This window comes from Xyrauchen texanus, chromosome 35, assembly GCF_025860055.1.
Source record: "Xyrauchen texanus isolate HMW12.3.18 chromosome 35, RBS_HiC_50CHRs, whole genome shotgun sequence".
Lineage (NCBI taxonomy): Eukaryota > Metazoa > Chordata > Actinopteri > Cypriniformes > Catostomidae > Xyrauchen > Xyrauchen texanus.
Window position 1 is genome coordinate 17,369,201 of NC_068310.1, and position 136,020 is coordinate 17,505,220.

The following is a 136,020-nucleotide window of genomic DNA, read 5'->3' on the forward strand; positions in this document are numbered from 1 at the left end:
CACAAGGAGTGGACTGAGGCTGGAGTTACTGCATCAAGAGCCACCACACACAGGCGGGTCCTGGACATGGGCTTCAAATGTCAAACGTCTTACCTGGGCTAAAGAAAAAAAGAACTGGTCTGTTGCTCAGTGTTCCAAAGTCCTCTTTTCTGATGAGAGCAAATTTTGCATCTCATTTGGAAACCAAGGTCCCAGAGTCTGGAGGAAGAATGGAGAGGCACACAATCCAAGATGCTTGAAGTCCAGTGTGAAGTTTCCACAGTCTGTGTTGGTTTGGGGAGCTATGTCATCGGCTGGTGTTGGTCCACTGTGCTTTATTAAGTCCAGAGTCAACGCAGCCGTCTACCGGGACATTTTAGAGCACTTCATGCTTCCTTCAGCAGACAAGCTTTATGGAGATGCTGACTTCATTTTCCAGCAGGACTTGGCACCTGCCCACACTGCCAAAAGTACCAAAACCTGGTTCAATGACCATGGTGTTACTGTGCTTGATTGGCCAGCAAACTCGCCTGACCTGAACCCCATAGAGAATCTATGGGGCATTGCCAAGAGAAAGATGAGACATGAGACCAAACAATGCAGAAGAGCTGAAGGCCGCTATTGAAGCATCTTGGTCTTCCATAACACCTCAGCAGTGCCACAGGCTGGATAGCATCCATGCCACGCCGCATTGAGGCAGTAATTAATGCAAAAGGGGCCCAAACCAAGTACTGAGTACATATGCATGATTATACTTTTCAGAGGGCCGACATTTCTGTATTTAAAATCCTTTTTTTTATTGATTTCATGTAATATTCTAATTTTCTGAGATTCTGAATTTGGGGTTTTCATAAGCTGTAAACCATAATCATCAAAATTATATCAAATAAAGGCTTGAAATATCTTACTTTGCTTGTAATGAGTCTATATAATATATTAGTTTCACCTTTTAAGTTGAATTACTGAAATTAATGAACTTTTGCACTGATATTCTAATTTTTCGAGTTTCACCTGTATGAGCGCGCTGAAAATGTTTACTGCCTTGGTTGAATCCAGAATCAGACTGGAACATAAATTATATCAAATCACAAAAAACGTATTTGAATTTGAGTCTAAATGGTGTGTGAATGGTGCTTTATTGTCAGTATGTGAAGATGAAAATATAGTGTTTAATTGGTGATGTTTAATGGTTATTTTAAATTCTATTTTCTTATTTTCTATATTTTTATTTTAATTATTTTTTTTTCTTTTTTGTATGTGCAGATTGTAGCAGTACGTCTACAGGGGTGAAATACATTGTATTTTAGTGTTTTAGTACATGTTTTAATAAAGAGTTGTAAAGTCAAAGTCTCTCTCTCTCTCTCTCTCTCTCTCTCTCTCTCTCTCTCTCTCTCTCTCTCTCTCTCATATGTTTAGAGTTCATAGAGACATAATAAGTATAACTTTAGAAAGGTGAAACTTTCTTTTTCACCCTCATTCACATCCCTATCGGCAGGCCCGGACTGGCCATCGGGACAATTCCCGTTGGCCTGGCGACTAAGTTGTCCTGCTTTTTATTATTAATATTTTATATTACTACCTTTACCAGTGATCATTTTTGAATTCGTCATTCAATAAAATTATTATTAATATTAATAACAATAAAAATAAATCATGAATCTGTTAGTCTTGACTGGCAAAGCTACGATTCGACTTTACGCCTCAGACAAACGGTTAAACAGAAAATGCGAGCAGCACCCGATGATGGAGAGAAAATGGCCAGGTGGAGCAGAGAGGGAAAGGACAAAAAAAAGAGCACTCCAGGAATAAGCAGCAAAATGTTGCAAAATTACTGACCTGTTCAGGGCTTCAAGTGCTGGTCAGTTTCATCTGTAAATACTGTAGGCCTACTTAGTATTGAACAGCTAGCAAATGTAAGCGGTAGTGCCCGTCTAATTTCGTGGAGAAAACAAAACAAATGAGTGCACACAGAAAACTCACAGAAGAAATGTACTGAAATAAAATTTGAATTGTTGGTTTTTTTTATTTATAACATATGATTTAGTTTAACATAACACAACTAAGGGAGCTGTTTTGCAGAATATTATCACGATTGAAAATGTTACATTGAATTTATTGTTCAATAAACAAGTAGCATAGTTAATATTTATTATTAAGTTACTTATATTTTAGACACAAACCATATTAACTGTTTTTGTTCTATTTCACCAACTAAAATAGTTCCAAAAGGAAAGCTACAGCAGCGCGGCGTTTTGTTACTGAATGATTCAGCGTTTTGAACGAATCTTTTGTATGAATGACTCACTAATTAAAGACGGTCACTTGCCGCCACCTATTGGCGGTTTAGTTTAATGTTTAAGTATTGCATTTTTTTTATATTCAAACATTTATTTAAAACATCAATCTCATAACATTATTTATTGCAGTTGTAATTGCAGTGCACATTTTTTAATTTGATGGGTAATAGCCCTATAGTGTCTTATTATTATAACTGAATTTATTGATCAAATGTAAGAATTTGACATGAAAGATGATGCATACATTTAATGAGTGAGAAGTAGAGAGGTAGAAACAGCTTTGGACTTCTAGAGTAAATGCTTGTATGTACGATATGTGCAGACCCATTTGATATTAGGACTGCTTTACTTCTAGGTTGGTTGTTTATGTTTTTATGTTATGGTCATACTGTGAAATAAATGTAATTTAGGGGAAAAAACAAGGTTGTCCGTGTTTCTAAATTTTATTTGGGTGCATAGGATGGCCTGGATGGGTGTAGGATTTCCCGGCCTGAAATTGTGTCCCAGTCCGGCCCTGCCTATCGGAGTTGAGCACAGCGGAGACAGCCTTAGTCACCCTGTCCCATTCACCCGCCTCGTACTTTCCGACGTGATATAGGCTAATTATCGAGCTTCCCACAGAGAACTTATTCCTTGCTTTAATTTCCTCAACAAGAACATATTGTCTATTAAAGTAATTTTTTTTCCTCCTTGTCAAATTAAAAGTTATCAAATTGTTACCAGCAAGTACATTCTTTAATAGATTAATAAAAGGTTAATAAATTGTTGTAGGTTATTAGACAAGTCATCTCCATGAGTTGACTGATCAGACAATGTAAAAGTCTTTTTATTTGTAAGAAAATAATTCCAAGTTTTTGAAGTTTTACCAAAACTTCAGAGGAAAAAACTAGGGACATCTGGGAGGCGAATTAGCGATAAACACACATTCTGAACGGAAAGGGCTTCAGGGCAGATTTCTTTTGCACTATACCAAAACCTATGTGTCAACGTGTTTTTTTAGGCATGACGTCATCACGCACACCATTTTTATCAATAAAGGGCCATTTGAATGGAAACGGGCAGAAGGCGGCAAATTTCGCATTTTCACTTTGTCGATAACAAAATAGCGTGAATGGTGGATGGAAACTAGGCTACAGGTAGGTTTTGTCTCAATATTATCTGTGGAGGGTGGGGTTTTTGAACAAAGTGCATTGCTTATTCAACAGCTCAGTCAGGTGAAATATTCAGAAGATAAAATCACTTATGCTGGTTTCACACATCCTCCGAGAGCGAGGTGTGAGTGGCGCTGGCCCATATTACCAGATGACACCGTTTACACTGCAAGCGTGAGTCGCAGGTGAAGCGTACCAGACACGGCAGTGATGGGATAGTTTTGCCGTTGAGCCTATTTTTGCCATGCGGCTCATGCTGAGCTCAGCGGCTCTGGGCGCAGTACAACACTAAAATAATCAGGAGATTATAGAAAAGACACAAAAGCAAAATTATTCTAACCGAACAGTTGCGCCAAAATGGCCCAACCAGCCATGGTTTCCAGAAATGATGGAGATGCTGTATAGCTCACCATCCAAAATACCGTTAAGGAGGAATTTCCTCTCTCAGGCACAAGGCTCAATCTGGCATCCCCAGCCCCAGCTGTGGAACCTGCATGTGTGGCCTCTGAATGGGTGCACGACAGAACTGACATGTTTTGTCACAACCCCATTTTACAGGCCAGAGCACCGGCCACTAGACGCCTCTATGTGCTAAAATCTCTTACATTGCATAGACCTAGTAAACTGCCCCATAAATGAAATTTTAATATTTCTTCAAGAGCGATTAGACGCAGGACTCACCACGTTAGTGCTTAAAGTGTATGTGGCAACTATATCTAAATGCCATGCACATGAAGCCGGCACTCTATATGCAAGCATGATTGTATTATAAAGTTCCTTAAGGGAGAAAGATGATTAATCAGCCAGCTAGAGTCCAGACTTGGGACTTAACTTTAGTTCTAAATGCCCTCGCAGGGCCCCGCTTCCAGCTTTTGATCTCTTTTGATTTGTCTATGCTCTCTGTTAAGACCACCCTACTGCTGGCTCTGGCCTCAATAAATGGGTAGGTGACCTGCATGCACTATCATTCAACAATTTATGTCTTGGCCCCGGTCTTTCAATATCCGCTGTCAAACCCAGGAAAGGCTATACTAACCATGCCCTTCAAAGCACAGGTGTTTCACCTTTAGGCCTTCTTCCATCCTCCATTTAATTCGGATGAGGAACAATCATTGCATTTGTTATGCCCTGTGCGGGCACTCCATGCATACGTTGAGCATACTTGCCAGTTCAGACTGTCTGATCAGCTCTTTATATGCTATGGAGGATGCATAAAAGGACTGTCCATCTCCAAGCAAAGTCTCTTACTGGATTGTCGATGCAATTGCCCTGGCTTATGAGTCGCAGGGTAAGACTTGCCCAATTGGTGTTTAAGCTCACTCAACTAGATGCATGGTCTTCTCATGGGCATGAACGAATGGTGTGTTCTTACAAGACTTGTGTTTTGCATCAGGATGGTCCTATCAAAACACATTTGCAAGGTTTTACAACCTAGATGTAACGTCTCTTTCTTCACAAGTCTTCTCTGTTTTACAGCACATGCTATGCATTGGCCAAATATATAGTTATGCCCCTCCCTTTAAGTATGGGCTCCCTATAATTTACACAACCGCCTACATTCAGGCTGTTATAATTTACCATAAAGTCACAAGCACTTTCATTATAAATAATCTTCCTTTCCAACTGGGAAAGTTAATTCATAATATATGACTATAGTTCATATATTCTTTATGAGTGCTCCCTTCTTGGCCAGCCTTCATGACCGTAGGTGAGGGTAGGAACAAAAATTGACCGGTAGATCGAGAGTTTTGCCTTCCGGCTCAGCTCTCTTTTCATGACAACGGTGTGATAGAGCGAGTGCAATAACGCCCCCGCTGCCCCAATTCTGCGGCCAACCTCCCTCTCTTTTGTCCCCTCATTCGTGAACAAGACCCTAAGGTAGTTGAACTCCTTCACTTGGGGCAATACCTCCTTCCCTACCCGGAGTACGCACTCACTCGTTTTCCTACTGAGAACCATGGACTCAGATTTAGAGGTGCTAATCCTCATCCCAGCCGCTTCACACATGACTGCCAAGCGATCCAGTGAGAGCTGAAGGTCACGGACAGATGATGACATGAAGACTACATCATCTGCAAAAAGCAGCGATGAGATCCCCAGCCCACCGAACCGCACACCATCCCCACCCCGACTACGCCTCGATATCCTGTCCATGAATATCACAAACAGGATTGGTGACAAAGTGCAGCCCTGGCGGGGACCAACCCCCACATGGAATGAACTCGACTTCGTGCCGAGGGCCTGAACACTGCTCTATCTTTGGACGTACAGGGATTGGATCGCCCTAAGAAATGACCCTCTCACCCCGTACTCCAGCAGCACCTCCCACAGTCTCTCCCGGGGGACCCGGTCAAACGCCTTCTCCAGATCCACAAAACACATGTAGACCATATGGGCATACTCCGAGGCCCCTTCTAGGATCCTTGCGAGAGTAAAGATCTGGTCCGTCATTCCACAGCCAGGATGGAACCCGCATTGTTCCTCTTCAATCCGAGGTTCGACAGTCGGCCGAACCCTCTTCTCCAGCACCTTGGAGTAAACTTTACCAGGGAGGCTGAGAAGTGTGTTACCCCTGTAGTTGGCACACACTCTCTGATCCCCCTTTTTGAAGAGGGGAACCACCACCCCGTTCTGCCACTCCTTAGGCACTGTCCCAGTCCATCCATGACACCCCCTCCACATCCAAAGCTTTCAGCATTTCTGGTTGGATTGCATCAATCCCCAGGGCTTTGCCACTGTGGAGTTGTTTGACTACCTCAGTGACCTCCCCCAGGGAAATTGAATCTGATCCCCCATCAGCCTCTGGCTCTGCCTCTAGCATAGAGGGCGTGTTGGTATTTAGGAGTTCTTCAAAGTGTTCCTTCCACCACCCAATAACCTCCTCGGTTGAGGTCAACAGCATCCCATCTGTGCTGTATACAGCTTGGATGGTTCCCCGTTTCCCCCTCCTAAGGTGACGGACGGTTTTCCAGAAGCACTTTGGTGCGGACCGAAAGTCCTTCTCCATGGTTTCTCCGAACTTTTCCCACACCCACTGCTTTGCCTCCCTCACGGCAGAGGCCGCAGCCCTTCAGGCCTGTTGGTACCTTGCAACTGCCTCCGGAATTTGAGGGTTACCGCCCCTTGCGGCACCTAAAACCTAGAGGCCGCAGCACTCCACCGCGGCTTCGGCAATGGAAGCTTTGAACATTGCCCACTCCGGTTCAATGTCCCCAACCTCTGAAAAGCTCTGCCGGAGGTGTGAGTTGAAGATCTCATGGACAGGGGCCTCCTCCAAAAGTTCCCAGTTCACCTGCACTACTTGTTTGGGCTTCCCAGGTCTGTCCAGAGTCTTTCCCCACCCCCTGACCCAACTCACCACAAGATGGTGATCAGTTGACAGCTCCGCCCCTCTATTCACCCGAGTGTCCAAAACATATGGCCTCAGATCCGATGACACGATAACAAAATCGATCATCGAGCTTCGGCCTAGGGTACTCTGGTACCACGTACACTTATGAGCATCCTTATGTTCGAACATGGTGTTTGTTATATATAATCCATGACTAGCACAGAAGTCTAATAACAAACATCAAATCGGGTTCAAATCGAGGAGGCCGTTCCTCCCAATCACACCTTTCCAGGTGTCCCTGTCCTTTCCCACATGCACATTGAAGTCACCCAGCATCACTATGGAGTCCCCTACTGGGGCCCTATTCATGAGACCCTGAATGGAGAAGCAAGATCGTTTTATCAAAATCATATACAGTATCAATCAAGTGCATGTTAATTGTTTCCCACCATTGGGAGTTTAAAACACCAGTAAATGCACCTATTCATGACATGCTATTGCATTTTATTGCATATGTTCTGGAAGAGAGAGAGGTAAAAAAATGCATTACTGCATTAATTCAAAATAAAAGTACAGTAGTACAGATGTAGTTAAAACACTTTCATTTTCTTACATTTCCCTTATGATAAACAATATTTACTGCCAAAACAATGACACTAATCCAATGAGAAATAGGCTACACAATTTTCATGTTAAGCCTTTTCTCTCCCTTTCTCTCTTCTTCCTCTTAGTTGTATTAAATGGCGAACAAAAGCCTTCATCAGCTAACTAACAAAGGACAATGCATCTACAGTATATGAACTTCTGTAGTTAATCCAGGATGGACTTCAAAGACTTTAGTCATTAATATTACAGTTCGTACACAATATTTGTTTAAAGACTGGCCCTTAGCACTTATTTTACTAATTTTAAACCAAGACTTGCACTGCACACAAATAAGTAATATTGGCATTATATTCATGCTGTTTAGCGAGAGAGGAACTGACCCCCACAGTGAGCCTGGTTTCTCCCAAGGTTATTTTTCTCTATTAACCAACATCTTATAGAGTTTTGTGTTCCTTGACACAGTCACCTTCAGCTTGCTCACTGGGTTTCTAAATACAATTATTATTTAATTACTTATTTTTGTACACATTTCATAATCTTATTTAATCACTATGATGACTCGAAGACTTTATAGATATTACGATTCCTTTTCTGTTAATGCATAATTTTCTGTAAAGCTGTTTTGAAACGATGTGTGTTGTGAAAGGCTCTAAACAAATAAAAATGTCTTGACTTCAAGAGTTTTTCATTTGAAGTTTAGTAGGGGACATTTACTCTGAATGCGTTTTTGCGTCCGTCCATGCTGTTTTTTTTTTTATGTTAAGCAGCATCTTGTGCAGGAACACCTGTAAATATGGATCATTTCTACAAAAAGGAAATTCATACAGGGAAATCACTCAAAGTCTGACTGAACTAGTTACTTGTGACAAGCAGCAACACTTGTTTTGACATGCCAGAGTGTAATCAGTTGTAAAGAGGGGAAACAAAAAGTAGGATAAGACGAGAGATCCATTAAAAATGAAAAAGGCTCAAAGGAACTAATGTCACCCTGTGGTTATTAAATTAATGTAAAAGTGCTTTCCTAATGAGGGAGCAATTGACTGGAAAAATACATTTTGCCATTGCCAGGGAGATGCCAGTGAAACAGAGAGTGATGTGATGTCAGAAAGGGAGTGAAAAGGAAGAATAATGCAGATATGAAGAACAAAGAACAGAGAACACATTCTTCTGTTGATCTCGCACATATAGTGGTGTTCAAATAGTGGTGCACTAAAATTGTTATACAAAGATTATAATTTGCACTGGGACAACACTGATTTAAAAAAAAAAAGCCAAACAGATGCATTTTACAAGTCTGACTCTAACTTTACTATACATTCATTCATGTGATTTGAGTTATGGACAAAATATTTGGCCCTCCTAGATCTAGCCACAGTGAATTTGCTCTGAGAGGGAAAGGGGGTTACGAATGGATGGTAACAACTGCTTTGCCAGTAGTAATCATCATCATACTGAAGTGCTGCTGAACCATCAGAGAACAGAGAAACGAGAATGACAAAAACATCTGTCTCAGCTTCAGAATAGCAGAGAAAAAGCTTGAGGGCAAGGCATTCCTTTATTAGATATCGAAGTACCAAAAGTAATTTTGCTGTCTGTAATAGTTCTTTCAAAGACTACATATTCCAAGGGAAAAAGGCTCTCACCGGGTCTCAAAAGTTTTAGCCAGTACAGGCTTTGCATAATGTGTAGTATTCAGAGAACTGGTAATGAGTGAACATGACATTTCCTTGAGGAGACCTTTTAGATTGCTCTGTTTCCCTCCTTTTGTCTATCTGTGCCCTGGACATAAACAGCTTAACCGTTCTCCTTTGCAGGGCCCTGTAATGAGGGTTGTCCACTAATGCCCTATGGTCAGGAGAAATGTTAATTTTATGCAAATAAACATTTTGTGAAGATTAGACATGCAGTCTCTTCAATAGTTTGCTCTATAGTTTGCCTTGGTGTTGATTGATCAGCTGATAAATCAGAAAATAACAACATAGTCTCATGACAACTCGTAATAATTTTTAAGAGATTGCGAAATCATAACATTTGACTTGGCTCATATTAAACGGTGCGACTTTTGTTCCCATAGAGGCCAACCAATCAATAAACAGAATTTTAAATAGATAAAATGCAGGCATACAATTTTAACTAGCCTCCTGTCCATCACTTCTTTGAAGAAAGGAAATGCCAGTGAACAAACCGTGTCATTCCTTCCATATTTATGCAATACAAATAAGTTCTTCTTACAAACCCAGATGGCCACTTTCTTCCATGGTACACAAAAGTTGGCAACTTGGTCTCATAGTGAAAACGTGACTCTATATACATATTTGCAAAACTTGTTATACGTTTCTCCAGATACAATTCCCTGCAGTTTCCAGGTGAAATGAACACTAGATGTGCTACAAAAACGGTGTTTTATTCACTTTCACTTTAATTGTGGACTATAAATACTTATTTTTCTCTCTATTACTCAGACCCTGCTATTTATGATGTCAACATACTTTTACTTTAAAGAATCTTTTGAAAAACAACACATTTTAATGCTTGTATTACAGATGCACCTACATATATACACTCATTCCAATATGATAAGCTTGTGGTAGCTCACCTGATAGAGCATTCAACTCCTGTGTTGGAGGAAGCAGTTCAAGTCCACCCTTGAACTCAAGCTCACATGTGACATGCCAGAGTCATAGAAGCAGCATGAAAGGATGTGGATGGTTCTGAAAATTTTATTTTTCATTTTGCTTCTGCATTTTAAAATACTAATTGTTGGATTTAGGCATTGATAAGATAAGGATGTCTTTTTTTAAATGTCTCATTTACATTTTAAAACACAATTTTTTAGGTTCAGGCAAAAGTTTTATGTTAGAGAGGTATGTTTTAAAAACATCCATCCAAATACACTTAAAACCGCATCTGAATACGACACAATAGATAAATAGCCCCCAGCTGGATAATTCACTGGAAACCTGCAGCCAAACGTGTTATACAGCACGTACATTTTGAATTGCAAAAATGTTGTCATGTTCACAAATTTCATGAGATCAGGTTAAAAGTTGTTTCCCATATAAATCGTGGTTAGAATTAGGGTTTGGGTAAGGGTAAGGCTTTTTGGTTAGGTTAAGGATTGGGTAAAGGGTTACACTTAGGAAAAATCATTAAAACATAATTGTTTGTTTCATTTTTCACTATGGCAGTAAAAGTACTATTTCCTATGATCTCATACTATTTCTTATGATTTCACTATTATTAGAATTTTGTTTACAATATTTCCAGTGGACAAAAAACTTGGGTTGTGTTAATTAGATGTGAAATAGGACTTAAAGACATTACAACCCGTTAAACAGATTTACTTTGATCCCTCAAAGCCTTTTATTGAGTGATATTAGTGATAGAGTGATATATTTCCCCTTATTAAAGGGAAAGTTCACACAAAAAGTTCTCCCATCCTAAATGTGTATGAATTTCTTTCTTCAGCAGAACACAAACGAAGATTTGTAGAAAAAAATGTCAGCTCTGTTGGTCCATAAAATGCAAGTGAATGGTGATCAGACCATTATAGCTCCAAAAATCACATTAAAAGGAAACATAAAATAATCCATATGACTCCAGTGTTTAAATTCATATCTTCAGTAGTGATATAATATAATCTTAGTAGATGAGAAACAGAACACTATGTTGTACTTTTTACTCTAAATCTCCATTATAACTTTCACTTTCATATGTGAAAGTGAAACTTAAAAGGCACCAAATGTGACTTTCAGATGTGAAAGTGGAGATTTAGAGTAAAATACTGATCTATTTCTCACCCACACCTATTATATCGCTTCTGAATATATAGATTATGTGATTTTAGTAGCTGCAAAAGTCTGATCACCCTTCACTTGCATTGTATGGACCTACAGAGCTGAGATATTCTTCTAAAAATATTAATTTGTGTTCATCTGAGGAAAGAAAGTGATTCACATCTGGGATGGCATCAGTCATTTTGGGCTGAACTATCCCTTTAAAGTCTGTAGTATTGCCTACTCATTTTGGGACTTCAGGACCAAGCCATAACATTTTATCCTGGGCACTGCTTTAGTGACGGCCCAGCTCCTCTGAGCCCCACTATGAACTAAAGAGTTTTTTAAACATTGGCATCATCTATTCTGTATTGAATAGATTTTGAAATTCTGTTTTAATGTTAAGTCTCCTTAGAAATTTGACCTGTAAACTCTTTTTCTTGTCTTTCAACACAACTCTTTGTTTCTCACCTGTCTCTTTAACTAATGCTCTCTCTCTCTCTCTCCCATACATGGTAGTGGACACACAGGTATTTGATGACTAAAGTTGAAGATATCTTGGCCTAAATGATGTCAAAATGCAGGGCAGTTCAAATCACAGTGAAGCCAGTGAGCACAGTGGGGATACTCTCTAAAGCTGCTCACGTAACCACTTCCAAATATGTAGTAATTTCATCACTCCTTCTTTCCTTCCTCCCACCCTATATCCATTTTTCTCTAACCTCTGGTTCTCCTTTCCCCTTTACCACTCCATTCACACCTCCTCTATTCCTCTCAGTCTCTCTGTCATGCTGCTCGGCGCAGGTTCTCCTGGGCCATAGTTATTAGTGTAGACACAAGCTGCCCTCCTCAAGACCTGCAGTCACCCCAGATTATCATCAGCAGTCGTGCTCAACAGACCCAGCCATGATGGAATTAGCACCAGGAGGTGCCCAGTACCCCAGCAGGAATTTACAAGGGCCACTGCATATTTCCATAGCAACATTAGGGGGCGAGTGCAAGAGTCTCACTGTAAGGGGGGATATCAGCCAGAAAGAAAATGGCTAAGGCTGCAATATAATTTTAGCATCTCATGTTGTCCTTTTTATTCATCCCCAAGCAGCTGCTGTTTTTCCAACGCCCCCTCCAAGGCTTCCTGTCGTTCCCACTCTCTCTAAGAATTTCTGCCACCATCTGTCAGTTTTTCCACACTGTTCTTCTGTCCACCTCATCAGCCTCACCAGGTGCACAGCTCTCATAATCCTATAGCTGGAGACAGGTCTGGACCAGGGTTATTATAGTTTTGGCTGTTTAATTTAGTTTTTATCCCAAACACAAATCTGATATATGACCATAAATGCAAAAGACATGTATCAATTATATGTTTATATATGGTTTTCACCAATATAAAGAAGTCACATACATACAGTATACACAACATCTACTTCAAAATACTACATGAGCATATAATCATATAAGCATATAAGCATTAATTTACACATTCAAATTCCACTGTATTTAGTGGAATTTGTTAGTTATTCATTTTGCATTAGTTAGGTCTGCCGAAACCAGAAACACTCATAATTTATAACTCTGCTATAAGGTGATTTGCATCTATGCTAATGTGCTTCCCTTTCTCAACCTCCTGCCAGATCCAGCTTCGGTCCTGCCCGATGTCCAGCTCCCACCCCTATGTTTTGCTTAGTGATGAATACTAACTGCAAGCTAATATTAACATGTCCCCAGCAAGCGATGTCCTTCATAAAGTCAATGGAGTAAGTTATTTTGTGGTACTCATGTTTAAGCCGGGTGGACCAACTCACTGAACATTCAATTGACTGTTCGAGGAAACTGAGCACCTGTTTCATTTCTTTTTGTGCTGGTTCAGCCTAGCAGCTGGAGTTTGTTTTGTGAAGTAACACTCCTTCGGGACAACTGTGTGGATGAATCTGCACATTCTTTATGCTTATGCCTCCTATTGGCTGAAGTTTGTTTTATGGAGTATTTCTTACAAGTCATTGGAGTTATTAGGTCATTTGTTGCACTCATGCAGCTGCCAAATGGTCCGGCTCATTGAACATTCGTTTCACTGTGCGAGGAAACTTAACTGCTTTTCGGGACAGTTATGTGGATGAATCTACACATTCTTTGTGTTTATTCTGCCTATTGGCTGGAGATTATCTTTTGTTGTGTAATTCATTTTCACTCGGTATGGACAAAAGTGTCCAGAGTGTTTAATTCGGACACTTATTTAAATTTTGCCCCGATTATATGGCTGAACCAGAAATTATGTATTAATAAGTCTTCTTTCTGCTGGTCAGAGGGGATTGTGAGGGAGGTTAATACACTTATATGCGAGTGGCGTTGAGATCCTTTGAAAATTTTGTTCAACATTTTGGGATTCCCAAATCTCAGTTCTTTAAGTACTTACAGCTGTGCTACCTGCTCTGTACTATTTTTGGGAGTAGCATACACTCCCCTAAAGGGGCAGATCATCTGGAAGTGGTGATTGCTGCTTTTGGAAAAGGTCATGAGGCATCATATATTACTCCCTGCTAATTCAGAGTCTGGGGGACAGAGCTTTAACTTCTGTCAAGAGATTATGAGAGAAAGATTTAAACTTGGGATTGGAGGAGGGAGTATGGTCTAGGATTCTAAAAAACGTCAAGTCTGCATTTTGTGTTGTGAAAAGCAGTGTACAAATAATAATGACTTGACCTGACTAGTTACTAAAATAATCTTACATATATGAAAACAGCCATTTGTATTGTGAATGCACATATATCAGATTTCAGTGAATTTTCAATTTGTCCTTTCAATCTATTTCAGTTTTGATTTTGTCTTAGTTTTTTTTTTTAGTTTTAGTTGTTTAGTGTTTTCCAGTTTTTATATTAGTTTTAGTATTTTAAGGCTGCCAAAGTTAATGTGTTAACTGATATTCATAACTTTTCATGGTCATTGTAATTTTATTTTAGTTGTTTTGTAGTTATTTCCAGTTATCTTTTATTTTACTTAATTTTTTTTCAATTATGTTACTGATTTTTAACAAATTTTCATAGTTGAAGGGATAATTCACCCTAAAATGAATATTCTGTCATTATTTACTCACCAGCACACCGTTCCAAACCATATGACTGCATAACACAACAGGAAATTTTGTAATGAAAATCCCAGTCCATCTTTTTAATATGATGGAAGTTGAAAGTGGCCCACTTCAAAGCTTAAAAATCACCCTAAAGTATTTTAAAAGTAGTCCATGAATGCAAAAAAAAACATTCACTTCAACAAAATGTTTCACTGCAAAAAGAGTTTCTTTCCACATCAGAATCATCAATGGTAAGACATGCTTGTATAACACTGTTTTAGAGGGGCGTGGTCAAGCGCCCGTCCGGGAGAGGAAAGCGGTAAGGGCGCTTACACCTGAGCTAAATTATGCCTAACACCTGTCTCTAATTCCAGTGAGCACGAGGAGAGCGGCATAAAAGCAGACACAGAGCCTCCAGTCGAGAGAACCCGACAAGCCAACCCAGTGTGCTTGTGTAGTGTAGTGTAGTGTAGTGTAGTGTAGTGTAGTGTAGTGTAGTGTAGTGTAGTGTAGTGTAGTGTAGTGTAGTGTAGTGTAGTGTAGCGTATCTTTGTGAAGTATTGGGAGAAAGATGGCAATTAAAGCCTTACCTTTTAATTGGAGCCTCGTTTTCTGTCATCCTTCCCGTGAGGGTTGTTACAAACACCTTACCTTTACCTTACCTTTTCTACATTAGAAAACAATTCATATGGATTTGGAACGATACATGAGAGTGAGTAGATTATGACATAATTTTCATTTTTGGGTGAACTATTCCATTAACAGTTTTCCAAAACAAAAATAAAACTGGCTTTTACCTCACTGAACAAGCAGTGTGCTCTCATCTATGACTCAATCACTCTCATTCACTGATGACTGCATCCTCCTGACAAGGCTTCTGTTTAGCATTTTTTAATTAAAACAGCTCATGTTTTTATGCAAAGTGCAGACTTTAATTGTTATTCAAGATCCTGCCAATTACAAAAATTTGCATTACTGTTTTTTATCAAAGGAGAAAGCAGAAAATATGTGCGTGAGTGTTTAGTGTGCTGAAAGGTGTTTTGGATCAGTGTGCCTCATTAGTCAGGTCAGATAGCCGGGGCTGTAGTGTCATGCAGGCAGCTGTGTGCTGACACCTGTCGAAGATCATCTCTGCAAGGCAGTGCAACAGAGTGAGCGAGAGACAAAGAGAGACCGACAGAATCTGTGATCATCTCTAAACTTCTCTGTTTGGCAGACACCCATGTCACTGTTATGCCATTATGAATACAGCACTGACTGTGCACGTATAGTATGTGGGCTATGCATGTGTAAGGGGTTAGTGGAGTGTTTTAGGGTGCATTGCCCTGATGGCAGTGTCCCTGATCCCAACAGAGTTTCACAGTAGAAGGGAAGGAGAACACAGGGAAGTGGGTTTTCCAGGCTCAGGTAAGACTTTTAATCGGCCACTTCGATGCTTTACAACTTCACAAACTTATCAGCTTCACAGGCACGTAGTCACTTAAACACATTAGCTTCACAAACACAACAGATTACACACAACAGCTTCAGGAGCACCGCTGCCTTCCTTGTGCCAGACCCTCTCTACCCTCTGTTGGTGGCGTGGTTGCTGATATTCCGCTCTACCTATGCTCACTGAAATTAGAATCAGGTGTTAAACATAATCTAGCTCAGGTGCAATCGCCCTTACCACTTTTTCTCTCTCTGGACGGATGCTTGACCACACCCCAGCTGCCACAAGGTCATATCATGAGGAATCAAATTTCCATTGATCTTTTGAGACAATAGAGCTTGCTGTAGCATGAAAACATCTCAGAATTTACAAAACGTTTCAGAATTTAAAACTTTCTCCACAGCCCATAGATGAAATCAAGCTGCAAAAATGACTTAATTTAAAGTTACATTACTATGAATAAAAGCATCTACAAAATGACAGCTTGCCATCTACTATCTTACTAAATCTAAACATGAATATGACATGTACGATCACATACATAGTGCTGCACGGTTAATTGAAATAAAATCATAATGGTGATATGAACCCAAAAGGCTGCAATTTAATTAAATAAATAATGTTATCGCACTGCCCTTTTCAAAGTTTTTGTGCACTGTTCTGTCCTGTCTGTATTATGTTACATTATGTATTATTATTACAGTGTTTTTAGAGCAGTTCGGTGCTTCCCAAATCCATCTTGTGCTCAGAGTAACAGATGTGCTCAGAGTTTGGTTTTGTTTGAATTGCATATGTGCATTGATTTTGTGGATTGCAAGACTACAGTTCCCCGCCATCGCGCACCCGGCTGCTCCATACCTCCCATACCTGCGCCAGCCGGATGTGACGAGTCTCAAGGACGACTCAAGAGGTCCTCCTCCTCAGTCACTAACCCGCACTATGCCGGGTATGCAGAGCAAGGTAAGTGCTTCAAGGTTTCCCTCAGTTCAGTCACCTCGGGACAGGCAACGCCCCCCCGACGTGGCATCGCCTACTCCCCCCTGCCTCAAGGCCCCACCTACAGGTACGTCTGACACGATCGTCCCCTTAGTGCCCCTCGATAGAGACTGTCCCTCTAGCCGAGATGGGAAAAGGGTTCTACAGCCCTCACTTCATTGTGCCAAAGGAAGGTGGTGGGTTGCAGCCAATCTTGGACCTGCAAGTTCTGAACTGGACTTTACATAGACTCCCATTCAAGATGCTGATGCAGAAACAATTTTGACGTGCATACGGCATCAAGATTGGTTCGTGGCGGTAGACCTGAAGGACACATACTTTTATGTCTCGGTTCTACCACAGACCCTTCCTTAAGTTTTCTTTTGGCAGCCAGGCGTATTAGTACAAGGTCCTCCCCTTTGGCCTGTCCCTGTCCCCTCGCATCTTTGCAAAAGTCACAGGGGAAGCTCTTGCCCCGTTAAGGGAAGTGGGCATCCGTATACTCAACTACCTCGATGACTGGCTGATTCTAGCATACTCTCGAGAGTTGCTGAGCACGCACAGGAATTTTGTGCTCTGGCACCACAACCGTCTAGGGCTAATGGTCAACTGGGAAAAGAGCAAGCTCTCCCCAGTTCAGAGCATCTCTTTTCTCTGCATGGAGTTAGACTCGGTCTCAATGATAGCGTGCCTCGCAAATGAGTGAAGTCATTCAGGTGGATGACAGAGGTTCCACTGAAACATTATAAGAGGCTCCTGGGGCATATGGCTTCCTCAGCAGCAGTCATGCCACTCAGGTTGAAACGAGACCGCTTCTGCACTGCTTCAGTGTCAAGTCCCAAGAGCTACCCCGTCACACCGCTCTGCCGCCACTTATTCAGCCCTTTGACAGACCTTGCATTTCTACAGGCAGGAGTTCCCCTACAGCAAGTGTCCAGATGTGTCGTAGTCACCACAAATGCCTTCGAACTGGGCTGGGGCACCCTGTGCAATGGGCACACAGCCGCTGGTTCCTGGTCAGGACCATGACTGGGTTGGCACATCAATTGCCTAGAGTTGCTGGCTGTACTACTCGCCCTGCGGAGGCTATTGCCAATGATCCAGGGCATGCATGTATTGGTCCGGTCCGACAACACAGCGACAGTAGCATATATAAATCGCCTGTCCTTTTTGTGTCTGGTGCGTGCTTTTCGCACCTATTTGGATCGCAGGCAGAGCTTTAAACGCTCTGAGCAGCTTTTTGTCTGCTTTGGCGGACAGCGGAAAGGCAACACTGTCTCCAAACAGAGGCTTGCCCACTGGATTGTGGATGCCATTGCTCTGGCATAACAGGCTCAGGCCATGCCCGCCCCTTTGGGAATACGAGCACACTCTACTAGGAGTGTGGCATCCTTGTGGGCACTGGCCAATGGCACCTCTCTAGCAGACATCTTCAGACATCTCTTCCATGTGCGACTCTTGAGCCCACATGACGTATCGCCACATGTTAACCATCCATCTGGGCAGGTTATGGCCTCCGTGGTGTCTTTTACCCCCTGAAAGAATAGGAAAGGAAAAGAACACCTTCCCCGGCACGTACAATAGTGTTAACTGGCCCCAGTCGAATCTAATACACTCTGGAGAGAAAAACATAGAGATAAAAGGCTGCAGCTGGTGCAGCCTGCTCCCATACTAGTTATGTCACTTCCCCTCTCAGAGATGTGTGGAACTACATGACGTCTTTTGGGGTGTTGGGGCAAGTTACGTGCAGACTGATGCTGCTGTTACACATGCAGCAGCTTGCTTGCACCTGCATCAGCAGTTCACGTAACACGGTTCAGCTGTTGTGACGTTTTTCTATAGCGCCTCCCCTGGGGAGCCCCAGGGGAGGCGCAGCGTGGGGAAAAAAACCCATAAAGGTTCACATCTGTCCTGCTAGCTTGCATGTTATGCATATGCATGTTGCAAAATGGATCACTTTGTAGTGTCTACAATACACTTTTACAATTACAGAAAGCTGAAAGAATTGCAAACACAAAAGAGTAATCCAGACTTTTAGCTCTGTTAATACTAAGGCGACCGAAGCATCATATCACATTGCTTTACGTATAGGACTAAGTTTCCCCACCTTTTTCGAAGGCTATGAAAGTCCTCACCCCCTTCACATCCACTTACTTATGTGAGTGCGGTTTTTCCGCTTTGACCCTGCTTAAAAGCAAATTTTCCCACTGATGTAAAGGTGATGAAAATGATGAGGCAAAATCAGCAATCAGATTTTGTTTTTTTGCTTAACGTAGGCCTATATGGAAGTGATTTTTACGCATTTGGTAATAGCTGTTGACATAGCAATTGCCATAGCTGATGTTATTTGATGTCTGATGCTGATGTTTTCAAAGTTGAATTGGCTTAAGTAGCCTAAAATCTCCAAAATAGCTCTTATTCAATTGAGATAATGTTAGTAGCCTGTGACTGTTAATGAACATGTTTCCAGTTTAGTTATTATTTGACCGTCGATGGTTATCTGTTCATTGATCAGAAACTAGAGCTGTCCATCATGCTGATTTCAATCTATGTCTGATTTCTTTGGCTGTTTTGTTATAGGGCTGTTGGGAATACTTTTTTGACTGTGGAGGATTCTGTTCAGAAGACTAATTTTAACAGTTTCCCAATTGCTTGAATGTAGTAAAAATGTGTTGCAAAGTATGTGTTCACAATATGTTTTAAAAAGAAAGACAAACACGTTTGAAACGTCTTTAAAAAATATAACCTATTTCAAAATTAAACTGAATTTAAAATGTTTATCTTAATTAAAAAATAATGTATATTGATGAAACTCATTTTGAGTGGAACATAGCCTAAAGATATCGGTAAGAACATCTGCCAGCTGGTCTGCACATCCTCTGAGCACTCTGCTAGGAATGTTGTCTGGTCCAGCAGCCTTCGACATAGAGTTTTCCTCACATCAGCCGTGGTAAGACAGAGCACCTGGTCATTGAGAGGAGGGGTGGTCTTCCACTTCCTGTGTATTCTTCCAAGTTGGTAGAGTCACCATATGTTGCAGCCTCCCTGAACATGTGCCAGTCAGTACACTCAAAACAGTCCTGAAGAGCAGAGATGGCTCCAGCTGGCCAGGTTTTCACCTGCTTCTGGAGTGGTTTTGTGCGTCTGACGAACGGTCTGTATGCTGGAATTAGCATAACAGAGATGTGGTCTGAGTAGCCGAGGTGGGGGCGGGGCTGCGCCCGGTACACGCCTGGGATGTTTGTGTAAACAAGATCGAGCGTGTTCGCCCCTCTCGTTGCAAAGTCCACATACTGATGGAATTTAGGGAGCACTGTCTTGAGATTCGCATGGTTGAAATCTCCGGCGACAATAAACAGTCCGTCAGGGTGAGCTGTTCTGCAGTTTGCTCATAGCCCCATACAGTTCACAGAGCGCTTCCTTAGCATTAGCGCTGGGGGAATGTAAACTCCGGTTACAAAAACAGTGGTGAATTCTCGTGGTAAATAAAAAGGTCTGCATCTAACAGTCACAAGCTCTTTTTATTGCACCATTCCGTGTTGTTGTAAACACACAAGCCACCACCGCGAGTCTTACCACATAGAGCTGCATTTCTAAGATCAGGAGAAACAAACTGCTTGAGCATCTTTCAAGTTCCACAAAATCAGACAAACAGAGTAATAAGCAAGTAATTTGTTAATTGCTAATCTAATCACTCCAAGGTAAAAATAAAAAATACAAATCTATTTAGTTCATTCTTTTCTTGAATCCTCAGGGAATGGTTTGTCTAAAAGGAATGGAATGTTATTGATTAACACATGGAACAGAAGAAATCTATCCACAACTCTCCTCTCTGTCCCCTATTCTTTACCAAAACATTCTTTGTGGTTTTGACTTCCTAGTAGAAAACCTTATATAAAATAAAAAATAAAAGTAATCCTAAGAGATTGCATTTTATATCACATTTGGAATTGCAATCAGACTTTCCTACATGCTTGTCTTGTGCTTATATTTGTTGGGAAATATTGAAAAGTTTGCAAGGCCTTAAGGTAGATCTTATCATCATCTGCTTTAGTGTCTTCATTAATTAAACAGGCATAGTAAAGCAACCCACATTACTGGGCTTTTTGGATACCTCACTTACAGTACTGTGCAAAGTTTTAGGCACTTGGGAAAATGTTGCATAGTGAGGATGTCTTCAAAAACAATGGCATAAATAGTTTTCATTTATCAGTTAATATCATACAAATTCCAATAAACATAAAAAAAGCTACATCTACATCAATATTTGGTGAGATCACCTTTGCCTTCAAAACAGCACCATTTCCCTATAGGTACACCTGGATACAGTTTTTCTTGGTTGTTGGCTGATAGGATGTCCCAAGCTTCTTGGAGAATTCACTACAGTTCTTCTACCTTTTTCGGCTGTCTTAATTGCTTCTGTCTCTTCTTGTAATCCCAGACTGACATGATATTCAGTGGGGGGCTTTGTAGGGACCATGACATCTGTTGCAAGGCTCCCTGTTCTTCTATTCTATTTGAAAAATAAATGCTTGGGATTATAAAAGGTATATTTCCTATTAACACACTAAAGCTGGAAATATAAATAACCTTAAGACACATTTTTTGTGTGAAGCATCTTATTTGCCTAAGACTTTTGCACAGTGCTGAATGTGCACGAAGAATGATGTTTTTTTAATTGTGAGCACAAGGTTTTTAAAGATAATGGGAAAGCAATTTATAGAATTATTTTTGGGGGCTCAGCTAAGACCTGTAAAGTTTTGCTCAAGAATCTTATTTGCCTACTGTATGTTTTGTATTTTGTATTTTACATTGTGTCATTGTACAGTAATGTGCATGAGTATAAAAATTAAGACAAACAATTTAGCCCAATAAAACAAAGACATTTTCATCCATCTAGAATGTATTTTTTCTTTACTTTGTGTGGTAACTGTCACTATTGAACTCGTGGTGAGCAACTATTTTCTACATAAAGATCATACGATTCAACAAGCATCTATAGAAGTAGGACTGAGTGTCGGATGATATTGCTCCATGTTACTTCAGATCAAATTCTTCTCAGACAATCTTCATGTGGTAACATCTAAATTAACAGGTTTTAGTCAAGTCAAAAATATTATCTATCTTTATCAATCAATCAGTCTGTTCATCTTTTTGTCTGTCTGTTGGTCTATTTATTCATCCATATTCATGAATGCATCAATTCATTTCCATCATCGCCAAGATACTTTTTTGCTATCAACATGTGATCAATAAGTCTGTCTGTCTTGCATCCATTAGCTTCACCCCAGGTGCACTCTAATGACCTCTCTTATGACAGACCATGACAGGACCGCTCTGCATGTTCCCTCCTACTTGCCACTTTCAAACAGCAGTTGCCTTGACAACATGATTGAAGATTATTAGGATAAATGTAGAGCAAAGTCCTTCATAAAGCTTTTACTATCTGCTTGAGAAATACATCATGGCCTTGCTCACCGCATACACACTCCCTGATGACAGCCTTGGCTGTCAAGTGCAAACAGAAAGATTTTAGGTTCAAACTGGCAGTAAATAGGACTCAACAGATGGAGACAAGGAAAAGGAAATTGGAGACAGTACAAAAGACCGCCTTAATGAGGCACTTTTAATGCTTGTGATGACCAATTCGCAAATAAATGAATGAAAGCAAAGCTCCTCATGGAGAGAGTCATTTGATTAAGTCCACTGAGATATGCAGGGAACTGTATGATTAGTGTGGGCTCTCACCCACACACATGCTAATTATGCTAACTGAATGCCAATTAATTAGCCCTATCAGCTGGTATTAGCTTCACTCTGCCCAGCCAGAAAGCTAAAGGAGAAACTGTCTTTATCAAACCCTCTCCAAAAATGTCTTATCTAAAGCCTAAGGCTGTGTGCTGTGCTTGTAAATGTTGTTTTCCCTCCTCCTCAGCATTTTCTAATTCACCTGTGTTTCTGACTAAAGTGTTCTGGAGACCAGAGATGCATTTGAATGGATTCTCCTTTACTGTCTCACTCCATTCATCATGATTATCTTTCCCTCTCCTCTCCCTATTTCTCTGCCACACTACACTTCATGTTTTCCATGGTTCACGCACCTGCAGCGTGAGCCATCTGCTTATTTTACCTTTCGGTTCATTTCCACTATGTCCTTGAGGACAAGCACATTCCATCCACCATTACTCCTTCCCTATGTGAGATTGCACTGAATAACTAACCAATTCCGCATTTTATTCTGGGACTAAATTCTTCTCATTTACAGCACAAGTGTCTGCACTTTCAGTAGCCATAGATGTCTTGCTTATGTAACATGACATATAACATCTCCCAGAATCCATCCATACTTTCAACGTTAATGAAAAGATGTTGAATGCCCTGCTGTTGAATGCCCTGCTTCACAATCTGTTGAATGACCTGCTGATAAGACCAGTTTAGACCACTATTAATTTCCATGCTGGTTCAGATTGGTTTGTGCTGGTTTAGCTGGTGGACCAGCACTGCCATGTTGTTCATCAGCAAAACATAACTGGCGAAGATCAGTATGGTTGTCCTGGTGATGCTAGTTGATTAGCTAGTTAAGCTATTTAAAGAAGCTGTAAGCAATTTTAGCTGTTCTGGAACCTCAACAAGACTGAGCCGTTAAATCAGACACAACCCCTCTTTCCAAAATGCCGCCCTCTAAAGATCTTAGCTCTGTCCCAAATGACACATTTTACCCTATACACTCAGCCATGTAGTGTATGAATTATAAATCTGTAGTATTGTCCCAAATGGAACACTTATCGCTTTTTTCTCAACTGAAGAATTTGTCGTTTAACGGCTGATGGAAGTGATGTTTCAAACCCATGCAATGAGTTGCCGCTAGCTTTAGCGCATTAGCCAACCTCAGTTCAACACTTGTATCTCAAAAATGTGCATATTCACACAGCGTGGGTGATTGGTAAATTATTAAACACACAGTTGCTACATTCTCCATAGTTACACTTGTTTTGTCTGATCAACAATGCAGCCTGGTAACTACCTCCTGCTACATTCGGCAAGCCTTGAGCGCTAAGTGCATGAAGTGTCCAACAGTTTTGATGTTTGAGGAAATGCATCATCCAGGTACTAATAGCATACTTCTTTTTGTTGCATTTCAGTGTTAACGTACTACTTGCATTACTTACAAAATGATGCAGAACAGTGCAGAAGTGTGTGGTTTGGGACATACCTAGTGTTGAGACCATCTCTGAACAGAAGAGCAGTGCATCTTCTCACTGTTGTTAAACACAACAATGACAAAATAGCACCCTCAGCTGACAACTGTTCTGAATCTGAATGTGACATTAAACTTGAATGTTTGAACTTTTAGAACTATTAGAATGTGCAAAATGATTGACAAGCAGAAAGCATGTGAAAGTCTTTTGATCAAAGAATGTATCGGTGCCCACAGTCACATTTTTGTTTGCTGTTTACACAGTCTAGTGCTGTCAAAGAAACTTGTGAGATATCTCAGGACAATTATTTCAGTGACATCTTTCAGGGAGAAGACACATTTACTGCATACCTTCCCATAAAAATGCACCTTTAAAGTTGTAGTTCACTAAAAATGTTTTAATTCTCTCATCATTTACTCACCCTTATACCATCCCAGATGTGTATGACTTTCTTTCTTCTGCAGAACACAAAGATTTTAAGAAGAACATCTCAGCTCAGTAGGTCATACAATGCAACTGGATGGTGATCAGCACTTTAAAGCTCCAAAAAGGACAGACAGTCATATTAAAATTAATTCATACGACTCCAGTGATTAGATGAATGTCTTCCAGAAACAAATAAATATTTAAGACCTTTTCACTATAATTGTTTACTTCCAGTTGCCATTCATTTATGTCAAGACATTTTTATTTGTATAACGCTTTTCACAGCAAACATAATTTCAAAGCAGCTTTACAGAAAATCATGCATTAACAGAAAATTAAACTGTAATATCTATAAATTCTTAGAGTCATCATTGTGTAGTTTCATTAAATATGATTGTAAATTGTGTATAAATATAAACAATTAAATAATAATGTTTTTAGAACCCCAGTGAGCAAGCCAAAGGTGACTGTGGCAAGGAACACCTTAAGATGTTGGTTAATGGAGAAAAATAACATAGTGTTTAAACAAAGATTTGTATGAACTGTAAGTTTAATGACTAATGTCTTTGAAGTTCAACCTGGATTAACTGCAGAAGTTCACATTGGCTTTTGTTGGCAATTATTTGATAGTCTATGTATTCCATTGAAGTGATGTCTGGCTGGCACTTGCTGCCTTTAGTCGCTATCACTTAGTGACGCTTAGCAGTGGATTCCGACACCAAGCAGGAACGGAGCTGGATCTGGCCCGCTCTGGTAACCTCGGGATATGAATCCCGAGGTTGAGACAAGGAAGCAAATAGAATAATATTAGCTTAGATGCCATTACATTTTTTGCAGAGTTATAGATCATGATAAATGTTACTGGTTCCATCAGACCTAATTAAAGCAGCGTAATTGTGAGTTGATGGATAAATTAGGTGAATGCCTGGCTAAATAGATGAAATAGAGGAAAAGGATCTACCTACTTTTGTGGACTTTGATATTCTAAGAACAGGCCAGAATTTTGCGATCGTAATGAATGTGCTGGATTATAGCATGGAAGAAGGTCACTTAAGTACTGTGGAGACCATTCAAAGCTTTGTACGTAGTTAAAATAATTTTAAAACGAATATGAATTTTAACACGTAGCCAATGTAACAAAGATAAAATGGGGCAAAAATTATAATATTTCTTGGTTCTAGTCAGCTCTCTGGCTGATGAATTTTGAACCAATTGAAGTAAATCAATTGAACTTGCAGGACATCCTGCCAGTATTGTATTACAATAATATAGTCTTGAGGTCATGAAGGCATGAATTCGTTTTTCGGCATTAGCAACAGAGAGCATGTGTTGTAACTTAACAATATTTCTGAGGTGGAAGAATTCTGTTCGACAAACACTGGAAATTAGATTTTCAAAGGACATATTGGTATCAAATATAACACCTAAGTGCTTTGCTGTAAAAGACAATGTAACAGTTACGGCATAACAGTGGAAACTTATTCCACGAATACTGATAATATCTCTGAGGGGAAGCATATATAAGGAGAAAAGCAGAGTCCCTAAAACTGATCCCTGTGGCACTCAATACTTTGTTTGATTTGACAATTCCTCATTTACACAGACAAAGTGGTAGCTGTCTGTTAAACTAGGACCCAAACAATGCTAATGCAGGTCCATAAATTCCAAAATAATTCTCAAGACTATTCAAGAGAATGTTTTGATCTATGGTGTCGAAATTGTTCATATATACTATTTTTCTGTAGAAATTAACATAGCTGGGAGGACACTACCTTTTCCAGTATTAAATACATAAATTTAAATCTGAAATTGGTCTATAATTAGCCAATTCATCAGGATCAAGCTGTGGCTTCTTAATAAGGGGTTTGATAACTGCTATTTTAAAGTCTCTTGGGACATTTCTTAAGGATAGCGAGGAGTTAATAGTATTAAGAAGAGGTTCTGAGATTACAGGGAATACCTCTTTGAAGAGCTTAGTTGGTATTGGATCTAACATACATGTTGTGGCTTTTGATGTTTCAACAAGTTTTGTTAGCTCTTCATGTACTATGATAGTGAAGGATTTAAGTTGCTCATGAGGAAAATTATGAGACACTGTTTTCTGAGGTGCTGTGACTGTTGATTGCATAGTTCCAATTTAATTATTTTAATTTTATCAGTAAAGAAATTCTTCCTTACTGATTACTATTCAATTCAAGTCATTACTATTGTGCTGCAATGGAATATCTGGTTCGGTCGGGCCTTTATTCCTAACCAAATTAGCCACTGTACTGAATAAACACCTAGGACTGTTGTGGTTATTTTCTATGAGTTTACTAAACTATGCTGACCTACCAGCTTTAAGTGCCTGTCTCTAGCTACAGACATTATCCTTCCATGCACTGCAAAAAACCTATAATTTTTTTATTTTGTAAATTTTCTGAGCTGCTCTCTTGAGAGCATGAGTGTGATCATTGTACCATGGTGCAGGGCTTTTTTTCTTTAATTTTCTTTAATAGAAGGGGGTGACACTATCAAGAGTGCTAGAGAAGACTGTCTTTATATTTTCTGTTATTACATCAACTTCTTCTAGACATTTTGTCTTACTGAGTATATGAGATAAATCTGGAAGATTATTAGTGAAGATATCTTTAGCTGTAGAAAGAAAAGTTCTACCTGAATGATAGCGTGGTGTAGATTGAGGGACATTAGCTGATTGCAGCATACAAGAGACGAGGTAATGATCTGAGATGTCATTGCTTTGTGGCAGGATTTCTATAGTATCAACTCCATATGACAGCATAAAATCTATCTTATGATTATGGAGATGAGCTGGTCCATTCACATTTTGTCTGACTCCAAGAGAGTTGAGAATATCGATAAATGCTAATCCCAATGTGTCATTTTCATTATCTAAGCGCCATCCACAGTAACTACATTTTCAAATTCCCCAGGAAATCAGAATACTGCAACACAATTTTCGGATTAGCCAGTTTGTCTGCTTCCTGGCCTGGACTGCAGTTAGTCATATACTATCACTATTAAGACTATGAGCCAAATTACTAGAGAGGAGAGCAGCACCTTCCCTGGAGGGATGGAGTCCATCTCTGTTTAGCAGGTCAGGTCTACCCCTAAAACTCTTCCAATTATCTATAAATCCTATGCTATTTTCCGGACACCACTCAGATCTCTAGCCATTCAGTGACACTAATCTACTATAACCCTCATCACCATGATGAGCAGGGAGGGGGAGGAGGCATATTACAGTGTCTGACATCATTTTTTCAAGTTCATGCACCTCTTTTATAGTGGATTTTCTCCCCTTTTCTCCCCAATTTGGCATGCCCAATTCCCAATGTGCTCCAAGTCCTGTGGTGGCGTAATATTTTTGTCTCAATCTGGGTGGTGGAGGATGAATCTCAGTTGCCTCTGCATCTGAGACCGTCAATCCACGCATCTAAACACATTGCTTGTTGAGCGCGATACTGCGGAGACCTAGCGCATGTGGAGGCTCACGCTATTCTCTGCGGCATCCATGCACAACACACCACGCACCCCAACGAGATTGAGAACCACATTATGCCGACCACGAGGAGGTTAACCCAATGTGACTCTACCCACCCAAGCAACTGGGCCAATTGGTTGTCACTCAGCACGCACACACCTCTTTAACATTATCTCTAGTGATCTCTGATGGCAAAGCCAGACATCGTTAGTGCTGACATGAATAACAAATCTATGTTTAGCTTTAGCCAGCACTTGTAAATTTGGTCAGATGCCCGTGCCCCATGCATTTAACAATAGTGTCTGGAGTCTCTATTTCCACGTTCCTTAAAATATAATCTCCTACAACAAGGGCGCTTTCAATATAATTCTCAGTTAGTGCATCACTAAGTGGGGAGAATCAATTGGAAACCCAAACAGGAGAGTGTTGTCACTTTGTTGAGTGAGTATGCTGCAGGGATGTCACCCAAACGCCCTACTGCAGGGGCTCTACAGCCAAAACCAAAGTGTCTGTTGCACGTTGTTCTACCCACATCCAAAACAGTATCTACCAGCTTCTCTTTCTCACTGACCTCCACTAGCATTTGTATGCGTGCCTCTAACTCATTAACATTCTCTGTCAGCCTGACTAATTCCTTATATTTATCACATGTGAATCCCTCACTGCTGACAGAAGAAGCTATAATAATCCTGTGGCATGCAATGCAGGAATCAATAACAAGAGCGGATGCCATGACGTACCGCAATCGTTTGTTGTTGTTGTTACAGCTGTTCTTGAGCGGCGAGGGTTTGAGATCAATGTGAATCCCTCACACAATTGTTTGCTGTTGTTGTGGTGGATCCTGATCAGCGGAGGTTTGAGATTGATGCAATAATCCAGGTAAAACACAGAGGAGAAAACGAATACATGCAGTTGAACTGTGAGATGTAGACAAGTGGAAAAAAAGAAAAGAAAAGAACAGGTGCGTGTGGTAATATACACGAAGTTGAAACATTAGAAAAGCTGAAAAAACAAAGCATGCTCTAAAATGGCAAATGATACCACTGTAGTCATATGGATTACTTTTACCACATCTGTCTTTGCTTTTTCGGAGCTTTAAAGTGCTGCTCACCATCCAATTGCATTGTATGGACATACAGAGCAAAGAAAGTAGCTATCCAAGAAAGCACTAGTGCTTATGCTTCACCTATCATTATGAAAACTAATGGAAGTCTCAGGCTTTTTGTAGATTATAGACAGCTGAACTCCAATACCAAGCGAGATGCATTTCCTCTGCCTTGGAAAGATGAAAGCTTTGATGCAGTTCTTGAAGTTATTTTCTTCCATTGATTTAGCTAGTGGATATCATCAAGTTGCTGTCCAGCAAGCGAGACTGCATTTACAACTCCATTTGGGATCTTTGAGTATTCTCTGATGCCTTTGGGGTTTGTTATGGACCTTCAACATTTCAACATTTTATGCAGACTTCCATGGGTGATCTAATTATTCAGATCATGCTAGTATACCTTGATGACATACTAGTGTACTTACCCACTTTCCCTGAGTACTTGCAGAGACTAGAAGTAGTCCTAACAGACTAAAAGAAACAGGTCTCAAAGTTAAGCCTGAAAAGTGTAATTTCTTGCAGAAAGAAGTAACGTTCTTAGGTTATCAGAACTCAGGTCAAGGTATTGGTACTGGTACTGATCCAGCGAAAGTTGAAGCAGTCAAGCAATGGAAAATTCCCAGTACAGTTAAGGAATTACTCTTGTTCTTAGGGTTCTGTATTTACTACAGAAAGTTAATTGAGGGTTTTTCTAGAATTGCCGGCTACTGTACCTCCATGATTTAGTGAACCTGTGTATCAAGCAATTTGGTACCACAAAGAGAGAGTTTAGTGTTTTGTGGTCATCAGAGTGCCAATCACCATTTGAGCTGCTGAAGGAGAAGCTTACTTTTGCACCTGTTAGGGAATGCAGATTTCAAACTTCTTTTCACATTGGGCCTAGGTGCTCTTATACTAGCAGCAGGGTGAGTTTAGGAGAGTCATAGCTTATGCCAGTAGGAGACTTTGTAAAGCAGAAAGGAATGACAGAAATTAAGCTTGAAATACTGGCCCTCAAGTTGGCTATCTCTGAAACATTCTGTTGTTATCTATTGGGTTCCAAGTTTGTGGTCATCAAAAATAACAACCCTTTGTGCCGTCTTTGATTTTGAGGTGAAATACCACCCAGGATGGCATAATTCAGCTGCTGATGCCCTCTCTAGGCAGCCATCAGCAGGGGAGCCTGCCACCCCTTAGGATGCAGAATATGATGACTGTATTGCCATGTGTAATATAATAAACAAAGGAACAGCCTGAGGCTTACTTAGTGATGGCTGGTGAAATGTGCTGTAGGGTTAGACAGATTTATACTTTAGAGTGTGGAGTAGAGGAAGGCAGTAACTCTCACGAAAGTATGCCTACTCTGCCGGGTTATACATCTGAATGAAGGATTTTCAAATGAAATATCCCACTCTCAGTTCTTTCAGAACCTTTAGGGAACATAAACAAATGCCCACCACTCATGAGAGATCTGGTCTATCAAAGTCTGTTCTGTCACTGATAAAGCAGTGGAAGGGTTTTAGAGAGCTGGATGGCTTGTTTGATCGCATTTTGAATGACAAACACCATGGTGAATGTCAACAGCTGCTCTTACCCTCATGTCTAAAAGAACAGGTCCTTGAAAGTGTCCATGACAGTATGGGACATGAGGGCATTGAGCACACACTAAACCTGTTGAGGCAACGATGCTTCTGGGATTGGCATGTATAATTATGTGGAGCAGTGGATCAAAAAGTGTAAAAGGTGCATCTTAACCAAGATGCCACAGCCAAGAATACGTCCTTCTATGAAGCCATTTCTGGCTTTAAGGCCCCTTGAAGTAGTGGCAGTAGATGTTACTGTGCTTGAACCTGCCTCTGATGGCCGTGAGAACATGTTAATTGTGACTGATGTTTTCACAAAGTTCACACAGGTGTTTCCAATCAAGGATCAGAGGGCTGATACCACTGCCAAGATCCTTCTGAAAGACTGGTTCATGAAATATGGTGTTCCTGAACGATTGCATTCTGATCAGGGTAGGAATTGTGAAAATTGTGAAAAAAACAGGGAAAGCGATGTGATTGCGTAAAATGTATGGTGTAATGAAAACTCACTCGAAACACTATCGCCCTCAGGGTAACACTCAGTACGAGAGTATTAATAGACGGTTCCATGATATATTACGTCCCCCTGAAAAGAAAATGCTTTGGCCAGAAACCCTTCCTGAGTTGGTTTATGCTTGTAATGTAACACCACATGCAACCACAGGATACTCACCACATTACATGCTGATTGGTGTCAACCCGCATTGTCCAGTAGCTGTACTGTTAGGTCAAGAGCAAACTGTGGACAGAAAACATGATTGGTTAGTGATTCACCAAAACAGATTGAGAGAAGCTCATAAAAAATCCAGGGAATATGCAGAACACAAGGCTGCTGAGAGACTTGCCCCTTTTAATGACAAGGTCTATTGCCCTGTGATTGATGTGGGTCAGCAGGTATACTTGTGTCACAGACCTTTGGGTAGGAACAAAATACAGGATTCATGGGGTCCTACTGTATAAAGTCATAGATGTGTAGGGTTCCACGCACATAACTGAGCCCCTTAAAGGTGGTCCAGTAAAGAGAGTACATAGAGTTGACTTGCGCCATTGTGTTCTCTCTGTTCCAGAGCCAGAGGTGACTGAAACCTGTTCTCCCACAATACCACAATTGAGTGGAGAATCTGTTTCAAAACAGGTTGAGGTTGTACATTCTGATCCTGTTTTTGTTGTGCTAGAAGAGTTCACATATCCTAGTCTGCAAGAGACCGAGAATGTGAACCCTGAAAACCCTGTTTCAGTCGCTGAAAGGCTTATAACTGAATGAAACTATACTGATTTCAGAGAACATTGAACAACAAGGTATGGTACTAGAGAGAGTTAAGTCTAGCAATGACACAGCTCCTAGGGTGTCTGTTCCAGAGAGGGTTGAGTCTGACAATGGCATGTCTCCTAGGGTGTCTTTGAAAAAGATGACCAGAGATGAAAAAGTCTGTATCGGCACCAAGAAGAACTAAAAGGGCCAATTGCTGGCATACACTCAAACCCATTTCATGAGCCAAAATCAGCATGCAATGCTGTTTCACTTAGTCCTGAAGTCTTCTCTCAGGTGATAACAAGCCTTGGTAGTGTGTTCTTTAGAGAAGTGAAAAATATGTATTAAGTCATCGGGGACGCTGACTTTTAGCAGGGGAGAATGTAGCCAAGTGGAGAAATATCATGTAATTTAACGCGAGTGATAAATTGGACGTTGCCCCTTTAAGAACTCCTCATGTTACCCATATGTGCTGATTAGAGATGTGATAACAGATGTTGTGCAATAGAGCTCCTGGTTTTGTTCATCATTTCAGTATTCTTTGGGGTACATATGGACTGCATGTGTGAAGTTTGACCATGTTCTTAACACATGCAAGAACTGTACTGTATTTCAGCTCCGTATTTCATTTGTTGTGTTTTGTTGAAATATAATACATTTTTTACATTTCATTTGCGGATTTCAGCTTCTGTATTTACTTTATTTTTATTTTTTAAATACAATATGGCCCAATCGAGTGCTGTTTTTTCCTTATTTTTTTATTAAACAGCCAAAGGATAAACACCCCAAAAATATTTTTAAATCCAGTGTGGTTATTTGCAGCCCACAGGCTACATCATTATTACCTTGATGATTGCTTATTTTTTATAATTAACCATTTTTATTTATTCACATATATGTACCACATACCAAACATATAAATACAAAGACTCAAACTTAACCCCAACTATTACCCCTCCCCCTCCCAATCCCACCCTAACCCCAACAACATAACGGTGGTCCCAAATGACATAGACACACAACAACAATGAAAATCACAACAACAATAATCACAAATCTATACATTTTAAATACCTGCCCCATTTCTCCACAAACACTTTATACCTCCCCGTTCCTCTAAATGCTACTTCCTCAAATGCCGCCACTCTTCCCATCTCTGAGCACCACTTCTGAAAAGAGGGTGCTCCAGCCAAACTCCAGCCCCTCTGGATGATCTGGCGATTATGACACTGGTTAAGACCTAAGTCTTTATGTGGCTACTTTCAATGTCAATGACTGCCCCATCACCCAAGATACAGAGTCAGGGGAAAAATGATACCTGAATGAAACACATCGCACACCAGACTCTGCACCTTTAACCAAAATTGTTGTGTTCAACACTCCCCCAAAAGACTTGGGCTATATCTCCATCCAATGTTTGGCATCATCAACAGGTGGGTGTGTTTTTAAGACCAAGTCTATACAATTTAAAATGTTGAATTGTATAAGGTGCACCCTTGCATCTCTAGATGCAGTTTTTATATTTTTTTTAAATCCTAGACCATTCTCCCTCCCACATTCCAAGTTTAAATCTTTCTACCATAATCTCTTTAGAGTGGTCGAAACACCGTCCCCCAGACTCTGAATAAATAAGGAGTAATACACTGATGCCTCATGGCTTTTTCCAAAAGCAGAAATCACCTCTCCTAGAGTATCTGCTGCTTTAGGGGGGTGTTTGCTATTTCCAAAAATAGTACAGAGCAAGTGGCGTAGCTGAAGATTCCTAATAAACTGAGATCTGAGGATCCCAAAATATTAAACCAAATTCAAGGATCTCGACACACCACTCTCATAAAGATCACAGAGTGTATTAACCCCCTCGCAATCCACTCTGACCAACAAAAAGGTGACTTATGAATGCCTATCCTGGGGTTTAACCATAGGTATGAGGCAACATTTAGATAAATATCTGAATTAAGCACTCTAGACACTATTGTCATACTGAGTGCAAATGTGAAATAACAGGGTGTGATTTAACTTCTCTGGTTAGATTAATGGAAAGGCTTTGCAATGGCAAAATAGGGGCAAGAATTTTTTGTTCAACGCAGAACCAGGGAGGGGCTCTCTCTCAGGTGGAAGTGACCAATGAGCCAAGTGTCTGAGGCTGAACGCATAATAATAAAACAAAATCTTGGTTAGGCCTAGCCCACCTTTGTCAATCGGCCTATGCAGTTTATTAAAATGTAATCTGAGGCGCTTACCATTCCAAATAAAACACTTCGCTATACTCTCAAATTGCTTGAAATAAGCATCTACCGCGAGAGACTGTAGCAGGTAGTTACATTTTGGAATACAGTTCATTTTAATTACATTAACCTTCCCAATCATCGATAAATACAGTTAAGCCCACCTGTCTACATCACTCGAAAAACTTTTTTATTAAAGAGTAAAAATTAACTCTAACTAAATCAGACAAACTTGTTGGGAATAAAATACCCAAATACTTAGTGCCCTGTTTGGGCCACTGGAAGGCACCTGGCTGAAAGGCCGTTACTGTACGTTACGCTGTCAGAGCCAAAGCTTCGGATTTAGACCAGTTGACTTTGTATCCTGAGAATTTGGAAAATAAATTAATAAGTCTGTGGAGTCAAGGCATAGATTTAGTAGGGTCAGAGACTAATAATAAAATATAATCTGCATAAAGCAGAAGCCTAAGTGCCACGCCTCCCACCACCCCTTGAAAATGATCCTCCTTTCTTATCGTGGCTGCTAATGGTTCCAGGGCAAGACAGAACAATAATGGGATAAGAGGGCAACCCTGACAGCTGCCCCTATCCAAAGTGAAATAATCTGAAATTAATCCATTTGTTTGTACATTTGCTTTAGGGTGTCTATAAAGTAACTTGATCCAACCAATAAACATACTCCCGAACCCTTACATTTCCAAAATTGTATCCCATTCTACCATATCAAATGCCTTTTCTGCATCAAGTGAGATGGAAGCGACAGGAGACTAATCATTTGCCACCGACCACATGATACTGATTAAACGCCTAATGTTATCAGAAGAGCTGTGGCCCAAAATAAACCCCACCTGATCTATATGTATAAGAGATGTCATAACTTTACTTAATCGGTTAGCCCAAAAGTTAGCCAAAATATTTACATCTAGCTGGATCAGGGAAATTGGATGGTAACTTTTACACTCGCTTGGATCTTTGTCTTTTTTAAGAATTAGACTGATCCGAGCTTGCGTCATGGTTGGCGGAAGTGTCCCATTCTTTAATGATTCCTAATACATTTCTAACAAAAGTGGAGCCAGTTCTGTAGCATAAGATCTCAAAAAAATCTGCGGCAAAACCATCTGGCCCCAGAGCCTTCCTAGTAGGTAAGCCCTTAAATACCATGTCAATTTCCTCCAATGTTGTCCCATAATCAAGAGTGTTTTTTTTGCTCAGTCGTCAATTTAAGGAGTTCTAATGGTTCCACAAAATTTAGAATATCTTCATCAGTAGACAAAGATGTGGAACTATAAAGATCAAGATAGAATTCTTTAAAGGCATATATCAATGGCCGAGGTAAAACATTTCATCGCCAGCAGATTTCACTGAAGAAATGGTAGACAAAGAGTCTCCCTGGTTTATATATCTAGCCAAAAGCTTCCCTGCTTTGTCCCCTGACTCGAAGTATGACTGCCTTGCCCTGAATAACCTAAACTCCAGTTTCCGCAACAAAATAGTATTAAATCTGTATTTCAAACGAGTCAATTCTCTGAGGCCATTAGACGGCATTCGGCGCTTCAGCTCTGTCTCTGCACTTTTAATATTCCCTTCCAACTCCACGAGTTCTTGTGCATTGGATTTTTTGGTAAATGAGGCATACTGTATGATCCGACCTCTAATAAATGGCTTAAGTGCCTCCCAAGCCAACCCACAAGTCATTAATTTCATTAAAAAGTCATTAATTTCAGTATTAACCATTTGTTGTAAATCAAGATTTTGCAAAAGGGACACATTAAAGCACCAGCTATATGATTTATTTTTCTCCATATGTGGCAACACCTCCAAGGTCACCAGGGCATGATCTGAGACCAAAATGTTTACAATTGAGCAATCCACAACAGAAGAAATGCAGCACCAGTCTGCCAAATCCAAACTTACCAACTTGTCGTATCTGTAAATACATCTTTTATTTATTCAGATTTGGGGTTTTTTTCAGCAGAAAGAATTTGACTGTGCTTTGCTGAATATTGGAAAATGTATATGGGTTATTTTATCACTATTTTATCATCTATTTTATTAATTATTTTTGCCTGTATGTCAAGCACAGCAAAACATAACTAATAGAGATACAACGGTAAAACAACAAGTTTTTTACCGTCTCCCATGCTGAGGGGTCTGGACAAATGACCCTACCCTTCTTCATCTTCAAATGTACAGTGTGCTGTGATATACTCTCAGATAAGCCTAGGTAAAAGATACCTCTGCAATTCCCACAGCACTGACCGAGGAAAACAACAAAGGCAAACATGTTATCAGCGTAATGAGCCTATTGTGAGGTGGTGAGAGAATGGTGCATATGACAGTTTGAGAAGGAATAGTCTGATGTAATTGCTCACTTACACTCTGCTCCTTTTAATTAAGCCATATTATAACGATTAATCAAAGCATGAATAATGCACCTCACCGATAACTGTTCTGGGATACCTACATCTGTGTTTCATTAAAGTAAAAGGAACATGTATGAGTAGTGGGTTTGTATATGTGTGTAAAGTGGGCAAGCAGGTTTACGAGAAAGGGAGGTAAGCTAGAGGACAGAGAGGACATCAGTCCATGTGCTGAAGACTGGAATATTTCCTGTGGATTTTGTCACCACAGGAAATATGATTGAGTGAGCTTGCAATGTATGCCTTCTATGGTGATACCTGTGATAGTATGTGTTGTCATAAATGCATATACAGTATAATGTCCGCATATAGTTGAGGCATAAAATTATATAACATAGATTAGAAAGAATTTAGGTTTAAATTCACATGAATGTATGGGGAAGTGTATATTTTTGGTCTTTGTTTTTCAAAATATGTCATCACCTTTTTTGCTTTCAGTAGTTCATTTTAAATGGTTCTAAGGTCTTACAATGAAATATTGTGTAAACATTGCAAATATTATATGTAATCCCTCAAGTAAAATGAGGTCATAAAAGCTGTGTGTGTATATGTCAATTTACTGAAGGATTTCATGTCAACTACACCTATGATTTTCTCTACACAGGACAGAATTAATAGAATGTACAGCATTTTCTTCCCAGATCACAATAAACGTGTCATGAATTTGTATCTTAGAATGTGTTGGATCTGTTAACCTGGCCTTTGAAGTCCATCTTAGAGCAGCAGTTATAAGCGTTTGATGATAAATGAGATCCTGCATAAATGTGTGCAATATGAATAAATATTTTTACATGAGATACGTGCAATAACATTTGGAATCGCTGTACCCTGCAGTTGGATCTTGGCACCCAACTATAGGATACCTTTACAAATCTTTTTCTCTGCCTCGCTCATACCTTCCTCAAAGGATTCAGAACTTAACCAGATGTGCTTGTTCCAGTCCAGATCCAGATTTAGTCATCTCTTCCCTGTCAAGTGTGACCTCAACTTGTCTAATAACCTCAATGCCCTGAATTCATTTACAAGAAGCAATGTAAGCAGCCTCTGTGAGGGAAAATCTTTAATGTTCCAACATAACTGAACCTTTCACCATAACCTATACTCTGTATATAATAGAGGGCCATTGCTCATAACCAACATTATTAGATAGCTGTTTAAGTCTGTTTGAGGGCCCTGTATGGAGGTCAATCACTGGCCCTAACGATATTAAATTGAGGACGAGGATTCCTTTGGTCAATTTCAGTAATTGATGATTTTAAAATGGCCCTCTGTCATATGGAGCATTTTATGATCAAAAGTACACAAACCTAAACACACACTTGTATACACAATATCTATACAGCTAAATCATGGGTGGCTTAAATTAATTTTCGGCTTCGGGATCTGCATTGACTGCAGAGGAGTATTTCATTGCTAAGAGGTTTCTCTTTTATTGCTAGGAAACTTCATGGAGTTCAGTTAAGTATCAACTTCACTGAACTCAGATGTTTCTAATAAAATTTCTAAGGAGAAAACAAAACGAAGATACAAATGTGACATGTGTAGTCATTTAGTAAAATTACAGAGCTATAAAACTGTTATGAATAGCATAGCTTAGATAATTAGGTCTTTGAAGAATTTGATGAGAGATGTTTGAGTTCTTGCTAAAATCTTTAACTGACATCAAGGCAAATCTGAGCACAGTTTGAGATATTGTTTTAATCTCTTGTTAAGAAAAATCTGAGAAACTTCTCCATTTACTCTTCATTTAATCTCATTGCTGTCTTGGAGAAACAATTGAGATATTAAAGTGGTCTCTAATGTTATTTTTCTTCTCCATGTGACAGCTTTCAATTAGTAAAAAAAAGCCTATATAAATTGTTAATGCTGCATCCTCTGGCCATTTTAATAGTCATATGGCTTGTTATTTCTTTAAAAAAAATGTTGCTCAGTGGTGAAAAATGTGACACTGGAGTGATAAAAAATGGATGTCAAAATATAACTGCTGAAAGGCATTGTTATATGGAAAACACTGAGGGACAAAGAGAGCGAGGGAGAGAAAGAGACAGGTAAGGAAAACAAGATATTTTCTAGTGTTCCACACTTTTCTTTCACCTCAGCTCATCTTGTTTTGTCTGGCCGCCTGAGCTCTGCAGGTTCTCCTATTTAGACCCTGAAGATCTGGAACACATCAGGCTCCTTTGACCACCTTGGGTCCTTGATGAACCTCTGGGCTTCCATACAAACAGTCCCTAAACCACGACCCACAAAAGAATACTTTATCTCGCAACTTATTTTTACTGCAGTCCCCTTTGTAAAATTCATCTTGTATATTAATAGCACAACGTTGTTCAACAGGATGGGAATGTGAAACTTCTGGGCAGAGCCAAAGGCTGTCTCCTGCAAAGTGTCTACATGGACAAAAGGGAGTTTGGGATAAATTCTACAACAAAAATAGTTTTTGATGTTTGTTCCCAGACCATTCCCAGTACATACAAGGCCCCCTCTTGATGGAGTTTTAAAACTGCCAGCACAATATTTCTCTTTGGAGCATCAACTAATTCGTTCATACACTCACTCCATGTGTGCACCAAATAGTAATAATAGTGAAAACCCCATGCACTCAAAGTGTCAAAATATGTCTTATTCTTTGCAGAGAGCAACAGTCTGTGAGCCAAGTCATCAAGAGGATCTGTTATACATCAGTCTAACCTCTGACCATACTCTCTTGTAATTATGATCACATGGTGAAACTGCAGAGAGAAGGTGGATGGGATACCGGTTCACAAGCCAATATGAAACAAAAATGGAAAATATCTCTTAAGAAAATCTGCAAAAAAGGGTATAATTAGTATAATAAGACCATCCATTTTTTTACTTCTGAATAATCTGTAAAACACCATACACTAACAAGGCGCTTGTCCTAACCAGCTGCTACCACAACAACCAAGGAGCGACAGCCATTTTGTTTGTCACTATTTCTAATGTGTCTAGTCTTCTATCTCCATCCACAATGAAATCTCACTGGTCCAAAATCCCACTCCACTAAGCTGCATCCACAAACTCCACAATGGGGTTGCATTCCATTCCAAGTCCGGATATTCCAAATGGATATCTCCAATCACAAATCTACATTTCCAGAGGCTTGGAAGATGACGTTTAAAGAAACAAATCTTCAACGTTCGTGTTAGCTTACCAAGTGATTAATTGTTAAAAGGAAACATGTCATAATACAAAATTGCAGAGGATAAACGAAGCTATGCTATGCTGGCATTTGTTCTAGAGGTGTTTGATAATTAAAAGACAGCATGATTTACCAACAAGTTCATTATCATGTAATATAGGAACTTTGACTCATTGATGAATATTATTTAGGGCTGCCAGTTTATTAAAATTTGTACTGTTACAGTAAACAAATATTAATACAGATAATTAAATGTAAAAAATACAAAATTATATATATATATATATATATATATATATATATATATATATATATATATATATATATATATATATATATATATTATACAAATAAATTTAAATATAATTTACAATAATAAACAATTATTTAATTATCTATGTATTGCATATGCATCAGACAGATGCTTTTGGGGCATCTTACTTGTTTTCAGCATCATAAATGCACTTTTTAAGGATGTTGTGTCAAGTTAAAAGAAATTTGAAAAGCTCTAGATTTCTGCATCCTGTTTTTCTTTTTTAGCTGTGAAGAATGCATTCTGGCTCTCATTCTGCAGCTTCGCTGCTTGTGAGGTTTGTTGAGGCACACTGACTGCCCCCTGCTGACACAGCTCATAAAAACACAAAGTTTTATGTACTTGAAGCTTGAATTGCTTTGATGGAACAAAAATATATATTTTTTTAATCAAATTGACATACAGGTCAAGAGGCATAATTAATTGCATACATTTTTTCAAAATGTTATTTTTTATATATTAATTGCACTATATTAACATGTTAAATCAACAGCCCTAAAATTATTTAATAAAAGTGAATGTTTATTTTTAACTATGTCAATCCATGTGTGCCGAATCATTTGCGTGACATCATGCCATTGCATCTCTGCCAAATTGGAGTTGTAGATTTCCAATTTGTAAGTCTGACTTTAAGTGCAATTCTATTGCACTTTTTCTTGTTGGAAGTTTCTTGTTGGATTTAAACTGTTCCAAGAATAATGCTGTCTTCACATATATCAGAATTAACCTACTTCCCACCTCTTAACTTGTTATCACAAGTGTGTCACGTTCATGTGCTTAATTATCAGAAACACGGACGACACCAAGTTCATTCTGGCATGTTTCTTGGGAACTCTTAATTTGACACCGTAATATATGTTAGTCAACTCGCTGAAGATAATGGAATTTTGGTCAAATACATGCTATTTTCTCTGTGTAAAAATGTACAATATGCCTCAAATGGTTACTGATATACGTAAATGTATATGACCGAAATGGGAATTGATAACAAGGTAGGTTTTTAGAAAAATTTATAAAACGTATCATTCACTACGTAAACCGTACTCTCCTCCACCATCTCCTCCCAACTCGGGTATTAATATTATCTCTTAGTTATCCAGTCATAATTATGACTTGAGGGAGCATTAATGTGCAACTTCCAAGTAGGAAACTTGTATTTACAAAAATTCCAATAGTACTTGAGGGTAGCATAATTTCAAATATGTTCTAATTTGCTGTGAAATCTTGCATCGTACAGCATTTTCGCTTTCAGCGAGGACAAAAATATCCCTTGTCGAAGTAAACGTCACATAGTTTCAGGTTGAGACATGAAGAAATAATAGAAGTCTTAGGAATAGAAGTTTAATTAAACTCTCTCTTGCTCTCTCAATATGCAATCAGCATGGACCTCTTTTTTCTCTTTCTTGAACAGTCAGGTGAGTCAGTGGAACAGGCTTTGCAGCTGTGAAGAGTTTAGCTGCTACAGTATGCACAGACACTCATGTTGTATCTACTGTGTGAATAGAAAGAATCTTTCGCATTCACAAAAGAAAAAAGGCTGTGTGCATGGGGTCAGTATCATGTTTATCTGTGGCAGCAAAATAATTGCACAGAGGATCACCTAAAAACCTTGAATCAGCTGAGCTTTTCCATTAATTAATTTTAAACACTCTTACTCCTTCCCTATCACTTTTTGTCCATCTATAAAATCTCTCTATCCTTTGTTTTATCATAAGTGGAAAACATTATTAGGCAGAACTGAAGGAGAGCATGAAATGTGTGTTGGGGGTGGGGTGTGTGTGTGTGCGGGGGAGGGGGGAGGGGGGAGGTTATTTATCAAATCTTTATACATTTTTGGCTGACACAAGCACAAAGACTGCTGAGGATGGAGTTCCAAGCTTGTTTAAATTACAGAGAAAATAGACATGGTCATTTGCTTAAACTTACATTTAATTCCTTTCAGGGGAGCAGGTGTTTCAAACATGTTCGCCGGCTGAACATTGTCATGTTTATGTATTCAGTGTAAGTGTGTAATCTCATTCATGTTTTAATCATTCCCTTAATGTGATTAATTCCTTGTATAATGAGTCTGTCTGGTCTAATTTCATCCTCCTTCAGTGAAAATACAAACATGGGATTTCTGGTTCTGTGCTGTTTGCACACACATAATGTATATTATGAAGATGCAGAGTGTTGTGTTTCATAGACATATTTTACTTCTGCGATGCTGCAATTGAGTTTACCCCCATCCCATCCCCTGTTTGTACAATTCAGACAGTGTGCACCAAAGATTTGGGATTACAATGAGATTAATGTCTTTAAGACATCTTGAGTGTTTTGCATGTGATTACTTCAGAAACAGATCAAAAGGTCCAAACTGGTCATAGACAGGGTCTGACAGCACTTATCTACTTGAGCAAGCCCTCAAGTTATGTGTTACAAATGGAAATGGAATGCTTCTTGAATTTTGAAGCCAGTCACAAATGCAAAATTACCAGATTTACATTTTATTTTTATCTAAAATGCTGAGGACAAGGTATCTATTTCAAGATAAATTAATTTCTATAAGACTGACTAGGGCACTTATTGGTAAGAAATACCTACTTGCATAATTATATATTATCTTTTAATGGCTGAATTCATAAAAGTGTACAGAAAGGTATTTCTCACACTAATCGATACAGGAATGTTATCTGAAGCTTGACTACATTAAGAAGCTGAAATGTTCTGCATGTTGGTGTAGCCTAATGTACAGGGACGGATTACCAGGGGGCCCTTGACTGCCCGGGGGGCGCTGGGCTTTAAGGTTGAACAATCTAGTTTGGTTACCCCCCCGCTTGAAAACCCTTTTAGGCATGAACAGCGAACACCACAGACAACTTTTGGGTGGAGGGGGGCCCTTGGAGATAATTGGCCCCAGGGCCTTTGCAAGTCATAATCCATCCCAGCTAATGCACTCAGGTTGATTAAGTGATGTTAAATAATATTTCTCATTTAAAAAATTATGGCTAATTTAGATGTTACCACATTAAGTACTTCTATGTTTAGGTTAACATTTATTTTTGTGTATATGACTATTAGATCTTTACATTGGTTACAACATCTGGATCAAGGTTTTGTAGCTGGGATGAAGTCTGATGAAGACTACAGGGGAGGAGTTTCTGGGGAAGGAGGGGGATAGTAGGAGGAACACAAGAAGCCAAGTAAATAATGTTTAGTGAGCTAGCCAGAGTATACTGAGAAAAAACAGACAGAGAGGATGAGACTGGCATGTGAACGTTTTTTGGCAGTTCTTCTTGTCTCTAAGCTGAATGGAAAATTAACTTTATAGGTAAAAAGAGATCAAATATAACTGGCACTTCAATTCAGTTATTAGAATGGTTTGGACACACTCCAATATATTTGACATAATTCTGAAACAAAGTTACAGTGATGGACTAAAAAAACAGATTCAGTGTCAAGATAGAAGACGTGGCCATACAGTAGCATGGACAGAGCAATATTTGTGTTAGTTCTCGAAGAAAACCGTGGATTATATCGCAAAACAAAATACTGCAGGTGAAAATACGGACGACACTGACGGTAAGTGCTTCTTATCGTCGATCAAATACGCACTGCTTCTATTTTGTTTCTATTCTGGTACGCAACATAAATGTCACGCAAATCACCTGCGCCCTTCGGGTATTATTACGATACGAAACATTTACTGTCCAATAAATACAAATATTGTAGGCTAAGTCTTATGCAATATAAAGTTTAACAAACATTGTTTAGTTATAATAGAATACAGTTGTTTTCTGCGATTAGATTTTGAATGTATTATTAGGCTACTACTTTTAAATAATAAACGCTTAGGCTACATTTGTTGGGGGTTGTCAGTGAGCTACCAAGTTTTACCTGAATATTTTAAAAATTGTATTAAAATTATTAACAGGAAATCACACATATAGCATATACTAAACTGATCGAGATGAGCCCTAAAACTTTATCTAATTCAGAAAATTTACAAAAATAACGATACAGTCACTGTAAACCATTGAAATACGTTTTAAATGAGGTTTTCTCACAGTTCTGCACAATATTTAACTTGTTGAAAACAAAGCGATCTATAGAGTGTTTATAAAATGACTCCGCTTCATCGCATTTTGATGTATACACACATGCACATAGATGAGTTTAATGACTAGGGTCAGCTGAAAAGTCGCTGAACATCCACGTATGTGTCAGAGCGACGCTAATTGCGATTTACTTTTTCTCTTATTTAGGTCACTAAACCGCTTCATAATCCTTCAATGAAAGCTTTACCCATCAACAGAGTAAACATTTTGTCATTGTGATTACCCTTGGCAACCACATTCATGAATCATGATCGACTGGCTTCTGATTGGATTGCATGTCTTTCAACTTAGGCTGGGTTATGTGATGGTATGTCATTAAAGAGACAGTTCTCCCAAAAATGAATATGCTCTTATGATTTACTCACTCTCATGTCATCCCAGATGTGTATGACAATCTTTCTTATGAAGACCACAAATTAAGATTTTAGTAGAATATGTCTGCTCTGTAGGTCCACAAGTGAATTGGTGGTGCCAACACTTTGATGCTCCTAAAAGCACATAAAGGCATCATACAAGTAAGACTCCAGTGTTTTAATCCATGTCTTCAGAAGTGATATTATAGGTGTGAGTGAGAAACAGATCAAAATTACAATTATTATTATTATTATTATTATTTTGCTAGAAATTCATCTCCCTGCCCAGTAGGGGGATTTATGCATAAAAACATCAATCACCAAAAACACAAGAAGAAGAATGTGATAGTGATCTGTTTCTCACCCCCACCTATCATATCACTTCTAGCCATTGATTTAACCACTGGAGTCTTATGGTGTCTACATTACTTGTATGCTGATTTATGTGATTTTTGCAGCTTCAACATTTTGGCACCAATTCACTTGCATTATATGGAACAAAAGAACTGAGAAATTCTTAAAAAAAAAAAACTTTACTTGAGTTTAGCACAAGAAGGGGATGGCATGAGGGTGAGTGACTGGTGAGAGAATTTACATTTTTGGGTGAACTATTCCTTTAACTTTCAATCAATAATAAAAAAGATTTCATTGCGTTCATTCAAATCTCCTGTAGAGCAATGAATGCAATTATTTGTTTATAAAATATTTGAAAAAAAGCTAGCTTGGCTATATGCAAAAGGACATTTTAATCCTGCAAAACTGGAATCTCCTGCATCTTAAATCAACATGGGTGACCTGCTTTTGTTGAACCCTTACAAAGCATTATGGATCTGTTTACTGAGAAGAAAAAAAAAATCAGAAAGGACATGCATGTACTGCCATCCCAGTAGATTGTTTATCCTCTAAATTTAAGTTTAAACAAAATTACACAAAAATTACTTTGTTCACTTTTAAAGGTATATATATATATATATATATATATATATATATATATATATATATATATATATATATATAAAGTTTAAAGTGTCATACTGTGTCTGTTTAAATTGGGATATGTGTGCCGATTTAATGAGTAAGCTATACTATATGTGAAGCATTCAGAAGCACCAAGAACCGTCCTCACTCAGTCACACACACATTTGTACATCATATATACATTTATACTTGAAAACCAATAACATTAAATGTCTGCTAACAGCAAGAAGCATCTGTCACTACTATACTACTTTACTATTCCATTTGTCTCTGAGTTCATGAGAAATGTGGGTGTGTACTTGGGGAGCAGCATCGGGGACTCTGGAGTTACTAACCTGAGCACAGAGCAAACGTTGAACATTAAAGGACAAAAAGAGTATGGAAGTGGGCTTGATAAACAAAAGAGCTAACAAATGAAAATAGGTGGATCACTCAGTCAGCCTTCCCATGGTGTGGCTGTTTTCCTTTGACTGACAAAGACACAGACACATAATAAGGAAGGAGTGGGATTGAATGCTTGGCTATAGCCGATTCATGCAAGTGTTATTTTTTTATCGTATAAACAGTCAGGATATCTTAAATTGTTTTTTAGCTACAGTGGAGTCCAAGTCCGAGAAAAATTTTAATATAATGTTAATTTTTCAATAAAAATTATATAATCAACAAAACAAGTTGAGAGAGTAATATGTACATGAAATTCAACATGCACTGAAGTTGGCATAAATGCAAAAGCAAATCATTTGTTATCCTAGCATGATTTGAGGATGTTCCAAAGAGCATCTTGTATACCGATATATAGTGGAATTAACTTATGGAGTGCAAATATTATACCGTATCTTTAAATACTGTAAGAAAGGAAATCTGACCTTTGGTTCAATGGACTGGAAGGATGTTTAGTAACTAAATATAATGCAGAATTTTAAATATTTCTTCTTTATTCTACACTATGAAAACTCTTAAAACTTTGATTATTTCCAATAGACCCCACTCTATGACTAGCAGACAGTTACTTTTGTTATGAGAAACACAAGTGAGCCACTATTGTTAATTGCTGCTTTTCCTCCACGTAAAATTCCAGATAAGGTTGGAACACTATACACTGTAAAAAAAAAATGGCTGCTGTGGTTGCCAGAAAAATGTTGTAAAAAATACAGTAAAAATGTAAACAACTTTACAGAACGACCTGACAAATTTACAGTTTAAAAATGGTTGTAATTTACATGAAAAAAAAAAATTCTGTTAAATGTACAATAAAAAAAAATCATAAATAAATATTGATGTTAGCCTTCTGAAACTGCTTTTAACTTTATAATGTATTTGTTAATCACTGTAGTTACTACAGAAGATTACATGATGACATAAAGTTCACCAACAGTGGCTCTTCCAGGAGCAAAGACCTATGAATATGGAGAGACAGTGCTAAGTGTCACTCACACAAACCCTAAACACCATCATGGTAACACATGTGAGATTTAAATAATGCAGTAAACATTAACTAAATTACATCAAATATAACGCAAAACACCCCAGTGTACGTAACTGATATTAAAAATAAGATGAAACATAACGATTCCCATAAAATATAATGAAATGTAATGGGTCACACAGGGAATTCTGGGAACGCCCGATTACTGCTTTCTACTGTAATTTTAACAATCGTTTACTGTAACTCTTGTTAAACATATTGTGCATTTTTACCATTAATTATACAGGAAAATCTTACTTTTTACATCTAAAAATGTAATTTTTACAACTGTATTGTCTTTTAAAATATCTATAAAAAAAAATTACTATATATTTTACAGCTAATATTCGTTAATCAATTAACATTTTATTTCTGTAGCATTTTTACAGTCTTTTACTGTGACATTTTTTACAGTGTACAGTTGCTCCTTCTGCTGTGCATTCCTGGGAAGTGTTTTTAAGTTAGGGATTACTTTCACTTAGCTCACCAGATACACGCACGCACACACACACACACTGATTCCACTATAGACGAGTACACATAATGCTCAGTTGTATGCTTTTTGCTCATCTGATGTACTGACGTACATAGATAAATTCCATAGCACTTCATCACATTCACATCCACATCGGCAAATACTCTGTGCCTGGTGGAGGAATAATAATAGAGGGCACTGAAAAAAGTAGTACTGTATATTACTAGTACTTACAGACATATTCATTTTGTATACTATGTTGCTTTACAGTATTTAAGCCTTCATTCATATCCATTGTGTAAATATAAATATACACCCAGCATAACTGGTCACCAGCATTAGTTGTGTTTGGTGGTGTCCCCACTAGCATTTCCAACCAGAAAGACTTCATTTCATGAATATGCTGGTCCACCAGATAGACCAATTCAAAGTACATTCTGACTAACATAAACCAGCCTGGATGAGCATGGGCATTCTGGCTGGTGTTAGCTAGTCTTTTCAGCAGGGTGCACTGATGTATACAACTGACAGTCTGATCTGATGAAAGGATGAGGTTTAGCTGAAAGTCAGCAGAGAGAGAGAGAGAAAGAGAGAGAGATGAGGACACTGCTGCTCTCCACAGAAGATTGTTACATTCTCCACTCTACTCTCCTACGTTTTCTATCTGCCCCCTTTACCTCTAAGCAGAGCACAACCATTTTGTGGTAGGGTCTCAGCCTCGTCATTATTTTTTGGAACCCAATAATAAGTTATTATGTTAAGAAATTATTTTGGAAATATATTTTTTGAAAAATATCACAACAACTATTATTATCATAAAACAGTACCATATTTATGCCATGTTTTCTTACCCTGCATGTGGCATTGCTATACAGGCCTTTTTTTTTTGATGGAAGCTTTTATTTTGGTGGTACATTGAAGGAAGAGTTCACAGTGGCCTTTCAATGTAATGAGCGATATTGAGTACAAACCAAGAGCTGAGGAAATGTTTAAAGGAATTATTAGCCAATAAGAGCAGTCACTAGGCTGTAAAATGTTGAAGATCCCGGTGCTGTATCGAATTGTGTTCCCCGTTGGAACCTGTTTCCCCCTAGCCTCGATAGGGTATGAGGTTATGGTTATGGAAAGGTTAGGTAGGGTAGTGTAGTATAGGTAAGGGATCGGGTAGGTATGGTATGGTAGGGTATGGCAGGGTGGGGAGGGTTAGGCTTAGGTTTGTGCAACGGGAAGTCAAACACACATCCAACGCATGGGCAACCAACAGATACATGAGACAGGACCATCTAAGCAGAGAAAGTGAGGTTAGTTACTCAACATCAAACAACGATCTAGCAAAGATACAGAGAACACAACAGGCTTAAGAAGGGAGTGAATTAGAGGAGGACAGGTGTTGCTCAGCACGCTAATCAGTGGTATGGCACTTTATATATATATAGTGTCTGTATGTATATATATATATATATATATATATATATGTGTGTGTGTGTGTGTGTGTGTGTGTGCGTGTGTGTGTCACCTACAGTTGAAAAGAGCTGCTGACTCACAGTTCACCTCTGTTCTTTTATATCCAGCGTTTTTAACCAAGGATTATGGAATAGTGAAGTATACTGTGGATTCAGACATAGGCATACTACTCCATTTGTATACTCTTTTTGGCACACTATATAGTAGGGAAGTATGGATCTTTGGACGCAGCACCTGTATAATGAGGTTACTTTAGATTTAAATAGTAACTTATTACAAGCATATTTTTAATACACAAATGTCTAATTAGTGAATATAAAGCACTGTAAATTTAATTTACTCAGCTTATTATCCTAGCTCTTGCTTTGAGTATGTGTAACACCACAGAGAAAAGAGCTGCACACATACAGGATAAGCGCAGCAAGCAGTGCGTGCAGACTATCTATTTAATTAAATCACAGCCTTTGTGATTTGATAATCATTCTAAGTCATTCAGCGTTCAGCCTTAACATTGTAGCTCAGTGGCACTAAAAGATCTTTGTTCTGTTTGTCAGAGTGGTCTGGCTCAAATAATATTTTGAGTTTGTCCAAACAATGAAAGACACAGGTAACAACAGAGAAACCTGTTTGAAAACAGTCATTATTTTTGCATTTCCACTTCGTACAGCGAATGGTGCAGAAAATATTATCTTCACCTTTAATTATGAAATTTGTCTCCCATGTTTCTCCAAAAATTCCTTAGTAGAATGAAACTAGAAACAAATGAGACAATTTTTGACAACAATAATATGGTTATAATATTCATATGGATAGCATTGCTAAGACACTTTCAAAATGTTATGTTTATATTGAAATTGAAGTGGACTTTTGATTGCAGATTTCGGTATCCTAGCAAATTTGAGCACAGCGTGAGACACAGAGATATTTTCCGAAGATCCAAAATAGACACATGTTAGATTACTCTGGGTGAAAAATCTAAGAAGCATAAGATTTAAGCAAAAGTCCCCATTTGCTTTCAATTTAAACTCATTGTTGACTTGCTAAAACAGTTGACATATTAAAGAGATCTCAGTTGTGTCTTTTCTTTCCTACAGGCAGATGTGTCATAAATGTATCACTCCCTGTCACACAAAAAAATATTAAAAATGCACATATGCCCAGCATCACAGACCTACTTTCAGCTTCCTGATGAATTGCCAGCAATATTCATGTTTGAATCTTTCTGTAATTTCCCAGGATGTATTAAAGTAGGTAATGGAAAGCAGAGGAACATATGACAAGTTGGACAGTAAGAGTGCTTGACATGAATGAAAGTGAATTAAATACAACAGGTTTCTGGTTTGAACTTGCATCAAGAGATTATTTAAATACAGGTTTCCCGAGGTCCATGGAAAAACTGAAAATATTTATTGATTTTTCTGTCTGAGTGCAATTTAAAAAAATCTTATTTAATGACCCCTGTAATCACAAATGACTGGAAAAGTCACGGAAATTCATTTGTCAAAGTAAAAAAAAAAGATTGTTTTCTAACAGGTTTCCTTAACACTCCCCCTTTTGCTATTGGTCTGACAAACAGATAGCCTTACCCCAAACTCATCCCATTGGTTAAGCCAATGTTGTTGGGCCAGGCTGGTCAGGATGCCCAAACAATTAGAGCAATGTTCTGATAACGCCACAGTGTTTACACTTGCAGGGAAATCAACCTACAAATGGCTTGACTGCATATTTGTGGCAGGTGAAAGTACTTAAATATAAAACATATAAATGTAAAATAGACTAAACATTCCTAGAATTTAACAATGTCTAGACATTTCATACATCTTTGTAAGATGAAATGGGTTACAGACACTCTCAATACATTTCCACCATATTTAGAGTGGTGGAGTGTTTTGTAAAAACCAACAGTGTTGTAATAATCCTATATTCTGTGTTAAATGCTTTTGCACTCTTACTCTTTTAGTGACATTTGATTTTACAATTCTTAAAACCAGTAGGCATGGATGATGGAAGGTAAATTCCAAGTCCAAAATGAAACATTACATTGAAAGTACAAAGTTTGTAAGTATTAGATAAAATAGGCAGAAAAAATATGAATAATGTAAGACAAGTGATAAAAGCATGCAATGTGTTTGTGCCTGTACCATTTGAGTTAGTGCATAAACTTCTTCTCCATTTAGCCTTTCAAAGCCAATTTGTCTGCCCACTGTTACCTCTTCTCCATCCATGCCTAATAATATGTAGTATACCAAATGGAGGGATTTAAAAAAAATTGTTCCCATATCTCACAACTCTCAAGATACTGCAAATCTTCTTGTTTCTGGGGACACATGAGGACTCAATCTCAAGAGATTGCATCTCAAATTTGCCCATCAGATATTTATTGAATAAATTTGCTTTCATAACACTTAAATCTGTTGTAGCAGATGGAGATAATAATCCATGTGCTATCTTTATGGGAAGGATGGCTGCCGATACAAAGGGATTGGAAAGTTATGAGTGATTTCTGAACGTTTTACTGGTAGAAAGTGATATCTTAGAGGGGCAACAGATGTTTGGGATGTTGGGAATACAAAGATGATTGGAAAGATTAGAGGAAGGATACATTGTGAAGTGAATGAGAGAGAGCTATAGAGAAAATTAGGATAGAGTTGTCTTTTATGTAAATACATAAAGTCACAAAATGATAGACATACAAAGAACCAAAGGCACTTTTCAAAGCAGTCTTCAAATCAAGTCAATATATTTGGGCTCTCTCTTTCTACTATTTTGCTCTGCTCTTTCTCACAAACATCAAAGCTACCCTACAACAGTCTACTGAGTACATTTGTTGTTGATTGCTTTATGTTTTGGCTGAAAACACAAGGATTAAATCAGCTGGTTTAAGAGCCTTTTTGCATAATGTCTCCAAAAAGAGAAGCTGAGACTGCAATTTAATTTGTGATGATATTGTAGACATTAATTCATTTACTGAGGCACTTTTGAGAGTTACAAAAACTACCAACAAATTTCAATTAATTTATTGACATTTAAAATGATTTATGACTTTCTTATACCAATTTATATATCAAAGTCAGTGAGTGATCAGTGTTGCTTACTGCCTCTCTGTCTATCCTTCTCTTTGTAGGTCATTGGCAAGAAGATGGCCTCTTGGGAAGAAAATTTGGGTCAGCCCAATCGTTCTGTTCTGGGAATGGAAGGGGCATCACACTTGTCCAGTTCCCTCTTCAATCTCAGCAGCAGTTATGGGGGTCCAGGGGCTTTTCTCTGGCTGGTTCCATCAGAGAATATAACATTCTCCACCACAATGTCCACAATGCAGCCCGTAGTCCCTCCGCGAGTGCGGGACCAGGCCTTGGCCCAGGCAGAGATCGGGGTGCTAGGGCTGGTATTTGCCCTCACAACTCTGGGTAACATCTTCGTGCTGTGGGTACTGCTGCATAGGAAGAAACATCACGCACCTATGCACCTCTTCATGGTCAATCTGTGTGTGGCTGACCTAGTAGTGGCCTTCTTTCAGGTAACTGCCTCTTTAGGAAATTACAAAAATAAGTGTGGCAAAATGAATGGGCCGGTTAAGAGATTTCTGACCTGCATAGAAACATAAAGTGTGACTATAGTTGAAATATACATGTAGGAGTCACAGTATTGGTGTGTCAAAAGGGTGTGCAGATCTCATCTTTTGCTTACGCTCAAAATCTACAATCAACTCTTGGTTAATTTTGTCACCAAAGCACTACAAAGGACCCAAGATGTGGAGGAACAGTTACAAAACTTTATTAACTATAGCGGAAGCACAGAATAAATGACAGAGGAGAATAATTCTAAGAGACTGCAGTGAATGTGGTGGAAGAGGAAATGGGTGAAGAGTACTATGGGTAAGAGAGAGAAACGATGGAATACCCCTGGCAATAGGAACTGGCAGGGAGAGAGACTGATGAAGGCACAGGCAGAAAGGATTCCGATGTCGGGGAGACAATCAACCAACTAACACACAAAAAGAAGAAAAACAATAAACAGAACACAGACAGAGGCTAGAGAATGAGGTGAGCAAGCCAACACTCAACCACAAACTACAATCAATCAAAGGACCATGACACACTAGGAGGTATAAATAAACAGCTGCCACTAATCAACAAACGAGCGGCATGACCAGCATTGCCATGGCAACACTAATCATGGCAGATAGGCGGCAGCTGGGAAACATGAGGGAAAGAAAACACAGACACACAGAGCAAACCAGAATATGCTGGTATCATGACAGTGCCCCCTCTCCCCCTCAAGGGTGCCTCCTGGTGCCCCCAGTCGATGGAACTCATCTATTAGGGTGGCGTCCAGAACGTCCCACGCCGGGATCCAGCATCTCTCCTCAGGTCCATAGCTCTCCCAGCCTACTAAATTTTGATAGCCTCTGTCCCTCCAACGGAGCCCCATCGATGAGGCAGGGAGGAGGTGGGTCGGGAGCAGTGGGATGTAAGTCTGTGTGAAAATCAGACTTAATCTTGGAGTGAACATGTTTTAAGTAAGTGGGAATCTTGAGGTGGACCATCACCAGACTAAGGACCTAAGTGATGGGGAAGTGACCAATGAACTTAGGCCCCAGTTTATGAGAGAAGAGTTGGAGTAGAATGTCTTTTGTGGACAACCATGCCCTCTGCCCACAAACGTAAACTGGGGGTTTAGACCGGTGTTGATCCACAAGGTGTTTGTGTTAGTGATAAGTCCGAGAGAGACTGCAGTGAGGGCAGTGGAAGAGGAGATGGCTGAAGAGCAGTCTGGGCGAGAGAGAGAAGCGATGGAACACCCCCAGACTGACGAAGGCAGTGAGTGGGTTCCGATGTCAGGGAGACAACCAACCAAGCCATACTAACACAGAGAGAGAAGAAAAACAATAAACAGAACACAGGTCGAGGTTAGAGAGTGAGGTGAGTGAGCCGGCACTCAAACACGAACTACAATCAAGCTAAAAACATGACACACTAGGAAGTTTATATAGGCAGGAGGGGAATGAAACATAGCTACTGCTAATCAACAAATGAGCAGAATGAGCAGCATCACCAGCGTTGCTGTGGCATCACTAAACATGGCGGATAGGTGGCAGCTGGGAAACACGAGGCACACAGAACAAACCAGATGAATACGTCGGTATTGTGACAAATTTGCTAATCACAGGTGACACCATGTCCTAAACAGGGTTGGGGAGTAACAGAATACATGTAATGGGATTACATATTTAAAATATCGAATTTTAGTAACTGTATTCCACTAAATCGTTGGCAATCACAATACAGTTATATTCTAAATGTATTTTGATTTCTGAAGAGATTACTTCTCATTTTATTGTCATTTGTTTCATTGAATATTTGGTCTATTCAATTTGAAAACATTTATACTTATAAATGATGCAATCCAAGGAGCATTTGAACAGTTGTCAGATCATGAAAAGGTGGGCAACCTTAGCGAAAAGCATCATTTGACATTATTTTTCAAGATTGCATATAATATATTGTATGTTCTGCCTCATTCCCTGAACAGAACCCACATACGATTTGAAAAAGAAGTAGTATAAACTATATTGGGTTTTGAAGTGAGTTTGGAGCAGAAGAAATAGTTTATTTTGCGTAAACTGTCACATAAACATATAGCATTATATTATTTAACCAGATTACATTATAACCAGGTGCAATTATATTTTATTATATATTCTATCAATATATATCCATGTTAGATTCTCTCTAGTATGACCTTTGATATCAGGGCAATGATGCAGGGCAAAAATCATATACACTTTTTTTATAATTAAACAAGTGAAAAAATCTGACATTGATAAAAAAAAACTATTTACATGATGTTACTGACCTTTAGTAATCTAATGGAAGGTGTGAGTGGGGGGAGGGGGGGGGGGAGTAATAGGGTTCAAAACAGTATTACTATGAATGCAAACTGTAATACTGTGAAAGACACTCTATTAGCATAAATATATATAAATAAATAACAACTTTTGAATGTGTGTACCTTCATTTACTATTACAATTTTTTTGAATGAATTTACCTGATGAACTTTCACCTCTTGCTGACCCTTTACGCTTCGCAGAGCTAATGTGTGCTTCTAAATCACTTGCACATTTATTAGCAACTGACACACAAGTGCAGCTTTACATGTCATAATTCTGCTTCCCACGGATCTCGATCTGCACGAAATCATGGGAATTTTTGTGCAAATCTTCTGTAAAGTTGCACTTTCGTTTGGGCATTTTTTCCACTCAGCTGTCATTTGCTGATACTGTCAAGCATTGGTTTGATGCCGAACACAACAGCGCTTCAGGCGCTCATGGAGAGATTGACAGGCAGGATTTTGGCCAATAGTTGCTGAAAGCCTCTTTTAATCGACCAAATGGTGTGCGAGAAAGCGGGACTTACAAAAAGGGGTTAAAGCAATGCAAATATGTGCGCACGCAATGTAGTATTAGACTAGATGCACATCATAATGCAACTAAAGCCGAATCCCGGACATTTTCGTAAATTTAGAAATCCTGGCCGGATGCTTTTTTAAGGTCCGACAAAGAGGACATGTCTGGGAAAAAGAGGACGTATGGTCATCCTAAATTTTATGTTACAAATTGTATTTTGCAGCATAGCCTATATTCTGTAAATTGTAGTGGAATAGGCTACATTTTAAAAGTAACCCTCCCAACCATGGTCCTCAATAGACGTGACATGATAAAGCAACAAGAAATAAAATACATTCCATGTTAATCAGTTGTTGTCCTTACTAACCACAAAAAGCAACGATCGACATACATGTTATCATTGCTTGGTTTCTAATTCTGCTGCTTTATGCCAGGTGAAATCTCAAAGTTCCTAAATTCTGATCATCATAACTGTATTTTAAACATTAAACATGTTCTGATTTTCTGTGTCTGATTGTGTCATGATGCGCCTCAGTTTTGCTCTGAGTGTGGACAGAGAAATTGCTAAGAGTCTTATTGCATCTCGTCTGGTTAGGACATAGTGCAAAACTAGCAAGAAAAATGCATTGTGAGGGTGAAATATAATCAGATCTCTTTATGTTGCCCCCAGGTGCTGCCACAGTTGGTCTGGGACATTACCGAGCGGTTTCAGGGCCCTGATGCTCTTTGTCGCTCAGTCAAGTATTTGCAAATTGTCGGAATGTTTGCGTCCTCCTACATGATTGTTGCCATGACTGTGGATCGCCATTATGCCATCTGCTGCCCCTTGCAGGCATATCGAGGGACCACGCCCTCTCATTGGAACACCCCTATCATGGTTGCATGGGGCCTGGCCTTGGTGCTCAGTTTACCACAGGTGAGGAACAAATGGCCATAGACCTGCCCTGACAGACAGACAAACCGAGAGACAGATAGACTGATCAGACTTTATGGTCTTGGGTTTATGATTTATGTAAACAGTTAACCAGTCTTTCTTGTCTTTTCTGTCTTTTTAAAGCAATTTTAATGTCTTGAATTTCTCCTTTCTCCATCTGCACACTTTTCTCCACCTGCAGGTTTTTATCTTTTCACGATCAGAGGTGGCCCCTGGGGAGTTTGAATGCTGGGGACACTTTGCTGAGCCATGGGGCCTTAAAGCATATGTCACCTGGATGACTGTGGCTGTGTTAATATTGCCAGCCTTAATCATCACTGTCTGTCAGGTATCTCCACCCCATTCTTTCTCCTTCTCTCACCCTACACATTTATTTATTTATTGTTTTACATCAAATACATGGCTTTGACATCTATTCTCTAACAATGCTTCTCTAAAGAATAACTTTTTCTGTTTTGGCAATTGTTAAACCAAGACATTTCTGTCTAACGTTCTAGCACAGGGATCGACAATCGTTTTCACATGGAGTGACATATTTTATTTTCCTGGTCAATGGCTGTGCCGACATTTTCCGAAGTATGAGTCCACATGTGAAAATGTTTCAATTTAGCATTTTTCTAATTTAATTGTTTATTTTTCATTGCAAATGATATTATCAGCATAACAGTTTGAGTGAAAAAACCCAATGATCATGATCCTGCATGTGAATTTTCACAGAGTACCTTAAGTGCTTTAATAAAAGAAAACCTGTCCTTTTGTACAAAATGAGTTAAAAGTTAATGTCACGAATTTGCTTATTTGATTACTGATCACGAAATTGTGTGGAATCTTAAATATTTCTTATTTTATGTAATTGTAATCATGTAATCACAAGCAACAGCGAGAGAGGAGCAGGCTATTTTATTTAAATGATGTTTTCCACACCTGCATTCCAATCTATATCTTGATGTAATCCTTCCTCATGATCATGCAGCATGTTTTCATCAGCTGAATGGGAGATTAAACACTACTAAAGTGCAAGCCATTTGTGCATCACAAGCCGATCAACTATTTAGCTCTTTTCTGTGATTCACACCTGCAAAATCCTAAAACAATATTTCCAGGTTTAATTTATATTTTGAATAGGCTTGAAAAGATTTTTGAATCCCACTATGTGGGTTTATGTTGTCTCTTTTAATTTTTTAATGTTATTTTGAGTGTGAATATGGTTTAAGGAGGGTGTACCTGTATGCTGTGTTGGAAATCTCAAGGATTAATAGTGGTGTTGTCTTTATTACATCACGTGTTGTTCTGAAAACAAAAATAAACAAAAGAAACATGAAATGTAGGCTGACAGGTGCACAGACGGATCGTGGCAAAGCGGGCATGTTTACTTCGAAAGTGATGCACTGCCGGCTCATGATGCGCGAAAGTCTTGCAAGCGCTGCACGAGTCTGTTGGGTGTACTGCAGTCTTGTTACATTTTAACTTTTTGTTTAGCCTCCCATTCAGCTCATGAAAACATGCTGCATAATCATGAGGAAGGATTACATCAAGATGTAGATTTGAATGCAGGTGCAGAATTTATATAAATAAAATGGTCTACTCCTCTCTCGCCGTTGCTGACTTGCCAGTGATTACCCCTCTGGTGCCAATGCTGGCATGCGTGCCATAGATTGCTGACCCCTGCTCTAGCAACTGCCAGAGTACTATTTTAATGACAGGACTTTCTTTTAAATTCCTGTGACTCAGCATCAGCCTTTGTGTATTTGAACATGCCTTTATGACAGCATGTTGTCAAAAATAGCATGGACAAACCCAGAATAATCTAGCCAGATGAATAGATTGTTGTCTACAGTGCAAGAGTCAGCGATTTTGCATGTTTTATGAGAATTAAATTGACCACAATTAGATCTACCACATGGTACAACCATAGGCGGAAATCGCGGGGGGGGGTCCTAAATTGTCCCCACCTAAAATATCATTAAAATATGTGTACTGTAAATAATATAATGATATATTCTTAAAATAATTGTTTAAGAAATAAAATAATACAAATGCAAATGGGGCAACAACAAAAAAACCCTTGTTGTCCCCTTTAAAAAATGTTTATTGTCCCCCCCAACATTTTGATGAAATTTTCGCCCCTGGGTACAACACGATGACAATGCTGGAAGCATTATTTGAAAATTTCTCTATGTATATCCTTTTCTTCTCAGGTTCGCATCTTCAGAGAGATCCATGACAATATCTACCTGAAGTCAGAGCGGGTGGTGATGGCAGAATTCAAGCGGAACTCTGTCTTCTTCCACTTTCCTCAACGGGACGGATGCAGCAGGGGAAGGGACAGAGAGAGAGACAGACAGTGCGGACACAACCACCATGGTGACAACATTCTCAGCCAAGCTCTCTGCAGCCCTTCTCATCCCTCTTCCTCTCCTGCAGACCTTCAAATCTTAAATGATGACTATTCTAAGACTTTGCCTTGTAGGAACTCTATCTGCAAGCCTAGCTTTAGACCCCTCCCATCTTCAGACTGCTCCTCCCCCTCCATCACACCTCACCTGCAAAACACCACTCCTGTCAACACCCCCAGCTATCTCTCTGACTCCTCCCATTCTCAATTACTGACAACCAGTAGCATGTGTGAAAGATCTTGTGCCACCTTTTCATTGGCTGGACAATCAAACACCTCTGGAGCTTCTGAGCTATGGCCAGATGTGCTTCCGGATACTGCAGACTTTCCCCTCCCCATTGAGTACTCACACCCACTTCCTCTCCCAGGTGTGACCAAGGCCATGTCTAAGACGGTGAGGATGACTCTTGTCATTGTGCTGGTCTACACCATCTGCTGGTCTCCTTTCTTTATTGTTCAGTTATGGGCAGCCTGGGACCCCAACCCACCAGACCAAGGTCAGATTTTAATCAAACAGATATTTTTCATATACTACACAAATTAGGGCTTCTTGGGTGCTAAAAAAAATAGACTGTGTTTGTAAACAGGTTCATATAAAGCACAACAGCTTAATCCCATTTATTTTCTCTACACAGAAATTCTTGAAACCGATAACGTATAAACTTTTCAAGGCTGACCTAGCATGAGCTTCGAAATTGTTAAGCAACAGTTTGCTTAACAATGTAAGTCAATGTGATTTCAATGTAATTTTTAAAGAATCATGTTTAATAGCCAAATAGCCAGTGAAGAATTACGCAACCCATAATTCTGAAGAGAGATATAAGAGAGTGAATTAACTAGTTCACTCATCAAAACTCTCAGAAAGATTTAGCATGTTAATATGGGCATGACGTATTGATAGGATATTGGTCTTGGCGGACTTGCCAGGAAAGCCCAGAGATTATTTAAATAGTGACTTAGACTAGCTATGTGTGGATTTATTTAATCAAATGACCTAAGATAGCAATGTGTCCCAGCCTTATTAGGTGTCTGTGCGGTGAGACAGCAGGTGCATCGATCCGCTCTTTACAGGAGATAGAGTGCCACTTGCCATAGGGAAGCGGTTGAGCATAGTGTGCGGGGTGTGAGAAACATAAAGAGAAATTGAGTCTCTTTGAAAGTGTAGTCCTGCAGTCACAACAAGTGCTTTTCACATTCTTTATTGTAAACAACACACAGTAACAACATTTTACATTTGGTGCAGGGTTCGCGCTGAGGCGGGCGAGGCTTCCGTTTGTGACATGGTTTACATGGTCTCACTGATGGCTCACTGGCAGCTCTTGGCAGCGCTGGGGTTGTGGGAGTGGGGTTTTTCACCAGGCGCTGGCTCGAAGCAGAGTGTGAGTGTGGTGGATGAGAGAAAACACTTCTCAAAAAGTGCTTCATCACTTGTGGCTTCTTTTGTGCTGCAATGAAAGCCTTCCATGGCATTTTCAACTAGGCTGTCAGGCGAGACAGAGGTATTGAGCATGGTGTCTTTTTCTGCATCAATCATCTCTGTGAGTGTTAACCAGATATGCTGGTCCAAAACCACCAGATTACTCATCGATTCTCCGATGGCCTGCACTGTAATCTTTGTAGCCCGCAGCGCCAAATCTGTGGCAGTGCGGAGCTCTTTGAACCTGTCAGGATTCGGGCCTTGCTCATCTATATCTTTGAGAAGCTTGGTCTGGAAGACTTGAAGCACCGCCATGTTATGGAGCACCAAGCCAGCCTCGCCCGCTGCCATAAAAGCTCTTCCAGCCAGTGCTGACACCAGTCGGCACGGCTTGGAAAGGTGGGCTGGGTTTCCATCCCATAGCGGTAGACAGACAGAGAAGAGCTTCAAATGCCTCTTCAATAGGGGGAAGCTTAGCATATCCCTTTTCCTCCTCGTGATCCACTTTTGTGAGGACCGCAGCTCCTACCTGGACGCAAGACGAATAGGGAATGCACCAGGTCTTCGTGAGCTCTTCATGGTTTTATTGGAGCTCTCATGGAAGAATGGTGCAGTTTTCCGTGCCACAGCCTGCTGGTGGCGGCCGGCCTGCTGGAATCAATCGTCTAGGTGAGATTTTACCAGCTCCTGTGGAGGGTACCATTCGAGAACTAGCTCCTCAACCGCCTGTGCGCGGATGCGAAGAAGCACTCTGTCATTGGCCTGTGTACTTTCCTCACCCTCACTGGGGGGATGGGCTGCAACATCCTCCATGGACCATTCTCCCATGTCCGAAGCTGCAAGGGTCACTGCATCTTTACCACCATCAGACCCACTTAATACGACAACATAGATGGCCGGAGGTCATCGTGTGCATACTGCACTGGTGAGGACGCTGCGTGGGAAGATCAAGAGACTAGTGGGCCTTGCACCAGTGCAAGATCCTACTCGGATACTTCCATCTCTACCTCACTGTGCTTCCTCATGTGGTCCTTTGAGACTTAACACAGAGGAAGCTGTTGGGAGGACGTGGGAGGTGGAATCATCCCTCAGAATGAGGGTGACCCTACAGCAAAGCATCCGGAGACTCATGTCCTCACAGTGAGGGAAATCTGTCCCCACGAGAGCTGCTTCGGTGTGGGTGCGGCCCAGGCAGCGAACGCAGCTGTCATGTTGATCTGATGGAGCAATGTGTTGCTCGCATGAACACTTAACAACATCTTTAAAAAGACACGTACATACAATCAGCTATTTATCAGGTGTTTTACGTCACGTGGACAGAATATTATATAGAGTATATATATTTCAAAGGCCGGAATGCTGCGGGAATCGGGTAGGTATCTTCCAGAGCTGAAGAACCCGATGCCGGTGGCGAAGTGGAGAGACTCTTCGTTTGAACACTAGAGGGGGCAGGTGAATCTTTTGCTAGAGGCGCTGAGAGTCAGGCAAAGAATGTCCTGATTCGTCTGCAGGGAAGTCCCGTCCATTGGAGGGTGTCCATCGACGGCAAAGAGTGGGCTGTTCAAGATGAGATGATTGTCATAGTCAAGACGAGACAATGTTGGTCTTGAAGGAATACACTTCTGAGGAAATGGTGTTCGCACACCCGCTTATAGGCCAACTGCATGCCTAAAGGGGCAGGGCTCAAACACCATTGCCAATAAGAAGATTGGCATTATTATACAAGGGCTTCAACTAGGTCATCAGAGAAGGATTTCCCCAAAAGAGCTTATTGCAGTGTCGAGTGAACTGAATCGATAAGAAACGATTATTATACAAATGATGTGATGTAAATTACCAAACATAACAACAAATGTGCACAATTCTATTCATTATAAATAACTAGACTTCCATTAGTGAGTTAATAGCTAACTGGTTAATGCTGTTTTTAAACTTTCTACACTCTGCTCACTGAAAAAACAGCTGTAATTTATAAAACATGTGCATTAGGCGGAGAAGGACAGACATGATCAGTAGGGGGCAGGCATGTTTCATTCTTTGAACACTGATTCCTATTGGTTATTGAGTCCATCCATATACCCTCAAATAGGGTCTGTCTAAAATGTCATCAGCTGGAAAATGAAGAACAAAAATCACAAAATCTATAGCACCGGTATTAGGCCAAAGTCAGCAATGGCAGTACACTACACAATTGTTAGCTTTACGTATACTTTCTCAGAACTGCAATGCAGCGGCAGACAAGCGGTTAAACATGGGCAAGCTAAATTCAAGTTTATTGTGTGTGTGTGTGTGTGTGTGTTGCATTTTAAATAACTACAGATCTCCAGAACACTATAGAGAGGAAAATGAAGAAAGGTTTAGACAAATGTTTCATTATTTGCAGCACAACATTGTTTTCTTTTATTCAAACTACATCATTATAAATGTTGCTGTGTTCACTTGGTGGGCTGTAGGATAAATCCATTGTTTGGCTGCACATGAGCAGAGTTAAATATGCAACTGTCCAACGTTTGGAAGAATGTTAATGTTCTGAATTAAAAATTAGATTAATTCATCTGTAGAGCTGTATTGTGTTGAACTCTTATTCTGATGGGTTTGATTGAGGCAGGACAGATGACAGTGCAGGTTGACCAATCGCATTTCAGACCCACCCACATGTGCAAATCAAATATTCAAACTGTACATTCATTTTAAATCCTTGAGCATTAAACATGAGAAATTAGCTAATTTCTTTCTTCTTTTTTCTTTTAAAACAAAACAAATAATACAAAAATAAGCCTTTTTTTTCCATGTTTAAAAATGCATTACATTTTAGAAAAATTACCTTAATACTGATTTTGTAAATATGATTTTCCCAATTATCTGTAATTCATCTGTAGGCTGTTATTTTCTGAAATGTCTGAACCTGTGTACCGTTTAACATTTGTTGTTTCTCAAGTTCTTCAAGTGCCTGAAGTGGATGTTGGAGAGAAGAAACCAGAAATTGTAAAACGTGCATAACTTCAGATAAACTGCAGATAAATCTGGCTGTTGCGTTTGGACTCATGCATGTTTTACTCAAGCATTTTATGCTGTTGAGTGTTTATTTAGCCATGAAAGAGTGACAAATATAATGTGAACCAATTGTCCATAATTTGTATTCAAGAGTGTAATATAGGATTTCAGGCTCACAAATATCACCAGTTCTGTTCAATCTTGCCAGTTATTCCAATCAATTTCTTCTAATAATCCTAGATACAGTATATGATTATGTTTAATATTTCCTGAATAATTATTCAGAACTGTCATACATTTTCTGATAGGTCAGTGATTACGTGGCAACAGTGTGTAAATGCAGAATATTAGACAGAGGGCGTAGCAGGGACAAAAATCACCTTTTTAAATAGTGTGGGGGAGGAGTCCCCCATGTCCCCTGCACTACAGGATTTAAAAAGTTGATTTTTCCAAGCTAAACCCATACCAGGCACGTGCAGAGGGTGGGGCTCTGGGGTCTTGAGATTAATTAATTAAAAGTCCCCCCCTTGCAATACTTTGATCAACAATATTGTGGTCAATAAAATGCATTTGAATTATAATTAATATGACAACATGTACAAAACAGTAACGAATATTAATAACTCAAAACGAAAGTCGGAAAATCCCCATTTATATATGCCATTAGACAGTCTGGGATGTCGTTGCCATAATGATGTCTCACATTGCCATAATCATTAGCAATGACATTGAGATTCACATAGAATGTCTGATGGCAAATACCAGTGTGGTGTCACGTGTGATTGTTTAGTTACTGTGTTTTTTCTTTTGTACACGTTTTTATCGTGCCATTGCTTCTTGTTATAAAGGGAGTAAAGCCAAGATGCCAAACAAAGAGAGACGGCAGAAAAATCAAGAAAATTTGAAGATGAAGGCAGCGAAAGGGACAGTTTCTCTATCAACGGATAAAAAAGGTGAGCTAATCTGAGACTGATAGGTTGCAAAAAGGCATTCATCATATGTAGGCAACCTTCAATTCTGCTTTAATCTTTATTTCGTTAAAAAAAATTATAAATATGGTAACAAATAATATAGTAAATTGAGTTCTGTGGCCAAATATAGCCATAACAGAATAGGCCAATAATTAATAATAGAAAGTAAATGTGATGTATTAGTTCGAATATCAATTTATCTATTTAAAACTTCTCGGTTACTGTCGTAACCTCCATTCCTTGATGGAGGGAACGAGACATTGTGTCGATGTAGTGATACTAGGGGTCGCTCTTGAGAACCCCAAAACATACGGGTGTAAAAGGAGCTGGAATACCCACTCTCATTCATGTTTTGTGCTGAGGAGCCGAGACATGGTCCCGGCCAATTCAGCGGCTAGTACAGTGTTGTGGTAAGAGGGACACAACGTCTCGTTTCCTCCATCAGGGAACGGAGGTTAATACAGTAACCAAGAAGTTCCCCTTCTGTCATTCACTCAATGTTGTGTCAATGAGGTCCCTATAGAAAAACAGCACAACAGCTGAACAGTGTTACGTGAACTGCTGATGCAGGTGCAAGCAAGCTGCTGCATGCGTAATAGCAGGTGCATCAGTCTGCCCGGAACCTCCCCCAATTACCCACAAGACATCATGTAGTTCCCCACACCCCTGAGGGGGGGAAGTGACGTAACTAGATGAGGAGCAGGCATGAGAGCTGCCTCAGCCTTTTCTCTATATATTTTCTCTCTACAGAGTGTTAGATTCGGCTGGGACCATCTAACACTATTATACACATCGGGGGAGGTGTTCTTTTCCTTTCCTATTCTTTCGGGGGGAAAGAGCCCATGTAGACCACATCCCGCTTGAAGGGGAGGTAACATGTGGCAACACGACATGTGGGCTTATCCGCCGCACATGGAAGAGGTGCGGTTGTAGGTCCTGCCTCGAAGGGGAGAAACCTCTGCCCAAAGGAGACGTGGATCTGCTGATAGGGAGACCGTCCCATGGAAAATAGATCACAAGGGTCACCGGAGTAGTCGGCACCTGTGGAGCAACTATTCCACCTATAAGGGCATATTAGTACCCGTAGTGGGTCTTGATGCAAACTCCTCCATCAAATTCGCGAGACACAGGGCTAGGGAGGAAGGTATCCAGGTTTGGGAACTCACATGGGAAAAAGTGCACGTCTTTGCCTCATGGAGGGGTAAGGCGCTGTACACAAGTGGTATACCCAAGTGGTAAAATGCACGGGACAAAACCGGCTCAACCCAGAGACCAAAAATCTCAAAGGAATTGGGTGTTGCACAGCCTGCTGCCCTGCAGATGTCTGCTAGAGAGGTGCCAGTAGCCAGTGCTCGTATTCCCAAAGTGGCAGGCCTGGCCTGGTATGCCAGCTCAATGGCATTCATGATCCAGTGGGCAATCCTCTGTTTGGAGACAACGTTCCCTTTCCGCTGTCCGCCAAAGTAGACGAAGAGCTGCACAGAGCATCTAGAGCTCTGCGTGCGATCCAAATAGGTGAGCAAAGCATGCATTGGACACAGCAACGATAAGACTGGGTCTGCCTCCTCTGGGGCTGCTTCGCTTGCATGCTCACCACCTGACTCCTAAAGGGGTCATGGTAACCATGGGCACATAGCCCGGTGGGGGTCTCAGGATCACGTGAGAGTATATCGGACCGAACTCCAGCCAAGTGTCGCTGAGAGAAAATGCTTGCAGGTCCCCAACCCTCTTGATGGAGGTTAGCGCAATCAGGAGGGCCATGTTCAAGGAGAAGGCTTTCAGCTCGACTGACTCTAGCGGCTCAAACGGGGCTGCTCTCCGAAGGCCCAGGAGGACCACAGAGAGATGCCATGAGGGGAAGAGGTGTGGCCTAGGAGGATTCAGCCTCCGGGCACCTCTGAGGAACCTGATGATCAGGTTGTGCTTCCTTAGGGACTTAGCGTCCACCTTCTTCCACCGAAGAAGGAAAGCCATGACCGCAACATTGCAATGGTCATGTCCTCGCAATGAGAACACGAACCATCCACGAATGCTGCCTCAGTGTGATCATGGCCCAGACATGCGAGGCAGCATCCATGGCCATCGGAGTTAGCTTTCGGAGAGTCGGAGAGATAACGACCTCATCCAGGAATAAAAAGACGTTCACGTCAATATGTTGCTCTAATAGAGGAGAATATAATATTTTCAGAAATATATACTCTTTTAGTAGTGCTGTTGAAGCGCACAGGGGTGTAATCTGCACTAATCATGCAGAAGGAGAGAAAGCCGCAGGAATGCGCTGTATATCCAACAGCATATGCTTCTTTCAGAGGTGAATGGAACAGCAGTGGGATTCAGCTCGATGATACACAGCTGCTCGGCTACGAAGAAAAAATCTGAATGATAGTGGGCGTTCAAGCTCCTTTTATTCCAATTGCCAATTCTCATTGGCCTTTTCTCAAAGATTAAAGTGTTTTGGGCTCTCAAGAGCGACCCCTATGTCACTACATTGACACAAATTCGAGTGAGTGACAGAAGGTGTATGAAATTTAGCAGGCAGAAATGACCAGCCAGAGATGCAAGTTGAGGAGGGAGAGAGAGAAGAGGCTGAAGTAAGAGAACAGTCAGAGATGCATGTTGAGGAGGGAGAGAAAGAATAGGCTGAAGTAAGAGAACAGTTAGAGATGCATGTTGAGGAGGGAGAGAGAGAAGAAGCTGAATGTGATCTGGGACAAGAAGTTGAAAAGAAAGCACCAGATACAGACTTTGATGAAGAAAATGACACAGAGTATGTTTGTTTTTTACAACATAAACATCCAACAGATCCAGGTTTAGTACAGAAATATGGCATCAAGTCCAGTCAAGGGTATATCAAGTTTGCCATCAAAAAAGGACCATGCTGGTCCACCTGATATGAAATTCCCTAAACATGAAAGGGGGCACTCTTTCCAAAAGCAGTGGTACAGTGACAGTACCTGGCTTGAATATTTACCTGAAAATGACAGAATGCACTGTTTTAGATGTTGATTATTTATGAGCCATGAAGACAGGTTCAAAAACCACATTGGATGGATGACAGCTGGTGTTAAAAACTGGAAGAATTCAAAAAAATATATCAAAGACCAAAGTAGTAGTGAGTCTCATATGCTGAGTATGATAAAATGGCATGCTCTCAAGATAAATGCTTTATTCGTGGCATTTGAAAGAGCAGACCAAGAATTACTTGCTGCCAGAGAACAGGATAGACAGAGGAACAGGTCACTGTTGTGTCATTTATGTAACACAATGTAAATTTATGTAATCGATATAACACTGTTCCTGGCAAGACAAGGAAATGCCTTCCGTGTTGACGATGAAACCTCTAGTTGTTTAAGTAAGGGACATTTTCTGGAGATAGTTCAACTCCTAGGGAAGTGTGACAACATATTACTCGATCTTGAGTCAGTCAAAGAACAAAAGAGATCAAAGATAAGACCACAGGTGTCTCTTCATTCAAACCACTCATATCTCCCATACAGAGCAAGCATCATTTGCAATAAGAATTGTGCATCAGATGGAAATAAAAGAGTGCTTCATTGGCTTGTGCCATGTAGATTCCACAACAGGAGAAGAGCTTGAGAAAATGGTCATGAGAGTTATCAGTGAGAATGATCTCAAAGTGGAAAACATATATGGCCAAGGATATGACGGGGCTGCTAATATGAGTGGTCACTACAAAGGACTTCAGTTGCAAATCCAACAACAAAATGAAAAAGCACTGTATGTTCACTGCCAGGCACACTGCTTAAATTTAGTGCTTGTGGAATCAGCAAAGTCAAGCATTCTTTTGGCAACCTTTTTTTCTTTGGTGGAAAAGCTTTAAGCTTTCATTGCAAACTCCTTAAAGCGACATGCTTCTTTTGTGAAGACCCAGAAAGAAATGGATCCAGATCAGTGTCCAATGGAACTAAAAGTCTCTGACATTAAGTGGGCATGTAGGGAGCAAGCCATGAAGACTTTAAAGAAAAGCCTGCCAGCGGTTGTGAAATTCCTGACCACACTAATAAAACAAGATCCACCTGATGCAGCCATTGGAGAAGCAAAGATACTGCTGCATTCAATAAACGTTGAATTCCTGCTTTGCTTGGAAATAACAACTTCTTCCTTGAAACTGCATGTGCCTCCAGTGCCCTTCAAAAGGAAGACTTGGATTCGTGAGCTGCATACGACATAGTGAGTGGCATTGTCTATCGAATAACAGACCTAAGGACTGAGGAGTTTGAGAGCATCTACGAAAGAGCCACTAGCCACACTGAGGCAGCAGTTATTGATGTTCCTGATGTCATTCCTGGTCATGGACAACAAAGAAAAATACCTGCAAAGTTGATGCACTGCTCAACATCAGTAACTGAAGATCATGAGCCACACACACTTGAAGAATTTTACAGGGTTAGACTCTTCTACACATTTCTGAATGTCTGTTTGCAAGAGCTCCAGAAGTGGTTTGAAGGGAAAGAGAACCCATAAATGCAGATAAAACTAACAAGATCATAAAGTCACTCCATACACTGACAGATGCATCTAAATGGATGGGTGTGTTGGATGATGAGGCCAAGGAAGCTGCTCATATCCTCTGCAGGTTTTATGGAATTGAGGAAGAAGAGCAGCTGCTGAGGGAAGTGAGAGTGTTTCACTCTGCCTACAAACGCCCAGTGAAAAGTGCCAAGGTAATGTTGGAGATTTTCAAAGAGAATGGTGATCACCTTATGTTCCCAGCTTTTTATCTGCTGGTGAAAATATATGCTACATTACCAGTTTCCATAGCCACAGTGGAGCGTTCATTCTCAAAGCTTAAACTGGTCAAGTCCAGATTGAGGAGTCTCTGTGGACAGGAAAGGCTGTCTGATTTACTGCTACTTGGCATAGAGAGGAACATCTCTGTTGACAAAGAGGAAGTGTAACCCTGACTTAATTTCAGGATTCATAAAAATAATTGTATATAGTTTAAATCAATTATAACTTATATATGATGGTTAAACTGAAATATAATGTAGGAGGAATAAATAAAATGTGGAAAAGGAATAATTTGAATAAGATGTACATTAGAATTGACCAATGAGAGAAGACTGAGAAACTCCGCCCTGCTGAGTCATTAGGAAGCAGCGGGATCTAACAAAGCTACCGACAGGAGAGCAATAAGCTAGAGCAAGTATTTTCTAAAGGGAGGAAATATAAGTGTAAATTGTTGATTTTGTTTAAAATGTTTTGGATTTCATGAAGAGACAGTTAGGTTGAAAGAATCCAGTTAATTTTATGTTCGTGTGGATGTTAATCTTGAGGTATTACCGTGTGGAAATACTGGATGTGGTCAGGTTTTTTGAATTCATCGGAAAGTTCCGTTGATGGCGAGCTACCCAATCGAACGCTAGAAGAAGAGGAGAAGGAAGTTATCAAGAGGACAGCAGAGACTGAAATCGGGTTGTTTACATTCATTTCTTCGGGAAGGATGTTTTTTTCCCCTTTTTGAATGGAACTGTGAATTGAAAGATGCATCGTTGGATTTGAGATAAGTGACTGAACGAAATCTGATATCAGTGATTGATTGAACTGAACTGTGATTAGCTTTCAAAGTGTCTTCTTTGAGAGAAGAGGGTTATCTTTTAAACAGTGAATCTGGTGTTACTAGGGTTAATACACTGTGACGGTAACAGGTGACTGTAAATTTATTTTACATTGGATAAATGTGATTTGTTTGTTTTTTTATTTTCCTATTGTTGATTTAATTGTTTTTTTCTTTCAAGAAGGCCTACTTTTCATTGGGGATTATTATTCAAAGTAAAGTACTTACTCTATTATTGGCTCCTGTGTTCTTCAGTGAATATACACTACCTCCAGTAGCCGTTCCTGTGATTTTCTGATGTGCAATTGGTCCGTATAATTTATGTCAGCCGCTACATAAACTTTGGCGAGCCAGCCAGGAGTTGGTGTTCTATTACTGAAGAGACACAGTGTGAGTCATTCAAAAAGGCCGTTGACAAAATGGAAGTAATTGTAACTGAAGGTATCAAGGTCCCTAATGCAGTGATAGTTAGTGGAGTATCTGGAACTGAAGATGATGAGGAGTTACTTGAAGTCTTGCAGAAATATGGGTCTATAGCTAAAATGATTCAGGTTGAAGATCCTGAATCTGAATTTCACCAAAATTTGATTGTTGAGTTTAGCAGTGGGAATGCTATGCAAACTTTAGAGCCTGTATTACCTTTCACCCACAAGTTGATTGATAAGCCCGAAATCAGCTAAGTAGTGAGGTCTCTATCCAGTGTGTATACCAAACAGTTTGGGGGGGATGCCACCAGGTCTTATCTAAAAGGGTTGAGAGAAATAGCAACGCTTAGCGGAGTTAACTTTGAGACCATGCTAAGTGAAATGCTAACTGAGATCAGCTCTGAAGTTTTTCCCTTGTGTGCTGAGACAGGCACTGCTGACAAACATCCTGAAACTAATGTTAATCAGGACCAACAGGAGAAAACCATGTCAGCATTGGGTGACCCACTTTCAGCTGGAGGCCAGCAAGCAACATCTGCTGCTGCTTGTGTGAGTAACTCAATTCTTACTTCACCTACTGTACTGAACCCACCTGATGTACAAAGATTAGTTGTTGAGCATGTGGTGTGGACTGAGGAAGCAAATTCTCAAGCGCTCACAACCACAAGGCTCAGAGCTTTCTCTGGGAGGATTTCCAGGCCTGAGAATGAGGTAGAATATGACACGTGGCGCACAAGTGTTGATTTCATCCTGCAAGACCCTGCCATATCTAACCTTCATGGGTCACGGAAGATTTTAGACAGCCTTCTACCCCCGGCTGATGACATCGTGAAGCATTTGGGCCCTGAAGCCTCTCCATCTGATTATCTGCAATTACTTGATTCAGCTTTTGGCACTGTAGAGGACGGTGACGAGCTTTTGGCTAAGTTCATGAATACTTTACAGAATGCAGGTGAAAAACCTTCAGCTTATTTGTCTAGACTTCAAGCTGTGTTGAATATAGCTGTTAAGAGGGGTGGTGTCTTGCCCAGTGAAGCAGACCGGCATCTGTTGAAACAGTTCTGTCGGGGCTGCTGGGATAACAACCTAATAGCAGACCTGGGTCTGGAACAAAAACGTGAGAATCCTCCTTCTTTTGCACAGTTGTCATTGATGCTGCAAATTGAAGAAGACAAATATGCGACCAAAGCAAAGCGCATGAGACAACATTTGGCTGGAGCGAAGCAGCGTGTTCAAGTTCACACTCAAAGAACATGGGTGGTTGATGAGACCGATCAATCAGGAAATCCTGATGTGCTGTCAGTCGCATCTGAGACTAAAGAGCTAAGGAGGCAAATAGCCAGTCTTCAAAGTCAGCTGGCAAGACTGACTACTAATGCTGGAGCTGTCAAGAAAAATACTCTGCCAGTCAAAGCTCGGAAAACCCCTGTAGTGGCAAAGAAACCCCAGAAATCAAATTTTGAAGCTACCCCGATTGAAATGAGGAATCAAGTTGAAAAGCCCAGGCCATAGTATTGCTTCAAGTGTGGAGAAGACGGCCACATAGCAATCTCTTGCAACTCGAACCAAATCCAAAACTTGTGGCAGAGAAACGCAAGTTGCTGAAAGAAAGACAGTCCAAATGGGAGTCCCACAATGCTGTCCTGGAAGAAGCTTTAAACTAGAACCGGTTCCTATTGAGGGGTGAATCGGAACTGGAATACTTACTAGTCCCACCAAGATTAAAGCTTCTACTTGCAGCCAATGCCCTAAGAATCCAAACTTGAAAGCTAAACTCCCCAAAGGTTTAGTTGGTGCTAAGTGCATTGCGCTAGTTGATATTTCAGGGCAAGAATGTCGCTGCTTGATTGATACTGGTTCGCAAGTAACCACTGTTCCTTTTTCCTTTCATGCACAGTATCTTTCGGATCATCCCATTCATCCTCTCTCCGACCTACTAGAGGTAGAAGGAGCAAATGGTCTTTCTGTGCCATACCTTGGGTATGTGCACCTGAACATAACCTTTCCAGCAGAATTTGTCGGCGTCAGAACTGAGGTTCCCACCGTTGCTTTGGTGGTGCCGGACATTAAGTCACATACCCAACCTTTGGTTCTAATCGGAACAAACACCCTGGATATTCTGTATGAAGAACATCTGAAACTAAGATCCTTCCCTTTCCTTCCAGATTTGTATGGCTATAGGGCTGTCCTATACACTCTTGAACTGCGGCACAAACACTGTGAAAATGGTATTCTTGGTCATGTCAGACTGAAGAGTCGGACACCTGAAGTCTTGACCGCTGGTCAAACAGTTGTCCTGGAGGGTGCTGTTCATGTATTGGAAACTCCAGTTGACAGATGGGTTGTGGTGGAGCACCCGACTGTATCGTCCTTACCAGGGGGAGTTGTAGTAAAGTGTGCTTTACTTACCCTTCCTCCTGAGAAGTCAGGATGTCTTCCTGTGGTCCTCACTAATGAGGCTGATCATGATGTGATTATCCCACAGCGGTGCGTCATCGCTGAAATTCATGCGATGGAGTCCGTGCTTTCATCTAACAGAGCACCAACCGAGTCTGACTCGCAGAACATTGAACCTGAGATGAGTAAAGAGTCAAAGGTGACTTTGGATTTTGGTAATTCACCATTGTCACAAGAGTGGAAAGATCGAATTACTAAGCAGCTTAACGAAATGCCTGAGGTCTTTGCCCACCATGAACTAGACTTTGGATGGACTCAGAAAGTAAAGCACCGTATCAAGCTGAATAACGAGACCACATTTAAGCAAAGAGCACGACCCATTTACCCGCAAGATTTTGAAGCTGTGCGTAAACATCTTCAAGAGCTTCTGTCGAGCGGTATTATTCGTGAATCAGAGTCTTCTTTTTCTTCACCCATAGTGGTGGTTAGGAAGAAGAATGGTGACGTCCGACTTTGCATTGATTACAGGAAATTAAATCTGCAAACGATAAAGGACGCATATGCCTTGCCGAACTTGGAAGAGACATTTGCAGCTCTGAATGGTTCCAAATGGTTCACCGTGCTTGACTTAAAGTCGGGATACTATCAAATTGAGGTAGAGGAAGCCGATAAACCCAAAACTGCTTTCGTGTGTCCCTTAGGATTTTGGGAATTCAACAGGATGCCTCAAGGAGTGACCAACGCACCGAGTACCTTCCAACGGTTAATGGAGAAGTGTATGGGAGATATCAACTTGAAGGAAGTACTCGTGTTTCTAGACGACTTGATTGTATTTTCCAAGACCCTGGAGGAACACGAAAGGCGTTTATTACAAGTGCTTACTCGTTTGAGGGAATACGGATTGAAGCTGTCACCAGAGAAGTGTCGGTTTTTCCAAACTTCTGTGAAGTACTTGGGTCACATTGTGTCCGAGCGTGGAGTAGAAACTGATCCGGAGAAGATAGAGGCCATAAAAACCTGGCCACGTCCTAAAACCCTTAAAGAGTTAAGGTCATTTTTAGGGTTTTCTGGTTACTACCGGAGATTTATAAAGGACTATTCCCAGATTGTGAAGCCCTTGAATGAACTGACCTCTGGATATCCTCCGTTGAGAAAAGGTGTCAAAAAGCTTGGTAAAGAAGATCAATATCACAATCCGAAAGAGCCGTTTGGTGGTCGTTGGACCCCTTCTTGTCAAACAGCGTTTGAAACCTTGATTATCAAGCTCTCTACTGCTCCTGTCTTGGGTTTCACTAATCCTAAGCTTCCTAATATTCTTCATACAGATACTAGTACCTCAGGATTGGGGGCTGCGCTGTATCAGGAGCAGGACGGGCAGCAACGAGTCATTGCCTTTGCCAGCAGGGGGCTATCCCGGAGTGAATCTCGTTACCCAGCGCACAAACTTGAATTCTTAGCGCTCAAGTGGGCGGTAACGGACAAATTCCATGACTACCTTTACGGTAGTTCATTTACGGTTGTTACTGACAGCAATCCGTTGACTTACTTGTTGACGACTGCCAAGTTAGATGCTGTCAGCTACCGATGGCTTGCTGCTTTATCCACGTTCTCATTCACACTCCAGTACCGAGCTGGTAAGCAGAATGTTGATGCGGACAGCTTGTCCAGACGACCACACGGGGAGTTGTCAGATGATCAACTGTCAACAAAGGAAATTGAAAGGATTGAAAAGTTTGTTCAGTATCATACGGCTGATGCCAACGCCTCCTGTATCACTGATTCTGATGTGATTAAGGCCATTTGTGAAAAACACCTTGTACAGCAGAACAACAAACCTGCTTATTCCTTGGTCATGTCTCTTGCTATTCATCCCGATGCAGTACCAGACTGTTATGTGCAAGAGAATGTTCTAAATGGGTCATCAGCTATGCCTCACTTGACAAAAGAAGAGCTAGCTGAAAAGCAGAGATCTGATCCAGTAATTAGGGAAGTGCTAATGTATCTGAAATCTGATGAAAAACCTCCTCCTGTTGTTAGGAAGGAAATTCCAGATTTTCCTTTTTACCTGCGAGAGTGGGATCGCTCTAGAGATGAAAGAGGGAGTTTTGTACAGAAGGCGACAGGATGGAGATTCTATCAAGTACCAGTTGGTGTTGCCCGAGGAACTCAGATCATATGCCGTAAACCAATTACATGATCAGATGGGTCATATGGGCATAGAAAGGACCCTGGATTTGGTCCGAGCGCGGTTTTATTGGCCGAGAATGGGTTCTGAGGTAGAACACAGAATAAAGACCTGTAATCGTTGTGTGCGGAGGAAAGCCTTACCCCAGAGAGCCGCAACTTTGGTGAATATTCGAGCATCACGACCACTTGAACTTGTCTGTATGGATTTTCTTTCCCTCGAGCCTGATAAAAGCAACACTCGGGATATCCTTGTAATTACCGATTTTTTCACTAAATATGCTGTTGCTATACAAACACCCAACCAAAAAGCCAGGACTGTTGCAAAAAGCTTATGGGATCAGTTTATCGTGCATTATGGTTTCCCAGAACGCTTGCACAGTGATCAAGGATCAGACTTCGAGTCACATACGATCAAAGAGCTTTGTGCAATAGCTGGAATTCAGAAAATTCGCACTACACCTTATCACCCTTGAGGAAATCCCGTGGAGCGATTCAATCGCACACTCTTGGGTATGCTGGGAACTCTGGAGGAGAAAGATAAGAGTCGTTGGAAGGAATTTGTCAAACCCTTAGTTCATGAGTATAACTGTACTAAGCATGAGAGTACAGGATTTTCTCCGTATGAATTAATGTTTGGCCGACAACCTCAGTTGCCACTTGATTTGGCATTTGGGTTGCCTAGAGAAGGAAATTCACAGACATCATATTCCCAGTATGTGCAACACTTGAAATCACACTTAAAAGAGAGCTATGAGGTTGCTGCACGCAATGCGCTAAAGCTTGCGGAAAGGAACAAAGTTCGCTTTGACAAGCGTGTGACTGAGTCTACCTTAGAGGTGGGAGACCGTGTGTTGGTGAGAAATGTTAGGATTCGTGGGAAACATAAACTTGCTGATAAGTGGGTGTCTGAAGTCTATGTAGTGATGAAGCGAGCGGACAATTTACCTGTCTATACAATTCGTCCGGAGTTGAAGGATGGTCCAGTTCGTACTCTGCATAGAGACTTACTACTTCCTTGCGGATTTTTGCCTGTTCCTGAAACTGTGGATCCTATTGTACGGCAGCCTGTCTCGAAGCCTAGGACTAGGTCGAGTCTTGGTGTGCAAGAACAAGGGGAGCTGACTGTTAATTCAGAAATGGACGATGAAATCTCTGATTTTACATCTCGCAATTATCCAGTTGAGGGAATAAAGTTCATAACTTACCATGACTTTCCTAGACAAAGGGATGTCTTACCTGTTGTAACTCTGGAAAGTTCTCTACCTGTGGGTAACACAGAAGAAATTCAATCACCTGAAATGGTAGAACACTCACCTGTGAAATATTCCGCTGAAAACTCACCTGATGTTGCAGCATCCGTTGAGTCAAACCATACGCCTGAAACAGAAAATGTTAATGGAGGAGACAACGTTGGAGGAGAGAGCGGTGAGGATAACAGCCCTTTGAATGAAGGAAACACTGTTGAGGAAATTGAGAGCAGACGTTCTACTAGGGAAAGGACAAAACCTAGGATACTTACCTATCCAAGTCTGGGAAATCCCTTGATCCAAATAGCCCAATCTTTGTTCCAAGGGTTGAATACTGCTTTTGTAACTGCCTTGAGTGATATTGCAAATCCTAGGGAGTTGACTGAAATATCTCAAACACAGATTGTGTGAGGGTTATGTTACCTTAGCTTGTGTTCCGAGGACGTACACAGTTAGGGGGGGAGGATGTAACCCTGACTTAATTTCAGGATTCATAAAAATAATTGTATATAGTTTAAATCAATTATAACTTATATATGATGGTTAAACTGAAATATAATGTAGGAGGAATAAATAAAATGTGGAAAAGGAATAATTTGAATAAGATGTACAATAGAATTGACCAATGAGAGAAGACTGAGAAACTCCGCCCTGCTGAGTCATTAGGAAGCAGCGGGATCTAACAAAGCTACCGACAGGAGAGCAATAAGCTAGAGCAAGTATTTTCTAAAGGGAGGAAATATAAGTGTAAATTGTTGATTTTGTTTAAAATGTTTTGGATTTCATGAAGAGACAGTTAGGTTGAAAGAATCCAGTTAATTTTATGTTCGTGTGGATGTTAATCTTGAGGTATTACCGTGTGGAAATACTGGATGTGGTTAGATTTTTTGAATTCATCGGAAAGTTCCGTTGATGGCGAGCTACCCAATCGAATGCTAGAAGAAGAGGAGAAGGAAGTTATCAAGACGACAGCAGAGACTGAAATCGGGTTGTTTACATTCATTTCTTCAGGAAGGATGTTTTTTTCCCCTTTTTGAATGGAACTGTGAATTGACAGATGCATCGTTGGATTTGAGATAAGTGACTGAACGAAATCTGATATCAGTGACTGATTGAACTGAACTGTGATTAGCTTTCAAAGTGTCTTCTTTGAGAGAAGAGGGTTATCTTTTAAACAGTGAATCTGGTGTTACTAGGGTTAATACACTGTGACGGTAACAGGTGACTGTAAATTTATTTTACATTGGATAAATGTGATTTGTTTGTTTTTTTATTTTCCTATTGTTGATTTAATTGTTTTTTTCTTTCAAGAAGGCCTACTTTTCATTGGGGATTATTATTCAAAGTAAAGTACTTACTCTATTATTGGCTCCTGTGTTCTTCAGTGAATATACACTACCTCCAGTAGCCGTTCCTGTGATTTTCTGATGTGCAACTGGTCCGTATAATTTATGTCAGCCGCTACAGAAGTTATCAACGTCTTTGAACAAATGATTCCCAACAGAAGGTTAAAAATGTAAGACCAAAAAGCCAGTTTGCAGTTCACAGCGCTGTAGCGGTGTTACAGTGAAAATCATCTTTATACTTTATTATTTTCTCTGCATTTATGTGTTCCTTCACTGTGCTTAAACTCAACTTGGTTTTTATTTCATAATGTTGTTATTTTACTTTAAATAATTAATGTTATAATTCGCTTACTGTAATCTATTAATTGTAAAAAGAATATACATGAAGTCTATGTCAGTAGTCTCATATTCATTATTGTGAACGAGCAGTCTGTTTAAAATGTCTAGATCGGCCTATTTGGCAACACAGCCGAGGACTTTGCCCAGCAGTTTGCAGGTGATACAGCTCATCTTGCCCCGGTGCTGCTCAAGATCCCATAACTGTCTGCTCACCAAGGGCGTCCCCCTTCATGGGCGAAGGCCCAGGCAGCTCTGCCACAGCCAGAGCACAGTCCTCGGCCCCAGCGTAGAGCCCCCCGCAGGAAGTGGACGCTCCCCGTCTCACGGCCTGGCACTAGGATTCCGAGGAATGCTCCTAAGAAACCCTGAGATTGACGACCCAGGGAGGGAGACGTCCGCCGGAACCCTGGAACTGGTATCCGGACCACTCCATCCCCTGGTGGAGGGGAAGGGGAACGTCTCGGTTACTGTCGTGGGAATGTGACATTGTGTCCCTCTTGCCACAACGTTGTACTACCCGCTGAAATGTTCGAGACCCTGTCTTGGCTCCTCAGAACAAAACCTTAATGAGTGGTTGCGAGCCAGCTCATTTTTATATGGCATGCAAATTCCACTCGCCAATTCTCATTGGCCTTTTCTCAAAGATCAGAAGTGTTTGGGGCTCCCAAGAGTGACCCTTAGTGTCACTACATCGACACAACATCTCGTTCCCTCCATCAGGGAATGGTGGTTACGACAGTAACCTAGCCGTTTTTCTTGGTTGTTGGCAGATAGGATGTACCAAGCTTCTTGGAGAATTCGTCACAGTTCTTCTATATATTTAGGCTGTCTCAATTACTTTTGTCTCTTCATGTAATCCCAGACTGACTAGATGTTCAGTGGGGGTCTCTGTGGGGTCATGCCATCTATTGCAGGGCTACATGTTCTTCTATTGTATTCTATTTGCAGAAGGAATATTTGGGAGTCTAAAATGTATATTACCTATTGACATACTACAGCTACATATATAAATAATCATCTTAAGACAAACTGTTTTGTAAGACTTTTGCACAGTACTGTATATTAATATTATACTTAAATCATACTTACACTCACCTAAAGGATTATTAGGAACACCATACTAATACTGTGTTTGACCCCCTTTCGCCTTCAGAACTGCCTTAATTCTACGTGGCATTGATTCAACAAGGTGCTGAAAGCATTCTTTAGAAATGTTGGCCCATATTGATAGGATAGCATCTTGCAGTTGATGGAGATTTGTGGGATGCACATCCAGGGCACGAAGCTCCCGTTCCACCACAACCCAAAGATGCTCTATTGGGTTGAGATCTGGTGACTGTGGGGGCCATTTTAGTACAGTGAACTCATTGTCATGTTCAAGAAACCAATTTGAAATGATTCGAGCTTTGTGACATGGTGCATTATCCTGCTGGAAGTAGACATCAGAGGATGGGTACATGGTGGCTATAAAGGGATGGACATGGTCAGAAACAATGCTCAGGTAGGCCGTGGCATTTAAACGATGCCCAATTGGCACTAAGGGGCCTAAAGTGTGCCAAGAAAACATCCCCCACACCATTACACCACCACCACCAGCCTGCACAGTGGTAACAAGGCATGATGGATCCATGTTCTCATTCTGTTTACGCCAAATTCTGACTCTACCATCTGAATGTCTCAACAGAAATCGAGACTCATCAGACCAGGCAACATTTTTCCAGTCTTCAACTGTCCAATTTTGGTGAGCTCTTGCAAATTGTAGCCTCTTTTTCCTATTTGTAGTGGAGATGAGTGGTACCCGGTGGGTCTTCTGCTGTTGTAGCCCATCCGCCTCAAGGTTGTGCGTGTTGTGGCTTCACAAATGCTTTGCTGCATACCTCGGTTGTAACGAGTGGTTATTTCAGGCAAAGTTGCTCTTCTATCAGCTTGAATCAGTCGGCCCATTCTCCTCTGACCTCTAGCATCAACAAGGCATTTTCGCCCACAGGACTGCTGCATACTGGATGTTTTTCCCTTTTCACACCATTCTTTGTAAACCCTAGAAATGGTTGTGCGTGAAAATCCCAGTAACTGAGCAGATTGTGAAATACTCAGACCGGCCTGTCTGGCACCAACAACCATGCCACACTCAAAATTGCTTAAATCACCTTTCTTTCCCATTCTGACATTCAGTTTGGAGTTCAGGAGATTGTCTTGACCAGGACCACACCCCTAAATGCATTGAAGCAACTGCCATGTGATTGGTTGATTAGATAATTGCATTTATGAGAAATTGAACAGGTGTTCCTAATAATCCTTTAGGTGAGTGTATATATTAATATATACTGTAATACATTAATACTGCACTGTAAGTGTTGGGTCAACTACTGACAGCTGTGACTTCCCCACTTTTAAAATTACTGCTATGCCCCTGTACACACCCATCTCTGTGATATCTGCAGAGCAAACATCACTTAATTCCCATGCAAATTGATGGTAAACTTACAGATATCTGCAGTAATAATATACAGGGGTGTAAAGTAAAGAATTACAAATACTCACGTTACTGTAACTAAGTAGTTTTTCCCAGGAATTGTACTTTTTTAAGTAGTTTAAAAATGTAATACTTTTACTTTTACTTGAGTGCATTTAAAGTGGTGTAACTGTACTTTTAATGCACTATTTTCCCACCATCTGGGTTCGCTACTGCCCTGTCCTGATTTTATTTTTATCTATCAATGTGATTGGCTAGGGAGTGTCTTGTGACTCCTGTCAAATCAAATCTCATGTGAAAAACTTGAATGGTAGCTGCAGATCTGCGCCAACTGTTATGGATGTGGAGGATGCCTCAAACACATTTCAACACCTTAACATCACCTGAAAGGGCTTTTCACAGTGAAAAAGGCCAATTGCTTGATTGTGTCATTTGTCATGTTTAACTTGCTCAAGCCAGATATCAGTATTAATCCTCCCTCTAATTTTAAGAAACATATCAAGGTAAATTTCATATTTCTGTTTACAAGATTCTGTGTGTCTATAATGTATCCTGTAAATTATCTATCACTGAGATTATTGGGTTGATGTGAGAGATTAAGGCAATGTTATCAATAGGGCTGAGCGATAAAAAAAATCTTGATGTTTACCTGAAAAAAAAAAGAAAAAAAAAAGATGTCCTTGATATCAATGATAAACTTTTGAGTAATTTGTTATACTTAGCCTATGTTCTGCATCTAGAAAAGTATTGTTCATTACATCGATCGCGATAGCAAGACAAACACTGGTTGGTTGAGCTAGATAAAATATAAAAGATTGACTTTTTATTTCCTTGTGTCTGTAGCTGCGTACTGTTTGATTGACAGGTGGCTAATGTTTGTGCGCTGAGGGTATGGGACTAAATTGTCAAATACACTTTATAATTCCGCCAATGCCAGTCTTGGTGAGACAGTCGGTTTGGTCTAAAGTGAATGTAAACAGTGGGAAAAAAAGCTTATTTGCATCAACATGTCAGACTTGAAGTGTACATGTAACCAAATAGAGCACTGTTTAGTAGGCTGTGTCATATAAAGGCTATTAATCAAACAACAAAAATAAGGAAACAAGGAAACCACTAACTAGTTTTGGCTGAATAACTTGAGTAACTTTAAAAGTATTAATGTAATAGAATAAAACAGTGACATTTTTTTATAATATTGTCAGTTTTTTAAATAATACCGACCCATGATGTAGAGAGAGTGTTAATTTGTAAAATAAATGACCAGGAAAGTATAGATGATAAAATAATTTATAATTATGCTTAGCCTTTATCAATTTTTTGTAATGCTGATAGAAAAGTATCAACATTTGCAGAGCAACACTTCAGGCAGAACATTTCCACCAGTCACAAACTTAAGAAAATTGTGCATCATGCATTAAGGAATTAGAACACAACTATTGTTGGGCTTAAAAGATACAAGAACTAAATCAATGTGTAACATTGTATCTCAAAAGGATGACAATGTGCACCCTTGTGCTTCTTAAAGTAATAGTTCACTCAAAAATTAAAATTCTCTAATCATGATTTTTAGAAGAATATTTCAGCTCTGTAGGCCCATACAATACAAGTGAATGGATCCCAATATGTTGACGTTCCAAAAAGCACATAAATGCTCCACAAAAGTAATCCATATGACTCCAGTTGTTTAATCCAGTGATTTTCAACCGGTGGGCCGCGGCCCACTAGTGGGCCTCGGAGCGCCATCTGGTGGGCCGTGTAGGCAGTGGTAGACTACCGACAAATTTTTTATATTTTATATTTTTTAATTGACAAATCTTGTTATTTTCTGATTATCTAATTGTTATGAATTTATTTGATCAAAAACACTCAAGTCAAGATGCATTATCTAAAAGCTAATTTATGTTTAAATGTCGCAACATCAATCACATCACAACGTCAGATTGAAAGTTCGTTCAAACAGATGCAGTAACATTACGTTATATATGGATCGTTTTTTGAAAAGAAAAGCAGATGCAGGAGACAGACCTGTGCAAGCAAAGGCTTCGAAGTGTGTGGTGAGAAAGTACGACGCTGAATACATTAAATTTGGATTTATAAGTGCAGGTACTGAGACTAAGCCGAAGGCGCAGTGTGTCGAATGTGGAGAAATTTTGTCAAATGAGGCGCTAAAACCATCAAAGCTGCAGAGACATTTGAACTCAAAACACCCGGGCTGTGTTGGGAAGCCAAAAGAATATTTTCTAAGGAAAAAAGATGGGCTTCAGGCTCAACAAAAAGTCATAACATCGTTATCAACTCAATCAAAAGTCACATTGAAAGCTAGCTATATGGTTGCCGCTCGTGTTTCTCGTAGTAAGAAAGCATTTACTATCGCCGAGGAACTTATTTTGCCAAGTGCTGTGGATATGTGTAGAGAGTTACTGGGTGATGCAGCTGCAACCAAAATTCAGTCAATACCACTTTCCGATGACACCGTGGCTAGACGAATTGTTGACATGAGCGATGACATTGAGTACCAACTCGTGGAACGAATAAAGGCAAGCCCTTATTTTGCCATACAGCTGGACGAGTCGACGGACATAAGCAACGCCGCGTTACTGTTAGTTTTTGTCCGATACTGCATGGACAGTAATCTTTGTGAAGATCTGCTATTTTGCAAAGAACTTCCAACGAGAATAGCGGCAGATAATGTCATGCACTGCCTTGATGAGTACTTCACTGAAAAGGGTCTTGATTGGAAATACTGCTCAGGTATTTGCACAGACGGCGCGGCTGCTATGACGGGATAACACCGCGGTGTTGTTAAACAAATCCAAGAGCGAGCACCAGAAGCAAAGTGGACGCACTGTTTCTTGCACAGAGAAAGTCTTGCAACAAAGCAGATGTCACCAGAACTGCATGAGGTCATGAACATTGCTGTGAAAACTATTAACTATATTAAGAAAAATGCACTCAACTCAAGGTGTTTTGCAGCTCTGTGTGAACGTCTTGATGCTGATCATTTGCAGCTCTTGTACCACAGTGAAATAAGGTGGCTTTCAAGAGGATGTGTGCTTAATCGTCTTTTTGAACTGAGAAAAGAAGTGCACACATTTCTGGAAGAGCAGCGCTCCCTCTTGCTGAGCATTACACTGATGATACATTTTGTGCAAAACTGGCCTACTTATCTGATATATTTGATCAGTTAAATCAGCTGAATGTATCAATGCAAGGCAGAAACAGCACAGTGTTTTTGGTTTCAGACAAAATTGAGGGATTCAAGAAAAACTCATTCTTTGGAATAGAAGAGTCAAGGAGGGACGATTTGACATGTTTCCACATCTGAGTGAAACTTTGGAAGCCTCTTCTCATGTGCACATATCAAGTGTTATAACCCAGCACTTGTCTCAGTTGTCTCAAAAGTTTGCTGACTACTTCCCAGAGGACCCTCGACATGGAAACCTTTGGATTTTGGACCCATTCTCTGTGGATCCTGCTTCAGAAGACATGGCTCTTTCCACTGTATTGGAAAATGAACTAATGGAACTATCAGCTGACAGTAGCCTAAAACTTCAACTCGCACAAGTTGACCTTGCTTCATTTTGGTTACTGGCTGCAAGTGAATATCCCTCTCTGTCAAAGCGGGCAATCAAATTTCTATTGCCTTTCACCACCACATACTTATGTGAGTCAGGGTTCTCCACTGTGACTATCACAAAATCAAAAGCAAGGAGCAAACTGAAAGCTACTTTGAATGCTACTCTCGTGTCAGTCTCTCACCCATTTCACCAAGACTTGATTTTATTATCTCCGAGAAGCAAGCCCAAGTGTCTCACTGAGGGTATGCAGAATATGAATTTTGTAGCAAGGTGTCTCAGTATATATGTTTTTTTTCTCATGTGAACTACTCCAAAAACCTGCTCATGTAAATACTGTATATTAATGTGTTGGGATTTATTAATAGTCCTAGACCTAGTGGTTGTTGATGAAAACTGTTTTTGACATGTGACACACCTGTTAGACTTCCTCATTTTTGGATGTGTGGGAAGGAGTATAAGTAACGTGTCCAGTTTTTCTTTAGTTGAATTGTAAAAATAATATATATATAATACATGTAACATTTACGTAATGTTTGTTCATGTAAGATTATTTTAAACATGCCCATATCGCTAATTGTATTTGATAAAATACACGTACAGTATAAATTGGGGTGAATGAACATTTCTGCTAATGAATAGAGAAAATGTTCCCCTCTTGTGTGTCTGACCTGTCGTTACAGGTATGTTAGCCTGGATGTGAGGATGTATTATTAATTAATTTGTTAAAAGAGTGTTCCCCTTGTGTGTCTGACCCAGTCATTGGTCTGACCTGCCCTGTTAATGTTACAGGAATAAATGGTTACTGAGTAAACCTGCCTAGTCTTTTTTTACACAAGGACTGTTTTCATCTATAGTTGACTTGACCGCTACAGTGGCATAACAGATTAACAGCAGAGTATATCATTGTACTTTTTGAATTTTCTTTTATTCTGTGTTTATACTATCATATTTGGAAAGGTGGTCCTCGGAATGTTTTTAAACAGTCATTGGTGGGCCATGAGTTGCAAAAGGTTGAGAACCCCTGGTTTAATCCATGTATTCAGAAGAGATATGATAGGTGTGGGTGAGGAAAAAGATCAATATTTAATTCCATTTTTGCTAGAAATTCTTTTCCCTGCCCAGTAGATTGTGATGTGAATGAAGAATGTGAATCACCAAAAACAAAAGTAGAAAAAAGTCTGAAGATGGATTTAACCACTGGAGTCACATGGATTAGGCTACTTTTTTGCTGACTCGTGTGCTTTTTGGAGCCCATTCACAAAAGAGCTGAAATATTCTTCTAAAAATCTTAATTTGTTGTCTGCTGAAGAAAGTTATTATTCTCAAAATTATTCCTTTGAAGCCTGATGTAGTTTTCGCAACTCAGTACTCAATGCTCACTACTCATGAGTACTTTTAAATGAGCTACTCTTTTACTCTTAGTTGAGTAGTTTGTAGGACAGGTACTTTTACTATACTCAAACTACATTTTTTAAGAAGTAACAGTACTTTTATTTGAGTATTATTTTGCAATACATTTTCCACCCCTGACAACATACTAAATCTTTTTCATGGCTAAATAAATTCTGGACAGCATAAAATGCTTGAGAAAAACATGCAGCAGTGAAAAAAATGTGTCAGCCATACACAAAAAAATGTATCAGCCAGCATTCGGTAAAGCATGTCCAAATACGGCTTTCCTTCCCCTTAAAAAGTCCCATTACTGTATATCCCATAAAATCACCATAATAACAATAGTTTTTCCACAAAATGTCATATACTATTACTTATCATCTGAATAGTCACATCCTCTTACCCCACATAAAATATATATTAGGTCTCTTATCTTTACCTCCCCTGCTGGTAACTTTTGTAAGTGTTGATGAGAAGCCAACATTAAAGATAGGAGGGGTTTTTTCCCCTCTTTTCAATTTTAGTTTTGAGATGGGAGAATAAGAAACAAAAAATAGCTAGAATTCTAATAATTCTTTTTTTTTTATTAATTCATTTGTGTATGTTTTTCTTTACTTTAGCCAAAAAATTGTTCACCTACTGTTCGAACCAAATATGTGAATGGAGAAGAAATGTGATCTAAGTGACTTTTTACATATAATGGTTGTTGGTGCCAGATGGAGTGGTTAAAGTATCTCATGTGCCCTTCAAGTGGAGACAGAAATATCTTAATTATGAGTTCCGAGCACATGCATCAGAATTCTAGATGAAACACAAGCTTCTGAGTTGGGACGTTTGAAGTGGCGTGTCAACATGAAAGATGATAGGAAGCAAAATTATTTAAACTTCTGTCATTTATTTCAATAATATGAATTTGTTTTATATGACAGTAAAATGATGACTCACCTTTCGGTATATTTAACATAATAATTAATTATTATGTTAGATACCTTGCATTAATAAAGTATATATGTTGTTTATAAGTGGTGCATGTTTATTCACTAATGTTTATTCATTGGTACAACAGAATACATTTCTTTTGCCGTCGTTCATTTAATAATTGATTAAGTTTGGATTCTTTTCCGTATTTTGTTTCCCAGTTGAATGCATGACATGTCGTTGTAACGAATACCCAACTCAGAGGTATGAGCTTCCCAGGTGCACTTGAAGGCAGCATCAGTAATGCCCAGGTTATAACTCTAACCTAACAGGAGAGAACGAGATGCTGCATCAGTAGCTGACACTATGGGGAGCTCCACCCAGGAGTGATGATCTCTGAATCCCTTTACAATCACACTATTGGCAGATGGCGCTTGTCGTTCTGCCTCCAATGTACACTTCATCACACATATAAGTGAGAGAACAAAGCCATCTTGTCAGGATTTCCTTCTGAGTGAGGAGAGTGCGCATCTCTCTGTCCCATACAGTGAGAAATCAGTAGTGCCTCAAGCCTACGCAGCATCTTGTTTGCTCCTTTCAGGGAACCGGGGTTACAAATGAAACCTGTGCGTTCCCTTTCAAGTTGGTCACTTTGACGCTGTGTCAGTAACTGACGCTATGGAGACCCTATACCATCTGATTACACACATACTGTATGTTGGACTCATTGCCAAAGGGGGACAAAAGCACTTTGTATTGAAAGATAGGAAGGAGGGAGCACAGAAGCACCCTCGACAGGGAAAACCTGACACTAGGACTCGGGTAGTGAACCATTTTGTACAACACACATACTGTACATGAGCTTGATAAAGGATACACAATGTCTGCATGTGAACAACAGGGAAGTAGAAAAATAATCCACTTGCCATAGACGTGCAGATTCATGGGCAAAGCGTAGATTTGAGTCTCAAGAGCACGAGATGTAACTGCGACCCTTAAGAAGGAAATCCTGATGAAATGGCATTGTGTTCTTGCTTATATGTGTGTGATGATGCACGCATTGGGTGTGCAACACCGAGCGCCATCTGCCAATAGATTGACTTGATTGTTAGATTGTTGATAAGTAGTTTTTTAGCACCTCAGTGTTTACTTCACCAGGAAACTGCTGCGATACAAGTAACAAGCCACGTAAAAATCATTTAGCAAAAATGTGATATGAAACAAGGTTGTTCTTGGAGCACATTATAGCCCCTTGATACCAACCAGTTTTAATGTTACAGCCTACTTGAATATTGTTGCTTACCAAGGGCGTGCTGACAATTTATGGTCAGAATCTCTAGCAATTGTTTTGAGTACTGTATTAAAAAAAAATCAGTATTGGGAAAAAATCTGGCTTTTCTAGGGGTCACCTAGGTGGGTGTAGGCCTACCTAATTAACTGGCCACTGAGTGTGGTTTTACAGCACAAATATGTATGTGTGAGTTGCTAAGTGAGAACAGCCTTAATTTCTGTTCCACTACAGATACGTTGATATTTTTTGCTCCTAAAACTGGCTATAGGAGAGCAATATGTGTCCATCAACTAATTCTGTCACATTGATCTGTAAATTTCAATCTATGCAGCTGCCTTAATTTTAGCAGTTAAAGTATTATCTATCATTGCAAACTCTGCACTGTTGCATATATGGCATATATGACTGCACAAAATATACTGGTTTTGACTAATATTCTGCATATTCTGCAAAAGGTGTTAAATTGCGATATCTACCTGCTACTAAATAATTTTCCTGGAATTTTGCCTTCTTTAACTATTGTAAACATTTAATCCTAGATTTGATGAATAATCAAAAGTGGATTTTATATAGTTAACAATTCCCAATATTCACAAATATTTCTCATCAAAGCAACGCTTTCATTAGCAAAATGAATACTGGTGTGAATGTGTATTTCCTTCTGCAAAATGAGCATCAATTAACCCTGAAGCATATGAGCATGTAATGTGATAGGGCTTTTTAAAATAAGGTTCCTGAAGGGTTAAAAAGATATGGAACTCATCCATGATTTGTATTATATAAAGTACATAAAGATACTGCAGTGTTCTTGAACTGTCAGTGCAATAACACTGGGTTCTCTGGTATTCTGTTGATTCCTGGGTTTAAGTTTGCCTTTGTCTCTTATGCAGGAGTAGCTTTCACCATTCTGATGCTATTGGCCAGTCTGAACTCCTGCACTAACCCGTGGATTTACACAGCCTTCTCCAGCAGTGTGTCCAGAGAACTGGTCACTCTGCTGCGCTGCCACATTGGGTTACCACGCCGAGGTTCCCTACCAGATGACTCCACCACTCACACATCCACCACCGCCAAGGACTCTATCTACTGAATTCTTCCCAGAATTCACCATAGAGCACACAGCCAAAGGCCAATGCAGTTTAATCGACTGATGTGTAAGACTACACACATGCTACCTAGCAGGTGAAGCTGGTTGACCAGCATGGTATTTCAAAATAAGCTGGTTAAGCTTGTTTAAAAGCCTGGTTGGGACAACTAATTCAAAGTCTTTACCAGATTCAGGTACGGAAATGGCGATTACACAATCTGAACAGCAGGTACTTATATGTCAACAGCGATGCCACACTGTTAAAAAAAGCATTCAGTTACTAATCACAGTGCCAAGACCAGTGGATTTCACTGATAGCTGTATATTTAGTTTAGTCTATCACATGAAATCAGACTAGAGTGAGAATGGCCCTGTAACTGTCTGAATCATACTGAGGAAGAGGATGGGTAAGGAGGCAAAAGATTGGTGGACCTCCATTCATCAACATGTTTCTTTTAATTACTCTCAGTGTTCTCAAAGATTAGCATCACCAGATTATATCAGACATTACAGTACAAACTATGTGTGGAAATGTGAGTGGGAACAGAAAAAACATGTGAACAATGCATGAAGAATGGACAAATGTTTATCTGGATGCACTTTTGACAGTTGCAGAAGACCGGCAACAAGATCACATCTTGTGGCTTCACATCAGAATGTCAAATTTGAGGAGTGGATCCACCATTGTGGCAGCTTAGTTATGGGGGTACACACTCTAGACTGGGAGAGAATCGTACTCTCATGTCAGAAAGACAGACAGCTGGGTATTCCCGGTAGAGTAGTTTAAATAAATAAGAGTGTAGAAGACACTGTGAATTGGATTGAATTGTCTAAGGTATGTGAATACTGACTATTACTCTAAATCACTAGAAGTCCTGGCAGTTTCAAATAACAGGTTGAACAATGGGCGGAAATTTCCATTTGATCACAATGTTACACATAATGCTGAGTGTACAGGATGTCATTAAATCCCATCATCTGTGTTATAAAACGTCATTTTATTGGTTTCAATTATAATCAATAATGCACATTGTGTAGAAGCTGCTAACTGTGTTTGGCATTTCAGTACAGTCAATACTACGCACATATACTGAGAGTACAGTGCTAAAAAATCCTTGTAAAAACCTTTTTTGTTGTATATTTTGGGTGCATTTTTAGTCTTTGGGTGAGAAACAATCTTTCACAGAAGGAAGAAACAAGGTAATGGTCAATTCAAATTGCATTATAAATCAGATCAAAGGAATGTACTGTAAATACCAAATAAACACAAAATGAATAGCAAGATATTAAACATGTCCAAACTTAATATTATAGGTAGCAACATTCCAAAAGCTGGATTTTAAAGTTCTACATTGTGTATATAACCCCACTGAATCTGAAAACATGATGAAGGCAATGATAGTGAATTATATACTGAATGTATAGAATATATGTATACACAAACATTTTACTCTAACCCGCAAATCTTTAACTCTTTTAACTCTACCTCTGATAGGGCTGGGCGATATGGCCAAAATTGTTATCACGATAATCTTTTTCATATTGTTCAGTATCGATATTTATCACGATATACATTTACACATTGCACTTTCATTTTTTTATTTCAAAATTGACGGAAGAAAAGAAGAAAAAATTAATTCTAAACGGTCAAAATAGTTTCTACAAAACTGCACAGGGGGTCCAGAGACGACCAAAGCAGTGGGGTCTGCGGGATCTTTTACCAATTTTACCATCTTTTACCATTTATCAATTGAAAATGAATGTTAAAAGATCATCTGTTTGTTCTGAAGCATTAGTGACAGCAGTCCAGTATTTGTTGGAATATTTTTACATTAAAATGAAATATTTTTTACATTTCTTTAGATTCAGATACCCAAGTATGGGGCATAATAGCTCTTGTGACTGTGGAATGATGCTGAATGTGGGCTCAGGGGTGTCCCGAGAGAAAATTTAGAAAACGTTTTTTTTATATATATATAAAAAAAACATTTGTATATTTTCATTAAAGTGAGAGACTAGTCTACCAAATAGTAATTTTAGTCTTTCCTTATCAATTCCAGACATCTAACTAATTTTCACAAAATTAGTACAGAACTCGATTTGTTTATTAGTAAAGGCTCGTAACATGCTGATTTATAAAGATACATTTAGAAGGGAAAAACGTTTTGGTCTAAAAGGTGCTTTGAAACCAGGTTAACTCATGCGGCACTTCAGATCTACACATGCAGGGAAAAGAGGCAATGCGTGCGGAGCAAGACAGGGCAGACATTATGCATGTTTGTTGCTAGAGAACAATATTGAAGATTACAGCGCAGAAAGATCAGAGCTGTTGTCCACATCACTGTTGTTCTGTCGCACTCTTCACTAGAGATGATGAGAGGGCGCAACTGTTGTCATGAAGTCCTGCGGTGCAGATGGAATCAACCATCCAGTCTGACGTAACCTAATTATTAGCAAGGCAGCTAGCAAAAGCAAGTTCATCCAGTCTGACACTACGTTACCACTGGCGCGTTTGTGAGCGAAGCTGAGAACGTTTTCAATTCATTCCTACGAAAGCAGAGCGGCATGCTTGCAAGGTGGATCGTAGGATTGGCAGCGGTGCGGAGCAAGCTCTCTCCTAGTGCTGTGAGTGCCTTTGGTCCGCCCCAGTGGAGATCGTTTTATCGCCCAGCCCTAACCTCTGATATTTGCTTGATTTTTTGTGTTTAAAACAAAACAAGTTTCATTGTTTCACAGTTACAATCAGGGGACCATTCACATGCTTCAGAAGTAACTTATTTGTACAGAAAAATATGCTGACTAAACTGCAACTTGCGCTTTATTAATAAAAGTACCATGGGCATTAATATTTAAAACACAGATTCTTGGTGTACCAATTCAGTTGTACATTTGCGTAGGCTCATGAAAGGTTTAGATCAGTCTCACACTTGTGCTTGCTAATCCCACCTCCTCAAATTATTAATAGAAACAGCACAGGTGATGCCCTGCATGACAAACATCTGTTCCATTAACAAAAGCAAGAATTTACAAGCACACAATTAGGATCTAAAACATTCAAATATTTATGAAAAAGCCTTACACCATTTAAAACAGACACCTGACAGAAATGAAGGAATTGTTCAATAAACAAGCTAATGTTCAGTATTATATGTCTAACAGCAAATTTCTAACCTATTTAACTGCAAACTAGTAGATACTAGCATAGAGATCAGACACTGGGAAATGTCTGAGAGAACTTAGAGCTTTTGGCTTTTTTTAATCTATAGATAGATACAGTATGAATAATCATTAGATCATTTACCACATATTTCATACACATTATGTGCAGTAGCTTTATGATCAGTATTGTGAAAAAATATTTTTCATACTTATTTCCTTTTGTGGTTCTTTATTTTGGTGGTGATCATCTTCATAAGGCAAACAATTAACCATATGTGTATTTACACACCCTCATGTTGGTTCAAACCCCTTTGACTTTTTTCTTCTGATAAACACAAAAGGAGATGTCAGGTAAAATGTTAGGGACTGACAGCCTCAGTAATTATTCACTTCCACTGTCTGGACAAAAGATGTAATGAAAACCAATAGTGACTGAGGCTAACATTGTGCCACATCTCCTTTTGTGTTCCACGGATTAAAGAAAGACATATTGGGTAAGTGAATGATGTGGCTGTTCAGCCAAGTTGATGTCAGATGTCAATACAGCTGCCCTTTAAATTTGTATAAAAAGCTCAAGCCTTGGTTTACTAGAAAGGTCTCAAGAACATCTTTTTAAACAATAGCTACAGTCCTGAGCGATGTAAGACAGTGACTGCACATCTTACTTGTCTCGCACTGCACTAAAGTAATAGTTCACCCAAAAATGAATAGCTGATAGTTGTGCAGTATTTGTAAAACCGACAGACAGACCCTAGAGGCTGTAGCCTTTAACCTCCTTGTTAGCATGCCCTCTTCCCATGCCGGAGATGCCGGTTTGAATCCCGCTTGGAGCGGGTCGAGCAGGTCCGGTTACACATACAATGCATGTGAATGGTGGCCAGAACTCTGAAGGCCCAAATCTCACATAAAGTCATCAAAAAAGTAATCCATATGACTCAGTTTAATCAATGTCTTCTGAAGTGATCCGGTTGGTTTTGGGTGAGAACAAACCAAAATATAACTCCTTTTTCACTGCACACCTTGCCATTACAGTCTCTAGGCACGATCATGATTTCAAGCTTAATTACATTCCCTAGTGCTTGACACATGCGTATAAAGAGTATAATTCTTCTAAATATCTTTGTTTGTTTTCTGCAGAATAATGAACGTTATGAGAAAATTATGCGAACATTTAAATTTTTGGGCAAACTATCCCTGTAAGAATCACATACTCATTGAACGTTCATTGTAGTTAAAAAAAAAACAAATGTTTTGAGAATTCACTGTAGACAATAACGTTCCCCTTGCCTCTCCAGCTCCTCATCACAGAAATGTTGTGGCATGTGAACTGCCCTATGTTGTTGGATGGGCTTATGAAACAATAGTGTTCAAAAATGGAATGCATTAGATTTCCAGAGCGCCATGGACTGAATGAGAGTCTCTGCAAGGATTTGCTTTCGGTCTACCCTGCCTCAGCTGACTGGTGTGCCTTATCTCACAGGAGGTGACAGGCAGATGGGTGTGGCATCTGGGGTTCAAAGAGGTGGCTGCATGTACCTGTCTCTTACCTTTAAGCAAAGAAAGCTTCCATCATCTTGAAATCAAACTAGAAACATGACAGTCTATTTTTTCCACTCTGTCCTACAGGCAAACAGGGGCGTGTGTAGGGGGAGGCTGGGGGAGGCAGTGCCTCCCCTAGGATAAGCTCTGCCTCCCCTGAGAATTTGAGAAATAATCTGTCCATCTGTTGTTTTGAGTGTAGCCCCGAATGTATTTTGAATAGTTGACTGACAAATATGAAACCGGATAAAAGCCTATGTAAACCCCCAAAATCATAAGTTGCCTTATTTCATTGTGCTTTGGCTTTGCACATACTGCATACAGCCTGTAAAAACAGACATAGGCATAATCTAGCCTATAGAATAAGTTCCTTTGCTGTCGGTAGCCTATGGGCGACTCCGTTTCTTCCTCTCGTTGAATATGCAGCAGGTAGAGGAGGAGCTTGCACAGTCGTTGACATCAAATAACGTTACTTAGTAACGAGTTAACGGCAATTAGCAGGAAAGAGAGCAAAAATTAAGTAAATGAGGCTTTGGGGATTTTTCCGAAAGAAGTCAGTGGGTAGGAATTCACATTTGTTTTTGTCCTTAAAGTCTGAAGATCATCATCTAGCTGGCTTTCACCCACAGCAGGCAAAACCTCAAGAGTTGTACCCTCTAACCTGCTTGTTGAGATTGACGCTTGGTAGCTCCGAGTTAACGCAATCGCTTCTCATGCCGGAAACCGCGGTCGAGCTCCGTTCGGAGCGTACTTTTCTTGTTTATCAGGTGTTGTTTTCGCTAAGGATAACCAATAAGCATTAGCATAAAATGTATGTGTGACTTGTTTTGTGATATTAGTTTGTAGTAAATATACATTTTGATTTGATTAAATGGTTTTGTAGAGTGTAGCAAAGATGAGCTACAGACTGAGGAGCCAGCAGCAGCAGCTGTGCCAAAATCAGGCATAGAAACCGGTAACAATTAATCAGTCACTTTACTTTAGAGAAAGTTAAAAGTGAAACATTGTTTATCCCAATGATCCTAATGAAAGGATTTTGACAGATGAATTATTCTCATAGAGATGATGAGAATTATATACAGTTTGATGCCATGGTGTGTCAATGAACTTAGACTAAAGTTATTCATGTATTGCTTTAACTTAGGATCTTATACATCATTTTGACTATTTATGTCAAAAAATATAATTTATGTATATTAAATATTTTTTTTTATCTCACTTTACTCACTATAATATAACTCTTTTGTGATGACTTTATGTTAATATACATGAAAATTCAAGAATCATGATCTAAGGGCAATCCCACTGATCTGCTCTTCCCAATACATTTTATTCAGTGGTATTGGTCTACAATTTGACATATGTAGCACTTGATGAATTAGTTGTTTGAAGCTGATTTGCAATAAGTTATGTGCTGTATCTGTTCTTTTGCATCACAGATGATTCAGGGAGGAGAGAGGATGTTGAGGATAGTACTAGAGTGGAAGATTTAGGAACTGTAGAAACAGGCCCAGCCAAAGCAAAACTCAAAGAATACCCTCTCACCAGCTTTGGACTACAGAGAAGTGGTTGCTAGTGTGAAAATAAAATTGTCTGGGCTAAGCCCCGGATGTCCTTCAATGCTGGAAACGCCTCTGCATCTGATGATAAATTACAATTTAAAAGTGGATTGTTTTGTGCATATTTTTCCATCGCTAGCAGATGAGTGAGGTCTGACACAACAAAAATCCAGTTTAAGCCCTATAGTCTAATAGGGGCCCTGTGCCTATCTCTGGGTTCCTGTCTTAGAAAAAGATATGCACTAAAACAGATTGTGTGTTGTATAGCTTAATTTTGCGCCAATTTTTTCAATTGTTTATGTTGCCCCCCCAAACAAGCCAAATGCCCCCCAAACATGATATCCTGGTAACCCCTCTGCAGGCAAAAAATAACATACTGCTTGAGATGACTGTATAAGGAGATGAAGTCTTGTGTTTTGGGGTGAAAATGCAGCAGTTTAATTGTGTCTGACATTCCTGATGTGAGAGAATTAGGAGTTGCCTATACCGTATTGTAATCTCAGACCTTCGTTTGGGTGCAACAGCAAGATGCCTGTTGCCTACACATCAGGTAATTAGAGCATCACCATCAGAGCGTACTTAGAAAGAAAGAGTCACTGTGATGCAACACATTAAATGCTAAATTAACCCTGTTTATTGGTTATGCAAGTCTGAAGGGTAAATTATGAAACATTTTGTGGTTCAAGAGGGTTCACTTGGTGAGATGTAACAGTGAAAGTAAAAAAGACTTTCACCATCGTTAGGTTTACTAAATCCTCCCTTGTTTATATTACTAAAAAAAAGTAACATAAAAAGTTTATATAACCAAGTGAATTTGAACTTGAGTTGTTTCTTGTTGAATAAAGTTTATTTCAATCCATTTGTGTTGGGACAACATTAATATTTTATGTTTGGATATCTGAAACTGGGCAGGGGATTTCTAGTTCCCAATGTGCTTTGCATGGGACTTGACGATGAACACAAAGTTTGTGTTTATTGTTTTGTTATGTTAACATTTAGAAGAGTTTTTGTTATGTTTGAGTTTTGGAGGTTACCATTATGGTGAAGAGTGGAGCTTGAGCTAACAATGAGGGCAGGTTGATTTTACACTTAAAATGGATTGCTTACTCCGTAGAGCAATTCCCATACTAACCATAACGTAGATACTAAACTACTCTCTGTAGTGCTTCTAACCAGAATGTATTTAGCATGCTTGTATTCACTTTCACTAGTTAGTACATAAAGATATAAAAGAGATTTAAGTTATGTTGACACATCTAATTTAGTTGGATTTACCCAATTCAACTAGGTTCTTTCTACACAAAGTGTTTGTTATTTCAGTTAAGTAAACTTATTTCAAAAACGTGTCATTGATTGAATCATGTATGACATTTTTTTTACAGTTTTCACTTACTATTTTTTTTATTCTAAGTAAAATTAGGCATTATTCTAAGACATTTCAATCAGTTTGACCTCATCATGTTGCATCTGATTGACATGCTGTAGGGTAATCTTGATAATAAAAACACCTTATTTTGTACTTTTAACTTTGTGTAGAACAAATCCAAAATGGATCAAAAAGAGATGATGCATTAAAAAATTAATTTTCTGGATAATTCATCACACTAGAAATGGGTCAAGTCGAGCACATTACATTGTGGGATACAGTATTCCGTTTTGACAAATGTAGTAGATCATCCATGCTATGCTTAAAGATTTGCATGCTGTATACTTAAGAAACAGTACGAGTAGTATGAGTCATGACTCAAGAGACCATAGAGGAGTCTGTTCTCTCTTCCATTTCAAGATGAAAGGCCCGACTTAAAAAGAGGAATCTTTATGACTGTTATACCACTTACAGTCTTCATGTCTATAGAAATAGAGACCTGAGAACAGCTGCAATGGTATTTTTGGAGATTGGTTGCAAAAATCCACTTACATCATAGGCATTGTTGTGCTACATCTATGCAGACCCATAGGGACTCGAGCCGATCCAAACTGAACTCATGAACTAAAATGGTCATCCCATTTTACTTGTGCTTACATCACATGCTCAAAGCCATTGTTACTGCCAGTGAAACAGATTGCCATGTCACTCATTTAACGAGAATTGCAGAAAGCCAATTGTTATTTTAGGCAGTGATTTTGAACTGGATTTGCTTCAGGACACAGATTTAAAATTGGACTATTCCATCTATTGTGGACCCAACATAGAATCATAATTGGTAACACTTTCTATGAGGCATATATTCAATATGCATTGCAATAAATGCATTAAATTGCATTCATAATGTATATTATAACTTTTATAATTTGTATAACCTATAACTTTGCTTAAATAATTGTAACAACATTTAGTATATATTATATTACATATATGGTATATCTAACACAATCAACAACCAAATAAATCAGCAGAAGTTGTTGTGTAGCCTAATATTTATATCCAGACATTGTATAAATGCTGTCATGCAAAAGCAGCATAATATAAACAGTTATGAGGTTTTATGGCATGTACCATTTTGAGTGGTATTGATCTGCTTTAAGTTGCATTGGCTTATATTATGGAAGTTATTTAAAAATGCACAGAATACAAAGAAATTTCTCATGCAATTTTGCCTTATAGGGTGTAATGTAAGTGGGAAAATAAGCCATGGGCTTAATAAAATATATAATAAAACAAAGTATATCATAGGTCAAGAGGGGTATTGAGACTTAACTTTCTTTGTTGAATTTCCTTCAAAATGTTTAGTCAATTGAGGAAAGTGATTTTGGGTTAATTAGACAGCTTGAGACCAAACCTTTTTCAAATTTAGTGTATTTAAATGCATTTGTGCTTATCAGCACATAAAGCAGTTCTGTAACATTTATGTATATATAAAAACTCAGCAAAAAAAAAAGTAATGTCCTCTCACATTCAACTGCTTTTATTTTCAGCAAATTTAACATGTGTAAATATTTGTATGAACATAAAAAGATTCAACAACTAAAACATAAATTGAACCAGTTTCACAGATATGTGACTAACAGAAATGGAATAATGTGCCCTGAACAAAGGTGGGGGTCAAAATCAAAAGTAACAGTCAGTATCTGGTGTGACCACCAGCTGCATTAAGTAATGCAGTGCATCTCCTCATGGACTGCACCAGATTTGCCAGTTCTTGCTGTGAGATGTTACCCCACTCTTCTACTAAGGCACTTGCAAGTTCCTGGACATCTCTGGGGGAATGGCCCTAGCCCTCACCCTCCGATCCAACAGGTCCCAGATGTGCTCAATAGGATTTAGATCCTGGCTCTTCGCTGGCCATGGCAGAACACTGACATTCTTGTCTTGCAGGAAATCATGCACAGAACGAGCAGTATGGCTGGTGGCATTGTCATGCTGGAGGGTCATGTCAGTATGAGCCTGCAGGAAGGGTACCACATGAGAGAGGAAGATGTCTTCCCTGTAAAGCACAACACTGAGATTGCCTGCAATGACAACAAGCTCAGTCCGATGATGCTCTGACACAACGTCCCAGACCATGACAGACCCTCCACCTCCAAATCGATCCCGCTCCAGAGTACAGGCCTCGGTGTAACGCTCATTCCTTCGACGATAAACGCGAGTCCGACCATCACCCCTGGTAAGACAAAACTGGGACTCGTCAGTAAAGAGCACTTTTTGCCAGTCCTGTCAGGTCCAGTGAAGGTGGGTTTGTGCCCATAGACAACGTTGTTGCTGGTGATGCATGGTATGGACCTGCCTTACAACAGGCATACAAGCCCTCAGTCCAGCCTCTCTCAGCCTATTGTGGACAGTCTGAGCACTGATGGAGGGATTATGCATTCCTGGTGTAACTCAGGTAGTTGTTGTTGCCATCCTGTACCTGTCCTGCAGGTGTGATATTCAGATGTACCGATCCTGTGCAGGTGTTTTTACACGTGGTCTGACACTGCGAGGACGATCAGCTGTCCTTCCTGTCTCCCTGTATTGCTGTCTTAGGTGTCTCACAGTACAGACATTGCAATGTATTGCCCTGGCCACATCAGCAGTCCTCAAGCCTCCAGGCCTTATGCCTAAGGTACGTTCACGCAGATGAGCAGGGACTTTCTTTATGTGTTTTTCAGAGTCAGTAAAAATATTTCTTCAGTGTCCTAAGTTTTTATAACTGTGACCTTATTTGCCTACCATCTGTAAGCTGTTAGTGTCTTAACAACTGTTGTACAGATGCATGTTCATAAATTTTTTAAGGTTCATTGAACAAGCATGGAAAACATTAAACCCTTTACAATAAAGATCTATAAAGTTATTTGGATTTTTACAAAATTATCTTTAAAATACAGTGTTTCTTTTTTGTCGAGTTTATATATAATTTAGTCTTTTTTTTTGGCTTGGGTGTGTTTTGTATAAGTAATATATAAAATGAGAGCTACTCCTATCCTTGTATTTTTGCATGTGTTCTTCTTAATATCTCAATTTACATGATTTTATGTTTGTATATATTTCTTTCTGTTCTGTGCATTTGTATATAACTTCCATTTTACAAGCTTGACTAAAAGTTGTAATGTCTCAAACCACTTAAAAATATATTATGGCTGTTCATAGGACACTGTTTTCACATTACTTAAAGCATACCTAATATATATAAAACAAATATATAATAATGCATTATTCTTTAACTTCTCGAAATAACTTCTACAGACAAAATATTATGTTGGTCATGATATGTATAATGCATTATATTCTAAGGTATTATAACCTTGAATAGTTACATTTTGTTAATGTATTATATTTGTGGTTAAAATAATGTATACATTATAATACTATATTTTATTTGGTGTATTGTGAGACATTACAAATCCATTATAATGCATTTATAATGCCTTTACAATGCATTATAATTACAGACTTCATAGAAAGTGTTACCCAAAATTGTATATCATACACAAAAGTAACATATTCTTAATGTTAAACTTGAATTTATGAATATCACCATGAGCTGCATGGCCCAGTAATATACAAAATTATTATGATGAGGCTGAGAGAGAAAATTAACAACTTTGTAAAATTAGTCTATTTATTTTGCATCCTAATAATGTATGATTTTATGGTTATTTGCATTTAGCATTATTTTCCCCTGCTGTCCGTAACCATTTAATTACACATCTTTGGAACAGCATGAGGGTGAGTAAAAGATGACCGAATTTTCATTAAAGAGATCATATAACAGTGCAGCAATTCCATTGTCTGCCACAGGTTCTGCTGAATATGTTTACTGGGCATGGTACCAGGGTTAGTGAACAGAGAATGAGAGGAATCAGAAGTGGTTAAACTATTTCCCTACTGAGACCAGACCCTGTGCCAAAAAGGACATTATGTAAGAGAAAGTGGGGGGTTATAGAATGTGAAATGGAACAACAGAATATGCACTACGCAGTGGGCAATAATGAATCCCTTTTCTCCACTAATGGAAAGCACACCAGATGAAAGGGGGTGGAGAGCAGGACGAGAGGTGGTAAACAGAATGTCTAAAAGGACAGGAGATGATCAATTACAGCCTAATTGCAGGTTCTCTAGGCAAGGAGAGTGGAAAAGGAGAACACAAAGAACAGAGATGAAAACAAGGAGAGGGTGGGGACAGAAAGAACGCTCCCTTCACAAAGTCCTACATATTTTTATGTTGAGCTATAATATGCATATACAATATACCATAAGTAACTTTTATTCTCAAGGAAAGATGACAAAAGAAACATTTCAGACATTTTATTCTGCTCTGTGTAGAGACAAAGCTGGACAGATATTTGGAGAGACATCTATCTTGGTTCCAGAATATTTACTGCTGTGCTGTGTATCAATAGTGACATTACAAGTATTCTTCAAGCTATGCATCATCACACTGACTGCTAGAAAAGATCTCAGTTTTACTTGGAATGATCTTAATAAAGGGATAGTTCACCCAAAAATAAAAATTCTCATCATTTTCTCACTCTCATGCCATCCCAGATGTGTATGACTTTCTTCAACAGAACACAAGTGAAGATTTTCTCAGCTCTGTAGGTCCATACAATGCAAGTACCAAAATGTTGAAGCTCCAAAATTCACATAAGTGCAACATAAAAGTACGCCAGATGATTCTGGTGGTTAAATCCATATCTTCAGAAGCAATATGATAGGTGTGGGTGAGAAACAGATTCATATTTAAGTCCTTTTCCCTTCACTTTCACCTTGTTTTTGTTGATTAACATTCTTCATGCATATCACCAACTTTTGACTCAAATATTGATCTGTTTCTTACCCACACCTATCATATCATGTCTGAACACATGGATTTAACCACTGGCTTCCTGGATATGGATTCCTTTTACACTCCATTCACGTGGATTTTTTGAGCATCAAAATTCTGGAACCCATTAACTTGCATTGTATGGAACAACAGATCTGAGATATTCTTCTAAAAAATCTTTGTGTTCTACAGAAGAAAGTCATACACATCTGGGATGCCAGGAGGGAGAGTAAATTATGACAGAATTTTAATTTTTGAGTGAACGACCACTTTAACTTTGCAATTTAAGATGAAAGTCAATTGAAGTTTACTTTCCATTAATGACATCTAACAAATCTTTCCTGGCAAAATTAAGCCCCTTTCATATGAGGTCCAATAATTTAAGAGTACTTCGGTCATGTTTCAAACTAAATCTGTCTATTGGTAGAAGCTATAGTTAAAAATATTTCTGACGATTATGTTCATTTGTTCTTTTTAAATATCCAATGCCATTTGTTATCAAAAGCTCAATTTAGCTGTGATTTATTATACTCTTGTTTTTAAAGAGGTAAACTGTTTGATTAAGAGTGATGTCTGTGGTACAATGTGCATTGAACACCTTAACATTAGACTTATTGGGGAAGGGAAGAGTGATGAATCTGTTTACTGCTTCCATCCTACTGTACATACATTGTTGCACTCTGCTGACACTTTGTGGTGAATCATGTACAGCAGGAATTATTGAAATTCAAACCATTGTGTAAAATTCAAACGAACAATTCGGACTGATTTGTTAACGGTTTCATCAACTCTTTGAAAAGAACAGTCTCAAGAAAGATTCATACACAAATAGAACTTCATTAAAGGCTTTCAGGCAAGTTTTTCTCAATATAAGAGCAACATTTAACCAATGAAATATTGTAGAGCAGAGCATATGAATCAATAGGAGACATTTTTCATAACTCTTATGGACTTACAAGATTTTCTAAATTTCCATAACTTTTCAGGCCTGTCCAACACCATTTTAAATTCACTGATATTTCCGGGTTTTTCAAGATGACCGTTGAAACCCTAAATTTAAACATGGATCAATCATCAAGAAAAAATGAAAAGACTCGATTTAAAGAAAGACATTTTTTTTATTGAGTCTTGATGCTTAATGAATGAAAATGCTATGACAAAACTAGTACCAGTTGAATGGACTTAGCAGATGAGCCTATCCCTTCCTTTCTGCTTGCATCAACCTCTCCCATCCCATTGGCTGGGGTTAAAGAGAGAGGTGTCATAAAGAGGACAGTGGACACTGCTGTTCTGCTGCAGCCTTTCATATGGCAGAACTGGCATTCTGGATTCACCCACTGAACTGAAGAAAGCTGCTCAACCCTTTCTCAGAAACATGGGGCAGAACCAGACTGCACTATTTTTCAACAGAATGAAAATGAAGAACATGAGTTTACAATGCACAGCATTCAAAGCACATCTCACCACAAATCAAACCATTCAAAATTACATTGCTGCTCCTAAAATGATGATGAATATTGTCCATAATCTGACTATAATGAATTAAGTTAGCACGCTACCCTATTCTAACCAGCAAGGATTTTATTCAGGAAAATGACCCAAGAAAGAGAATATTATCCTAATTTCAAAAGGGACATGTCAATGTTGCATGGATTTCCTAGAGTAAAACTATTAAAGGTTGATGAGTCAGATTGACAGACAACACCTAATAAACACTCTAAATTTGGACAATTCCATTTAAATCTTTGACACAAAATAAAGATTAAACCATTAAATATCAATTAAATTACATCATTCAGCTACACCAATACTTATGATTATTCAGGCCCCATGATACATTGATGTGATAGTGTCCTGTATTGAAACATTTGTCAGTTGGCTTAAAAGACAGAGAAAAAAAAAAAAACTGACTCTGATTGTCAATTTAGGATCTCTGCCTTTTGAGGTTTTTATATTCTTTTCATTTTTTTTTAAAGTCAGAAACTCGTTGGAATGTTTACTTAGTAAAACCAAACTCCATTTTAGTGTGAGATCTCAAAGTTAAATGCAGGGCTTTGTAACTTCCATCTCACCACACAGAAAGAGCTGAAGAGATAGTTGAACCAGAAATGATGTAATTAAAGTAAATAGTAACTGATACACATCATCATGTTTAACCATTTGTAAAACGAATATGGGTTTAGAACATGAAAGAGCAAATTATAACAATTGCATGTTCCAAAAATGTCTGTCAATTTTTTCCCAGAGAGAGAGAGAGAAAAATGAAAAAGAAAGAGGAAACAGACGACAGAAAAACAGCTCTAGCAGGAAAAATAAAGCACAATGATCCAACAAAGTGTGTGGATGTGTGTTTGAAAGAATAAGATTGAGAAAAAAATGAGGGATGGCAATACATTAGTTTGCTGTCCATTTCATCTCCCACCAAGTAAAGGAAAATCATTTTTGGTCCCTTGACTGCATTGTTTTTCAAAAGAAGAAGAATTTACAATGCACATCATATAAAGCACGTCTCACCACAATTAAAACAATTCAAAATTACATTGCTGCCCCTAAAACGGTGATGAATATTGTCCATACTCTGACTATAATGAATTATAGTTCAATATAGAGACCCTTTGGTTGAACAGTGGGAGGAAATGGACAGCAGGGTAACCACACATACTCTGTCTTAAGTACGTCTTCACATACTATACAATACACACAAGTGTTAGTGACTCCCGCAAACGCAATGTCTATAAGCACACAAACACTAAAATCTATCAAGACCACCATGGACTCAGTAAAAGAGAGGCAAAGTGAAAGGGGGAAAGCATGACGTTCAATGAGAGACTTTAGTCCCTTTTTGGTAGTGTGGAGTTATGTTAGAGTGGGCTGCACCTCAGGCAGATTATTGTTGTTGCCCTCCAATGCCCCGACCACAGAGCCGCGGTACGGCACCTCTATGATTCGAGGTTTGTCAATGATGCGGGCGCAGCGATCGCCCTTCTCCACGATGCCAATGATCCAAGCCTGCTGCCCGTCACCCATCCCGCCATCCTGCCCCAGTGCTCCTGACACACGACTGGATTTCATCTCGGAGCAAAAGCGGGCTGCCTGCTCTCGTGGCAAACAGATCAAAAGACCACCTGATAAAGACAAAAGGAAAAAGACTCACATTTAGCAGACGCTTTTTCCAAAGTGACATACAAATGATGAACAAACAATTTGCCATACAAAAGATGTTAGCGCAAAAGAAAGTTTTATCTCTCTAAGAATTTTTATAGGCCTTTAAATTCCCTGACACACACCTCTCTCTCTTCTCTCTCTCTCTCTCTCTCTCTCTAAAAGGTAGAAATGTGAAGCTTATCATTTTATAAAAGCAATTACATGAATTCTTCTGTAATAACTTGTTTATTATTTGAGCTGTTGTTTAAATTGTAATATTTACAGTCATTTTGGGGTTTTATGGTTTGTTGACATTACATCATAATAGAAATGAAGTTGTAAAATCGGCTATAACTTTCCACAGAAAAGGTTAGCAAGTGATTTTATTACAATTGTGTTGTTGCTATACTTTTGAAAAAGGGAGTATTTTATTGTTAAAAAAATTGCCAACATTCACTTCCATTGTAAGTGCCTCATTGTAACCCAGATTTTTGCTTTTATTCATTTTTTTTTTTTAAGAAAAGGAACAGCAAATCAAAATAATTTGTGTAATCAATATTGTGGTAATATTATATTATATTATAATTATAATAATAATACAAATGCTGTCGATTGAGCTTAACTTGTACTGAACCCGGAATATTCCTTTAAATAGTAAATGCATTTAGAGTGGATTAAGTTGGTTAAGTGCTCGTGGAACAGATGTGTTTTTAGCTGTTTCTGCAGATCGTGTGGAGGTTGGAAATTAATTACACCACAGAGGAACAGAGAACGTGAATGATTGTGAAATAGACTTTTTGCCTCTTGCGACAGGACCATCAGGCTCCGTTCATTCATTGACCGCAGAGAGCGAGTTGGGACACAGAGTGACTTGCACATTTACTTGAAGTGCGTAATATGTGCACCACCAAACGGAAATGCAAGAATAAACATTGTTTCCAGCTTTTCCCGAATACTCCCCCATATGCCATTAGTTGAACAGACAGACAGTACCACCCCAAACTCACATCATTGGTTGAGTAAATATTGCAATGTTGGGCTGTGTTTGAGCATATTGCAATGCTCAAACACACAGAGCCATGTTTTGATAGCGCCACAGATTCTAAAATCTACTTAGGAATGGGTCATTTATAATTGTCGCTGCATATTGAACCGGGATAGGAGGAAGTATTTTAACATATAAAAAGTTACTCCAGATTTAAGAGCATGTATCTGCTAACAACATGTCTGTTTTAATTTCGAAGCAAAAGTATTGCCAGGATTGCCACACTTTGACCAATATACAGTATGTCTTTGACTTTTTCCATGACCTTCCCAGTCATTTGTCTTTGCTGGATAATAATTTTTATAGGCCTTTAAATTCCCTGACATGTCCAGATTTAGGTCACTGTGAAAACCCTGTACTGTGTGTGTGTGTGTGTGTGTGTGTGTGTGTGTATGTATAAAGTTTCAGTGCAACTGCACTTTTTGATCTGTTGTTTTTGCTGAACTGTGGCTCTCACCAGATGTTTCAGAGGAGGTACCCTGCAGAAGCCCAAACAGGTTGCCGCAAGCTTTGCTGACTGCGGCCATTTTAGAGATAATGGGAAGGTTGTGAATAACAAAGGCGACGTCATTTCGCTGTTGCTGTGCGAGATTCCGTGCATGACCAATGATCCCAAATCCTGTGATGTCCGTGGCAGCATGTGCATTAAATTTGTGCATTAAGGCAGCAGCTAAAGAAAGAAAACAAACAAGACACATTAGCAAACCTTACAGTACATAGACACCTGTATATTCATTATTAATGGGCTAAAAATCACCAAAACCTCTAACAGGATTCACACTCTTTTCAAGGCACAATTTTCCAGGACATTTTACGTGCCCAACAAGAGAAATATTTAAGCAAAAACACACAAGCTTTCATTTTGAAGTTTGCCCTGAAATTTCGGCCAAAAATAAAATTTTTGTTTTGGCCGAAAGAGAAAAAAGCTCAGATATATATGCCTCCCTGCCCCTCAGTGCTCAGTTTTCACTCTCGATCGATCTAATCATAATCACGGCGCTGCCAAGCAAAGGCCGATGTCAGCGGTGTGGAAATACTATATAATACTAATAAGCAGTACCGCCGCAACCTATATGCATACTACGCAGTCTGCGTAGGGCACCAATTCCCTAGGAGGGCACCATCTTTACCTAGGAGGGCACCAAAAAGTCCACCGGGTGCCCTTCCTCGCATGTTATACGTTATTCAAGGACCCGAAAGCAGTTGCGGAACACAGTCAATCACTTCGCACTCATATTGCGAACGCGACATTCCTCTTGACTACTGGTACATGAACAAAGATCGCATTCCATTGCTTGCGTGGATTGCACGCAGGTATTTATCTGCCCAAGCACCAGCACAAAGAGAGAGAGACTATTCAGTGCAGCATCTCATGTTCTTGAGAAGCCAGAAAGCTGAGCAACTTTTGTTCTTGAAGAGACACTTTTACTTAAATAGAAAGCAGTCCAATTTGCTATGTGTATAGTAATTACATGAAAACATTTTTAGCCCTGCAAAACTTTGTTCTTCACTTGAGGCTACATCTGTCGTTTACAGTTGAGGTTGGTTTTAGTTCTATTACTGCTGTTTTGAACAATAATTTTATATTGAAGTAAAAATACGTTTACATAAACGGAATAAAGGCCCTCTGCCATTCTGTGTTCTGCCTGTTGTTATTATTAAAATGACTGTGTAGCATATTTAAACTTTTTGTATTTGCAAGATGCTATACTAGAGCTGCTAAGTTCATTACTTGACTGCTGTTTTGCATATCATTAGAGTTTTCTATAACATTACATTTATTGGATAATAATGATTTGTTCACAAAAATATTTTCCAGGACAAATAATTACTTTCCTAATAATTACTAAATTACCTAAGTTAGGGCATTTGAATTAGAACAAGGTTTCAAAACTAGGTGGTGTTTGTGCACTGAATATTGGACACATCGTTCAATTTAATCCATGCAAAGAATACGTGTAAGAATTCAATGTGGTACCAGTGCGATTGAGGGTGGCCATATTAAGCATTGCCTCCTGGTAAGCATGCTCCACCTCCTCCTTGGAGATCACCAACTTTATCTTGTTCCATTTATCTGGCTGGAGAAATTAAGTATAAAGGAGAGAGAAAGAGAGAAACAGATGAGAATGCTGAGATATGATGCAAACACGTATGACTGTCATCTATTCATACACTGCCGTTCAAAAGTTTTGAAACACTTGCCTGAAATGTTTCTCATGATCTTAAAAATCTTTTGATCTGAAGGCATATGCTTAATTGCTTGAAATTAGTTTTGTAGACAAAAATATAATTTTTCCAACATATTAAATTTATTTCATTAAAAAAAACTTTAAAAAGTTTTTGAAATGGATGACTTGGACAACATAATAAAAGCAGCCAATAAGTGCCCAGTATTGATGGGAACATCTTCAATACTGTTTAAAAACATCCCAGGGTGATACCTCAAGAAGTTGGTTGAGAGTATGTCAAGAGTATGTTTCTGCAAATTCTATGCAATGGGTGACTTCTTTGAAGATGCTAAAATATAACAGTTTTGATTTATTTTGGATTTTGTTTAGTCACAACACAATTCCTATAGTTCCATTTCTGTTCTTTCATAGTTTTAATGACTTGACTATTATCCTTAAATGTGACAAATAATAATAATTTAAAAAAAAGAATAAGTGACCCTAAACTTTTGACCGGAAGTGTAACTTCTACACAAAAAGGAGAAAAACTGAGATACGGCAGCACTAACCATGTCCATCCATTGATGGGCATTAACTGCTACTTGAGTTCCCAAAGGTTTGGTAAGAACTAACACGTCTCCGGGTACAGCACTGTCAGGCCTGTTCACAAACAAGAACATGTATATGGGATCAAAATCCCATCAAAATATTGCGGCCACGGATCCAAGCAGAAGCGTGAACCAAAAAATAATAAGCACAAAAATAAAATGCGCAGATCAAAATAATTAGCGCAGATCACAATATAACAAGAATGAATCAAAAATATATAAACATTTAAAATATATTGCAAAAAAAAAAATAAAAAATAGTCATCAGAATTGTAAACAAAATCATGTTTTCCTTGGTTATATTACTGTTTTTTGTGCTCTGATGATTTTGCTCATATTTTCATTTTTTTGTACGCTTACGCTGTATTGTTCTTTGCTACTTGTGAGTAGAGTTTCATGTAAATGGTCCATTATTTCTTGATTGACAGCTCCTCCTCTGGTCAGTCATTTGAGGAGGGGAGGTGACGTCACTCCAATGCGACTCCGACGAATGCTGCTCAATAATATATTATTTGTGGTTGATAGATACACTGCTTGTGATTGTTTTCACTATTTTCTGCCAGCGCTTGGAAAAAATGTGTTGTCCGAGTAGGCCATTATCATAGTCTGTTAACACATGTATCGAGTTCTGAATTTAGTTAGAAGAGTCTTTAGTTATTATTTAAGACTTCCTTGTTTGTAGGTCATTGGCTGAATATCTAAAAAAACAAGGCTGGGTTGGTGTGGATGTTTGATGCATGTTTTTACTAGCTGTACCAATGTAGTCTTGATTTAGTTTCTTTTTCCACAATACTGCAGCGAAATCCAAAGCAAGTGACCAAGCGTCCCCATGTCAATAAAGTTGGCTTGACATTGGATGTTCTTTAAATCATAATTAGTCCCAAATTTAGGGACTGTCACTAAAGATAAAAGCAACATTGGCGCATACATATCCAAAACAGTGGTATACAACTTCAATAACATTTGAAGCAGATGACTTAGTCATACAACCAACACCAAAGTATTCATGTAGGTGTCAGCAATAATGCACACCTTTTAGATTTTTGATACAATGGAAAAAAAAAAAAAAAAAAAAAAAGGAAAAAAAGGGCAATTATATGTAAGCATTTATACATTCATCAGTATTGTAATATGCCTTGGTGTCATGATCTGGATTTTATTTCTTTCAGCCAGATAAGACCCTTTTTTATACAACACATTTTTGTAATTGAAAGCAATTTTTTCCCCCAACCTTCAGTACCTCAATAACTGTGTTTACAGCATATTAAATTTATGTATCTTTGTGTAAACTTAATAGGCTACTTTTATTTGGGTGAGGCAAAAAGAGCCTGCAAAGCAACATCAAAACGTACACATGTAACTGTGGTTCTGTGAATTCCAGATGACCGCCAGAGGCAGTATAAAACACTACTGAATTATCGCAGCGCCAGCCAGATAGGTCGAGAGAATATACCAACAAAGTCACATAGTGACGTATGCTGAGCCCTGGGGGTTATAAACCACAGCCGCTCAGCACTCTGCCTCGGTACGCCTTTCTCGCGCATTCCAAGTGACCAAGAACTCTGGCAGTCATCCAAAATTCACAGAACCACAGTTACATGTGTAACTAACGTTCTGTTTCATTCCTACTGACCGCCAAAGGCAGTATAAAACACTACTGGATGACCCATACCAACATAGTCATGAGGAATGCCACTGACCTGTTGAAAAATTAAGGCCGCTCCTGAAGAACTGCAGAACTCATCGCATGATGAGCAGCAACGTTGACCTTATAAAACCTGGCAAACGTGCATGGGGAAGCCCAGGTAGTGGCAGTGCAGATGTCCGCCAACGAAACTCCTCTAAAAGCAGCCCATGAAGATGAGATGGCCCTAGTGGAATGGCAAGTTAGCCCCGGGGTAATGGTTGCCTTGCTGCCTTGTAAGCCAGTATAATAGTTTCCACTATCCAGTTTGACAACCTCTGCTTCGACACTGGAGCACCTTTCTTCACACCACCATAGCAGACAAATAACTGGTCTGACTGTCTAAATTGAGCAGTAGTGTCCATATAACACTTCAAGGCAGGAATAGGACACAAAAGTTGAGCACTTGAATCAGACCCTGAAGAAGTCTAAAAAGAGGCCAGTTCAATGTGCTGGTTAATGAACTGAGGAAGAAGGACTTTTGGAAGAAAAGAAGGATTGGGTCGTAGGACCACCCCGGAGTCATCCGGCAACCAACGCAAGCACAATTCGCTAACAGACAGTGCGTGCATCTCACTGACTCGTTTCGCAGAAGCAATAGTCAACAAAAAGGCAGTCTTCAAGGTTCAACATTTCACATCAATGCTTTGCAAGAGCTCAATCTGGGATAAGCAAAGGAAGGCAAGCACGAGTGGCAAACCCCACACGGGAAAGTGAGGATTCCGAGCAGGCTTAAGACGCCGTGCACCCTTCAGAAAACTGCAGACAAGACTGTGAGATCCAAGAGAAGATCCACCAATTGGAACATGATATGCAGAAATCGCAGCGTACTTTCAACGTGGAAGCCGCTTTGCCCTCCTCCAGTAAATGTTGAAGAAAACTTAAGATGCTCAGAATGTCACACGTTGCAGGATCGAGCCCTTGCTTCTTACAATGGATTACAATGTTCCAGAGAAGGATTTAACCCAATGGCCAGACCCAAAGCTGCAGGCGAGCTGGATCCGGGTGCCAGACGCTGGCCTCCAGCTGGGAGAGGAGGTCCTTCCTGGGGGGAAGCTTCCATGGATTGCCTGACAGAAGTCTTAGCAACAAAGGAAACCATGGTCTGGCTGGCCATCGCGGTGCCACGAATAGCACTCTGTGCTTGTACAGGGAGATCCTGTGTAACGCCTCCCATAACAGAGGGATAGGTGTGAACGCATAAAGTAGGCAGTTCGGCCATTCGTGAGACAGTGCATCCTGGCCCAAGGGGCTGGACACTTCTGTCCTTGCGAACCATAGATGACAGTGAGTGGTCATCTCCAAAGCAAAAAGATCCACCTCTGCTCTTCCAAATTGTAGCCAGATCTCCTGCACAACATCTGGATGAAGTCTCCATTCTCCTGGATGTACCCGATCCCTGGAAAGAGCATCCGCTGTCTGGTTGCATGCTCCTGAAATATGAGCTGCCCTCAGTGAAGCGAGTCGCGGCTGTCACCATGTCAGGATCTCGTGCGTAAGCTGTAGAGACCTGCGGGATTTCGTGCCGACCTGGTGGTTTAGATGGAACACTGTTGAGGTATTGTCGGACCGAACGAGAACATGGCGGAATGCCAGGATTGGCATGAAATACTTTAAAGCCATGAACACTGCACATAGTTCCAGAAGGTTGATATGTTCTGTGGTCTGGGTCGGTGTCCAGCGCCCGCAAATACCCCTCTGGTTCCATGTTGCCCCCCGCCCTGTGAGGGAAGCATCAGTCATGACCAACTCCCATCAAGAGGGAACACCACCCAGGGGCACTCCTGTCTTCAACAACTCCACCTGCCTCCACCACCTCAACGGCCGTAAGCAACGGTGAGAAATTACAATCAGTCGATGGCGATGTCTGGTGGGATCTAGTTGCAAACTGTTGTTCCACAACTGAAGTGGTCTGAGGTGGAGTAAACCCAGGGGAATCACCACTGTAGCAGCAGTTAACATCCCTATTAGTCGTAGGACTACCTGGTACTGTAAAGACACACCCGGGTGAAAGCGACACTAGAGTTGTAGAATGTTCGTCACGCGTTCTTGAGACAGGGAGGCAGACATTAGGCAGGAATTCAGGGTTATTCCTATGAACGTAGTGGTCTGTGTTGGATTCAGACAGCTCTTTATCTCGTTCACAGAAAAACCCAACTTCTGCACAAGTCTCAAAAGCAGTCTGGAGTCTTGCACAGTCTGCTGTTTTGTGGGGGCACAAAGAAGCCAGTCGTCCAGATAAGGCATAATACGCATACCTCTCATCCAAAGAGGAGACAGAGCTGCGCTCACACACCTTGTGAAGACACAAGGAGCAAGGGAAAGACCGAAAGGTAGAACCTTGAACTGGTAGGCTTGATTCAGGAAACTGAAACGCAGAAACTTTCTGTGATGAACAGCAATTGGATGTGAAAGTATGCATCTTTCAGGTCGACACTTACAAACCAATCGTCTGCTGCCACAGACCGAAGAACGTCGGCTGTGCGCAGCATTCGAAAAGGAAGGACCTTCAGGAATAAATTCAGATGCCTCAAATCGAGAATTGGGCGGAAACCACCGTCCTTCTTCGGAACAAGAAAATATGTTGAATAGAACCCCTCTTCCTGAAGGAGGGGATGAACTTTTTCTATGACTCTCTTCTGTAACAGTGAACGAATTTCCAGAGAGAGGCCAATTGAACAAACCGCATTTTTGTCAACAGTAGGAACGATTCTTGAAAATCCGGGAGACCGGCGTCGAAACTGTAGAGTATATCCCCTGCTCAGAGTCGTCAAAACCCAAGGGTCTGCTGTGTTGGTCCTCCAGTACTCTATCTGTTCTATTGAAAAACGATCGACCGCCGGCCTGAGTGTCTCAGGCTTTATGTGTGCGACTTTTAGTGGTCGCGGGGGGCGCTGACGGGGTCCTCCTGGCAAATGTTGATGAGGTGGCTGAAAAACTCTAGCATTCTCAGTAGCCCGAGGCCTTTGAGGGGGCTGTGACTGAGGTGTAGCGTGCTAGTGGAAATATTGCTCCGGTGTGGTATAGCGATGTCGGGTCTGAACTGCTCTCATCCTAAAGGTAGGGCTGCGGTGTACCTGCGTCAGTTGACGAGTGGCCTCAGACAGGTTTACCCTCTTTTCCAACAGTTCCGGAACATTCGGACCAAAAAGATGCCCGGGAACGAATGGAAGATCTCTCAAGGTTTTCTTGCAGTCCTCAGGTAGCCGTGCTTGGGCAAGAAGCGTGGCTGCAAGACTACCCAGCTTGCGGGTTACGTGGCCGTTGTCAAAAGAGCTGTTTGCAGAAACGGGGAAATTGAGGGATCATCATTTGCTGGTTCTAGCGTACTGGTAGCAGCAAGTAGTAACTGACAGATTGTGTTTTCTGCACGAGTTATGAAAGCAACAGACTCCTATGCCTTTTTTAGTAATGAATCTGTGCGACCACATTGCGCACTGGGACGTCGCACATTCCCTCGTAGAGCCTCGTCAGGAGACACAACCAAGACTGCAGAGGATCGTGCGGGAGAGAGAGATCGTTTACGGACATGTCCGTCGTGTTTGTTTGTGTGTCTGTTTAAGTTTACTATTAAAATATTATTTACACTGTCAAGCCGGTTCTCGCCTCCTCCTTTCCATTGATCCCTTTACAGTGTGCATTGTTGCTGACACCTACATGCACACTTTGAAATTTGGTTGTATGACTAAGTCATCTGCTTCAAATGTTATTGAAGTTGTATACTCTTATGTTATGGAAATGTATGCTCCAATATTACATGTATCTTTAGAGACGGTCCCTATATTTGCAACTATTTGTGATTAAAGAAAGTCCAATCCCAAGCCAACTTTACCGCATTATTTATTGACGTGGGGACGCATGGTCACTTCCTTTGGATTTTGCTGCAGTATTGTGGAAAAAGTACGTGCCGACCATGCCAACATAGGATCAGTACAAAATGGCAAATTCAGCAACATGGAAAAGCGGATCAAGTTGGGTTATGAACTCGCGACTACATTGGTACAGCTAGTAAAAACATGCATCAAACATCCACACCCTAAAGACTCTGCTAACTAAATTCAGATCTCGATACATGAGTAAGACTATGATAATGGCCTACTCGGACAGCACATTTTTTCCAAGAGCTGGCAAAAAATACTCAAAACAATCACAAGCAGTGTATCTATCAACCACAAATAATATATTATTGAGCAGCAGTCGGAGTCGCATTGGATTGACGACACCTCCCCTCTTCAAATGATTGACCAGAGGAGGAGCTGTCGATCAAGAACTAATGGAGATGAAAAATGCCCCATGATTTACATGAAACTCTACTCACAAGTTTTGCAAACCAAGCGCAGCACTTGGAAACAAAAGCAAAGAACAATACAGCGTAAGCGTACATTTTTTTTAAATATGAGCAAAATTGTCAGAGCACAAAAAACAGTAATATCACCAAGGAAAACATGAATTTGTTTGTAATTCTGATGACTTTGCATTAATTTTTCTGTTGTTTTTTTTTTTTTTTTGCATAATATTTTAAATGTTTATATATTTTTGATTCATGCTTGTTATGTTTTGATCTGCGCTAATTATTTATTTTTGCGATTATTTTTTTATCTGAGCTTATTATTTTTGAATCCGTAATAGTAATACTTTTGACAGGATATTGATGCCGTACATGTAGCCAGACACGTCAGCTTTTACAAAACGACAAGACAATGAAGGGTTAACAACTCAGATTTGCAAAATGTTCAAATCAGACAATGAAAATGTTAAATGTACGTCTGTCTCCTTTGTGATAGGATGAATAGTAATGGATGAATAGAACTTACATTATAAATTCATTGGGCTGGCACACTACAGTGGCCACTCCCCCAATGATTATCCAGGGATTGATGACCGTTTGTCCTCCAGTTACTGAAGTCCCGCCCTCCACCGCCGCATCGCGGAAGCCCTTCATCATTAAAGGCATTACCTGCTCCCTTTCCTAAGAGCAAATCAGTACGGTACATATAATTAACTATTTCGTTTTCAGATTCCTTCACCTGGAAAAGCCTAATGCTAAAATATAATAAAATCTCAGGCAATAGAAAATTAAGTCCCTTAAGTAATGCCATTATCTTGATTTATTGTGAAAAAGAGAGGTCACAGCTCACCTTTTCATTCATCTTCTGACTGACACTAAGAAGCATGAGCATGTTGTCACACTCAGTGATGCCCATGGCATAGAGATCACTCAGTACATTTGCACAGGCAATTCGTCCCTATAAAAGGAGGAAGTGATGGTACATGCACAATTAATAGGAAGATTAATTTATATGTGTGGGACACACTAACTTTTCTGAAGCGTTACTCACCATCATGTAGGGATCCTCCACTAAAGGATAGAAGAAGTCGGTGGTTTGGACCAGGGAGAGACCTCCATGCCTCAGAGGAATCACACATGAGTCCATGCCAATACCTGCAGCCAAAAGAGATTGTTAATATCATAACATTTTAAAGGAATAGTTCACCCAAAAATGAAACTTCTCTCATCATTTACTCAGCCTTATGCCATCCCAGATGTGTATAACTTTCTTTCATCTGCTGAACTCAAATGAAGATTTCTCAGCTCTGTAGGTCCATAAAATGCAAGTAAATGTGTGCCAAAATTTTGAAGCTCCAAAAAAAAAAAAAAAAAATCACACAAGTCAGCATAAAAGTAATCCATGTGACTCCAGTGGTTAAATCAATATCTTCAGAATTTATATGATAGGTGTGGGTGAGAAACAGATCACATTCACATTCTTCTTGTGTTTTCGGTGATTCACATTCTTTGTGCACATCACCCCCTACTGGACAGCGAAAAGAATTTCTAGCAAAAAAAATCACTTGAATATTGTTTGTCACCTACACCTATCATATAACTTCTGAAGATATGGATTACTTGTATGCTGCCTTTATGTGCTTTTTAGGGTGTCAAATTTTGGCACCCATTCATTTGCATTGTATGGACCTACAGAGCTGAAATATTCTTCTAAAAATCATAATTTTTATGCTGCCGAAGAAAGAAAGTCATACACTTCTGGGATGACATGAGGGTGAGTAAATGATGAAGAGAATTTTCATTTTTGGGTGAACTATCCATTTAAAGCCTGTTTGTGCATACTGAGCATTTCGTTAAAATGACCATCTATGTCTGTGTTAATCTTTATAGTTCGCCGGCTTGCTATGGCATTTTATCAATGTCAAGCATTAACTTAAGTTCGGGTCCATAGTTCACGACACGTCCCTTTCAGATGATTGTACTATACTTCCCGGTAGTTTTTAATCTACAGGATATAAGCCAAAGGTAAAACAATACTGTCGCTGTTATGTAATTCGGTACATAAAAAGTGTTTTATGAAAATAATGTGGGTTTCATTGACTGTCACACTATGCCAACAAGTCGTTTTCACATGATGTATAAATCACATAAAATGTCCTGTATAAGTCATAAAAACATGCACTGCTCATATTCTATTACTGGTAAATTTTTGTTGCTCTTCTACCAAAGAGTGCATTTTACTTTTACAGCACTAACACAGAATCAATCCTATTTATTGAATGCATACTGTATTAATGCCTTCCACTTAGGCAGTTCATCAGTACTACTGTCCCATTACCATACTTTAAATATAGAAGACGTTTTCTTTTTATCGTTTACATATAGTCGATTTATTTTATTATATACATTGTCTGTGTCTTGTTTTGCACAATTATCTTTACTGTCATGGTCCTGCAACCTGAGCCATGTCCTAAGCATTTTAATGCTCAGAAAACCCCATTTAAGCTTCGCAAATAATATATAAAACAAATGGACTTATGATATTTATCGATAACATGAAACATTTAGATCACATCAATATACCTTGCTGACTACTGCTAGTAGTATGAACTTTAGACACTTATTTCCTTGATTAAATGGAAGACAACGATTCAGGAAAGGTCTCGTTTCTATTTTATTTCAGCAATTGAAAAGTATTTGTTAACTGCAAACCGGGCTGTTTAACTATCAAACTGCTATCATGATGCAGTTTGACAGGCAGCACATGCCATGCTTTACCTAGTCGAGTACCCTGTCCGACTGACACGAGTTGCCCCAATTCCGAGGTCTCGTCTCCAGCACCCATCCCCGAACCGCAATAGTCTACGGGCGGCCGGTCGGACTCCAGTCCCTGCAGGAGTTTGAGCAGAGCCTCCTGCGGGACTTTACACCCTCATCCTTTCATATCTGAGAAGGCCGTGAGTCGGAAGCAGCGGTCTAGGCCGTGCTCCTCCGGGTGAAACGCTTGGTATCCCGCCGGGTAAAAGGCTCCATACCCTCCCGCTCCGCCAGACTCACCGGAGGATGGCTCTGAACCTGACATGGCTAAACCGCTTTTATTTACTCCTCATTCAGACGGCGGTACACATGGAAACGTGAAGAAAAAGTGAGCCGCTTCTAAATATAAAGGGCTGATCAATTTTAAAAGACGTGTTTTTAGTGAAAGCGAGTTTGGAGGAGGCGGACTGAACCATTTTACTCTGAGGAGGGGAGCTTCGTGTCATTTTAGGACAAAATTTTCAGGAATTCGGTACTGACAGGCAAATTACAGACAGTTTACATCCAAAATCTTACGATGTTAATATAATTAATCTTCCACTAAATTAAACGATAAAACATAATTCCACTTTACTCACTCCCTAGCCTCCCCAAACGTTAACATCGACTCGTCCGCTATCATAAGCTCCGCCCACTAGGGATCTGTAAGACACGTTTGCACCAGCAATTTCGTAAGTTATAACTTAGTTTAGTTGTGGCGTAAATGGGCACTAAGTCACAATTTACGCAGGGTTTCATTCTACATAAATTGAATGGTGCAAAGCTCAAATATTTTGTTGTGCATACATTTTGACTTAGTGCCCATTTACGCCACACCTAGGCTACGTTGTAACTTACATATAGCTGGTGAAAACGGCTGCTGATATTTTTGTGCAATGCAAGTATACTGGCAAACTATGCCAAAAATATACAAATGTACAATATACTGCAAATCAGTCAAGGTTTATGCAAACAGATGTGAAAGCACAAACTCTTACTGTATATTCTTAAATATGACTATACATGAATATTACAGTATCAAACTGCAAAAAAAAAAAAAAAAAGTCCTCTCACTTTCAATTTACAACAAAGACATAAACTGAACAAATTTCACAGACATGTGACTAACAGAAATGGAATAATGTGTCACTGAACAAAGGGTCGTGGAATACTAGACTCGTATTCCACGACTCTAATAGTTTTGCTTTTTTTTTTTTTTTTTTTTGCACAAAGCAATGTTTTGATACAGCATTACTGTAGTGTCCATATTGTAAATAGTAATAGTAACCATATAATATCTATGGTTAATTTTAAGGTTTTATATGTGGCTTATACTTACTATTTTATAAAGGGTAAACAAAGCAGCCTAATGTTCTGTTTAGGCCTATAAATATATAAAATAATTTTTTAAAAAGTATTCATTTAAGTTACTAGTTTTATCCAAAGAATTCATAAAATTTTAATTTATTAGAGATATCGATATTGGTATCACTATCGGCAATACTGGCCTAAAAGTACTTGGTATCGGATCAAAAAGTAAATAAGTGGTATCGCCCATCCCTGTGATGTAACGATCATGCCTTCTACGATAAACGTGAGTCTGACCATCACCTCTGGTGAGACAAAACTGCAACTTGTCAGTGAAGAGCACTTTTTGCCAGTCCTGTCTGGTTCAGTGAAGGTGGGTTTGTGCACATAGGCAATGTTGTTGCTGGTGATGTCTGGTATGGACCTTACTTACAACAGGCATACAAGCCCCTCAGTCCAGCCCAGGGGTGCCGCCAGGAATTTTGGGCCCCATGACAAAAAAAATCTAATTGGGCCCCTTCTGCGCAGCTGTTGTCACCACATCTCTAGGGCCTAACTTTGCCATCAAAAGCTTTACGTAACTCTAATCAAAGGCTTGCAACTGTCTTGTTTCGTGTAGTTCAATACTAGTACTAGCACAATATTTACTGCTGGTGATTTGTAAATGAAAGTCTGCATACAGTATACAGTTCACTCTTTGATGCAAGATTAAAAGCCACCATAAAAAAGGCAATCCTTTACAGTCTCAATGTATTTTTATTGTAAAATTAATGACAGATTATAAAAAAAAAGAAAAAACTAAATATATATTAACTTTTTATTCAAGTAAATTAACATCATCTCAAAACAATGAAAACAGCAGATTTTTTAACTTAACTGCACATATATTCCAACAACAAAATAAAGTTGACGTGTAAAATGGAATTTTCACATCAGGGTTATTATAGTGCTACAAAACAGATCAAGTGATCACTAAATCAATAGGTTTTGAGGTTTGGAATATGGTCATAAACCTAAACTACATGAAATGTAGGCTAACACCTGCACCTAGCTAACATTTTTTTTTTTTTTTTAGCTAGCTAGCTTATTTTTTTTTATTTTATTTTATTTTATTTTTTTATTGCATTTCTGAGAACATACAAAATCAATGCCAGGGGAAAATATAGTCGAGAGTACAATCACAGGTTATAAAGTTAGAGGAATAACATGCAAATGACACAGTGAGATAGTTTTAAGAGCTTTGGAGTTGTTGGATGTACTGAGAGTGTCCAGGTAGGATTTAAGTTCCTTACAAAAAATAAAAAAGTAGGGCTTAACACCCTGAAATTTACATTTGTGTAAAAAAATTTCGCTAGAAAAATAAATAGGTTTATCAAAAAATATTGGTCCTTTACATCTTTTTCAAAGTTGTGCTGACCAAATCGAACATCTTTGTATAACAAAGAAAAACTCTGTGATGAAAATGTGCGAACAAACATACAAAAATCCTTCCAGAACAGACTTGTATATGTGCATTCCCAGAAGAGATGAGAAATAGATTAGTGTTCAGTACCACAAAAAGAACATAAAGTGTCAATATCAGGAAACATCTTTTTCAAGTAAAGCTTCACAGGATAAAAAAGATGAAGTAATTTGTAAGACACATCCTTGACCTTATTGGTCATTAAATATTTAGAAGACAAAGTCCACACCTTCTTCCATGGAATATTGACAAACTGGCCATTCCAGTACGACACAATGTATGGGAGAGAAACAATCTCATTTTGAAATAGTTGTCTAATTCTTCTGTTCCGACTAGAAGAGTTAGATAAAAAACAAATATTTCCAATCATTGTATCAAATGGATGAGCTACTGACAAAGAAATCTGGGATCTAGCTGAGTCTCTGAGAAGAGTTATTGCTCCATAAGGGATGGCATCCATTACAATAGCAAACTCTCGAGGAGTGACCGGTATATTGTACATGTTCAAAAACTCTGAGTATGAATACAAGTATCCATCAGTATTGATTAATTGAGAAGCCAAAATAAAATTATTTTGAACCCAGTTTGGGAAAAATAACGATTTATTTTTATAAGTAATATCACAATTATTCCAAATAAAGTAACGGTGAGGACTAAAATTGTGTTTATAAATTAGGTGCCAGGCCAAAAGCGCTTGTTTATGAAAATTTGACAATTTAAGGGGCAATTTGGTGATGTTGTAGTTGCATAACAATAGGAAAGGGAGACCTCCCACCTTAGAGAAAATAAGAGAGTATTCCAGAAAGAATCGGGGTTTGTTAAGTACTGTTTTAACCAATTTATCTTGAAAGTATTATTTAAAGAAGTAAAATCCAGAAAGTTTAGACCACCACATTCATAATTATTAATAACCACAGACTTTAACATAATGCCTCTTATACTTCCACAGAAAATCAAATAGCATTCTATCAATATCTGCACATACAGATTTATCCACATGTAAGGATATAGCAGGGTAAGTTATTCTTGAGATACCCTCAGCTTTAGCAATAAGAGTTCGTCCTCTCAGAGATAAATCTCTCTGTAACCGTGAATTGAATTTCTTTTTAGCTTTCCCAACAACTGGGTCAAAGTTCAGTCTGCATCTGACTTTATCATCCTTACATATGGATATACCTAGATAGGTCACCTATGACTTAACTGGAATACCGTAAAGAGAAAGAGAAGGACAAGTTTTAACAGCTAACAGCTCACATTTATTAAGGTTTAAGTTTAAGCCGGAAGCTTTAGAGAAAAACTTAATGTGTTGAATTGCAATCGGAATCTGTAATTCATCTTTTAAAAACAGGGTAGTGTCGTCAGCTAGCTGACTAATAAGTATATGTTTGTTTGCAATAGTAATACCTTGCAGATGACTACTCATAAGAAAGGAGGAAAGAAGTTGAGCAGCCACAAGAAATAAATAAGGGGATATAGGGCAACCCTGACGAACTCCTCTTGACAATTGAAATCTAGGCGAGGTACCCGATTTAAGGTTGATAGAACAGTTGGCATTGTTATAAAGAGTTCTTATAAACTTGCAGAATGGATCACCGAACCCAAGCTTTTGGAGAGCTAGAAAAATAAACTCATGTTCAAGAGAGTCAAACGCTTTGTAAAAGTCTACAAAAAGAATAAGACTGTCATCATCAACTAATTCACTATAGTCTAATAAATCTAGAACAAGTCGGATATTGTTTGCTATATGTCTTTTTGGCATAAATCCTGATTGAGTCTCATCAATAACTGAACTCAGAACACACTTAAGTCTTTTGGCCAAAGCCCAAGCTAATATTTTATAGTCGTTAAGAAGACAAATAGGCTGCCAATTATCTATCAAAGTTGTATCTTTTTTAGGTTTAAGTATCAGAGTTAAAAGCCCTTGAGTTAAACTAGAAGGCAGAGTTTCTGACTGAATACTCTCCAAAAACATCTCTAGCAGGAACGGTGCTAATTCTTCAGCAAAGCTTTTATAGAACTCGGCCGTTAGGCCATCGGTTCCAGGAGACTTGTTATTTTTAAGGCCCTTAATCCCCTCAATTACCTCAGTGATAGTTATAGTTTTATCACAGGCAAGCTGCTCATCTTTAGATATTGATTTAACCTCCTTTAATGATTGAAAGAAAAGGGAGGCTGAGTCCTTACAGTAATTAGATGTATATAGTTTTGAATAAAAGTTACTACAAAGAGGCAATTTCCTAGCTAGCTATCTTATTTCACTACAGAGACTGAGCGCAACGCGTCATAATCTGAAGACCACGCCCACCGGGAGGGAAGACAATCCAACCGACACCGTTGACTTTGCATTGCGAGAGGCTACCTCCTTGTCATTTATGACATAACAAGACAGAAAATGCCTAACTAAACCCAGAAATACATTTTTATAAGCTTCAGAACCATAAAAGCCAGCCTTTAAGGAGACAAAAGTAGATACAGGCAATAAGCCGTGAAGCATCAGAAGGAAGAATGGGTAAATTGAATATATCGCCTCCTCTCAGGTTCACATAGGGTGGTGAAATAAGCAAACGACATGGTTAAAATTATGAATGTTTTTTTTTTCACAATATCATGTCGCGTTCCAGTGGGCGTAGTTCTCAGGTAGTAGTCTCCTTTTATGTCCTGAAACAAACCGTTTTTTGGTGTCGACAGCTTATAAAAAATTATTTCTGGGTTATTTAGCTTGTTTGCTGTATACCTTGTCACACAGCAGCTTTTAGACATTGTATTGTTTTTTTGTTATAAGTCATAAATGACAAGGAGGCAGTCTCTCGCAATGCAAAGTCAATGGAGACGGTTGGATTGTTCCGTGGCCTAAATACGCTCTGTCTCTATGGACAACAGGTTAATACCACTCACAGACTAAAGGCTACCCACCTTTCTTGGTGAAAAACTGGGTTACAGATTGACACCCTTTCCTTTGTCTTTCCTCTCTCTCTCTTTTCTTTTTTGGAAACCAGATTGTCTTATAACTATTAGACATTGTAATCTGTATTTCTGGCGCATCGACTAACTGTCTGCAACTAAGCACCGTCATTCACTCACTGATGAGCGCGCTAAGGCAGGACCAAACCATTTCATGCAGATACAGGGGGGTGGTCGGTCAATATGGATGTTTACTTTTTGGTCAATGGGGATATTTAACTTTTATTGCCAAAATAAGTAAAATCAAAGACATAATTAATTTTATTTTTATTTGAAATATACTCAATGATGATGGTTTATATAGTGTATAATATAATAAAAGATTAATTAAATTAGTTTTTACCTATTTGTTGGGGCCCCCTGTCATTCAGGGTCCCTTGGAATGGTCCTAACTTTTCCCCCCTATACGGCGCCCCTGGGTCAGAGCCATATAAAGAGAGAGTTGCCAATCACAGTATATGAGCTTACAGATAGACTGCATGCTTTAAAACCCAACAAGGCATGTGGCATTGATGGAATATTAAACGAAATGATCAAATACACCAACGACAAATTCAAAACCGCAATAACCACATTATTCAACTTTGTTTTGAAAGTAGGATATTTCCCCGACACCTGGAACCAAGGCCTAATTACACCAATATTTAAACAAGGAGAAAAACATGAGCCAAACAATTACAGAGGCATGTGTGTCAATAGCAACCTGGGGAAAATATTCTGTTCGATTATTAACATAAGATTGCAGAACTTTTCAAAACCCACAAAATTCTGGACAAAAGTCAAATTGGATTTCTGCCCAAACACAGAACGTCGGACCACATTTACACTCTTCACACGATCATTGATAAACATGTATACCAAAATAAATCCAAAGTCTTCTCTTGCTTTATTGACTTTAAGAAGGCTTTCGACTCGATCTGGCATGAAGGACTCTTCCTAAAACTACTGGAAAATGGGATTGGAGGGAAAACATTTGATTTGATAAGCACCATGTATAAAAACAATACATGTGCTGTAAAAATAGGAAATAAGCGAACAGAATTTTTCTCCCAACAACGAGGAGTCAGACAAGGTTGCCCATTGAGCCCCACTCTATTTAACATATATATAAACGAATTAGCCAAAGCCTTAAATAAGTCCACTGCCCCCGGCCCAACCCTGACGCAATCAGAAGTTAAATGTCTCCTCTTTGCAGATGATCTAGTCATTCTGTCAAAAACAAAAGAGGGACTACAGCAGCTCCTCGATGTCGTAGAGACATTCAGTCAAACGTGGGCTCTCAAAATTAACCTCGCAAAAACTAAAATAATGATTTTTCAAAATAGATCCAGGTGTAGGGAAAATAAATACATCTTTAGAGCAGGAAACCAAGTCCTCCAACACACCCACGAATACACATATCTGGGGCTAAAACTGAGTTCGACAGGGAACTTTAATCTGGCTGTGAATGAACTGAAGGCAAGAGCAATGAGGGTCTTCTACATGAAGAAAAATACTATTCGACATGAAATTCCAATTCAAACCTGGCTAAAAATCCTACAAGCAATAATTGAACCCATTGCTCTGTATGGCAGCGAGATATGGGGACCTCTAAAAACCCAAGATTTTTCAAAATGGGAAAAAAGAGGCAATCGAAACTGCACACCCAAATTTGTAAAAGCAGCCTAAAAGTAAACAGAGCGACACCAAACAACTCTTGCAGAGCTGAGTTAGGACAATACCCCCTATTGATCAATATTCAAAAAAGAGCTGTGAAATTCTACTAGCACCTGAAGCGCAGTGACCCGAGCTCTTACCAGGTCGAAGCCCTGCGGTGCCAGGAGCAGAACCGGCCCCGGAGCGCACTCTCACAGCTGATGCTCAAACTACAGCCAGACCAGCACAGCACTATCTGGCCCAACCAAATTATAAAATTACAAAAACTAAATTACATTACCTATTGGAAAGATGCTACTAAATCACAAAAAAAGATGGAACTCTATTTAAACCTGAAAAGAGATTATAAACCAGCAGAATACCTGAGCTGTGTAAAAGAGCATAAAGTGAGAAAGACCCTGACCAGATACAGGCTGAGTGCCCACTGTCTGGCTGTAGAGAGAGGACGGCACCGGCAGAGGTGGCAGCCGAGAGAGCAGAGACTGTGTTCTCTGTGCTCTCAGAGAGAGGTGGAGACAGAAGAACACTTCCTCATACACTGTGATCACTATCACAGCATTAGATCGGACTATTTCGCTAGATTCCAACAACTAGAACCAAATTTTATGGCATTACCAAATTCAGATAAATTAAATTATATTTTGGGAGAAAACTCCAGCTCAATCATAACAGCAGCAAAGTATGTAACAGCCTGCCACAAACTACGAGAGTCAGCCAGTGGACAAAACTAGGGTCTGAATGTTGGTTCAAAAGTTTTTTTTTTATATATATATATATATATATATATATATATATATATATATATATATATATATATATATATATATATATATATATATATATATAAATGTATTCATGCATTTGTTCACTGATTAATTTGATTATTTGTTCATTGCCTATGTAATGGCCAATGCTTTGGCAATACTGTACAAGTCATGTCAATAAAGCTCATTTGAATTGAATTGCGACAACGGAAGTTCTAAATGCTTGATCGTCACGTGATTCACGTAGACTTCAGATAGTTCCAGGAAGTGCTTTTGCGGTCATTCCAAACTGTTAGAGTAGAGCGACAGAACTAAGATGTCTGGTAATTAGTAGTCAATAAATGCATTTATTTTATATATTTATGTAACACACCGACATATGTATGTAGCATGAGTATGTTGTTACAGCGATGTTTTTTAAAGATCAAATCAGCTAATATTTGAGGATTAGTGTTCGCTTACCGTTATTTGCCTCAACTTATTTCAGGCTAGGGTTTCTGTTGCCTTTTTATGTTACCTCATGTTCATTGTTTTCACTAATCTCATGGTAACTAATGTCATATTTATGACTTTTCAGATAGTACAGAGAAAGGCTGGTGACAGGTGAGTTCCAGCTCGCACCGCACAATGGGTCAATGAACTATTAACTATTAGCAGCAGTTACGTAAATGTAAAATTTAGTGAAATGAAGCTTATTGTTTACAATTCTATATATAGTAATATAATTATTTATGTATTATAAATATTATACATCTAATGTATAATTCTTACAATACTTATTCATGTACACAATATATTCAGCTTTAAAACAACTTAAGCATACTCGTATATAAACTGCCGTTCAAAAGTAATGAGGCTGAAAATTCAGCTTGGCATCACAGGAGTAAATTACATTTTAAAATACATTAAAATAGAAAACAGTTATTTTAAATTGTAATAATAGATTACGATATTACTTTTTTGTATTTTTATTCAAATAAATGCAATAACTATTTACAGCAATTCATGAATACATTTCTAATAAATTAAATAGCATGCCAAGCATTTTGTATGTGTCCTTTCTTTCATGTTGTCGTTGCATAGTCTTCACCATGGTTTGCTGTGCTGCATGGGGATGCTCCAATCGCTCAGAGAAAGAGTGTGCGAATGTACAGGTGAAACTCGAAAAATTAGAATATCGTGCAAAAGTTCATTAATTTCAGTAATTCAACTTAAAAGGTGAAACCAATATATTATATAGACTCATTACAAGCAAAGTAAGATATTGCAAGCCTTTATTTGATATAATTTTGATGATTATGGCTTACAGCTTATGAAAACCCCAAATTCAGAATCTCAGAAAATTAGAATATTGTGAAAAGGTTCAGTATTGTAGCTCAAAGTGTCACACTCTAATCAGCTAAACACCTGCAAAGGGTTCCTGAGCCTTTAAATGGTCTCTCAGTCTGGTTCAGTTGAATTCACAATCATGGGGAAGACTGCTGACCTGACAGTTGTGCAGAAAACCATCATTGACACCCTCCACAAGGAGGGAAAGCCTCAAAAGGTAATTGCAAAAGAAGTTGGATGTTCTCAAAGTGCTGTATCAAAGCACATTAATAGAAAGTTAAGTGGAAGGGAAAAGTGTGGAAGAAAAAGGTGCATAAGCAGCAGGGATGACCATAGCCTGGAGAGGATTGTCAGGAAAAGGCCATTCAAATGTGTGGGGAGCTTCACAAGGAGTGGACTGAGGCTGGAGTTACTGCATCAAGAGCCACCACACACAGACGGGTCCTGGACATGGGCTTCAAATGTCAAACGTCTTATCTGGGCTAAAGAAAAAAAGAACTGGTCTGTTGCTCAGTGGTCCAAAGTCCTCTTTTCTGATGAGAGCAAATTTTGCATCTCATTTGGAAACCAAGGTCCCAGAGTCTGGAGGAAGAATGGAGAGGCACACAATCCAAGATGCTTGAAGTCCAGTGTGAAGTTTCCACAGTCTGTGTTGGTTTGGGGAGCCATGTCATTGGCTGGTGTTGGTCCACTGTGCTTTATTAAGTCCAGAGTCAACGCAGCCGTCTACCGGGACATTTTAGAGCACTTCATGCTTCCTTCAGCAGACAAGCTTTATGGAGATGCCGACTTCATTTTCCAGCAGGACTTGGCACCTGCCCACACTGCCAAAAGTACCAAAACCTGGTTCAATGACCATGGTATTACTGTGCTTGATTGGCCAGCAAACTCGCATGAACTGAACCCCATAGAGAATCTATGGGGCATTGCCAAGAGAAAGATGAGAGACATGAGACCAAACAATGCAGAAGAGCTGAAGGCCGCTATTGAAGCATCTTGGTCTTCCATAAAACCTCAGCAGTGCCACAGGCTGATAGCATCCATGCCACGCCTCATTGAGGCAGTAATTAATGCAAAAGGGGCCCAAACCAAGTACTGAGTACATATGCATGATTATACTTTTCAGAGGGCCGACATTTCTGTATTTAAAATCCTTTTTTTTATTGATTTCATGTAATATTCTAATTTTCTGAGATTCTGAATTTGGGGTTCTCTTACGAGAGGTTCTCTCGTATTGCGTAAGCTAGCTTACGCTACGGGAAAGATTCATCTTTTCTGAGATATTGAAGCCAAAAAATTATCCTTAATTTTTGTATCCATTGTCAACGCAGTGTGGCAGCTGCAGACCTTGAGCGGGCTAGCTAGCGAGCTCATAGGTTGCTCTGCGGCAACTGCTGCAGCCTATAGACGAGCTTGGGCGAACTCGCATCCAATGAGAGGCGTCCGCGCGCTCACTGCATCAAAGCCTGCCAAAATGGGCGTGACTAGAGTGCATATAAGCGTAGTTCGTAGGCTGGAACCCTGATTTTCATCTCTTCAGCGAAGCTCTTCGCATCGCTCACCTGGAAGCCGCGTCGTCGTTCGAGGGGCATCAAGCAAGCGTGGACAGCGCTAGAAGAAGCCGGCCGTCTCAGCCACCTTCAGCCATCCTGCGAGCTACGCCATCCGACGACGTATCCTTTTAAAGCAAGCTAGTTCTCACGAACTATTCACAAAAGAGTACGAGCGTCTTTTTCAAGATGCCTCGCTCCACTTGCGCCTCATGTCGCGCCCTTCTCAGCACAGGAGACCGCCACATCATCTGCGCTCTCTGCCTGGGACTGGGGCACGCAGAGCTCGCCCTCGCTGAGGGCGGATGCGATTTCTGTGAGGAGCTACCGATGTCGACCCTGCGGGCTCGACTCGAAGCGCTCAAAGCAGAAACCGCCGCGCCGCCTTACCTTCAGCCGCGCAGGAAGAAGCGCCGCTCACAAAGGCTGCCGGAAACTGTGGTTGAAGCGACTGCCTCGCCGGAGCCTCTCCCTCGAGCATCGCTTTCACCCTCCCCGCCCCCCCGGGACGCGCAGTTGCCGCCGAGCGGCCGCACTGCTGCCATCTCGGATGACGAGGCGGAGGATAAGGGCCGCTGTTCCATCATGGCTTCGGACAGCGAGGAGTGGTCAGGCTCCCAAGCCTCCTCCTCGGCCCAGGAATCCAGCAGGACCCGCGCCAGAGTCGAAGGGGAGTTAACACGCCTCCTCACACAGGCTGCTTTCTTCAAAGCCATCGCCGCTCTACACCCGCGGCCCGGGCCGCTCCCTTCCTGCCGGAATTACATACAGAGCTTGCAAAGTCGTGGAATGCTCCTTTTTCAGCCAGGACCCGTTCCCACGTCTCCACCTCTCTCGCATCGGTGGACGGCGCCACTGAGAGAGGCTACTCATCCATTCCCCCGGTCGAGGACTCGGTAGCAGCACACCTTTGTCCGCCCTCCGCGAGATGGCGTTCCAAGCCTGTGCTCCCGTCTAAGGCCTGCAGAGCAACTTCCGCCTATGTTGGCCGCGCCTATTCCGCCGCCGGCCAAGCCGCATCTGCGCTGCACTCAATGGCCGTTTTACAGATCCTACAAGCAGACCTTCTTCGGGAGTGGGATGAGAAAGGCAGGCACCCAGAGGCTGTTACTGATCTACGAAGCGCGACAGACCTCGCACTTCGCGCTACCAAAGCTGCAGCCCAAGCTCTAGGGAAGTGCATGGCATCGCTGACTGTGACCGAGAGACACTTATGGCTAACACTAGCCGACATGGGAGAAGCAGAGCGCTCCACGTTCCTCAACGCACCGCTCTCGCCGACCGGTCTCTTCGGCTCCGCGGTGAGTGGCATTGTTGACCGCTTCTCAGAAGTCCAGAAAGCCACCCAAGCCATGAACCTCTTCCTGCCGCGTCGCGCTAGCTCCTCTGCAGGCCGCTCACGTGACCAGCCTCCTGCACGAGCCTCTTCACAGCGCCCAGTTCAACAAACTCAGACTTCTCAGCGTCGACAGGGCGGCCGCCCTCGATCGCGTTCAGACAGCCGCCGCAGACCGCCGCCCCCCCGCGGGCCTCGATTTAAGGTAACGCTGAAACCAGAGCAACCGAAGTCTTCCTAACTTTGTTGAACAAACGACGGCTCAGTCCCGCCGCGGCCGGACCACCGTCAAAACTTTGCCCCCTGTCAGTCCCCTTCTCTCAGGCTACTACAGTGGTGAATTTAGCAGCCAACAAGCCGGTGACACTGCCCGCTTGCCTGCACTCAAACGCCGTTTTCACGGCGACCCAAATAAATCTTGTAAAGAGCAAACATGTCTTATGTGTAGAAAAAGTGCCCACAACCCAGTGTTCTCCCCTACACACAAGCATAACACATCCCGTGCCCCTATCAGAGCACGCTCTCATAAAGCGGTTACGAACCGCTCGAGCGTCAGAGTCAATGAAGGCGCCCACAAATGCGTGCGCGCGCCCATTCTCTGCCCGCTCTGTCACACGACCAGCCCTATGTGTAGAAAATGTGCCCACAATCCAGTGTTCACTTCTGCACACAAGCACTGCATGTCTCGTGTCCCCACCAGAGCACGCTCACATAAAGCGGTTACGAACCGCTCGAGCGTCAGAATCAATGAAGGCGCCCACAAATGCGTGCGCGCGCCCATTCTCTGCCCGCTCTGTTACACGGCCAGCAAACATTCCTCTGTGTGTAAGTCCCGTGCCCATGACTATGCTTGCGCATCACGTAACAGATGTGACTCTTTCCCCATTCATTCCAATCGGGAAGTCACTCACAAAACAGCCTGTTCATGCTGTCTGTGAGCAATCATGCATGAACACACTAAACGCGCTCACACATTTTGTTCAGCGCTCTGTGTGCGGCAATCAGAGCGAATTGGCCATTCACCCTCTAGCGTTACGCTTCAAAGCGTGGGAAGCTATTCCAGGGATATCCAAGTGGGTGTTAAGCACAATACAACAGGGCTATTTGCTACAGTTCGATCGCCGCCCTCCTCGCTTCAGAGCGCGGCTCGAAACCACTGTGAACACGGAAGCAGCGTGCATGCTTCGTTCAGAAATAGCAAGCCTTCTGTGCAAAAGGGCCATAGAAAAAGTGCCACCCTCTCTGAGCGAGTCGGGGCTTTACAGCCGTTATTTTCTTGTTCCCAAGAAAGACGGCGGCCTCAGACCCATATTAGATCTCAGGGTTTTGAACAAGGTGCTTGCAAAAAGACCGTTCAAAATGCTTACAATCAGGAAACTCCTCGCGCATGTGCGCCAGGGGGACTGGTTTATTTCTCTCGATCTGAAAGATGCATACTTTCAGATTCAGATAAATCCCCGTCACAGGCCATTCTTGAGATTCGCCTTCGACGGCCAGGTTTATCAATACACCGTCCTTCCGTTCGGCCTGTCCTTAGCACCCCGTACTTTCACGAAGTGCATGGATGCGGCGCTCGCACCCCTGCGGAGTCAGGGTTTGCGAATTCTGAACTATTTGGACGACTGGCTGATTATGGCTCAGTCACATATGGAGCTTCTGTCTCACAGAGCAGTTCTCCTCAGCCATCTGAACAGTTTGGGTCTTGCAGTCAATTGGACCAAGAGCTCACTACAGCCCAGTCAGACCATTTCCTTCCTGGGAATAGAACTAGACTCCGTGGCAATGACGGCTCACTTATCTACAGGCCCGCCCACAGAAATGACTGGGCCCCTGAAAAGGTCCAGTGAATGGGCCCTCCCCAAATCTGCTAAGCTACTCATATCATGCTGGTCTCTCTCTCTCTCACACACACACACACACACTAACATACATTTAACAGAGAGACTTGACTCTCAAACGATCTGCACTGTAAACCCGAATAAGTTGGCAAAACTCAAAACATTTAAAGGGGTTGTTGAATATGATTTCACTTTTCTAACTTTAGTTATGATTAGTGTGTAATGTTGCTGTTTGAGCATAAACAACATCTGTAAAGTTACAAATGAAGCATGAACACATGTTACAGTGCACCCCACAAACACAATCAAGCCTTCGAAAAAATGTGTTTTACCACCCCTTTAAGGCAATCGATTGCCTCAATGAAATTCAAAGTTTACAAAAACAGAAGAGACATGCATTATTTCTGCCACCTATAGCCCAAAAATCATTGCCTGTCCTTTGGTTTGTATAATAGTAACTTATACAACTACATTTGGATTATTAGACAATGTCGACAAAAAGGATCTGCAGAGTTTTACATTCAAAGGCATGTAATTGACACAGAGAATAAATAGTTAAAACTCTTCACATGTGCTGACGCTCATGACCGCTACTGAACATCTGATCTGAACACAAAGAACGATCAAATGCACACAGACGGATCTACTTCTGTCTGTTCTCTATAATATATAATCAAATGTATATTTCTGCAAGCATGTTTAAACTGGTTAACTGTGTCTAAGGCAGGCAAAGGCGTTTGTTTCCAAAACGAGTTTGCACGCCACTGCGCAATACACACAAACTACCGCGTGATGGCAGGTTCATAAACTGTGAACAATGGTAGCTTATTGTATAAATTAATATGTCCAAAAAACGATGATGTCATACTTTGTAGTAGTGCTATCATGGCGTAATAATCTGTTTGGTTGTAAAATGTATTACCTGAATGAAATGAGATCGATTGTATCGTCCTGTGGAATCATTAATTCACAGACAGCATGTTCAATTAATAAAGATCTTCATCGCTGACGCTGGCAAAAAATGTGATGCATTTGAAAATTTGCTCTCACTTGACTGTACTGTAACGTTAGGTCCACGGCCAATTCATCCAACGCATGTTCTCAAATCTTCCTGTTAGACGACTTCGAGTCGAGTGTGAATTGAAAGCGCTTCAGACGATTCAGTGCGCGAGGAACTGAACAGATCATTCAAACTGATTCGCGAACCGATTTAGACAGATCTGCCAACTTGTTTGATGAAGTCTTTGAACAGAATCGACTCAAAAGAGTGATTCATTTGTGAATTGAGAGTCGCTCATGCCCAGAAAAAAATACAGCTCAGCTTGGAATAAACTCATTAAAATTTTCCCCAAAAAATCCTCAAGTAAATGTAGGCCTACTTTGTTACTACCCACCTCTGGTTAAATGCAGAACATCTTCAGCAATTGGTGGTGGCTCTCTCGCTAATAGCCTCCTGGCTATCGTTAGCCTGACTGGGAGCACTGACAGGTTTCTGAGCTGACTGAAAAAAGTTGGTCAGTCGAATTTTGTTTGGGTCTAAAGCCCTTGCCAGCTCCCTCTTCTTCTTCTCCTTTCTCTTCTGGCACCCTGATTTATTAGCTGGCCCTGGCATACCAACTAAATGTACTACAATATTAAGTTAATTATTTTGTTCTTGTCACTTTTCTGCTGACCGCAAACTGGCGCGAAGCACTGGCGGATTTGACGTTACGTTACGTTTTAAAAAAAAAATAGCCTGCTCAGACCATTTTCAGGAGAGGGGTGTTTCATTATGACACTGGCTACATTTTACTCAAGCAGCATTAAATAAAATGCATTTTCAACAATTAATGGTGCTTTTTTGGTTCAACATAAAATATGGTAACCTGATATTTAGGATGAACTTAATTATTGCTGGACTGCATGGGCCCCCCCCCTAGCGGCTGGGCCCCAGAAAACGTTCCCCTTTATCCCCCCTTATGGACGGCCCTGCTTATCTACACAGCGCACACGCCGTGTTCAGCGACTAGCCGCATCTTTTCAGATGAACAGCCTCACGCCTCTGAAGAAATTCCAGAGAGTGCTAGGTTACATGGCCTCAGCCGCAGCAGTACTTCAGCTGGGTTTACTGCACATGCGCCCGCTTCAGCATTGGCTAAACACCCGCGCGTCTCGCCGGGCTTGGGCCACAGGCCGCCAGCCCATCAAGGTGACTCAGACCTGTATATCAGCTCTGCAGCCCTGGACAGTGGCCGAATGGTATCAGCGGGGAGTGACAATGGGAGCTGTATCTCGCCGAAAAGTCATCTCGACAGACGCGTCCAACACGGGTTGGGGCGCGGTCTGCGAGGGCTCTCCGGTTTTCGGCCTATGGTCAGTTCAGGAAAAGCTCCTTCACATAAATTGTCTGGAAATGATAGCGGTCGAGTACGCGCTCGTGCGCTTTCTCCTGGTCATTCAGGGTCACCACGTCCTGGTCCGTTCGGACAACAGATCTGTGGTATCCTACCTAAACCGTCAGGGCGGTGTCAGATCCAGGAACCTCTTCCATCTGACCGAAACGCATACTGAGTTGGTCCCAGTGCCACCTGCGCTCGCTGAGGGCGACGCACGTGCCAGGCCACCTGAATGACGGCCCGGACAGACTGTCCAGAGACAATATTCCCCCAGGGGAATGGTCCCTGCACGCTCAAACAGTCCAGACGTTATGGCACCTATTCGGCAGAGCAGAGATAGACCTCTTTGCGTCCAAAGACAACTCTCACTGCCCTATATTTTTCTCAAAGCGAGGACGCGCTGGCCCAGGACTGGCCCAGACGCCCGCTTACGCCTTCCCTCCCGTCTCGCTATTGCCACAGGTAATGCAGAGGATCAGGGAAACGCGTCACTCGGTGCTCCTCATAGCCCCGCGTTGGGAGAATCAGACATGGTTCCCGGAGCTTACGCAGCTGTCACTGACAGCGCCGTGGCCCATCCCAGTGAGAGCAGATCTCCTCTCTCAAGCTCGCGGCACAATCTGGCATCCCCACCCAGAGCGCTGGGCGCTGCATGCGTGGGTGATCAATGACTACCCGTCGCTCTGCCAGAAGGAGTAATAAACACCATCATACACGCTAGAGCCCCTTCCACGAGAAGACTCTATGCGTCAAAATGGTCTGTGTTCTCAAAATGGTGCACCGACAGAGACCTGGACCCGCGGACATGTGGGGTGTCGTCGCTGCTCGTATTTCTACAAGAGCTGCTGGATAAGGGCAGATCCCCATCCACGCTCAAAGTGTATGTGGCGGCCGTTGCAGCGTTCGCTGAACCCCTGCACGGCCAGTCATGGGGTAAAACGAGCTGGTCATCCGCTTCCTCAGGGGAGCTAGAAGGATGAACCCCCGCGCCCCCATCGGTTCCTATCTGGGATCTTTCTATAGTTCTCGAAACTATGAAAGCCCCCCTTTCGAACCACTTCAATCCGTGGATTTGAAATACCTTTCACTCAAAACCGTTTTTCTGACTGCCCTGTCATCAGTCAAACGTGTGGGAGACCTTCACGCGCTGTCTGTCAGCGCTGCGTGTCTTGAGTTTGGACCAAGTGACTCCAAGGTCATTTTAAAGCCTAGACACGGCTATGTTCCCAAGGTGATCGGTACTCCTTTCAGAGCACAGGTCATTTCCCTATCGGCGCTGCCAGCACCCGATAGCGAACGCGACGCCAATCTCCTTTGCCCGGTCAGAGCACTGAGATTGTATACTGCGCGCTCCGCTGCTTTCAGACGCTCTGAGCAGCTTTTCGTTTCGTTCGGAGGGCGCACCAAAGGTCTCGCCGCTCGAAACAGACACTATCTAGATGGATAGTGGACGCTATTGCTGCTGCATATGCGTCAAAAGACCTGCCATGCCCGTTGGGCATTAGGGCTCACTCCACTAGAGGCATGGCATCCTCGTGGGCATGGTCCAGCGGGATTTCCATTCACGACATATGTGTGGCAGCGGGATGGACTTCCCCTCCACCTTTGTCAGATTTTACAATATGGAAGTGCCCGCTCTGCAGGCAAAACTACTAGCGGTTTAATACGCTACAGCTCCCCTGGTGAGCTGCACTGATGGGACACATTCCACACAGACCGGCACCGCCGCTCTGTCGTTCCCTTCCCACTATGTGCTTATGTATTACACAATCAATGACCCGCATTCTTGCCGGCCAAATATTATTTCCCCACTCATAAGGGCTCCCCGGGTCCCCCTTAATTCCCTGGGGCTCATACAGTGGATGCTTGGCGCGCACGGCGTTGACAATGGGTTCCCGTAGCGTAAGCTAGCTTACGCAATACGAGAGAACCTCTCGTAAGAGAACGTATCGGTTACCTAACGTAACCTCGGTTCTCTCTAGATGAGGGAACGAGTATTGTGTAGCCGGCCGTGCTCGCGCCACGAGCGACTTTTCGCTTCAGTCAATGAAAACCAGCCTACGAACTACGCTTATATGCACTCTAGTCACGCCCATTTTGGCGGGCTTTGATGCAGTGAGCGCGGACGCCTCTCATTGGATGCGAGTTCGCCCAAGCTCGTCTATAGGCTGCAGCAGTTGCCGCAGAGCAACCTATGAGCTCGCTAGCTAGCCCGCTCAAGGTCTGCAGCTGCCACACTGCGTTGACAATGGATACAAAAATTAAGGATAATTTTTTGGCTTCAATATCTCAGAAAAGATGAATCTTTCCCGTAGCGTAAGCTAGCTTACGCAATACTCGTTCCCTCATCTAGAGAGAACCGAGGTTACGTTAGGTAACCGATACGTTTTCATAAGCTGTAAGCCATAATCATCAAAATTATATCAAATAAAGGCTTGAAATATCTTACTTTGCTTGTAATGAGTCTATGTAATATATTAGTTTCACCTTTTAAGTTGAATTACTGAAATTAATGAACTTTTGCACGATATTCTAATTTTTCGAGTTTCACCTGTATGGCTTCCCCACTGACATGGAGAGGAGAAAAAAATGGTTGGCTCAAGTCAGCAGGAGCAATCTAAATATAAATAAAAATAACAACAACAAAAAAATGTGTGAGGTATTTGCAAAGATTTTACAATTAATAGGGTGTTCGTTACTAACTTTATCCAGCTCCAGTCCTTGCCTAATCTGTTAGTTATCCGATAACATCCCTTATCTCCTAATTTAATGAGTAATACTCAACTATAAGGTTTTAATTTACAAGTTATTTTTATTTAGATGTACTGATAATATACAGAATAGGATAATATTATTCTTTAAACGTCTCACCTTTTAAAAGTGCGTCGCAAACGGTTTGTTCTGATGCATCTCTACGGTGTTTGCTGCTACTTCCGGGAACTATTGAGAGGCTCCACGAGCCGCCATTGCTGTATTTAATAAAAAAAAAAAAAAAAAAACGTTCCATTGGAGTCAATGGAGTTGTCGCAACTCTCTCTTTATATGGCTCTGCCCTGGGTGTGTGCCTTTCATGTCCAATCAACTGAATTTACCACAGGTGGAATCCAATCAAGTTGTAAGATGATCAGTGGAAACAGGATGCACCTGAGCTCAATTTTGAGTGTCACGGCAAAGGCTGTGAATACTTATGTACATGTGATTTTTTTCGTTTTTTATTTTTAATAAATTTGCAAAGATT

At 40.1% G+C, this 136,020-nt stretch overlaps 1 protein-coding gene and 1 pseudogene across 1 annotated transcript; one reads left to right on the forward strand and one right to left on the reverse strand.

Moving 5' to 3' along the window:
• Positions 1–43,022: 43,022 nt before the first annotated feature.
• LOC127628846 (vasopressin V2 receptor-like) lies at positions 43,023–88,936 on the forward strand. The gene is made up of 6 exons (XM_052105785.1): positions 43,023–43,321; positions 51,717–52,109; positions 55,670–55,915; positions 56,115–56,261; positions 58,132–58,825; positions 87,772–88,936. The coding sequence occupies exons 2-6, from the start codon at positions 51,732–51,734 to the stop codon at positions 87,969–87,971; spliced, it is 1,665 nt and encodes a 554-aa protein (XP_051961745.1). The 5' UTR covers positions 43,023–43,321; positions 51,717–51,731; the 3' UTR covers positions 87,972–88,936.
• An 11,030-nt stretch (positions 88,937–99,966) lies between these two features.
• Positions 99,967–116,617, reverse strand: LOC127629148 (selenide, water dikinase 3-like; annotated as a pseudogene).
• Positions 116,618–136,020: the final 19,403 nt, after the last annotated feature.

Excerpts from the sequence above, each read along its gene's own strand:
- LOC127628846 (XM_052105785.1), top strand. The coding sequence starts at position 51,732 with ATGGCCTCTTGGGAAGAAAATTTGGGTCAGCCCAATCGTTCTGTTCTG. Across the intron at positions 52,110-55,669 it reads TAGTAGTGGCCTTCTTTCAG|GTGCTGCCACAGTTGGTCTG; the intron begins GTAACTGCCTCT and ends TGTTGCCCCCAG. Across the intron at positions 58,826-87,771 it reads CCCCAACCCACCAGACCAAG|GAGTAGCTTTCACCATTCTG; the intron begins GTCAGATTTTAA and ends TCTCTTATGCAG.